General features: G+C 35.0%; 19 protein-coding genes across 22 annotated transcripts in view; 12 read left to right on the forward strand and 7 right to left on the reverse strand.

The window, feature by feature from the left end:
• Positions 1-215: 215 nt before the first annotated feature.
• Positions 216-10,204, forward strand: LOC120261882 (high mobility group B protein 15-like). Its single transcript, XM_039269890.1, has 7 exons — positions 216-459; positions 2,293-2,524; positions 5,438-5,516; positions 8,391-8,553; positions 8,662-8,778; positions 9,181-9,515; positions 9,611-10,204. Exons 2-7 carry the CDS (start codon positions 2,313-2,315, stop codon positions 9,866-9,868), a joined length of 1,164 nt encoding a protein of 387 aa, XP_039125824.1. The 5' UTR covers positions 216-459; positions 2,293-2,312; the 3' UTR covers positions 9,869-10,204.
• Positions 10,205-14,435: 4,231 nt separating this feature from the next.
• Positions 14,436-15,772, forward strand: LOC120262021 (ethylene-responsive transcription factor ERF062-like). Its single transcript, XM_039270056.1, has one exon. The coding sequence runs from the start codon at positions 14,609-14,611 to the stop codon at positions 15,476-15,478; it is 870 nt and encodes a 289-aa protein (XP_039125990.1). The 5' UTR covers positions 14,436-14,608; the 3' UTR covers positions 15,479-15,772.
• Positions 15,773-24,008: 8,236 nt separating this feature from the next.
• On the forward strand, positions 24,009-26,944 carry LOC120261546 (receptor like protein kinase S.2). Its single transcript, XM_039269478.1, has one exon. It carries the CDS (start codon positions 24,305-24,307, stop codon positions 26,747-26,749), a length of 2,445 nt encoding a protein of 814 aa, XP_039125412.1. The 5' UTR covers positions 24,009-24,304; the 3' UTR covers positions 26,750-26,944.
• Positions 26,945-32,081: 5,137 nt separating this feature from the next.
• LOC120261954 (probable pyridoxal 5'-phosphate synthase subunit PDX1) lies at positions 32,082-33,503 on the reverse strand. Its single transcript, XM_039269976.1, has one exon. The coding sequence runs from the start codon at positions 33,393-33,395 to the stop codon at positions 32,463-32,465; it is 933 nt and encodes a 310-aa protein (XP_039125910.1). The 5' UTR covers positions 33,396-33,503; the 3' UTR covers positions 32,082-32,462.
• Positions 33,504-36,335: 2,832 nt separating this feature from the next.
• LOC120260175 (probable LRR receptor-like serine/threonine-protein kinase At5g48740) lies at positions 36,336-43,190 on the forward strand. The gene is made up of 16 exons (XM_039267617.1): positions 36,336-36,459; positions 37,855-38,419; positions 38,499-38,950; positions 39,042-39,159; positions 39,238-39,306; positions 39,425-39,493; positions 39,629-39,697; positions 40,042-40,113; positions 40,187-40,255; positions 40,325-40,563; positions 40,669-40,874; positions 41,512-41,638; positions 41,733-41,801; positions 42,145-42,334; positions 42,411-42,543; positions 42,774-43,190. The coding sequence occupies exons 1-16, from the start codon at positions 36,336-36,338 to the stop codon at positions 42,990-42,992; spliced, it is 2,790 nt and encodes a 929-aa protein (XP_039123551.1). The 3' UTR covers positions 42,993-43,190.
• Positions 43,191-43,671: 481 nt separating this feature from the next.
• Positions 43,672-47,318, forward strand: LOC120262430 (EKC/KEOPS complex subunit bud32). The gene is made up of 7 exons (XM_039270533.1): positions 43,672-43,789; positions 45,192-45,283; positions 45,362-45,475; positions 45,787-46,065; positions 46,241-46,354; positions 46,782-46,854; positions 46,948-47,318. Exons 2-7 carry the CDS (start codon positions 45,221-45,223, stop codon positions 46,983-46,985), a joined length of 681 nt encoding a protein of 226 aa, XP_039126467.1. The 5' UTR covers positions 43,672-43,789; positions 45,192-45,220; the 3' UTR covers positions 46,986-47,318.
• A 174-nt stretch (positions 47,319-47,492) lies between these two features.
• LOC120260508 (protein PHR1-LIKE 3-like) lies at positions 47,493-51,088 on the reverse strand. Its single transcript, XM_039267994.1, has 6 exons — positions 50,691-51,088; positions 49,552-49,628; positions 49,144-49,201; positions 48,539-48,626; positions 48,401-48,464; positions 47,493-48,153 (listed from the first exon to the last, which is right to left on the reverse strand). The coding sequence occupies exons 1-6, from the start codon at positions 50,857-50,859 to the stop codon at positions 47,731-47,733; spliced, it is 879 nt and encodes a 292-aa protein (XP_039123928.1). The 5' UTR covers positions 50,860-51,088; the 3' UTR covers positions 47,493-47,730.
• Positions 51,089-56,080: 4,992 nt separating this feature from the next.
• LOC120259830 (XIAP-associated factor 1) lies at positions 56,081-60,535 on the reverse strand. The gene is made up of 6 exons (XM_039267277.1): positions 60,485-60,535; positions 60,060-60,140; positions 58,600-58,735; positions 56,971-57,108; positions 56,756-56,877; positions 56,081-56,413 (listed from the first exon to the last, which is right to left on the reverse strand). The coding sequence occupies exons 2-6, from the start codon at positions 60,107-60,109 to the stop codon at positions 56,260-56,262; spliced, it is 600 nt and encodes a 199-aa protein (XP_039123211.1). The 5' UTR covers positions 60,110-60,140; positions 60,485-60,535; the 3' UTR covers positions 56,081-56,259.
• Positions 60,536-63,460: 2,925 nt separating this feature from the next.
• LOC120261246 (small EDRK-rich factor 2-like) lies at positions 63,461-64,234 on the forward strand. Its single transcript, XM_039269052.1, has 3 exons — positions 63,461-63,615; positions 63,719-63,818; positions 63,963-64,234. The coding sequence occupies exons 1-3, from the start codon at positions 63,609-63,611 to the stop codon at positions 64,057-64,059; spliced, it is 204 nt and encodes a 67-aa protein (XP_039124986.1). The 5' UTR covers positions 63,461-63,608; the 3' UTR covers positions 64,060-64,234.
• On the reverse strand, positions 64,108-72,960 carry LOC120261245 (phosphatidylinositol/phosphatidylcholine transfer protein SFH9-like). The gene is made up of 13 exons (XM_039269051.1): positions 72,482-72,960; positions 71,123-71,222; positions 69,632-69,898; positions 69,460-69,537; positions 69,259-69,360; positions 69,124-69,173; positions 68,918-69,017; positions 68,704-68,778; positions 68,545-68,622; positions 67,474-67,579; positions 66,441-66,832; positions 66,290-66,364; positions 64,108-66,123 (listed from the first exon to the last, which is right to left on the reverse strand). The coding sequence occupies exons 1-13, from the start codon at positions 72,685-72,687 to the stop codon at positions 66,097-66,099; spliced, it is 1,656 nt and encodes a 551-aa protein (XP_039124985.1). The 5' UTR covers positions 72,688-72,960; the 3' UTR covers positions 64,108-66,096.
• A 12,808-nt stretch (positions 72,961-85,768) lies between these two features.
• Positions 85,769-91,886, forward strand: LOC120262155 (uncharacterized WD repeat-containing protein C2A9.03-like). The gene is given in 11 exon segments (XM_039270225.1): positions 85,769-85,930; positions 86,545-86,686; positions 86,787-86,954; positions 87,048-87,134; positions 88,388-88,522; positions 88,698-88,808; positions 90,644-90,735; positions 90,813-90,918; positions 91,049-91,135; positions 91,238-91,270; positions 91,272-91,886. Coding segments are annotated over 10 exon segments (1,335 nt in total). The 5' UTR covers positions 85,769-85,930; positions 86,545-86,551; the 3' UTR covers positions 91,653-91,886.
• Positions 91,887-92,061: 175 nt separating this feature from the next.
• LOC120262153 (3-dehydroquinate synthase, chloroplastic) lies at positions 92,062-95,962 on the forward strand. 2 transcript variants are annotated; one of them, XM_039270224.1, is made up of 8 exons: positions 92,062-92,589; positions 92,701-92,851; positions 92,963-93,115; positions 93,228-93,454; positions 94,279-94,402; positions 95,067-95,129; positions 95,210-95,353; positions 95,436-95,962. In XM_039270224.1, the coding sequence occupies exons 1-8, from the start codon at positions 92,234-92,236 to the stop codon at positions 95,565-95,567; spliced, it is 1,350 nt and encodes a 449-aa protein (XP_039126158.1). In that variant the 5' UTR covers positions 92,062-92,233; the 3' UTR covers positions 95,568-95,962. The 2 variants fall into 2 exon arrangements, with proteins under 2 accessions (XP_039126158.1, XP_039126157.1); XM_039270223.1 differs by having other exon boundaries at positions 92,065-92,589; positions 92,948-93,115.
• A 1,830-nt stretch (positions 95,963-97,792) lies between these two features.
• LOC120259848 (WRKY transcription factor SUSIBA2-like) lies at positions 97,793-102,186 on the forward strand. 2 transcript variants are annotated; one of them, XM_039267296.1, is made up of 5 exons: positions 97,793-98,267; positions 98,839-98,928; positions 99,954-100,789; positions 100,879-101,037; positions 101,277-102,186. In XM_039267296.1, the coding sequence occupies exons 1-5, from the start codon at positions 98,007-98,009 to the stop codon at positions 101,971-101,973; spliced, it is 2,043 nt and encodes a 680-aa protein (XP_039123230.1). In that variant the 5' UTR covers positions 97,793-98,006; the 3' UTR covers positions 101,974-102,186. The 2 variants fall into 2 exon arrangements, with proteins under 2 accessions (XP_039123230.1, XP_039123231.1); XM_039267297.1 differs by lacking the exons at positions 97,793-98,267; positions 98,839-98,928 and adding an exon at positions 99,460-99,790.
• A 409-nt stretch (positions 102,187-102,595) lies between these two features.
• Positions 102,596-103,121, forward strand: LOC120260176. Its single transcript, XM_039267618.1, has one exon. The coding sequence runs from the start codon at positions 102,606-102,608 to the stop codon at positions 103,119-103,121; it is 516 nt and encodes a 171-aa protein (XP_039123552.1). The 5' UTR covers positions 102,596-102,605.
• Positions 103,122-103,137: 16 nt separating this feature from the next.
• LOC120260177 (protein WHAT'S THIS FACTOR 1 homolog, chloroplastic-like) lies at positions 103,138-104,091 on the forward strand. Its single transcript, XM_039267619.1, has one exon. The coding sequence runs from the start codon at positions 103,138-103,140 to the stop codon at positions 104,089-104,091; it is 954 nt and encodes a 317-aa protein (XP_039123553.1).
• Positions 104,060-114,774, forward strand: LOC120261015 (poly(A)-specific ribonuclease PARN-like). Its single transcript, XM_039268667.1, is given in 10 exon segments — positions 104,060-104,225; positions 110,920-111,305; positions 111,653-111,783; positions 111,860-112,042; positions 112,118-112,230; positions 112,584-112,700; positions 112,786-112,900; positions 113,017-113,232; positions 113,504-113,898; positions 113,900-114,774. Coding segments are annotated over 10 exon segments (1,947 nt in total). The 5' UTR covers positions 104,060-104,186; the 3' UTR covers positions 114,152-114,774.
• On the reverse strand, positions 105,731-108,022 carry LOC120261017 (serine carboxypeptidase-like 18). Its single transcript, XM_039268669.1, has 8 exons — positions 107,570-108,022; positions 107,403-107,483; positions 107,188-107,334; positions 106,934-107,002; positions 106,558-106,679; positions 106,311-106,424; positions 106,161-106,206; positions 105,731-106,080 (listed from the first exon to the last, which is right to left on the reverse strand). Exons 1-8 carry the CDS (start codon positions 107,660-107,662, stop codon positions 105,994-105,996), a joined length of 759 nt encoding a protein of 252 aa, XP_039124603.1. The 5' UTR covers positions 107,663-108,022; the 3' UTR covers positions 105,731-105,993.
• On the reverse strand, positions 108,024-109,811 carry LOC120261019 (serine carboxypeptidase 1-like). Its single transcript, XM_039268672.1, has 4 exons — positions 109,440-109,811; positions 109,198-109,275; positions 108,435-108,557; positions 108,024-108,359 (listed from the first exon to the last, which is right to left on the reverse strand). Exons 1-4 carry the CDS (start codon positions 109,485-109,487, stop codon positions 108,153-108,155), a joined length of 456 nt encoding a protein of 151 aa, XP_039124606.1. The 5' UTR covers positions 109,488-109,811; the 3' UTR covers positions 108,024-108,152.
• LOC120261013 overlaps positions 114,607-139,742 on the reverse strand; it is a 42,578-nt gene continuing 17,442 nt past the window's right edge. Inside the window, exons 1-26 of one of the 2 annotated variants that reach the window (XM_039268665.1) lie at positions 131,769-132,007; positions 131,279-131,672; positions 130,875-131,193; positions 130,566-130,724; positions 130,320-130,483; positions 130,003-130,183; positions 129,648-129,911; positions 129,365-129,568; positions 126,482-126,536; positions 125,335-125,465; positions 124,675-125,190; positions 123,753-124,574; positions 123,600-123,676; positions 122,029-122,482; positions 121,848-121,934; positions 119,500-119,655; positions 119,230-119,414; positions 118,621-119,154; positions 118,280-118,457; positions 117,973-118,115; positions 117,763-117,889; positions 117,377-117,598; positions 116,938-117,294; positions 115,655-115,813; positions 115,280-115,567; positions 114,607-115,199 (exon numbers count right to left, since the gene is read on the reverse strand). In XM_039268665.1, coding sequence (XP_039124599.1) covers positions 115,026-115,199; positions 115,280-115,567; positions 115,655-115,813; positions 116,938-117,294; positions 117,377-117,598; positions 117,763-117,889; positions 117,973-118,115; positions 118,280-118,457; positions 118,621-119,154; positions 119,230-119,414; positions 119,500-119,655; positions 121,848-121,934; positions 122,029-122,482; positions 123,600-123,676; positions 123,753-124,574; positions 124,675-125,190; positions 125,335-125,465; positions 126,482-126,536; positions 129,365-129,568; positions 129,648-129,911; positions 130,003-130,183; positions 130,320-130,483; positions 130,566-130,724; positions 130,875-131,193; positions 131,279-131,672; positions 131,769-131,877 — 6,459 coding nt within the window. In that variant the 5' untranslated portion in view covers positions 131,878-132,007 and the 3' untranslated portion in view covers positions 114,607-115,025. Of the gene's footprint in view, positions 115,200-115,279; positions 115,568-115,654; positions 115,814-116,937; positions 117,295-117,376; positions 117,599-117,762; positions 117,890-117,972; positions 118,116-118,279; positions 118,458-118,620; positions 119,155-119,229; positions 119,415-119,499; positions 119,656-121,847; positions 121,935-122,028; positions 122,483-123,599; positions 123,677-123,752; positions 124,575-124,674; positions 125,191-125,334; positions 125,466-126,481; positions 126,537-129,364; positions 129,569-129,647; positions 129,912-130,002; positions 130,184-130,319; positions 130,484-130,565; positions 130,725-130,874; positions 131,194-131,278; positions 131,673-131,768; positions 132,078-132,685; positions 132,771-132,872; positions 133,169-133,323; positions 133,428-134,742; positions 134,965-137,567; positions 138,249-138,350; positions 138,627-139,196; positions 139,341-139,426; positions 139,536-139,742 lie in introns of those variants that run through there. The other variant, XM_039268666.1, reaches the window with a different exon arrangement.

A 139,742-nucleotide genomic window follows, 5' to 3' on the forward strand; every position in this document is an offset into this window, starting at 1 on the left:
AGTAGAGTTATGAAAAGGTCCTTTTGACTTTTGTCAAACCCTATCCCGCTACCTTAGCGGGTAACCCATTATCACAACAACCTACGGATCTCTCATCATTTTACATCCTTTTTTTATTTTCTATATTATAATAATAAATAATAATAGTAATATTATCATTTTATAAGGAGCACACATTTTACATCCTCTAATATTTCATTTCATTTCATTTTCCACCCAAATCCTCCTCCTTTCTTACACTCACCAAGATTTCCTTTCCTTTTCTTTTTTTTCTTTTTTATTTTCCTTTAAAAAAAATAATAATTTTCGCAAACTTTTTCGAAAATAGAATCTCTTGTTTGAAAACTCCAACAAATGAACAAACCGAGAAGGTTAGGGCACAAGGAATAGCACCAGTTGCTCTCTCTCTCTCTCTCTCTATTTGGTTTCGTTGAAGATTCTGACGAGATTGAATGGCAGGTAACTGTGTCTCTCTCTCTCACTGTAATTTCTTTGTTGAATCTTATCTTTTTTTTTTAAAGGAAAAAACCTAGAAATCATCTATGGAATCATGATTTTGTTGAAATTATTGCAGTAAATTCACTTCATTTTCAGATTGATTCTATTGTGATTGTTTTTTGTTTCCTTAAATGCTGCTCTTGTTCATTGGCTATATTTGACAATGATTATCACACAATGATAATGATTCTGTTAAAAGGTTTCAATTTGTTTCTCTCAATTCTTGAACTTGATTAGACGAAGTTGAATTGCAGGTAGCTCGTTCATCCTCTCAATGTATTTTTTTTTTTTACTTTTGTTGAGAAATCCAACAACTATCACACTACCCGAGCTAGCGTTTGTTGATAAAACAATGTTTCTGTTAAAATTTCAATGTACCTTTTTTTTTGGTTTGGGTTTCTTGTTTATCAGTTATACAACTCACTTCCTAGGAGCTTAGGGTGATTCAGTTATGGCTGAATTATGTGAGCAAAGATATTCAATTTAATATGCTGGTTTGAAACTATGTTTGTGAAGGAAGATTTTAATGATTTTGTTTTGTTGTTGAAATTTTAAAATAAAACTGATAGTCTAATCACTAGTATAATATATCAATCTTGAATTAAATCCTAACTCCTAAGGCAAAACAGTGTGTGGCTTACCTAATTATTTGTGCAAGTTATTATATCTGCCATGTTTCTTGAAGTTGAACTTTATATTTTTATATTTTGAGGAATCTTATTTGAAAGTATTTTTGGATTTAGCTCTTAGCAAGCTACATTTTGAATTTTGATTTGTCTAATATAAATGTTTGAAATAAGTTTATCGATCAAAGATTTTCCCCCAGTTTCTATGAGTTAACAAGTTCAATTTGGTTAACTTATTTAATTATCATCACTGAAAAATTTTCAATTATATAAATTTCTGGGCTGGTTCATATGCTTAATGGAGCTATTGCCCCCTCTAGATGTCCCCCAAACTCGGGAATTTTGTTTACTAGAGGTTTATTAATCAGGCGCCCCTGAGCAAGGATCTTGGATGTCATACAATGAGATATTACTGCCCTTTGTGCTGCAATTGAGCCAAATATTGCAAGTTCATTTAGATATTTTGGAAATGAAGGGAGAGAAGGGGAAAGTGCAATATCTCTAGCTTTTTAGATGTAGATGGTCGAGTTCTTTCAGCATGCAAAAGGATAAAGGCTAAGCTAAGACTTCTTTTATTTTCCTATTAAAGTTTTCACTTTTCATCACGCTCTCTTCTCTCTTCACATTGACATAGATATTTGACTTTGCTAAAAATTTTGTATCTATTGATTTTCTTGTTATTAGTGTTTACTCTAGTATTAAATTATTTTCTTCTTCTTGGTGATCTGCAATGAATGCAAAAGGTTTTCCACCTAAATTTCTAGAACCAGCTTACTATATCGTACGGGCAAAATATTTTCCTTCCTTTTGTAAACAACCACACAGTAAGGTGGATTCTTAATCTTACTGCTGTCAAAAGTATAGTAAACATGACTTGTTATATCTACAAGGGGGTGATGCAGGACCTTCATCAGCTCACTGCTAACTTTTGTTTGTCCTACCTTCTGCTTTGGACTTCTTAAACTTGGCTATAGATCTCCACATCTTACATTAAGAAGCCCACATATTGAAGCCCATGAAAGGAACGTCCCTGTCTCTGATTATTTAGGTGGCTTTAATTTGAGTATCAGAGGGCATTTGTTTTATGGATCTGTCTCTTATTCTTTCACTGATTTACATGATCTGTCTCTTGTTCTTCTATTGATGTACGTTACCTGTCTTTTTATAGTTTGACAAATTAGGTATGAGATGACCCAAGAGGTTGTTGCTGAAAAGAATTTGGTGGGGAAGCAACTCATTGACAAGGGTAAGCAACTGGTGGGACAAATGGATTCAGCCTCTCAGACAAACTATCATCCATATCCTAAGCCTCTAGCAACATATGAGAATGTTGTGTCTGATCGAAAGTTGTTTATGGAAACTCTTGAGAAGCTGCACTTGATGATGGGAACAAAATTTATGTGAGCTTCATCTTCCCCATTTTTGTCGAAATACTTGATATTTTATTAATTCCATGATTCATTTAAAATTTTCCTTACCGCGTATTTTTGCAATAGCATACATCTGGTTATGTATGTCGGCTTCATTTAAATAGTCTGAAACTTTTGTAAGAAGCAGATTGAATATGAGCTAGGTTTAGGTTACAACAAACAGTGCCCTAAATATTTATCAGTTACAAGAGATGGTGCTAACTCTAAGGATAACCATAGAAGGGAACAATTTAATATAGTGCTTAGACTAATATGCTAGATATATACATGATAATAATCTAACATGTAACATCCCCTCTCAGACTCAAAGTGCATCTAATTGTAGTGACTTTATGAACCAAATATGCGGATTTGGATCGAGTAAATACGAGGTAGATACAGACAAACTACAAGTGGGGAGCAATAAGGAAAGTAAAAACAAAAAAAAAAGGGAAATTCTTTTGCTTATATTTTTACTGTATTTCTTTTTTCTGGGGTGATGAAAAATGAAAGTAAAAACTTAAATAGGAAAATAATAAATGGAAAAAAGTTGTGGAGAGAGTGCAAGAAATGAGAGTGAGAAGAAATGACAATGTATGCTTATATTTGGTTATGATTATATAGCACTAGCCTAACATACCATAGAAATGTATGGTAGTGGCCCATGCCGCCCATCATGATTGGGAAAGCATAAATTTATTGGTAAAGATGGCCTTGTGGTCTCTATTTTGCCTACTTGAGTCGTATGGTTTTGCAGATTCTGTTCTGGGAAAAAAAAGAAAGTAATTATAATCCTTGATCAGGTATATTTTATCTTGCCATTGCATATAAATCTTGTGTGAATAAGCATGGGAGAGAGAAAATATAGCATCCCCTTTTACCTTTCCATATGGTACATTGGTTAAAACTTAATTGTTAATGAGCATTTAAATATGATGTAACTTAATAAAGTGAAAATAGGTATTAATTCTTTACTTGTTACTACAGCAAATTTATTGACTAATTCATCTTTGACAAATAATTGAGTTTCCAAGCAAGATTATCATGTGTGACTTATTCTTGCTTATATATTAGTCATTGTCTATTCATGATTTAGTTTGGGTATAATGTCAATGACATGATAAATATTCATGGTCCTTACACTATTTGGTAGCTTGCTATTTTTGTATGAAACAAGGCGAGTGCAACCTGGTTTGGCATTTGCAGCTGGGCTCCATTTCTTGGCCATGCTCTCTTTGCTTCAGTTTTTTTTCTTTGTTCTTCCTTCATAGTTTTTCTCCCCTATTTTGATAGTGCATACAAAGTATGTAATCAGGAATAAGTCACTGATTTTTTTTATTTTTTATTTTATTTTAAATGCTTATGTACTACATTTGTGGATTCAAAGAACAACTTATATGTAGTAGCTCTTTTTGGATGTTTTGAACATTGTAGTAGAAAACATGGAGCAGTTCTTCAGTGTTTCAGCATTGATGTAGCTCATTCTAAAAGCGGACTTCTTTCTAGCTGAATTATGTAGTTAATCTAAAGGATACCTGATTTTCTGGGGGTAGAACTGCTTATATTCTGGCTCTTTAGCTTGAATATTTTCAATGGACATGTTAGAGGATTCTTGCTTAATGTAACTGACCATCAGTACCCCTGTTATTATTCATTAGGTTGTTGTCGGCTAATGTGTACTATTCTATTATATGTACAGTCAGCTTCTTGTTTGGATCTTGTTCACTTGAAATTAATTGTGGCTTCAATGGAGTGGGCATTGCCTGTAAATGGCAATATGGGTTGAGTGCATGAACAGAAATTTTTGTAGAAATATGGAGCTTGTTACTTTGTAAGCAAGCATAAATAAGATAATATGTTTAAAAAACCTTCACTCAAGTAACATTATATTTCATGGTGCGTTTATGCTAGCATCCAGAAAGCTTCTTTTTTCTTTGCACCTGACCAAGTTCTCTATGAGCATGGCCTATCTGGCTAACAATCAAAATTGTAATTTATTCAAATGCATAATGCGCTTCTGTGTTTGTATGTCAGACCAAATGTGTTAGATACCTGTTTTCTCTATATTGAACTGTTCACAGGCATAAAAATTTTGAGATGAGGATAATTTTACTGATATTGATTGTGAGATAATTCATTTTTTTTTTCACTATGATTCAGAGTTAACAAAGAGAGCACCAGTTATTATTGTAATATTCCCACCTGCCGCATTCATGCAATCTGCTACTCAGTTCCAGCCTCATGTAGGTACTAGGTAGTAATTCATTGGGAAGGGCTGTCTCTTTTGGAGTATTACAGTGGCATTTGTGCTGTCATAGTGCGTTTATTTTCCTAGTCAAATTGTAAGTTATATTTACGAAAATGTTTATGCCTGAACTCTTTTGGACATAAGGAGTCAGAGAGGATGTGTTTATCATCATTCTAATAAATTAACTTTGTTGTGTTGTTCAATCTACATTCTTGAAAGATGATGGTTAAAAGCCTAATATAGGAAAGCCTTCACTCTAGGGTTCACTTGTCTAAATACTCACTTGCTTAGAATCCATGCCATTGGTGGCAGTGTTACTAGGGCACAATATCAAGTATTAATGAGTATCCGACACTATGAAACATACTGTTATGGATAGGACAGCCGAGGTTTGTGATAGATTTCAGACTTTCTTCAAATGCAATATCTTAGTAATATAAGCATTATTTATTATTAGTTATAGGCAATAAGATGATTTCGCTCTTTCCAACTTTAATTCTTTGGGCTTTTATCATGCCCTTAGCGCTGGTCTTGCTAACTTTGTAAACAAGTAAATATCATTAGTGTATGCAATGCTTGCAATTTCCTTATATTCTATGTTCATCTTAATTTAATACCTTAACTTTTCTGCAACAAATTAATTTCTATTTATGCAGGGTTCCAACTGTGGCAGGGAAGGTGCTTGATCTTCATCAGCTCTTTGTGGAAGTGACGACACGTGGTGGTATGGAAAAGGTATGATATAGATAATTTAGGCTTCTTTGATCTTTACAGTATTTCTTGTAATTTCCTATAGATAGGTTGTGAGTTGGCTCGCAATGCTAAAAATAATATTTTATTCCTAGATTTTCTTCCTTCCTTTTTGTCAAAAGTATGAGTTTTATTAGTGTTTGTTCCTGAAACATATTCCCATCCAATTTTAGATACCAGTCTTTTTTTTCTTCTTTTAGTTGAGTTTATATTTGTCATTTTGATGTTCATCACTGTCAGCATGGCATTATGGCATCACATATCATTAATAAAATATAGTTTTATAATATGATCGATAAGCCTAGGCAGTATTTGGTTTGTAACAAAGTAGCCTAGGTTCTAACGACTGAAAAAGGGATAAAGAAAAACGTGTCTTGGGCAACGACTAACGCTAGCCCAGTCTTCCTTTTAGACAACCGTTCCTGTATTTTTATCCCAAAAAATTTACATATCCATATGGTATAGGTATCTTTTTGTTGGACATGCTATGCTTTTCATGATCCAACTTTGGTTTTTTTAAAAAAGAGTTTTAGTTTCACTTTTCTCATTTGCATTTCATTGTCCATCTTAAAATTTTCCTTTTAATTTTTAACCTCCATCTTCTAATATTGAATTACCTTACCCTCCTGTTGTCCTTTTAAAACCCATATTGTTTTAATGTCTTTTTTATCTTTATAAATTAATTTTTATCCTTCAAACTTTTCATGATTTTAAGAAGTATGTCTTACTTTAATTTAAATTATGATTTAAATCCTTTGTACCAAGTTTTATTTATATAAAAACAATCCACAATGTTCTCCATCCCTCTAAGAACAATGTGATTTGCATGTCTATATATACATACACATATATAAATGTACATTCACATTGTATCATTAAAATCAAGTGTCAGACACTCCAGATGCTTGGATATGCATGTGATAATTGAAATACCAGACAAATTAATGAAATTGGCTTTTTTTGTACCAATTGTCTCTTAAGCAGATGCCAAACTTCCCTAATACCAGACTCAGTGTTATGCGGATATTCCATATCTAGGAAAGATGATTAGGCTGATATTGTATATCTAGGGAAGAGTTTGCATTCATACAAGATACACACATCTTTTCTTTAGATAAGTTTAGATCACATGTTCGATTGACTAACCTCTTTTCCATTTTATTCTCTATCTTAATTTTTTTAAGTCTTCAATCCCAATCTTTTTCTCTTCTTTTGTGAATTACCTTATCTTACTTTCTTTTCAAAATCCAGTTTTTGTATATTTTTCTTATCTATATTAATTATTCTGATCTTTCAGATATTTCCAATTGCGATTTTCATGATTTTAAAAGCTCTATTTATTTTAACTTAAATTTTAACATGATTTGAATCTTGTGTCATAAGTTTTATTTTTCTTTTAAACAACTTACAATGTGGTTCGGTCTACAACTTTTATATACCTATATATCTATATACGCACCTAAAAACTTGTTATGCTTAAATACTCACTCTATCTTCCAAAAGACAATGAGTAAATTAAGGGGTTAACTAATTAACAAGAGAAAATTGAGAAAACAACAAAAGTTGCACTCTAAATCTAGTGATGGGGTTGAAGCTAGTTTAGATGATGAAGATGATAATATTGTAGAAGTAGATGACTTATGAAGATAGAATTTGTACTCTAAAAACTTGAGAGGTTCTAGACTTCTAGGAGTGTTTTGCTTGACTCTATATTTTGCTTTGCTTGACATTAATTATTCCAAAAATTATATAGATATATATATACAAGTTATTTATTAACTATTGCTTTACTTCGCTTGGGCCTACGCCTTTCGTGGCGCCTCTCGCCTCATGCAATAAAAAGTTTTAGCACCTTAAGGCCGCCTAGCGCTTTTAATTACATTGGTCCACGCATCTGGTTTTCAATAAATTTGAGTTTCGAATACTCTTTGATACTTAGATACTTGGCAGCCATAAAGGATTGATTTTCAATTAGATGATTATTAACCTATTTTCTATCTGAAACAAGATGATACTTCAATTACCATGGTTGCTAAGGCAGGTGGCTGCGCCTAGGCTAGGCTCCCAGTGATCCAAGTGAAGATAATTTTGAAAAATAAAAGCACATATTAAAAATACAACGTGAGTTTCTAACAATATTAATAGCAACATTATCCATTGAAGTCAAGCGAAGTCGCAAAAAGCAAAAATAGTGAATAATCTATGAAAGTGTATGTGTTTAATGCCTTTATTTTAACAAGAGAATTAGTAAGTTTTTTTAACAGGAACGCCTTTTGCTTTTGATATTAGATTTCTGTTTGGATTATACATGTTCATAATATATTATGGATTTGTGCTGGGCCAAATTGCAATACTGAACTAAATTGACTGTTTAGAGCACTAGACATGTAATTATCGATGAACTATCAGGTAGGCAGCATTCTAGTTTCGTAGACAATCAATTAGTGTTGCAGTGATTAATCATTAACGCCATTGTGGTCACATGTTGTAAACCACCTAGGTTCCTAGCTGACTGCATTTAAAACTGGATGCTACCTTACCCACGTGTGTATGTGCAGTCAGCTTATGTGATTTTGATTGTATATATTCCAATATGATAGTAATGTATTTCTTTCACTGCATGATAGTGTGGATTCCTCTGAGCAATCTAATGGTAAGTTATCATGCCATATCATAACAAGGTTTTTTAATCATCAGTTTTATATAATGTAAACCCACAGACGTATGCTCTTACTCTTACACTAAAAAACAAAAAAAGAAAAAAAAAATCATTTATGAGATTATTGACTGTCAACTGCATACTAAACCACAAGTCTATAAGTTTGTTGATAGTTATTTGTTCTTCTACGCTTCTTCTAGGTGATAAGGGACAGGAGATGGAGAGATGTAGTTGCTTCCTTTAATTTCCCATCCACTGCCACAAATGCATCATTTGTGTTAAGGAAGTATTATATGTCCTTGCTATATCACTATGAACAAATTTATTTGTTCAAATCCCAGGGATGGAACCCACCACCTACAGGTTTGTACTTGTCATGTTCACCAGCTCTTAATTTTACTTTATTTTTTTTCTATTTTGTCTTTTTTCTTTTTCTTTTTCTTTTTTTTTGATGTCAAACTTGTCTTTCAGGCTCGCTGCAAAGTCCACCTGCCCCCTCAATGTCACCTGGAAACTTTGGTGAACCATACAATGAAACTCCGCCTGCTGCCAGAAAACGGAAAAGCAATGATTTGGTTGCACCTACAGGTTTTGTTGTTTAAAAGTTTCTAAATTTATGGCTTTTATTGCATATAGCTATGTGAATTTCTTTTGTTAGGAATCTGCTTTCCTTCCATTCTTATTTGTTACTGATTAATTGATCAAGTGAGAGCATACTTCTTCTGGGATTTCCGATAAAAGTCCACAGTAACTGAATGTGGAAATGGTAGACATTACTGACTGTTGTATATCTAAATTGGAGAATTAATTTTTGCATAGTCTATATTATTCTAATCTCAAATTAATCTATTAGTTTTATCAACCAACATTAGTTTCATCTGACTTTTACCTCTCTTTCCCAACTCTTGATGTCAGGAGAATGTTAGTTCTTTCCTAGATATATATATATATATATGTATGCACTTATTTGTAGTGTTTCTTGCTGCCTAGATCTGTCCAGACTGGCTGGTTCTCCAGTGACTGGAGTAATTGAGGGAAAATGTGAGCATGGCTATTTTGTCTCTGTCAGAGTTGGCACAACCAATTTAAGAGGCATTTTGTACCATTTGCCGGGACAGGATGCTAAGAAAAAGATTTCTCGTCACTGGCATAAGAAAAAGCTCAGGAAAAGGGATCCTGCATTTCCAAGACCTAACAGGAGTGGATACAACTTCTTCTTTGCTGAGCAACATGCGAGGTTAAAACCACTTTACCCAGGGAAGGATAGAGAAATAGGTAGAATGATCGGTGATCTGTGGAACAAACTAACAGATGTTGAAAAAGCTGTAAGAAACAACAGTCTCCTGGATTTACATTAACTGATTGGGACTTTGATTGTCAATATAAGCTGATATATACTTCTCATTAATTTAAATTTCAGGTCTACCAGGAAAAAGGTGTGAAGGACAAAGAACGGTATCAAAGCGAGCTTGAAGTATACATGAAACAGTTTCACATAGGGCAAGTTATCAGTGATGCGGTGCCAATTCAACAATGTCCAGCTGATACAGACTTGGCGACGGTAGATAAGGACTCGAAGATATTGACAGATAATTCAGACAATAGCACTTCTGATGGTAGTGATAATTCAGAGGGTAAGAATTTAAATACCAACTCAGATACTGAAATGGTACAATAGGTGGCTGGAGCTTTGTTGTATCCGTGAGTCTTTACAGAGAGATGCTTTTGAATTGACGAGCGATGCGACTAGAACAAAGAATGAACATGATCTTCCTTGTTCCGGTGAAGATGTAGATATGAAATAGGCTGAGCATTTGATCAACAATCTTTGACTGCTAGGCTAGGGATATTGAGTTTCTAAAATGAGATCCAAATTTTCACCAGAATGTATTAACTGCTCACACATATCTGTCAGTGACTAACAAACATTGTTGTAATTAGGTAACTTAAATTTTGGGATCTTTTTTAAATATTTAAAATTCAACGTTATATACTTGGGTTATACAATCCAAATTTTGAGCATGTTTTCTTCTACTTTCTTTGATGCCAATTGTGGTTGTTCTCTGCTGTGAAATGTTATGAATATATTCTTATATTTTGTTAAATTCAAAGCACATAAAGTCTAACATTTCTGTTGTGCGATATAATGAACAGGCCATATGTGTGTGTGAATCTTCGGTTGAATATGAAATAATAGTCTGAGAATGAAAGCCATTATAACATTTCAAATGGTTTTTTTAAGTGGAATAAAAAGTAAATAAAAGAATGCATTTGAAAGTAGTGGTCCAAAATGTAATTAAAATAGTCAGGGAGACTTTAGAACATATGTTTAAAGTAGTTGGACCAATAATAACATCATATGTTGTATGAAATAGTCATCTGAAAAAGCAAGAAGATGTTGACAGGATAAAGCCATGATAAATATATTAAGACTCAAGTGGTTTTTGTTTGCATATTTCTATCAAAATAGCTAATTGCTAATATATCCCTTATAAAAACGAAATTTGTTTATAGACTCCTACAAAAACATGGTTATTTGTTTATATATCCTTTTACTGAAGTTAATCAAAAAACCATAAAATGATCAACCTACTCTCCATCATGCATAGCTACTAGAAGTGTTCTCTAGTGAAATACACACACACACACACTCACAAAAGTCATCAAAACTTTTAGCCAAAAAAACATTAGATGACATAGCTACATTTGTTTGATAATTATTTATATATATATATATGTATAATATTGAACTAAACTTTGTTAGTGACGAGATTAAAATGGTGAGATCATCATTAGTTGAAAAAGAACCTAGGCGTGATGGTGGTTGTTGTGGCAGGTAAAGCCAATTCTTAATTACATTGTTGTTGTTTTTATTTCCCTAATAAACACTTGGTAAACATATTAATTATTTCTGTAATTAATACTTATTTTATAATTTTGTGAGCCAAATTCTTAATTTAAAAAAACTTATCCTGTTTAATGGGACATGTTCCAAGGGGGAATGAATGGATGGCATGCAAACAAACCCAGCTATTATCAAACTATAAACAAAACCAAGCTATAACATAGCTAGGTAGGTAGGGACCAAACTAGTATAATAGTTTTGGCCTAATCTCATGTACATATATATTTTCTATTAAGCGTTTCTATGAGTACTTTGTATTTGTACCTAATAATAATATAGAGAATTTTAAAAAAAATGGTGGCAATTTCAGTTGATTCCCTCACTATGTCTCTTCTTTTAATTTCATTGTGCGAGCTCTTTGATTCCTTGGGTTGTGGGGCTAACCCATTTATACCATAATTCATGTCCAACTGATCTTTATTATTATTATTATTATATATATATATAATATTGAGATTAAATAAGATTGAATGATGATGCTAATTAATAAAGATATGGATGATGACGCATTTTGCATTTATCAACTAAAGCAAATAAGGTTTATTGTTTGTTGCAATATATTATTAGAGATAAATTAATTTTTTAAGCCTTAGTGACACTTCTATAAAGCTTATGTTTAAGGATACATAATGTGCATTTTCAGTGTGTATATATATGTTCAAATAAAAATAAAATATATATTACTATATAAGTTAGATAAAGACATTAGTATTTATAAATAATAAATTGTTAATCTTATCATCAATTATATATTCAATAGCATTAATTAACCCAAGCATATTAGTTGAACTGATGTAATTTTTTATCTTTTTATTGTCATAATTAATTATTAAAATCATTTCAGTTAATTTAATTTTTATATTTATACTTAATCAAGTTTAAATAGATTATCTGAATTTGAAATCTATTAAATTGAAATGAGAGTACCATAATATCATCAACATGACTTGTAGCCTAGTGATATCTTGAGTCCCTTCGTTTGGGAGAGATGCGATTCGATTCTCCCTGACTGCACTCCCAGTTTCAAAATGGGTGAGAATATTATGGTAATTCCCCGTCCGTATACGCTCCTCAAATTGGTGCTTACCACCCTACCTCAAAAAAAAAATAAAATAAAATAAAATAAAATCATATATGTATGTATTTCATTTGAAGGATTCTTGGTGAAAAAGTGATTTAAAATAGTTCCATGGTTGAAGGCAGGCACATGATTCAATTGGAAGTAAAGCAAGTATGAAGATAAAGTAAGAATTAACAATATAGAGGAGATTCCACTTTATTTTATTTAATGTTATTACCTTATTTTATTTTTATTTATGTTTTATTACTCTCTTCTATACATGTTTCTTTACATATGAGCTTCTGTCCAAACCTCAATATAAAAAAGACCATGCATTGGAGATGGTAGTTGCACCCAACTACATCAACCTCTGTCTCTCCCTAAAACTGCATCATATGCTTAAATCTACTTAGCGTAAATGACGTGCCTTTAATTTATATTTATATATATATATATATATTCTGTAATTAAAGTGTAACTTAAAAATATACAATTTGTTTATCATTATTTTTTTGTTTTTCCTGCTACCAATTAGATGATAAGAAAAGAATGAAGTTGTGAAGGTATACAAGCAAATAATTACTGACTTTAGTTGGTTTATGCAAGAAAAGAAAAAAGAAGGCCCCTAATTTAAAGCATGATTTTGGCTGGCAATATTGTTTTATTTATTTATTTATTTATTTATTTATTTTCTTTCAAGTCAAGAATTTGATTGTACTTGAGAGAAGGTGCTGTCTTGGTGTCACAAGGACGTTCATGGCTTCTGCTTCCAACATTGCTTATGTGGAAAGGCTTCCCATTCATGTTCTGTTTCTCCTCCAAAACTGGTTTACATTACAACCACAAAAGGTTGTTATTAAAATGGAATGTTAGGGAGAAATGTCTGATATTTAGAGAACAAAAGGTGCTAAGAATTACAGAACATAGTTCATGATAAACGTGGAGCCATGTAGACTAATTATCATCTTCATCTTCTTCTTCTCCTCTTCTTCTTCTACTATTTATATATAAGGGACACCTCAGCATCCCCCATGTGCCAAATTTTCTTTCTGTTTTGTTATTTTTGCCATTTCGACAAATATTTTATCTCTAAGATTATATATTTATCTATCTTGTCCTTTGGTCTGTACTGCTGCTTTTCTTTTAATATTTGTGGTTATTTACTTTTATATATAACTTTTATTTTGAAACTACTTTTGTTATAATGGATCTTCTTTCACCCGTGGAACTGGAAGTCCTAAATTTTGTTTTGTTAAGCTCAACTGGTTTATATATATATATATATATACATATATATTCGATAAAAGTAACCCAGCATTGTCAAAAGATATAGATCTATATAAATGTATAGTAATTACATTGACTCAATGATCTTTAAAAATACATTCTTCTGTTATGCAAATCTGGAAGAAAAAAAATACAATTTCTTATGCAGGAATATGACCTACATTAGGATTAGTAAATAGTACTAATAAACAATACTTGGCCTTAGTGTATAATATGTGAATAGTCTTACAAAAACTGTAAAATTTTGAGCCTTCACTTTCTTACGTACTTTGTGATGAATTACGAGTAGTTTTTCTTTATATATATATATATATATATATATATATATATACTATAATCATCTTACATTGTATTTAACAAGATTGTGATTTCTCATTTAATTAAAAAAATCTATTATTAAGTATTTTAAAATTGTTAATTTGTGCTAATCTCAAAGGGCATATGCCAAAGGAAGGCCTTGCCATTGGATATATTGCTTAATCATGGAAACTAAAGGGTAAGAAAGAAATATATTATTACTTATACAATAAGAAAGCTACTTCAGCAACCAGCGTTAATTATTGAGTAACAGAGTTGTCACTGTGGCTAAGCAGAAGTTAGTTAATATATAATAATGTTGCTATGAGCAAAGCCTTTGCTATACATGATAGAGACCAGCTAATTATGTGTGATTAACTTGCTCTTTTACTACTAATTTAGATTAGTTCTTATCCGAAAGTTGGATTAGAGAATGAGGAGCTTGAGAGAGAAAGATGGACTAGTTCTTAGCCACACATTATTGTTTGTTTTATTAATATTAAATACACACTTAGCCATTGAGAATTTGAGAAGGCATATTGCTCCAAAATAATATATAATTGAAAAAACAATAGTCTCATTCAATTATAATATTCATAGGGACAATATATACATCACAATTACCTGTCAACTGTGTGACCTTTATATATATATATATATATATTTTTGAAAGCCTTCAAAGCATGTGGAGTTCTTTTCCTCTCTAGCATCTTCTCCTCCATCCTTAAAAGTTTAATCAAAAGGAAGGAGGAACCATGGCTAATATTAAAGCTGCATAGAAAGCATCATTCATTTTCCAAATCCCATTTTTTTTTTATAATAAATTTCTCAGCATTTGATTTCTCATCATTGCTACTTGTCATAAGCATATGGAAGAAAGCTGGTATCCAAGGATGGCAACATCAATGCAAACATCAACACTGATCCCAGATCTCTACAACAGTACATCCCCATCAACCTCCATTAATCTTAGCTTCATCTCTCCCATGCATTATCCTTCATCATCTTCTCCTCCATTCACTCTATCTTTAGAGCAAGAACCACAAGTTCCACTCCAAACTCATCAAAAACTACAACCCCCCAGTGTTCCTGATCAATGGCTTCATCTCCATCACAATGTTTTCCCAAACTCTCCAGTAAACTCTAGTGATCAGCAGAAAAACATACCATTCAGGAGAGTAGTGCAGCAGCAGCAGCAGCAGCAGCAACAACAACAACAGCAACAGCAGCAAGGAAAGCTGTTTAGAGGTGTGAGACAAAGGCACTGGGGGAAGTGGGTGGCTGAAATAAGATTACCAAAAAACAGAACAAGAGTTTGGCTTGGCACCTTTGACACAGCAGAAGATGCTGCCATGGCTTATGATATTGCTGCATATAAACTCAGAGGAGAGTTTGCCAACCTTAACTTCCCACATCTCAAACATCAACTCCATTCAATCACTCATGACACAAATCAGTTACATTCTTCCACTGCTTCTCTACTTGAAGCCAAGCTCAAGGCTTTTCAAGACTCATCAAGAAGTGCAGAAACAAAGAGAGTGGCTGAAAAGGATGAGAATGTGCACCAAGCTAAGAAGGCCAAGAAATTGAGTTTAGATGATGAACATAAGAGCAAGAAGAGTAAGGAGGAGATGTGTTTGAATTGGGAGGCTGATGTAGTTTTGCTTAGCAGGATGCCATCTTTGGACATGGACATGATCTGGGATGCTCTCCCACTTGCTGCAGCAGACTCTTCTTGATTTTTGTTTTCCTTACTTTGTTTTTTATTGGATTTCTGCTTTTGTTTATGTTTTGTTTTGTTTTTTTTTTCTTTCTGAATTACTGAATTTGGTTGTGTTATGGTTTTTGATACAATTGCTCTCCAAGATGGAATTCTGATCATCACACTGTTACATGTTGGATTGTTTGGATGAGTTAGCAAGTTGTTTGTGTTTGTTTATGAGTTAATTTGATTGGCCAATCTATTTTAATTTGTATGATGGTCTAGTTCTTGATAATTTATGGCTAGAACAAGATGATTATTTTAGACGTGGTTTGGTGATTGGAAAAACATCTTTGGGACTGTCAAAAAAATATAGTGATGGAAATTGAGAGTTTAGGTTCAATTTTAGAAGCATGTATGTAGATTTAGAAGTTTATAGATGGAGGCTGAAAATGTTCTTATGTGACTATGTAGAGGGATGAACCCTCAACATCATTCTTCTTTGTTCTAACATATTAAAGTGTCATATTTTATACATTATTGTTTGCAGAAATTATGTAGTCTTATTTCTGATGATTTTTTTTTAAAAAAAAATTATAATTTATCTTGTTTTTATTAATTGAAAAACATCAGTTTTTTAATTACTTCTTATTATATTAGAATACATGAAAAGCAACAAATAAATAAGTCAAAAAGGGAAGAAAACATGTGTGTGGGGATGCAACTAGCTACAAGAAAAGACACCTAAATGCTCCAGATCGCATGTTTAACAAAAATAAGCTCAGTGTAGAGGAAAAAATATTCAGTAACAAGAGAAGAATAAATGATGAAATAAGATTCAATTGAAAAAAAAAGAAGTTATTTTCTCTCCTTTTCATTCAACTTTATGTATCTAAACTTCCACCTCCCAACAGACTTTTCACAAGATTTTAGATAAGAAACTTGCATTAAAAATTCTTTTTTACAATCTTTCAATTCACACAATTAAAAATAACATGATAAACATCACATAAATGTTTAATGAGTGATTTTGCATCACCTAGCAACATCTGAGTAGTACTGTGATTAACTCTTATATAAAAATTAAATATTTGATTCTTCTCTAATACAAATATATTATTTTTGTTTTATATCACCATAGTAATAGATGAGCGATATTATGATTAACTCTAGTATAAAACGATCGAAAGTTTAATTTCTCTCCCATACAAATATATTGCCTATTATTTATCTTTCAATAAACTTATGCTTTATGTTAAATGAAACCATTCAGTAATAATATATATATCTATATAAAAGAGAACCTTTTAAGATCTTTACTGATAAAAAAAACTAAAAAAAAATCTATCAGATATACCAAGGGTCAAAGGTTTACGGTGTGATGTGTGAGTGAACTGCCATAGGCCCAAAGAAGTCCAGCTTGCTAAAACGACAACATGACACACCATTCCATCTCATCCAATATGATAAGCCCAAGAAAGCAAAGAGCAAAAAAAGGAAAATAAAATGATAAACCATCTCAAAAATAAATAAACTTCTTGTTCAAAACAAAGCTGGCGACCATTCCTAAAAAGTAAAAACTATCTATAAGAAACAAATAAGAAAAAAAGGTAAGTTCATAGTATAATCCGTCCCAAATCCAGTATAAAATTCTCAAGAAAGATGATAACCAGAACCTCTTCCTCCAAAATATGAAAAGCATAGATTAATGGGGTATGTAACAAGTGAGGAAGGAGTGTTGAAACTAGTTCACCCGGGTGGGTTCGTTGAGGTGCACTATGCTCCAATGGCTGCTGCTCTAGTGATGGCCAAGAACCCAAGACACTGTGTCACTAGGCCGGATGTGTTTAAGTTCCCATGGATTGTTGTTAGGCCAGAGTCATTACTGAAGCCTGGCAAAGTATACTTTATAGTTCCTTTTCGGACTATACATCAGCTGTTGGTGAGGTCTCCTCCTGCAGCCAGAGCTGTGCAGGTGTCTCCGCTGGTGGAGGAGATGCAGAGTACTAGTGATCATGTGAGAGTGATGCCTAAGATCAAGTCTTGTTTGAAGAAGCCTGGTTGTTCTAGTAGGCAAGGAAGGAGGGTTATGTTTGACATTGCCAGTGATACTGCTGATAAAGAAGAAGAAGAAGAAGAAGAAGAAGAAGAAGAAGAAGAAGAAGGGCTTTGATATATATGCGTGCATGGGTGAGTTTGTGGAGATATATGGTGAATTCTTTGATTCTTCTTTATATATATATATATATATATAAGTATATGGGGTACTGCATAGGTGAATAAAGTGAGGGAGACGTTGGAGGTGCATTTTTCTAGATGTTTTCTTGAATTTTGAAGGGGTTGGGAGTGAAATATCAAAATGAATTGATGCTAATACTGTGTGTGTCTGTGTGTGTGTTGTGAATGGTGCTTAATAAAAATATGACATAATTTATTAATTATCTACATTTATATATATGTAGTTGTTGTGGTTTTTTTTTTATTCTTGTTTTATATATCTTTGTAAAAGTCTTCTCACCGTCACCGTAATAAATGAGTGACAGTGCCTTCACCAATGACTTTATCCCATTATATTCAGTACAAGATCTACAATAATAACTAAGATTTATTTAGATACAAGTAACATGATATATTCTTGAGAAAACAATCAGATCATAATTTGACCGATGTAAAAATGACAAAAGATTGATACATATAGATATAGATTGATAAGCAATTACAGAGATAGGGATTAAACAACCAATTAATTATAATAATCTCTTTGTGGCTGTGGAACCATGTCACCACAACTTAGAAAAATATTTAAAAACATTTTTTTTTTAATGAATTTCCAAATAAAATCATGCCCAAGTAATTTATGTATATTCTATATTCTATGCCTGCAAGGAAACTCTTGTAACACAAAAAAATCTGATGGGCCTATCAGATGTACCGGCCCAATTTCACTCAAACCTACAGTACTAGTCCAGGCCACACACGTTGCTCTATTCATAAAAACCAAAACATGTTACCACATAGGATAACTACATATGAACATTCATGAATCATCACTAGAATAAAAAATAATAGCAATAGATAAATAATAAAACAAAGAAAATAAAACAAGTTGTTGGTGAACTTTAATAATTAAAAAAAGTCACAATTTTTTTACAAAATTCGACAAAGTGCATGAATAATCAAGAAAACCGAGACCAATTACCACCGGTGGTACTTCAAAAAGCAAAATTTCAAACCCAAACACACAAGCAAAATACCAGGTCAATTATTATTTTATCAGCAGCATATTCCCAACTTTTTCCAAACCAATGTGTGTGTTTCATTGGGCAGTGGAGAGAAGAAGTATTGAAAACAAAAAGAGATAGAGATAGAGATAGAGATAGAGATAGAGTTGAGGAGGATTTTCCAACTAATGATGTGATGATCAGCACTTGCAAGTTGATGTATATGTCTCTGTGCTCCATGAGTAATCCTTTGAACAATAACAAAAACAAAATAACAATAAGAAATAGCCCTATTTCAATATATATCAATGTAATCCTATCAAAGCTCCATTCAGGTGACATTAGTGTTGGTGCTTGTCAATTCCTCTTGCACTTGGGTTTGCTCCCACTCCAATTGCATCTTGAAAACTATCAAAGCATTTGCCTCCACTGTTTGTAATCTAATATCCCCCTTTTTCTTTTTCTTTTTTCTTTCGGTTGGTTGTTGGTGTAGTTGGGGTTGTAATATACACATTTTTCATAGTTTTATTTGTGGGATAAATCAAAAGGTAAATTGGATTGCACCAATTAAATCTTATTACAAAGAATGAAATAAAATATCAAATCTTCAAACAGACAAGACAAATTTTTTAGAAAAAGAATTAGAATAGAACTTTATAAAAAAAAAAAAATTTCCTATAGATTTGTTTATGTTGTTATCTCTAAGTGGTATGAGTGGAGCCTCATTACATTTTCCTGACTGATTATTTTTAGTTTTATGTGTCTTATCTCAAGGACAAATTATATAAGTTGAAATGTTATATTGCTATTTGGTTATGTCTTTCATAATAATAAAAATTGAGGACAAACTCCAATTATTACTAGTTTAGTTCTAAATTTATAATAACATTTTAGACTCAAATAAAACCATGCATAAGTTTGGTGCACAACACATTACAAGCATAAGTCAACCAAAAAGGGGAAAAAAGAAAAGTGATGATCCAATTTAAACTTTTCTCCATTTCTTTTCCATGCCCCAGCTGACTTTGTAGCTTGGGATTTGTGACATGGAAAACATATATTTGAACTATTTTCCAAAATATATTTGATATTTGAAAATGATTTATATTTTATGTTACTAATGGATTATTTTTGTAAAAATGGGTAATTCTTTGATATCCTTTTATAATTAAGATCATATTCGTTTTTATATCTCTTGGAATCTTGGATGCCATTGATGTTTGCTTTCCTTATTTGAGTACTATTAAAATCATAACCCAAATAAAAAAAAACATTTATACAAATATTTGATTAAAAAAACCTAATGAATTAAAGTTAAGTTTGGCTAACGGATCCACCATGGGAGTTAGTAGTGTTAGGTGAACGCTAAAGTAGTGGACCAGGGGTGTGAATGAAATGGGGTCAATGTCATAGCTAACTTTCCTAACTTTTGATCTTATATAAAAGTCAGTTACATAAACCAATAGATCGGAATTGGGAAGTAAAGCTTTTATATATATGTATATAAGAAATGCAAATCTGGGACGTCCATAGAAACAAATTGACATATAAACAATTGAAAGAACAATAGTAATGAAACAGTGCTTAACTATAGTACCTAGTCCATACGGATTGATCACGATCTACGATAATAATATTATACATCCAATTTTTCACTGTGTAATTATTTATAAGCACAATAAAACTTCTACATCTGAATGACTTTATACCATTGATTGATGATCAAACTGGTTGATATTCAATTTTTCTGGATTTATAATTTTAGAAATATGTAGAATACGCACCCTCATATATATATATATATATTCATCTCAATTGTTGTAAAAGGAAGTTGACCTCGATAACGGGTAATAGCCTAGTGATTAAAACACCAACTCCTATATAAGATATTGAAGTTTGATGTAAACTTTAGACAATCAGTTTATGTATATATATATTTTTTTCAAAAATTTAGAGTCCAATAACACCTTATGCCTGCTATATTTGAACAATGGACAATTTACACTTGTTGGCATTCTATAATGGCCTTTAAAAGTAAGATATTTCAATTGTCTCTAATAAATTTTTAATAATTTGGTTATAAATTTAAAAAAATAGAGAAATCATAATTTTATTAAAATAGAAAAAACAGAGTACAACAAATAACATGATATAACAAAGTACAAAACAGAGGAGATAAAAACAATACACAAAGCCCATAACAAAAATTTACCGGGGATTTGGTTAAATAAATTAAATTATATTACATGAATTATATGAATTTGTATTAAAATAGAAACATATTTAAAGCAAATGGTTTGTACATATTATTAAGAGGAACAGAGAAGTCACACCTAATATGAAACTGGGCTATACCTACTTTTTCGATAAAATAGGAAAATTAAATCATTTGAAATATAAATATATAATTAACCTATGTCTTTATTTGTCACCCCTATCCCTAATAGCACAAACATGATAAGACACAGATAACGCTAGCCGCTAGGATAATGAAAAATGACAAAATGAAATTATTGCTGTTGTCCCCTCTGATGTGAGAACAAGTTCATACTTTTTATCATTAAAAACAAGTTAATACTACTCTCAACCAGTTAATGAAAAAAATCATTTGATACCAAGACGGTCATATACTTGACCTTAATATCAAAATTAACTCAAAAATTTATTAAAAAATAATAACAATAACGGATCATCAATTATAAATATAAATTTACAGTTTAAATTCCTCATCTTTGGTTAAGGATGTGTAGGTTGAATGATTAATTTTTAATCCGAACACACGTCTTTGATGTATCATTAAAAATAATAATAATAACAATTAAATAAAAATAAAAAATCAACGGATGTCATTTGATTTCAATACTCCGCTTATCTCGCCACTATTTTCTTTCATTGAAACATGCATTACTGTCTTAATATATATATATATATATATATATATATAAAAAAGCATACTATTTCTCCTGCTAATTAGGTGGATAACACAGAAATATAGACACAACATCCAAAAAAGAAGTTTGAAATATTGAATACAAAACAGAAGCCCACCGGCCTAATTGGAATACTTATGCTTTTCCAAAAAAAAGAAAAACACAGATGGGAACCCATGCTTTTTTTATTTTTTTATTATTTTTTTTATTATTTTATTATTATTATTTTTTTATTTTTTTATTTTTTAGAAAAACCATGCTTTTTAACCTCCACTTTTGGGGGTAAGGTAAGGGAAGGGTTTTTAAAAACCCATGCTTGGTTGGAGGTTTTTGGAGGTAAAATAAGGGAAGGGTTTTTAAAATCCCATGCTTGGTTAGAGGTTTTTGGAGGTAAAATAAGGGAAGGGTTTTTAAAAACCCATATTTGGGTAGGAGGTTTCAGGGGGAGGTAAGGGTTGAGAGGGTGAATGGAGGTTTCAAAACCTCCACTTTTCTCTCATTTCTCAGCCTCCAAATGGAGTGTTATGGAGGTCAAGTACCAATATTTTTTTATTAACCAAAATGCCCATACTCATTTACAAAAATTACAAGATATTTGATTAATTAATAATATAATACTATTAATGAATATTATTATATTATTCAATTATACAAAATTAATATTGTTATATTAATTAATATCATTATTAATATTATTATATAATATTAATTTTATAATTGTATTAATTAATATTATTATATTATTTAATTATATTAATTAATATTATTATTAATTAATTAATATTATTATATTATTTAATTTATATTATTATATTATTTAATATTAATTAATTAATAATATTTAAATATTAATTAATTAATATTAAATAATATAATAATATAAAATAAATAATATAATAATATTAATTAATATAGTAATAATTAAGGGTGAGATTTACATAAACAATGAAGTGAATGATGTATAAGTTTCATTTAATTGTAAATAAAGTTACAATTTTTTGTCTTTTATCTTAAGGGTAATTTAGTAATATTACTATATAACCTTACCTCCAATTACCTTCAAACCAAACACAACAAGATTTCAAAACCTCCATTTATCTTATCTTATCCCAAGCAATAAAAAGTTTAAAACTTCCTTTTACCTTCCATTACCTTACCTTACTTTACTTTATGAAACCTTCTTATACCTCCATCCAAGCAAGCCCTAAGTCTAGAACACCATAAACACATTATTTACATTTTGACTATATTCTATGCACACCAGAAAGTTGTTGAAACTTGAAACAGGGGATCAGAGTTAAAAACAATCTGAGTTTCTGAAGTAACAGTAGAGGGGCATAAAGAGAAATGAAGGAATGCATCTTCATTAAAGACTTAATAATGAGTTTATTTATTCAATACTATTAAACATTGATATTAGTGTATTTAATGCTATTAGTTTACATATATACATGGGCCTCAAACCTCGACCCTATATTTAAAACTCCTAAATTTAATTATGACTCCAAAAAAATCATATAAATTTATAATTAAAGTTTTTTTTTTAAGAAATGCCTAGTAGTTATTACTAGCATTCCCATTACCAACCTCAGAATTTTTGTACGAGAATGATAAATATGTTTTAAAGAACAAACACATGTGGAAGTGTATCAATTATGGTGGTTAGACGACCTCTTAAAGATACATCATAAATGATTTGTAAACCCCATCATGTAACACCAAAGAAAAAAGACACATCACCTCTAATAGAAGACTCATCTAAATCAATAAATAATATCTTAGCTCAAAACAATATATATAAATCAGTACTACTACATGACCCACTAATTACCCAAGTGGTTTTTTCTTTTGTGGTATAACATAAAATAAAATACTCTTACAAACCATACTTTAAATATTCAAGCAGTCCATAGTTTTTTGTTTTTTGTTTCTAAAAAAAATGATTCAAAAAATATCTCCTCCGTTCTTTTTTTATCTATCATAAACCCATATTCCTTTTTATCCGTAATTTTTAAACATCAATAAGCATTTATTATTATTATTTTTTTCAAAATTACCCTAACACTTTATTTAATTTTTTTCTGAAATTTAACATGAGAGAAATATAAAGATATAAATTAGAGATAATTTTGAAAAAAAAATCACTATTTTTTTATTAAATTATATGAAAATAACCTGTATATGAGATTCGATTATTTACTACGATAAAAAAACTGAGTACTAATTTTTTCACGAATATTAGTTAATAAATCAAAATCAGAGCAAACATCAATTTTCAGAACAAATTTAAACAAAACCAAAACCAATAATGCTCACACATTCAAACCCAGCCTCAATGAAATCGAATGCCAAGGGTAGAATAACAGCAAAAACCCAAAACGCGACGCCTATGTGGTACAAAAAAACTTCTACACATGGAAACTGGAAGGGTCGCGTAACGCCACACGTGACTGGCGCCGCTGACAAGGCTAACAACACGGTTCAATTACTGACCTCACCGCCCACCCTCTCTCTCTCTTCTCTCCCGCCATCTCATTCTCATCCAAGTTCTTGACGTCAATACGCGTATTAGCACCTTTGTTTTTCTAGAAACTCATTTATCTTTCTTGCTTCTTTCTTCTCTAACATAAATAACAATCCCCATCATGTTTTCCATTTCCCACTGCTAAGTTTTGGGTCTGGGGATAGCTACTACATTCAAACGAAGAAGCCATGCCTCTAAACCGGCTCTGTTTCATTCTCCCGGCTGATACCGATGAGATCAGTCCTGAACCTGCAGAAGTATCTCCAGCTCCAACCAACAAACCAAAGCCTAAACGCACTGCCAAAAGCCTCCTCCATTTGCCCGCCGCTTCTGTCTCTGTTTCCACCGCCGTGATGAACACAACTCACCTGGCTCTCTTTCTCCATTCCAAGACATCCCCGGCGTCCACCCAAGCTACTACTACTAACAACAACAAGAAGAAGGTCACTGATAGTAATCCCAGGATTTTCAGCTACTCAGAACTTTATATAGGCTCTAATGGGTTTAGCGATAAAGAAATCCTTGGTAGCGGTGGTTTTGGTCGTGTTTACCGTGCCGTGCTGCCCAGTGATAACACCGTCGTCGCTGTCAAATGCGTTGCTGGTAACCGTGCTGACCGTTTGGAGAAGACCTTCGCTGCGGAGTTAGCCGCCGTCGCTCAGCTTCGCCACCGGAATCTTGTCCGGCTTCGTGGTTGGTGCGTTCATGACGAGCAGCTTCTTCTTGTTTACGATTACATGCCTAATCGGAGCTTGGACCGAGTGCTTTTCACTCCGGTTTGTTCTCCGTCTCCGGCTCCGGTTCTCAGTTGGGAGCGGCGCAAGCGCATCGTCGCCGGGCTTGCGGCTGCGTTGTTCTATCTTCATGAACAGCTTGACACTCAGATCATTCACCGTGATGTTAAGACGAGCAACGTGATGCTTGATTCTGGGTATAATGCCAGGCTTGGTGATTTCGGTCTTGCCCGGTGGTTGGAGCACGATGAGCTCGGACTCTCGACGAGATCCATCTCGCTTAACAACAACTACCAGTTCAGGATGTCCGAAACCAGTCGAATTGGCGGCACTATCGGTTACTTGCCGCCGGAGAGCTTTCAGAAACGGGGAATGGCCACGGCCAAGTCCGATGTTTTCAGCTTCGGCGTTGTTGTTCTCGAGGTTGCAACAGGACGGCGTGCGGTGGACCTCGCGTTCCCCGACGAGCAAATATTCATGCTTGATTGGGTCCGGCGATTGGCCGACGATAACAAGACGTTGAACGCCGCTGACCCGAAGCTGCGCGACGGGTCTTATACACTCATCGGAATGCGGCGGTTCATTCATCTTGGTCTCCTCTGTTCTCTTCATAATCCCACGTCTCGTCCAACAATGAAGTGGGTTGTTGACGTTCTCGCCGGAGATTGTTCCGGTGAACTCCCGGCTCTCCCGTCTTTCCAATCGCATCCTCAGTACATCTCTTTATCTTCATCATCGTCGGACACAACCACAAGTACCGCAACCATTACTGCCACTCTGTCCAGCTTCGTCACCGCTGCCAACACCACCATGTTCCTCACCGCCGACAACGGCACTGGCAACGGCAATGGCACCGGCGAGGAGAAGAGTATTCGTGATGTGACGTCATTCCCAAACGTAGACACTCCGAGAGAAATCCCCTTCAAAGAAATCCTCACCATCACAGATAACTTCTCAGAGTCTCACATGGTAGCAGAGCTCGACTTCGGCACCGGCTACCACGGCTACCTCCACGGCCGATACCATGTCCTCGTGAAACGTCTCGGCATGAGGACATGCCCGGCTCTACGCGCGCGGTTCTCAGACGAGTTACACAACCTTGGAAAGCTCCGGCACCGGAATCTCGTCCAGCTCCGTGGATGGTGCACAGAACAAGGCGAGATGCTCGTCGTCTATGACTACTCCTCCAACGCAAGCCTCAGCAACCTCCTCTTCCTCCCTAAAAGCTCAGTCCTTTCATGGCAACACCGCCACCACATTGTTAAAAATTTAGCATCAGCCATTCTCTACTTGCATGAAGAATGGGACGAGCAAGTGATACACCGGAACATAACTTCGTCGGCGATCTTCTTGGATCCTGACATGAATCCTCGTCTTGGTAGCTTTGCTCTGGCTGAATTCCTATCCAGAAATGAACATGGGCACCATGCTTCCTCTAGTCCAGTTCGTGGGATATTTGGTTACATGTCACCGGAGTATATAGAGACCGGTGAAGCGACGACAATGGCAGACGTGTATAGTTTTGGGGTAGTAGTGTTGGAAGTGGTCACCGGAATGATGGCTGTGGATTTCCGGCGGCCGGAAGTGTTGCTTGTGAGGAAAGTGAGGAACTTTGAAGCTAGTAATGGAACAGTGGAAGAGCTTGTGGATTGGAGATTGGATGGCAAGTGTGATCATGGGGAGTTGATGAGGATGGTGAAGTTGGGAATAGTTTGCACAAGATCTGATCCGGATTCAAGGCCAAGTATGAAACAAATTGTGAGTATTTTGGATGGAAAACATGATGATTTACTGACGATGTTTGAGGGGAAGAAGACTGAAGGGAGAGAGGAGTGGGAGAGAAAGAATGCTTCTTCATTATCATCGATTAGGAGTATTCAAGCTCTTGGGATTCAGTGAAGAGTTTGTTTGTTTTGATGCTTAGTTCTTGTTCAAATTAAGTTTTTAGAATCTTTTCTGTTCTGTTTGTCTGTCTGTCTGTCTGTCAGTGTAAATCTCATCAGTGTTGGATGTAGAGTATGTGTAGAGTATTTTGCATAGTTTGGTTTTTTTAATATTAATCTGTTTGATAATATGGTTTTAGTGAGTCACACACTTACATGTCTTAGTTTTGGTTGTGTTGTTTGTGTATCTCTACAATAGCTTAGTAGTTAAAACATTTTACTTTCACTATGTTACATATTTCTATGTGGGAGATGAAATATCTGCCTGATGTAAGACTAAAACATAAATAGGATCATTGTGTATGATGCCTTATCCAGTTATAAAAAAATTGCATATGTAATGAAAATAAACTAAGATAGTCGATTTAAATTTCATTAGAGACATGACTTGCTCCATAAACTAAATGACTTTATTCCCAATATATTGACTCATGCTGAGTTTTACTAAAGCCTAAAAAAATATTTATAGTGGGGTTTTAGATTTATAATGAATTAAGCTTAAATCTCAATTTTTTAATTAAATATGAACACAAAATAATAATAATTATCATAATATTATTTATACTGAATCAATTGAAATAGAAGATTACCCTCTCTCTAAATGATTATTGAATTGTATAAACATATCAATCACATCAAACTCTTATGATGATAAAAGATACACACTGGTTGAGGTCAAAAGTTCTTGTGGATCTGAAATTCTCAGAAAGGAGACCAGTTTCTTATTGTTTCCTCCTGTTAAGCCACAAAGATCTCTACCAGAAGTTCACTATATATGAACACATGTATAGATTGAAATTTTGTCTTCATATTTGGTGAAAAGAAGGGGACCAAGTTTGACAAAAAAGGGATTGGGACTCCACAACTAATGCAAAGAGAAAATTATTTGAAAGTCTTGTGTCCCTTTTTTAGGTAGAGAGCAGCTACATTTATTATTATTGTATAATAATAATAATGTTGATGCTGAGACAAAATAATGAACAAGAGATTGATGATGTTTTCAATCATACTAATGTGGGTTTTCATTGTCTATTGTCTATTGTCTGTGTTGGCATTGATGAGAAAGTATGCATAAAAGCTTTCATTGACTTTGATAGCACTCTTTCTGGCTTTTTGTTTTAATGGACACAATTGTCAGATTCACATAAGTCAAGAGTGGATGATCAGCTTAATTAATGATAATAATAAAATAAATAAATAAAAAGATCACCTAGATTGAGCTTGAAGGCAACATATTTTATACATTGGATTGAGTTTTCTAATTCATCAATGTTGTTTCCTATTATTTTGGAGAATGGTAGGTAAACCAGATGATTTATTAGTAATTTAGAATTATGAATTTATAACCTATATGAAAGTATGGAGGATTAGTAGGTAACCAGAAGATATATGGTATCTTATTCTCAGTCCAAGTGTTGTACAGTGTGATTCTTATGCTTGTATCACAAGAGGAAGCCAGTATTGATAAATGATTAGAATATACAGTGACAAAAAAAAAGTAAAATAAATTAATATAAAAAAAAAAGTAGATACCATGTCGGTGGATATGAAAGGAGAACTAGTGCATAAACAAAATAAAGTATTGTTAGGTAGGTTTGATTGAAATGAATACATGTATGTATATATATACATTTCCCTGGTATTATAATAAACAATCCTTGCCAACTAGCAAAAGATTATATATATATATATATATATATATATATAACAAAACTCTTTTAAATTATAATGCACATCAGGAGTTTTGAATTTGGTTTGGGGGGAAATCTTCAAATTTATTGAATTAATATCAATTATAATATCTCAATCAACAACTCCTATAATAAAAAATTACTACTTTAATCCTTTTTCAAGTCAAAAGTTGAGTGTTAAAATGTATGACTTGTCCCCAATAAAATAAATAAATAAATAAATAAATAAAACCAATCAATAGTTAATATTAGCAACTTGTAATTTAATGATTATAATTTGTCTATATATACCTCCAGAAATGTGGTGACTGGTGAGGAAAGGTCTTTTTGAGGGTACCCCAGGGAACACATCAAGTAAAGATATGGAACCTATTATTCAGAGAATTCTGAAAAATCCAAACATCTAAAAAGAGACATAAACATAAGAGGAAGGAATTTGTCAAATTATAAGTTATGGTTTCCAACTAAAAGTAAAAATAATAATTATTTTGTCCAGGGCAGTGTGAACATAATAAAATTTTCTAAAGGAGATATTTGCATAATACCAAAACTTGAGAATTGGCAAGGGGATGAATGAACAAAGAGTGGATGTGTAATCATTAATCAAAGGTAACAAACTAACTAACCATAACAACTTACAAGCATGGTAGCGCAGACCCAAGGAGAATTATTAGTTCCAGTTTCCCATCAAGTTTACTGAAAGGCATTGCCTTCTTTGAGGAGATTGCTGCGATTGACTAATAAGTGGAACTATATAGTCTATTTGTCATAACCTAGGAAAACTATAGTGAGGTTTTGATCCTAGTGTCATCATTGTAGAGAGTCACTGATCTTCTCCTTGGTTTATACCATATGATAATGGCATTTGCATACTATAACAAGAAAAACAGTGTGTGTAAACTAGAAATCCATGTCAACTGAGGCCAAAGGATAAATTTCACACGCTCTACAGATACAAGCTTTATGGAGAAAGAGATGTCTTTGAATGATGTCCTGTTCACATTAACTCAAAAACATAAGTCTTAATTTATGTACATGATACAAAAAAAAAAATGCAGATTGATATCTTTTCCTTTAAGGATAAAACAATAAAAGTTAGTAAATTATGCCTATGTTAACACCTGGGCTGGCCAAGCAACCGAGTTCAATACAGAAGTTGATCCTTCTACCATCCAAACGATTACCCTTTTTTTTTACTACAACTACAAGCGAATTAATCTAGCTATCCAGCAAAACACCTAAAACTAATAAAACTACATTTAATCAACCTAGCCTATAAGTTTTAATCCATAATTATTTTCTTATTTTCAGTAGGCATCTTGCGCCAGCCCACAATTGGGTAAGTGCTCTGAATGAAAAAAAAAAGGTTCCTCAGACCTTAAAATAGGGATTGAATTACTAAATACTGAGATAGGATGATAGAGATGGATGAGGCTGGAGAGAGACAGACATCTGTTCTTCTTTCAAATATATCAAAATTAAAAACAATAGAAAAGATTAAACCACAGCGGCTAAGAAAAAAACAAGAAAATAGCACTCTGACGTTTGAGGAAAGAATAGAGAAGACAAGAGGGTAATTTAGACATGATACATAATAGTTTACTTAAAAATTTTGTAAATAATAATATCTACTCTATAGGAAAAACGAGAAAGAACAGTGATTTTTATTACAAAGTCAGTGTTTTCCACAGTTTATCAATAATGAGTAAAGACTGTTGTTGCATTTAGAACACATGAAAAGGAGTAATGCTATTTATTCAAACTGAACTCCTAAATACAGATGGTTGCTGAGGTCGGTGTTACCAAAGTATACTTCGGAAAACTATATAATAGTATTAACTATTAACATGATGTGCTAAAGCTAGGTGTCAATAAAAAATAAAAATAAAAAAGAAAATAAAGAAAGTATACAAGAGCAAGCTTTAACCCCAACTAACAGAAGCCAAATATTAATCACTGTGGTAAAGTGAAGCAAAGCTTACATCTGGTTACTAAAAAGTAGTCCTATCCTTGTAAACTTAGAATACAATAAAGGTACTAAACCTTGAATGATAACCGGTGCTCTATATTACACAAAGAGGTGAAACTTAAATCTTAGTGCCATAAATTTGCATGTCATCAATCATAATTTCATATATGATCCAGTTGTCAAACGCAACTCATCAAGGAGAAACTAAAACTAATGAAAGCGGAAGTGGTATAACATGCCAAGAAGAATGGAAAAAGTCTTGACATTCATGGAAATAATTAGATACTAATAAAAATAAATAAATAAATAAAGTACGCTTTTTGGGAAGATCTATGGCCAATGCACAAATAGATTTTTTCTTTTTTTTATATATGAAAGAAAAGAAAAGAATAGAAAAAAGGTTAGAGTCCAATTAATTAACTCAAACAATTGGTGCATTTCTATAAACATAGTAACCAAATCAAACAGAATACACATACTCAATTATCCAAATCCATACACTGGGATGTTACAGAAAAACAATTCTATTTCCTTTTGGAAAAAAAATCTATTTTTTGTTGTTTGCATTAATAATATATTGATTACTGCCTACACAACTCCTCCTGACAAGAGTAAGACTTCCTCTACTACCTTGCCAAAAAAACAAGTTACTCATCAAAAATATCATTTCCACTTTTTTTACTTAGATCTAATATGTGCATATGCATAATAAAGATACAATCTCCTCCCTTCAAACAATCCTAATTAGTTGTTATATCATATACTACCTTCACCTGAGCAAATTCATATACAAATGCTTGATTATTAGAGTCACGATTAAACTTTCATGAGTATACTAACAATGTGAGTAAGCTTATAGGCACATGTAATTCTCTTCTTTGGGGACTAGGATTTATATCCATAAACAAGCTAGGCCTAGATCACTATAATTGTAGCTTTAATTTAAGTCTCTAGATTAACCCAAGATAACAAAAAGTGCATTTCCTCCAAGAGACTGATGATGGACTAAGCTGAAATATTCATAGTTTGATTCATAATGGTGTGACTACCTTTAGAGAACTGAAATCTGAAAATGGCACTGCCACCAACCTAATTCTTCAATAATTCAAGATTTGGACAAGATCGTTCATCAATTTTTTGAATGGCTCATATTGCCCTCCCCCGCACAAGCAGATTTGCACACATAAATCACCAGATAGATTATCTACAGCAAGCATCAAAATTTAGCAGAAACATAGAATGTCATAATAACTCCAAAATTAGATAAACATATTGTGAGGCAGCCCCCAGTCAGGAATGCTAGGACACAAAGCAAACATTAACAGTCAGCTCACTACAGCCAGAACATTAAAACAGCTCTTAAAGAAATTATATATCTACATTTATATACATATTGTGTCAGTCATCTAATGTAAATATGTCCTGCTAAATTGGACAACCAAGTGAACCAATATTACAAGTCAAAATGATTCTCATTTCCAAAACATCAAATAGAAATATCATTCTACATCATTGTCAGAAACAACTGAGAAAAATAACAAACACCATGATGTTTCAAACGAAAATCCATGAAAACATAATTAGAAACAAGAAAAAACTCTATAAATAAATTAGAGGGAACACAAAACTTAACTAAAGAACTTTAATCTTATAATAAATAATTCAAGAGTGACAGACATTGATATAGGTGATAGCTAAAACCATGATCACAATGTGATCAGCTTATTCGACAATTAGACTGAAGAAAAAGCAACAAAACATCTCCTATTTATGACAGCCAAAACAAAGGAAGTGGAGGCACCACATCTAAAAGACATAATGGAATCAATCCACCACTTCATAATGCAGAACAAGAGAATAAGATTTAATAACTTAAGCATAATAACAGTCAAAAGGTATGAGCTGCTAACCATAGAGCAAAATTAACCATCAAGCAAGTGATAAAATTTCTATAAGGCTTGATTGAAGAGGAGGAATGAGGGGCGACGCACCGATGATCCACGCCAGGGCTATTCAGATCGATTCGCGAACCTCTCGACCTTGGCATCGTTGAGGTTGATACCAACCATGGCCTCACCCAGCCCGCAGCTCACATCAGCAAGGATCTCCGGATCGCTGTAGTGGGTCACGGCTTGGACGATGGCGCGAGCGCGGCGAGCCGGGTCGCCGCTCTTGAAGATGCCGGAGCCGACGAAGACGCCATCGCATCCAAGCTGCATCATGAGGGCAGCGTCGGCGGGGGTGGCGACGCCACCGGCAGCGAACTGGACGACGGGAAGCCTACCCAGCTGCTTGGTCTGCATGACGAGATCGTAGGGAGCGGCGATCTTCTTGGCAAAAGAGAAGACCTCGTCGTCATCCATGTTACGAAGGACGCGGATATCGCCCATAACAGAGCGGACGTGGCGGACGGCCTCGATGACGTTGCCGGTGCCGGCCTCGCCCTTGGTGCGGATCATGGCGGCGCCCTCACGGATACGGCGAAGAGCCTCGCCGAGGTTGCGGCAGCCGCAGACGAAAGGAATCCGGAAGTTGTGCTTGTTGATGTGGTTCTCTTCATCGGCGGGAGTGAGGACCTCGGACTCGTCAACGTAGTCGATGCCTATGGCCTCAAGGATCTGCGCCTCAACAAAGTGGCCGATGCGGGCCTTGGCCATGACGGGGATGGTGACGGCGCGCTTGATTTCCTTGATAAGACCAGGGTCGGACATGCGAGCGACGCCACCCTGCGCGCGGATGTCGGCGGGGACGCGCTCTAAGGCCATGACAGCACAAGCGCCGGCCTCCTCAGCGATGCGGGCTTGCTCGGGAGTGACGACGTCCATGATGACACCGCCACGGAGCATCTGGGCGAGACCGACCTTGACGGAGAAGGTAGACTTCTTGGACTCCGCCAGGGCAGCGCCGTTGCCGTAGACGGTGACCACGCCGCTACCTGCCATTATCGTCAATCGGAGGCGGTAGGGAGTGGGAGGAATAGGAATAGGAATAGGAATAGGGATTGGGATGCGGACGAGGAGAAGGGCGGTGAAGGAGGATGAGGAGGGGGTATAACCGTATAAATAAGAAGAGCTTGGATATGGTCCTAAATTTGGGTACGTGTGAAATGAGGCGGTGGATATGATTGCACGTGTGGTGGTGTTGGTAGTCGGGTGCTGTGCTGGGTTCGGTACACAGATGCCCGCTATTTTATTTATTAACCATGCCAATATTACGATGATGATTTAGGTTTATTGACATTTTTTTATATATAAAAAAAAAAAAGAATCCTGTTAATTTATCTTTTTTACATATTAATTTGTATTTAAAAATTTTAAAATTAATTAAAATTATTTTTTTATAAAATCAATGAGTCACAGAGTCATTGGGTGTGCACAAAGTCAAAAAATAAATATTTAACTTTTCACCAAATAATCTTAGTCCACGTTAACAATTACTACAATTTTGTTGCAGAGTAGATTTGAATTCAAAACAATAAAAATCTTTTGTCTCAATTTAAATTAAAAGAAGTCATACGGCTGTGATATGAGATATGTAGCAATCACTTAACTTCAAATTATTAGCAAATTATGACAGGATCTCTGAGCGTAAGTTATATAATGCATTGAATAAAATTGAATAAAATTGTATAAAATAAATTATATGCATGTTTATTCAATGTTCCTGTTTAGTTACTTTCTAAGAAAGCTGTGTGTCATGTTCTTGTCAAACAAATGTTTTTAATATATACAGGTTGAAAACAAGAGGATGTCCAAGCAAGGACTATCACTTCTAATGCCACTTATATAGTAGTTTATCAATTGGTATGGAATAAAAAACTTCTTTTCCTTGGATATTTTAAAGTAACAAAATCCAGTTTAATTTAAATATATATATATATATATCTGATGAACAAATAAATGATTCTATATGAGTTATGAGGAGGTGGAATAGATAACGGAATTCTGTGGATGGGGCTTGAACAGTACGGTTTGTGGTTTGGAAATTGAGGTGCTAAGTGCTAGCCATAATCAAAACAAAAGTAAAGTGATGTGATAGCCATGCAGTCCACGTATGGATTTATTATGTAAGGTATCAAAAGGTTTGAGTAGTGGATACATATAATGTGGTCATTCATATGGCTTGTTTAGGACAACACGATTCCTTTTCACAAGACTACAAAACCTTTGTGTTCAAATTCTCCTCTTCTTTTTTTTTTTTTAATTTTAATTTGATATTTTTATGCGGACTGCGGAGGATAATTTGTAATTTTAAGTTTGAAATATCCTGGAAGTGGAAATGGAAATTATTATAGAAGAGACAGAGGTGGGACCGTATAGAAATGAATTATTATGACTTTGTTGACATATTCAACCATTCTTTTGATCAATTTTGAATAACAGTAAGAATTTTATTTGACTAGGTTCATTGAGCGTGTTGTTGAATGTTTTTGACGGTGGATGTGACACAATGGTTTTTTTTTTATATATTTAAGTTTGAAAGATTTTTTTTTTAGGTGGACTCTCATTCTCCACTCCTTCTAATATATTAGTATTAAGCACATCAAAACTCATTGAAACTTCTTCAATCACTAGTCAATTTTAAATATAAATTTCAAAACCATTACTAGATATAAATGTAATTTCCTTGTGTGATTAGTTTATTTGGACATGCAGCAGCCCCTATAAATTTGTCTAGGTTGTATCTATTTTTCTTTTACATGTGAAGGAAGATGCTCTACGTTTCTTTTTAACAAAAATGTAAATAATTAATGATGATAATAATGGTTTTAGTCTTTGGCTTGTGTCTTTTGGATGTGATATTCCTCCTGCTATGGATCTTTCCAGATGAGTGGTCCTATAATATAAAAGTTCAGGGTCTGGCCAATTAATTATCAAAAATTATTTGAGTATTAATTTGATGAAAACTGGTGCTTGCTAGTGGATGTGTTAAGTCTGACTACTGCATGTCGTCTTCTCTTCTCAATTTATCTAGATGTGATATATTATTTTTTTTATATATATACTCTTTTTGTTATGTCATCACTTCTCAATTAATCAATTAATTTAAATGTGATTTAGCTATTTTTTAAAAAAAATAATTTACATCATCTCTGTGTTATTTAAAATGAATGATTCACTCTAACTTATTCTTATTACATTATGTTTTGTCTTTGTTTCAACAGTAGATTGAGTAGTCCATTTTTATACTTGATCTTATATATTTTGATTTTTTCCATATATTATTGCTATTTTTATTTTTATTGGTATATCATAACTACGATTTCATCACTTTCAATAAAATTGTGATTAAAACAATAAAAACTATATTAAGTAAAAATTATTTATATTATTTTTTTAAATATATTTTTTATAATGCAGATAAACCACTGCATACATCTTTATTATTACATTGCAACCATATATTAGGAGAGAGTCAAACGTTGATTCCTACGTAGAAATTTACATTTTTATTATTACGTTGCAACCATATATTGAGAGAGAGTTGAACGTTCGATTTCCACGTAAAAAGTCAAATATCTTAATTTTTCAATTATTACAATCACAGTGGTTTTTGTCAAAATAAAAATCAAGTTAAATAAATTAATAAACCAGTCAGTGCAGCGTTTTACCATATATATTTCTGTTAAGCAACTGTAGTAAATCTCTTATTAATCAACTGAAGTACATAAGTTTAACAAAATATTACACGAGAGAATGTCCCGCAATCTCTTGCCATGTTCTGTTTCTATCTGTCACCCACTGTGAATACAGTCTAAAGTTGGAATAATGATCTCCAAACACGCTCACCATCAACTTTAATCATCTTCAATCATCATGACAACTCCCTCAAGAAAATCAAAATTAAACCAGACCATGTCCAATTTTCTCAGCACATTAACAATGACCAAATTTGCCAACTTCCATTGCCTGCTTCTTCTCTTCTTCTTCTTCTTCTTCTTCTTTGCTGCAGTGGCACCAAACTTCACTTTTGTTGATGCATCTGCCTTATCAGCAGCATCTTCTAGTATGTATTTCCTAAATATTATTAAATATTTTTATAGTGTATATATATTTGTGTTTAAATGTGCTTGTTCATCTTCCCAGTTAAACGTACTTGTTCAAGTAGTGTTTTTATTTTTTATTTTTCCTTTTATATATGCCAGTCAGTTGTCAAGATGATCTTGCCAAAAGTTTGGTATTTGATGGCATTTTGTTTTAGTTAGTGTTTTTCTTGTTTGCCTTATATAGACTTCTATTACTTTATAAAAGCTCTTTGTTTTGTTAATTGTGGATAACCTATAGATAGAATTCAGATTTTGAATTTTTTAAGTACAAAAATGAAGTACATGGTATGAATGGTGAAAAAAAAAAATCTTTATAAATAATTTTAATTTCAATGACATTATTTACTGGTTTTAATTTAGAAAGACTATAAAAAAAACTTCATTAATAAATATTTTGGAGGGGCGGTGGCCTGTCCACATTTCTAAAATATATATATATATATTAAAGAAGAAACTTTGGTATAATTAATCGCACATCTTTTTTCGGATTTTTATTTATATCATATATGTATATATATAGTTTTTAATCCATTAATTGATTAGATATTTATTTAAAATTTTTAAAATAACTTACCATAATAATTGACTATTAAGATATTTAGTTTTCAAGAGATGGAGAGTGAAGTTTTCAAGAGGTGGAGAGTTGTTCTCTCGTCCGGGGGTGAGGGGTGGTTTCTCTTTTGTTGTTCTCGAGTTTTTTTATAGTTAGCGTCCTCCACTCTTTGTGGTTGTCTGCCATTTGTTTTGTGGTTATGTACTATCTTATTATTTTTTAATGAATGTGGTTTATCTATTTAGGTTGAGAGTTTTGGCAAATATCTGTTGGAATGGTTTATCTATATTTTTAAAATTAAATTAAAAATTAAATTAATGCTGGTTGAGATATGAGGATTAAAAATTAAATTAATGAATGTACTTTTTTTTTAATGTTTTTAAAATAACAATCTAATTTGAGGATTATACATATATATACTCTCATTGTTTCTTTTACTTGTTATATTTACTTAATTCACACTGATTAAGAAAAGTTGATTACCTATATTTTATAAAAATAATTATTTATTTTTTAAAACTATTTCTATTTAAACCTCACTAATAATAGAGTATATAATTTAATTATTAGTTGATTATAATTTATTAAAAATTATATAAATATAATAAATTAAACAATAAATTTAGAAGAAAAAATTTAATAGTGTACAAAATTTCTAATTTACTGAGAAGAGCTTCAAAACAGAATCGAACGGAAAGAGTATATATATATATATATATATATATATATTATTAAAAAAACAATATTTCTAACAAATTAGCATTGCTCTTCGTTTGTTTTTTTATTGTGTATGATTGATCAGGTGGTTTCTTAAGCTTGTCGTGTGGCGCGTCTTCCAGCTTCACCGACTCCTCCGGCATACAATGGAACCCCGACGATCCCTACATCGACACCGGCAACACCACCACCGTGCTCTCCCTCTCCAATCCCCATGTCACCTCGCCCTCCCGCCTCCCCTTGCGCTTCTTCCCCAACTCCGACCCCGGGACCCGAAGCTGCTACCGCATTCCCATGCCGATGAATGTTTCCGTCGTCCTTGTTCGCCCTACTTTTCTTTACAAGAATCACGATCTCAGAAATCGGCCTCCATCGTTTGCAGTCTCTCTCGGAACTGCCATTGCTGCCGTTGTGAACCTCACCGTGTCTGACCCTTGGGTGGAGGAGTTCATCTTGCTGGTTCGGAAGAAAGTTATGGTCTTTTGCTTGCTTTCTGTCCCCAGTGGTGGATCTCCGGTTATCTCTTCTATTGAAGTTCGGCCGGTGCCTGATGGTGCTTATGGTGCTGGTCTCGGTGGTGATCGATGGAATCATTTGTTGAGGAAGCGATTCAGGATAAATTGTGGGTATAATGGCAGTGAGCCTCTCAGGTAATTGAGTCGATTTCTCTGTGTTTTGTTGCCGAATTGTTAGGTCATTGAGATGAAGATGAAGTTTTGATAAATTTAGGTATCCTTCTGATCCTTCAGACCGTTTATGGGATGCTGATCGGTACTTTTCGCCGTCCCGATTGTCTGCTGGATTCCACATTGAGGTTCCTCTCAATGTTTCCGGGCTTATAGAGAGCCCACCGGTTGCTGTACTTCAGACTGCGAGAGTTTTAGCGAGGAAGAATGTTTTGGCATATAATCTTGCTCTTGATATTCTTGGAGACTATTTAGTGGTTTTATATTTTGCTGGCATTTTACCAGTGTCATCCTCTTTTGATATTCTGGTTAATGCTGATACTGTGAGATCAAGTTACATGGTGCATCATGGGGAAGCTAGTGTAGTCTTGCAATTGGTGAAGAGTGTTGATGCTTTGAATATTATGTTTCAAAATATCACCTTTTATCCTCAAGTGAATGCCTTTGAGGTTTATGAAATAGTTGAGATGCCTCAGGAGGCTTCATCAACCACAGGTATCTCTTTGTTGTTACTTCTTGTAAGTTTTGAGGAATTGATGGATTGATTTTCACCCGTGGACTTTGTTCTTTTCTTGTTTGTGGCTAGTTTCTGCTCTTCAGGTTATCCAACAATCAACTGGCTTTGATTTAGGATGGCAAGATGATCCTTGCTCTCCTTTACCATGGAAACATGTTGAATGCAATGGAAGCTTGGTTACATCATTGTTAGTTCTGGCCCTTGAACGAATGTTTAAATTGTTTGCTGTTTAGCTTTCTTGAATAATAGTCTTCCTTTTTCCCAGGGCGCTTTCTGATATGGACTTGGGAGCCATGGGATTGACATTTGGAGATTTAATGGATTTGAAAACATTGTACTATGTTATGCACTGTAGAAAGCTTCTATTTTTTATTACATTTAATTTTTAAAATTTTTGATGCATTCCATTTTTACTTTTCAACCATGTGTAATTAATTGTTAAATGTTTTCAGAGACCTGCATAACACATCTCTTGCTGGAGAAATTATGAACTTAGGCAGCTTGCAACTACTTGAAACCTTGTATGCTCTTCCACTTTCAGTTTTAACTGTATCTTTGCTTCTTATTTTATTTTATTTTTTATTTTTACCAAATCGTATTTGCATTACCTGAAATATATTTACATACATATTAATAACAAAAATTTTCTGTCTCAGGAACTTGAGCTTTAATAAGCTGACTTCATTTGGCTCGGGCATTAGCACCATGACCAATCTTCAAATATTGTAAGTTATAAACTGCCTGTCTCAATTGGAGAATTTGACCATGAACATTACACAAATTCTTAAAAGCTATTATATGCTCCTGGTTTGCATTTAAATTTTAAATGGCACTACATATTAGGATGTAAATTATATTCCTTATGAATTCTTAGCATTGATATTGATGAAGGGATTTGAAATACCTGTTATAGTATTTACAGTTCTTGCTGCAATATTTGTTATCCTTTAACAAATTTTAACAATGAATTTGATTGCTTAAATTAACAAAAATTTTATAGATTTAACTTCTTAAAAAAATGTTTTCTTTTATTTTCATAATCATTAATATTTGTTCTTCATCGATGAAGAGACTTAAAGAACAATAGTCTTGAAGGAGCTGTACCAGACAGCTTGGGAAGTTTAAAGAATCTTCACTTATTGTAAGTTAAGCTACTGTCTTGTGGATTTCATTCCAGTTTCTTGGAATACCTAAAACTTCCTTTTTTTATACAGAAATTTAGAAAACAATAAACTTGAAGGTGTCTTGCCACAATCTTTGAACAGGGAAAATCTACAAGTTAGGTATGTTTTCCGAAGGTTGTTTTTAATTCAATTTTTACGGTGGAATCTTATTCAATTTTGTTTCCCCAGAACATCAGGAAATTTATGTCTTTCTCTCACTTTGTCAACATGCAACAACCTATCAGACCACCCTTCACTTCAGCCTCCACACTTTACTGTTGTTGACATACACAAGCATTCCAATCATGCGAAGAAAGCAAAAATTTTTGGTGTTATTGGAGTGTTATGTTGTATGATTATACTCATTTCAGTTGCCATATTTAAGTTCAAAAGGTGGAATGAAACTGATGCGACAACATCTAATCCATGTAAGTCCAACTATTGCGTCATTAACATTTGATGTGATTTTATCTTTTTATGATAATAACACATACTCACGTATGATATATATATTTTTTTTAATTATTTGCAAGGGACGATGGCAGAAATGCGGAGCTGGAATGCTACCAAAATTTTCACTTACAAAGACATAAAGGTTGCTACAAACAACTTTAAGGATGTTATAGGCAGTGGTGGGTTCGGAAACATTTACCTTGGTAAATTATCAGATGGGAAACTGGTAGCTGTGAAAGTACGGTCTGATAGAACACAACTTGGTGCAGACTCATTTATTAATGAGGTTAGAGTATCCCCTTAGATTTTCTCTTTCTTCCTTTTGGGGTGTTTTTCAACTTGATAATAGTTCATAACTACCGCATACAAGATCTAAATTCGCAACATGTCTTCTTACTTTTTTACCCTGTCTAGTTCATAATATTTTTACCACTTGTCATATTCTTATGCTTTTGATACTAAAATTTGAAATTTCTGTCTGAGTGTTTAGAGTTGTAGTTTAGATTGGAAAGATTGTTTTATAAGGAAACTTTGTCATCTTTTCTGGAAGAAATAGATTTAGAGCTTTTCTTTGTTTCAGTCTTGCTCAGACCTGGATTTCTGTCTTCAAGCCTTCGGTAGGTCACAGGGAAGGCAGTTGTGACAACTTACTGCAATAACTCTGTTCAATTACAGTGTGAATTAATTTTATGATAAAATTTAGAAAATATAAACAAGAGTTTTGTACTTTAACTGCCTTAGATGATTTTAACAGGACCCATTTATTTTATGGGTAATTATTTGGACATGAAACCTTGCCATATGAGACCCATGTTAGTTCAAGATGAAGGCAGAAGTTATACCCTGTGCGTCAATTGGATATTCACGCTTTACTTCATGCCTTTGTTGACCTGGTGAAATGGTTTTCTTTGTTTATACTCCAGGTACGCCTTTTAACTCAAGTTAGGCATCCGAACCTTGTAACTTTGGAAGGATTTTGCCATGAATCAGATCAACAAATTCTAGTATATGAGTACCTACCTGGCAGATCACTGGCTGATAATCTCTATGGTATGTTAAACTTGGCGAAAAGCAATCTTGCAGCTTGAGCTTACTTCATGCTTACTTCATATATTGCATCTGTGTTTGTGTTGTGATTGTTTAGGTCCAAACAATAAGAAGGCAACATTAGATTGGGCTTGCAGGCTGAAGATTGCTGTTGATGCAGCTAAAGGTGAGGCTCTCTTGACTTCTAGCTTAATTCAATGGCCTTCATTACCTCTCTCTCTCTCTCTCTCTCTCTCTCTCTCTCTCTCTCACGCGTGTGCGTGCGCGTACACACACAAATGCACATGCGTGTGCATACACACTTGCACACAAATACTACACAATAAGGTGAGATACATGGATGGTGCAGGGTTTTATTTTCATTTTGATTTATTATATGACTTTTAAAATCAATCATGCCAGAAAAAACACACACACAGATATATATATATATATATATATATGAGGATATGAGGATATGAGGATATGATTATAGAGCTTCCATCTGATAGTTTTGCTATTTATGAAAGGACTGGATTATCTACATAATGGAAGCAATCCACGAATCATTCACCGGGATGTAAAGTCCAGCAACATCCTTTTGGACATGGAGATGAATGCAAAGGTCAGTGACTTTGGCCTCTCCAAACAAGTGTCTCAGGCCAGTGCATCCCATGTGACTACTGCTGTCAAAGGAACTGCTGGTTATCTTGATCCCGAGTAAATCCCTGGAGATGTTACCATTCTCTTCTTCCATATTCCATACCACCAAGTGATCATTGTTCTCTGTTTGCAGATACTATTCTACCCAGCAGTTAACTGAGAAGAGTGATGTCTACAGCTTTGGCATCGTTTTGCTAGAATTGATTTGTGGCCGAGAACCTTTGAGTCATGCAGGCTCTCCGGATACTTACAATCTAGTGTTATGGGTACTGTCTGCACTTAAAATCTTAATTAGCTAGATCTTTATTCAGTAGAAAATGTGAAAAAGATAAGCATTCATCACTTTCATGCCTTGATATAGGTTCCATTTAATTTACTAGTCCTTTAATAACCACCTTGTTTACTATGTCTCGTTGTGAGAAACATGTGATCTCCTCTTTGTACAACTTAATACTTTCTGCATTCTTATGCCTGTGATTGTTTGATTTGGCTACAGGCAAAGCCCTACTTGCAAGCCGACGCCTTTGAAATTGTCGATGAATGCATAAAGGGAACGTTTGATGTCGAAAGCATGAGAAAGACTGCTTCAGTTGCTGTTAGATGTGTCTGTAGAGATGCATCTGGTAGGCCAACAATTGCACAAGTACTAGCTGAGCTCAGGGAGGCTTACACCATTCAACTCACCTCCTCTTCAATTGGAGGAAGTTTAAACTGAATTTTTTAACCCTTTTTTTTCCGACATTTTTTTTTTCTGTTGTATTGAAGAACTTCAGTTGCATTTCCGGCAATATTGTCGGGGCAAGTAGTGTAGGCATAGCACATGAATGAAACAATCCAGGGAGCTCTAAGAATGCTTTTTTGAATCTTGTTACCTTGAAGAAAATTTGTTTGAGAATTTGAATGGATTTTGCAACATTACATTTTATTATGGATTATAGTATAGTCAGTATTCCTCACCTCACATGTTAACAATAGAAATGAAAGATTATGAATTTGGATTTAAAATGAGTGAGTAAATTTATTAGTTAATGATTTTACATAAAATACTGTAAAAAGTTGACAATAGAATATAAGTAATAAATCAAAATTATTATTGAACTAATTAAAGACTACAACAATGGAAAGTTCACCTTTATTAATGATGATCATAAAATTCAATATACAATTTGAAAAATATTGCATTGTCACTTATGATTTATTACTAAGATTTACCAAAAATAGATAAATAAATGTTATATACCCACTCCATTATAAATTAAATGCATCAAACTATACTTGCACTAGCTCCATTTAAAAAATATTACAAACTTTTCAGGGACATGTATGAAAAATTTAAAAGTTGAGGGTTGTTTTGAAAAACAAATTCCATTATAAGTTTATCAAACAAACGACACCCCTCACGCCTCAGTTCATCAGCCGCCATTTTTCCCCCTTTCACTTCCTCCCTCCATCTCTCTCGATAGTTTATTTGAAGCACTATAGGGAAAGGAGAGAGAAAAGCTATTTCGTAAGGTAAGAAAAGTTTCAATCTTTTGTTGTTTTTGTGATCATTTGATTTAAGATTTTCCTCTGAAGTTTAAGGATTCATAATTTGTTTCTGTTTGATGTATTTTAGTGATTAGGCATGAGATGATCCATGGTTACATTTTCATGGTGGATCTAGGGCTAAAAAGAAGAAAATTTGGGAAATTTTAGAAGGGACTGATGTAACTGCTGTTTTGAGATGGAAATTTGTGGAATTTTTGGCTGTAGATTTGGCCGTGACATTCATTTATTTCCTGTGGTTGGTGACATGGAACTTGGGGGAGTGGAAAGAGTCTTGTAGTGACATGATTTTTACATATTAAAAGCTGTAGATTTGGCCTTGACATTCATTTATTTCCTGTGGTTGGTGACATGGAACTTGGGGGAGTGGAAAGAGTTTGTAGTGACATAATTTTTACATATTAAAAGCATAGTTTTGATAAGGCATGAATTGATTATTTATAGCCTTGAATTTTGTTGAAATTTGTGGTATATTGAATTATTTATAAAAGCGTGTTTTTTCTTTATGAAAAATGAAAGTACTGTTCATGATTCATGTGGATAAGTTTGTTGCAATTTGTGGGTTGTCAAACTCATATTTTTGTTTTCTTTTTGGCTGATTGAGAAGAATACAAATTAGATCAAGTTAAATAACAAATTTTTTTATCAGGTCACCATGGTGCTTATATTGGAATTTTTCTGAAAAAAGTGGGGTTTTGTGTAATCTGTTTTAATACTTGATTTATTATTTTAGTTGGGAAGTGTTTTCATTCTTCATATCAGTAACTGGTTGGTTATTTTAGTTGTTTAAAGACTAGGGACTTCTTTGCTTGTGGAGAAAGGAATAGTTGCTTGTTATTTTTGAGGGTGATTTTTTAGCATCAGTGTTCATATGATTTGTTGGGTAAAGCGTGGAACCTTAATGTCATTAGGTGTCATCATGTGCTCAATCTATTATGGGCCAGGCATGATTTTTTTTTTTTTTAATAAAAATATTTTTACTCATGTTGGTAATTTGATTGAATTCCTCTATTTTAGATTAGGCAATCTTTGTTCATTATTCACTACTTATTCACAAAGATATGGTTTTTCTGTTGGATTCATAATATGATGTTGACTAGCACGATCCTGTTTGTTGGAAAATTGTGTATGCAGGTTTATGTTAATGCTAATTTTTCCCTCTAAGTTAAAAATATGATTGTTTGCTAGTAGGAATACATAATGCTAAAAAAGGTTATCACATTGAAAATGCAATCTGTCTCCTTAAATTTCATCTGGGTTGTCTAGAGTGTCATAACGTATGGTTCATTTTATATTCTCAATACAAAGTGAGTGTGCTATTCTTCTTATATCTGGGGATGGGTAAACTTTTCTACTGCAATTTTGGCAGGTACTCCAATTCATTGACATAGCTACAATATGGAGATTGATCAGGAAAGAGAAAAAGATTTTGGTGTTCTGTTGAAACAGGGAGCAGAGGCTGTATGTGACTCCTAATCCTAAGTTCTCTTATTTTTTTGGTGCATAATTGTTCACTAATGCTTGCTGACATTTTTCCAGAGAGTATATGAGTCTACCTTTGTGGGTCGTAAGGCCATTGTCAAAGAGAGATTTTCAAAGAAGTATAGACATCCTTTGCTGGATTCAAAATTGACTCTTAAACGCTTGAATGCGGTTTGTCACTTTTGTTTTTTCACTTGCATTTTCAAGATTGGTTTCCATTGTTTATATATTTCCTGAAGAATTCATGTTTGTGTGTGTGTAAAGTTGATAATGGTTCTGGTGGCGCCTTCAGCTTTATTTTACACTGAACGGTTGATATTCCCTTTGCAACATTATTGCATCTTGACTCAATTTTCTTATTTCTTTTGCATGTCTGTAAATTGTTTGATTATGCTTGGTCATCTCTTTTCTTTTTCTTTTTTTAAAAAAATGAAAGTAACTCTTTCTCATTTCCCCCAGTGCATTTTTGATATTGTATCCAGGAAGCTCGCTGCATGACAAAAGCACGGAAACTTGGTGTTCCTACTCCAGCATTGTATGCTGTGGACCATTTGTTGCATACTCTCACTTTTGAGTATGTCCAAGGTTCTTCTGTGAAGGAAGTACTCCTAGATTTTGGGTCACATGGTGTCATTGAGGAGTGTCTGGATGATATTGCAGCACAGATAGGGGATGCTATTGCAAAACTGCATGATGGAGGTCTTGTTCATGGTGATTTGACAACTTCCAATATGATTATCCAGCAGGGTACTAATCGGCTGGTAATTTGGAAGTAACTCTTATTGTGTGCAGTTCTTCCTAATCTTGCACAAAATCTTGATCACTTTAATGGATCTGCAGGATTGAAATCAGTTTCTCAGATGTATTAAATTTTTTCCATAATGCACATCTTAACATTGCAGAAACAGTTCCCATCATGCATCTTTTTTGCTTCAGGTGCTCATTGATTTTGGACTGAGTTTCACTTCTACTCTACCTGAGGATAAAGCAGTGGATCTATACGTCCTTGAGAGAGCTTTGCTATCCATGCATTCATCATGCGGCAATGTGGTAAGCTTTCCTTTATATCCTTGTTTGGCTGTTGCTTATCTTGGGTAGAAGGAAAACTTCACATCCTTCTCACACAGGGATCCTTAAAGCATCTAATTAACCATTAAACTGCATGCACTTGAACAGGATGGCTTATGATACCCTAAACTATGTAACAATGTCACTGCCTTTATCTGTTCCAACTTCTAGATCTATGCTTCTTGAGATTGAAAACATCTTAGACTTACGATTCTCCTACAGTTTTCTAATGCATCTCTACTTTCATGAGACTATAATGTCTACTGACAACTCGATGGTTTTCCTGTATAATTTATCAGATTGGCAGTTGGTGTTTAATTTATTAATGCTATCTGTAATATTCCTATGTTGTGAAATGGAGTCAAGCAGATGATTTATTTTTTCTGATTCATGTGTTTTTTTATTACAGATGGAACGAGTACTTGCTGCTTACAGGAAGTCTTCAAAACAATGGTCATCAACACTAAACAAGCTAGCCCAAGGTATGAAAGCTGAAGCCTACCCAATTTTTCTTTTCCTGTCTTCAGCTGTTCTGTTCGTTCTACAATGGTATGTAATACTTACATTATTTGCAGTGAGACAACGAGGCCGGAAGCGCACAATGGTTGGATGAATATTGTTTGAGGTGTTCTCTTGAGAGAACAACCTTGCAGATCCACCATTCATGAGATCATTTGTCTTCACACAGGCCTTTAGCATTCAGAATTTGAAACTGGGATTTAAGCTTCTAGTTTAATTGTTGTACTTTTTGACTTGATTGTTGTAATCCTAGTCCAAAGCTTATAATTCAGGTCTAAAGTTTTTGGTACTAAAGCTTTTTAGCGGGATACTGTCAATACTACTACAAGCTCGGCATTCCTGCTGCACGAATGTAATTATTTGATGAGAATATTGTCACTGTTTCTTAAACTTGTACCTTAAAATTTGTCTTGCTGGGACATTACTACGGAATTTTTTTTTCATCAATATGGGTTTTTCAGATTAGATTTAACTCAGCTAAAATTAGAGAATTTAATTTGTTTATCAAACCAGCATGGACCTGTGGTATTATTATATATAATGCAAGTCTGGAATTCTTAAATAACCGCAGCATGAGCATTTCCTAAAAAAACCAAGTGTATACTTCAAAGAGTAACTAGAACTTTGATTTTCCAGTTGGAATGTTTCCTATAATATGAAAGACAATGAGAAAAAATAATTACAAAAAAAGAAAGGATGCAAGAACATGTTGAGCTTTCTATTGATTTTGCTACAATGCTTTCTTGCAGAATGCATTTGTCTCTGATAAGAGTCCCCCTTCCAACGAAGTTTGGAAACCAGGACTTCAACAAATCCAGTGCTGGTCACTATCAAATAACTCAAATCCTTCCGCATGTTTCCATCCCAGCCATGTGAATCATTGTCTCCAGACAATGCCAGGGTCTTTTCTTGAGAGAAATATTGGAATTGAAGATTGCCTGCACACTTGCAGGGCTATTAATTGGCGATGTCAAGCAGCTTTCACTTGAACCTTCAGCTATCTGACGGACTCCAGCATTCATTGATTTATTTTCTAGGCATGTCAAAGCAATATCATAAAATGGCATGTTGATTGATTCAGACAGGATGTTTAAGCCATTGTCTAATTCAGTGATGTTTGACAGTTCAAGAATTTCGTGTTTCACTAACTCTGCTTCTGATTTTGAATGGTTGTTTTCCGAAAGGGCATTGCAGGCTCTCTCCAGTATGGAATGCAAGTACTTGCCTTGAGCTTCAATGCGAACCTGAAGATGCCTCTGAACCTGGGGAATGAAACATACATGGAAACTGGGGTTATTATCTGTTTATGCATAACCATTTCGAAATTTCTTTTTAGATATGTGGGGGAAAAAAGTGTAGAATTGAATGATAGCCACGTTTGTATAGAACTTAAGGCCAGTATTGTATCAATGCCTCAATGAATTATTAACCATTAAAAATAAAAAATCTTATTTCCAAAAGACAAGACTGAAGGTGAACAAATTCTTGAACCAAGGGAAAAAGATTAACCTCTAGTTGCTCGTGCAGTCTTCTCTGGAGTTCCATTTGGACTTTCATTGCCTCATTACATCCACTGAGAAAGAACTGAGTGAGATATCATTGAGGAAAAAAAGGCCACATAGCCTACATACAACTCAAAAATCTTACTCATTCAACTCTTGAGTAATTAATTTTGACGACGATGATGATGGTAGTGGTTTTGGTCCAGATCCCTGATTCTCACTAATGTCATTTCCTGAAATCCCATGGCAATACGATATTAAACTAAAATCAAAAGCAGAACAGCACCAAGGAATCACCAAGTTTAACTAATTAAAACCTCAGGTAACAATTAACAGGCTATGCGAAAGATATGTTAATTATTTGAATAAATGCAAATTGGGTTAGATGATAGAGAGGTTTAGATTAATTGTTTTGCAGCTAATGGGTGTGCGAGTAATGTGGTAATTACCGAACATAGAATTAGTACTACAATAAAACAATAGCTTTACAATTTTAGCATTTATTATTTATGAACAATTGGAGTTGGATTTTGTCCTGTCAAAATTGTACATGATGGATTTGCAATTTTCTATCTCCCAATAATTGTCATATTCTTGGGAAATAAAACACATAAATGTTGATCAAAAGGTCCATGAGTAGGCCTTCATCAACTATAATCAAATCTTCAGCATTTAACATCCAAATCAATTAAGATAACCAAGCAAATATATAGGTTCATGAGTCAAGGGAGAGAGGAGGATTGTACACACCTTCCTTGGAATTATCTGGGTTCTCCTTGCTGGAGGCTTGTCTACCCAATCTATATTTCTGCATAATATGCGAGAAATGATAATACATGGTTATTATTTGAATCGTAAGTTGATCACAAACATCGTCGAATAAGGGTTTTCTGTACTAACTAAATAGCATAGAACATAACAAATCAGCTTTATAGCACATAACACAATGTTTTGAAGATATTAAGCAATACAAAAACCAATATTATTTCCACACTAATAATATTTAGTTACATGCTTCTTCAAGAAAACAATTTAGTGTTTGCAGCATCTTCTTCTTCAGCTTAAGATAGATATATATAGCAATATAAAACGTTAAAATTGGGTTCTATTTTGCTTAGAAAAAAAAAATTGCACATTTTCATGAGGAGAGAAACAGACCTGAAGATGACTCTTCAAATGGTAGAGAGTTAGGCCCTTGACACCCATTGTTCTCATAATGGTTTTTGGTGTCGCTTCTGCAAAACATACAAGAACAGAGTCATTTAACAGGAACAAATGTCTAACCTAGCAATGAACAGCCTTGAAAAGTTTTAGGGAAAACTACACTTGGATTCACAACAAAGATTTTAAGCTCCATAAACGATTTTATAAAGATGTGCATGGTCTTATGGAGGAAGCATTATGGACATTATAACACACAAGTAAGGTTTTCCCTTTGCTAATATTTGACTCTTCCTGTTCTTTGTCAACAGAAATCTTATGCACAAGACTATCATGTACAATAACTAAATATAAAGTCATCAACAGTAAGCCTATTCTTAATCACATGGAACCATTCAAATGACCACAATTGTCAAAAATCAATGTCTTCATTGAGTGCAAGAAAGTACCAGTCAGACTCACATTAGACAGCTCGAAAAACTTTCACAAAAAAAGTTACAGAAGCAACCTGTACTACAAAAAGGAACCACAGAGTAAACTAAAATAGCACCAACTGAAACTGAACCTGTCAAACATTAAGTTCAAAATATTGTGGTGCATAATGTCAATGTGATTCTCAAAGTCAAGAAGCCTTGGATCAGAAAAGAACATTTAACTTGTCAAAAAGACATCAATTCACCGCAAGCATCACTGTCCTCAATCAAATTAACATGTGAAAAACCCCACTTTTTAGTCAAAATCAAAAAGAACAATCTAGTTTCAATCAGTAGAAGAATACCACACATCTGATGAACCAGAAAAATACCATCCAATGACAGTGATTCACAATCTATCACCCCTCTTCATTAATTTTCTCTTTTCCCTTTTAACAATGAATACAGAAATGCCCTTATCAATTGCAAGGGGTACATTCATGCCAAATCCTCCAAACCACATTCCTAAATCCCTAAATTCACCAAAACCTGCGCCCAAAATTCAATTTTAATACTCTGCAACACTGAAAAATCATCCATTCACTCCAACATCAAAATTGAGAAATGTCTATCATTTTCCACACAACCATATAAAACAAAAATCATTAAAAAAAAAAACCGCACAATTAGAGCAAAAACAACAACAACAAGAAGAAAACTCACTGTCAGGGCCACCAAGCTGGGTGACAGCATCAACAAAACGCTCATGAAGCTCAGCAGTCCAACGGAGACGAGGCTTAGGATCACTGGTGAGCAAAAGACAAGCATCTCTGGAGAGATTCGTGCCTTCCAGTGATCCAAGACAATCACCAGCACTGGAATACATTTGCATTTCTCAAATGCCAAAAAAATGAGAGACAAAACAGCGAGCAAGAGAAGAAGAAAACCCCAAAGAAACAGTATCAACTTCTCATTTCTTTGTGATTTCTCAAAGAAATAAAAGAATGAAGATGATATATATTGAGAAAAAAACGAAAAAAAAGAATGGTTTTGGTTCGGTTTTTGATTCGGTGAGAGAGAGAGACACGACACTAGAAGTGAAGCTAGCCTGGCATTTTGGATATTTTTGTCCTTGTCTTCAGTTTTCTTCACCATTTCACACCAAACTTATATAATATATATATATATATATATATTGAATTAATTATTGATGATAAATTTAGTTAGCAATCATAACTACTGATTGATTTTTAGTTGATATGTGAGCATGTTACTGTTAGAATATGCATTGTATTTAATGATATTATTATTATTAATGGAAATGTTCAAAAAGTGATTATATAATTATACAAGGAAATTTATAAAAATATCCTTTTGTATGATTCTATATATGAGACATGTCACATGTGTGTGCGCGTGCGCGCGTATTTACAATATGTAGATTTTCATTTAATCGTTATGGTTAACAATTAAATTAACTTATTTTTCTTCGTTGTATATACTTATTTATTTATTAATGCATGTCAGACCATGGATAAGAATTAAGGTAAAATGGATTTTTTTTTTTCTAAGGAAAAAATAGTTGAACACATAGAGATCATATTTGTCAATAATGATTTTTTACTTTTTGGTGATGGTTGTGAGTGCATAATTTTTAGACAACTATACTTATAAGTATATATTATTTTTTTCTTTAAATATATTTGTATAAATACAAAGATTATCATATGAGTAGGAGATTAATAATCTTTTTTGGTCTATTGATATGTAATTTTTTGCGTAGAGTGTTTATTTTGAGAAAATTCGAAATTAAACCTTAAAGTTTATTTAAAATAAAGGCACAAGTTATTAAGAAGGATTAATTTCACATTTGTGTTTGCCTATTTTATAAATAATAATAAAAAATCATGCGAGTGGGAGGATTTAACAACACATTCTAATATATTAATACATAAGCTATTGATTTACTATTCTCAATCATTAATAAGTGAACCACACTATAAATCCGAGATTAGAAGGGAACGAATGAATGAACGAATGCATCAAATTAAAACAAAATCATTTCAGAAAGTGGTGATAAATTTAGGAAAAAAAGAAAAGGACAGGGATTCAAAAGAAATGGATGAAGGGAAGACAGAAAGGAGATGGAAGAGCATAATGAGATGAGGAAATAAGCAACAAAGAGAAGGTGACAAACAAGAGCAAAGACAACAAAAAAAGACTGGCAATGAAGCAAGACAATGTCAGAGAGAGAGAGAGAGAGAGAGAGAGATAAAGAGTTATTGTTGTTGTTGTTGTTGTAGTTGTAACATGTGTTTTGAGTCATCATTTTACTCATTAGCTTTTGCCTTGCTGCTCCAAGTCCTGCTCCCATCACTAATCAATTAACTCTGTCTCATTCTTTCCTACATTTTGTGCTCCACTTATCATCTTTTTGCCATTAAGATTCTCTGCACATTCCTGTTCACTCTCTGTCACCACCCTGACTCACCCATGACTACCATCTCTAACTCATTTGACCATTTTTCAAAACTTCCCTATCTCATCAGATCAGATCTCACTGCAAATCATTATTATTATTATATATGATTATTCATTTTAATGTTTGAATTACAATTCTTTTTGGCCTTTTTGACCTTTCCATCCACTTGTTAAACAAATCTATTGAGCGTTGATCCAAATGAGAGACTCAGGTTGACTTAAATAAATGATTTCTAATTTTTTTATAAAATGAATAAACCATTCAACTCAATTTTTGCGAAAAGAAAGTTGATTTTTTTGATCTTTCAAGCGGAAGAAGAGAGTTACTATTTTTCTATTAAGAAGGGGATGAGTTCAATTATATATATATATATATATATATAAAAGAGCATCAATCTTCTATGCCACATATTCGTTTATTCTGGGCCGTTGGATTTCAATCCAACGGTTCTGTACTATTTAATAAACAGTAATATTGTGTTTATAAACATTGTACAGTAAAAAGTGTGATGAAGTGTTTTCCAAAATTACAAGATTGCTCTCACTGTGCATTATCTTAATTTTACTGTTGTTGTCTGTAGACATCTGTGTACGTCCACAGAAACCCTTTTCTCATATATAAAACTTTAGTTTTAAAAAAGTTTGCTTTTAAATAGTTATTTCAATATCTTAATTAGGATTAGTTTAGAGTCCGCAATTCTTAGTAAATTAGTATGGTAAAGATATCGGTTAAATAAAATAAAATAAATAAGCAGATCAAATTAATGGATAACATATATATTATTTTACTAAAATGACTCAAATTTCGTAAGTTATTTATTAGTTTAATTTTACTTAAAATCAATAATTGAATTTATGGGAGTATTTAAATGGGTGAAAGTATTAAGGTTGCATTTGTTAAAATTTTCTTAATAAAATAATTTTTAAAAATCATGTTCAAACATATGTATGATATATATATATATATAAAAGAATATATTAAAATGTTTATTTTCTAATAAAAGAAGTAAAAAAATAAAATATTTACTGTCATTTAAATTATTTAAAAAAACAAATGCCAAATATTAAGGTAGAAGGTCAAAGCCAGACATACACGATTACAACTTATAAGCGAAAAACTTCAACTTCATTATTTCTTTGTTTATTTATTTATTTATTTATTTATTGTCCATGAAGACATTTGACAAACTCATGTGATTGACCTAAATTTTTAATATAAATGCAATACTTCATATGGACTTTCAGCAAAATATTTTTCTCTTTAGAGTAGGTTGGGACAAAGTTTGGGGTTTCTTATTTTAAATGAGCTTTTGCTACTCATTCATTCTAAGAGGACCTTGACAAAATAAATTGCTCAACAATATATTTTAAAAATTTTCACACACACACACACACACATATATATAGAATGATACATAACCTATTTTTAATTCTCCAATAAATTATTGAATGGAGGATTGATTTAATGTGGAGAGTAGGTGACTTGATATTGGGCAGTCCATGAATTTGGATAATTAATTGTAAGACAAGTGTGGTTAGTCAATGGTTGGGTGTGAGGGTGTGTTACAATTATAACATATTAATGTAAGTTGGGTATAAATTTTATTAGTCTGGATGAAATTAATTATTATATGTTAGATTTACATAATTATGACTTCTATTGCTCAGATATATCAAGAGGCACCAAAGCTAAAAAAAAACTTCAATTTAAATATCATAAGAGAGGTTTCTAAAGTTAAATTTGATCAAAAACCAATTTAGTTGAGCTTCTGAGTAGTTTTGGTAAACATATATTTTGAAATTTCTCAAATGATTAAGTTTGTATTAATTCTCTATATTAAAAATCATTTTAGAATTATAATATTTAACAGAAATAATAGACTATAAGTTTTAATTGAATTAAAATTTACAAAAAAATTAATGTATGTGCATTATGAAGATGGTGCATTATATGGTATTGTAAGTATAAAATGATGGCATATATGTGTAAGATATTAACTCTTTATCTGTAAATATTTATGATATATGACTTGTCTACATTCCATAAAAAAAATTAAATAAATAAAATTATGCTTGTCGATTTCCTGATATCAGTCCTAAGGCGTATGTATCATATAAATCTTTATATCATTTTAGTGTTTCATCATTAGACTTATGTCTTTACACTTTATCAATAAGGCATTATGTGTTATTTTTAATAAATTATTAACACTAAAAACTAAAAAACTAAAATATGTTTATGATAACTCCAATCTCTCTAATCAAGAGTCAAGTCTATCTTGTTGGCTGTCTAGTTGCTTTCTCCCTTGAAACACCTTTTCTATTTTATTTAGGTTTTGTCCTTGACTAGCAACTGATCTCTGTTTTTTATTTATCTTAACATATATATATATATATATTATCAACAATTAGTCATGGAAAAAGAATGGTAACAAACAAATGCATGTGAGTAACACTTGAAAACAGTCAGATTCTAAAACTCTGGAATTATGTATGATTCAATCATCAACCTTCAATCAAATCACAAGAAGGTGTACAAGTAAAAGAAACCTTTTTTTCCTTGAATTAGTGGCAATGGTGCTATGATTCTATAGGACGAATAATGCATTCAAACAAGGATCACTATGTAGTTTATATATTTATATTTAGATGTTTGCACTTTGGCTTTGTCCAGATGAAAATATGAAAAAAATTTAAAAATGTGAGCTATTAATTCCATTGCTTTTATCTTTTATGCAGACAGCAAACACATTATCACAACAATGTTTTCTTAATTTATTAATATTGGATACCATGTATAATGTGTCTGTATTCTACTGAAAAGACAAATTTGAACTTCAGTTCAAGTAGAGTGTGGGCACAGATTACACCCCCGACGTGGCTTGCATGTATTTGTTTTTAAAACAAAAAAACTGAACACAACTTTGCTAATGTTCAAATCACTTCTATTCCTTTACATGCAATGCATTGGCACTCCACACAATGATATATATATTTCCAATGATTGAACAAAGAGTCAAATGGGCACATCACATAAACAATAACAATAACAATAACGATGAGTGTATAAATATATTAAGAAATAAAAATGCTGAAGATGATGATGTGTTGAATGATTGAGAGAGCAGGTTGCATGCTTGCAAAACATTAATACCTAAAAGAAAATAAAAAAAAGATTAGGTGGTGTGAGGGTGGCCTTGTCTATGTTTGCTTGTTTTGGGCGGCGCAGTGCTTCCTTGTTTTTATAGTTGGTAGGGATGCATCCGGACCCAATGCTACAGGAAAAAAACCATTTAACTCCTCTACTCTTCAATAATGTCATGTTTTCATGCTCTAAATTCCATTTTAATTTATAAATTAAATTGAAGATTCATGCATTAGTTTAGCCATAGAGATTTTAGATTTCAGTTTTTTAGTTTCATTTTTTAACCAAAATAAGTGATGATGAAGTTTAAAGTGAAATGGAACTTTGGATATAAAACCAAAATAAGTGCCTTATGGGAAGAACTTGATAGCCTTAATATAAAACCAAATAATCCAACGAGCTGAGACACCATCTCCTCCGTTTCCCTTCTTTTATACTTGTGAATCTCATAGTCAAAATAAAGAACCAAAATCAAAAGAATGCAAAATTTTTAAGAATTCCATAACAGGGGGACTTCATTATAAGTGAATAAAGAAAGAGTTCAATGTCATTAGTTTGTTTTACATGAGAAAATAAGGTTCATGTATCACCTTAGTTAGGTGATGAATAGAATCCATAAATTTCAGAGTATTGTTTGAGATAACACAGCTGGTACTACTACCATTGTTACTGTTCAGGCTCTTTACCTTGCTGAAGGAAAATAGATCCTATGAGAACGGCGATTCCTGTTACAGCGATTGTAAATAATATTTGTCTCTTCGGAGAATTTTGCGGTTGCCTTCTATGAGCATCTTCTTCTCTTTCAATCGGTTGTGCGTCGCTTCATTTTATAAAAAGGATACCAAAAAATATGTCAAAAGTAAAGTAATTTGAACTGGATAAACTTCCTGATTTTATGACATACCCAAAGAGTTCACAAGATCTTAAACTTAAAATGAGAATTTAAGGTGAAATAAATCAACAAAGGGCACAAAGCATCACAATTTAGCTATCTGTTGTAAGTTTCATCTTTCATTGGGAAAAGCCAGTAATGCTATTCTACAAATTTATCTTTCAGTTTGTCTTTCATAATTAGTGTTTCCTTGGCAATAAGAGTCACTAATAAACCTTGATTGGACAAGAAAATATATGTGAAAGAAGATTAAGTATGTTAAATCAATACCTGGAAGATTCAGCTGTACCATTCCAATTGCTATGAAACTGATTTTCATGAGCAATCTGCTCACGCAACCTTACATACTTGTTACAAATCTGACAATATTCTGTCCGGTTCCCACATATTTCCTGTATTTACAGGTGAGAGAACCGATTAGAAAAGCACTTACACACTAATCTGAGAAACATCTCATTTACCCAGGCACAATCAACAATTATTACCTGATGATTTAAAAGGTCCACAGCAGGCAATGGAAACTCGCAATATTCACAAGTAACCATTCTCTGTTGACATCTTTCACCTTTGTGAACTGTCCATGCTTCACGTTCTATGGCTTCACCACAAAGTGAACAATCTATCTGTTTGAAATGGGGATAGAATATTAACCAAAACACCAATGTCAATGTCAATGTCAAAAGCCAAACTATGTGTCATGTGTTCCAATATAGATGTTATATAATTGATCAAGTTCAAAATTTAATTTATATGGAGTTTGAAACACCATTGTCCAAAAATTTGAACAAATTCAATTATTATAATTTATCATATAAACATAGCATTTAACAACATTATCGGTATTTGTAAAACTTTATATTATCAGTAGAATTAAAAGCTAAAATAAATGCTATCCATATTAATTTTCTCATAGGAAAAGACTAAATGAACTGCCCAAAACAGAAGTTCCAATTATAGCATTCCATATTCTTCATCTTTACAAAACCTAACCGTATTTAAAATTGAAAATTACCCTTATTGAAAAGCACACATACAACAAGAAAATGTAATCAATAAATAAAATAAAATAAACGATGCCCAATGGAGCGCTTTGTTAGGTGAATAATTAGAATGGCCAATAAAGAAAGAGAGAAACGACAAATCCTAATTAAGAAGGCATTTTGATATACTTTCCAAAGTGTGTGCATTGGTGGATAATTCTTACAATATTTGGTACACGCTTCATGTGGCATGGCTTTTCTAATGTCCTTTATTTTTGTAAAATTGAAATATAAAACACAGGAGATGATATTTTCAAAAATGCTTTGTGTGAACTATTATATGCTAAGATTGGAGGAGGACTACACTTTGTGGTTCAGAGGAGTGTTTGTTGTTGATTTATTAAAGTAGATGTACAAATCTCCCAAGTTACAACAATTCTAGAGCATTTGCAATGGCGATAGACGATAGTTTATAAAGAAAATGGATAAGGCATAAATTATATCGACTTGGCTACCAAGAGGTTCTCAAGAACATGTTTTATACAGAAAATAGATAATGCAAAAAAGCAATGATTAACTTCTGACTCAAGCTTAAAGAATGTTCTAGCAAACAACACATATTATAGGCTTTCTTATTTATATCAAGCTAACTGTTTCTTTAAACTCAGACAACTTTTTCAGGTTATCCACTTGGTTCTGCTTTTTCTCTTTGACCGCTAATTTTTGGCGAATTATATTTGTTATAAAACATTATTAGCAACCAGTCAATCATTTGTGATAATTCAATCTAATTCAAAAATCCCAAAAGCTATTTCTGCTAAAAATCAAACCATGTTAATTGTGCTAACAGAAAATTAATTTTGACTAACTGCACCACAAAGCAATGCCTTCCAATATGCGGAAGTTGACCAATTTCAAGTAAGCTCTAATCCAGTCTGATTGTGATGGTCTAATCCAGCATCAATTTTGCTAATTGACAAGCTATCAGACTTTGAAGAAATGGAGCTAGTAATGTGCACGTAAGATTAAAATCCATATGATTAATGAGTTGAATAGAGATGCGATAAACTATGTAGCCTGATAGTTGCAAAATTATCTTAGAAAACAAATTGTGGATAAGGATTAGGGAATTACCGGAGCATGACTTTCACGGTAATGCTCATCAGCAAGCTTTGTGGGGACCATATCACCACAAATAGTACACTTCTGAAGATTGCGGGAACAATGCACATAGTGTAAATCAATGTTTGAAGTTGGAATTTCTCTCTCACTGCATGTCCGAATCACCAACAAAGAAATTAGACTTGGCTGAAAAATGAGTTAAATAGTATAGAAGTTTATAACTACTGGTAACAATGAACACCAATTTAATTTTTTTATAAAAAGACGAGTGATACTAACTACAAATCATCCAGTAGTAATGTTACTTCGATGCTAGCACAGTATCACCCCTCCCTGAGTGTGCAAAGATAAGATACATGCATCTAAATAAACTTGCTTATTATTTGGCTTGCACTAACTCTATCATTGACCAATATTGATACAATAAATAGCAGGGCAAAGGCCAAAATTAACATCATCACCCACCAGTAACACAGCCCAACGCCAACATAAAATTAACATCTTTAAGAACACAGGCATAAAGACAGTCATTTAAATTACTTTGAGAGCTTTTGCTCTTCAACTCAAATAATATCTTGGAAGCAATCTTAATCAAGTATAAGTTTGCTTAGCAAGTGTGACTGACATTCGGTAGGAATCAAGGCACTACTATTAGATGCAAGCCAAAGACAGCAACAATCAATAAAAGCCAAACTTTAAATTTGTTGATAGAACTAGGGTGTCATGGACCAATCTTCAATTTGCAATGGAGGCAAAGAATCTTTCAAAATAAAAAAGAAAAAGGAAAAAAGAAAAAGTTGAATGGTTGTTAGTGAATGCAGGTATGTGCTAAAGATGATGAACTAAATAGTCCCACATCAAGACAACGACTCATTAACAAAAGTACCAAAGATTATTGAGTTACTGAGGTTGTATGTCAAGTGATGATGAACTAAATAGTCCCACAACAAGGAAGAACAGATCATCATGCTAGATGTATGAATTAGCATCAAAATATGAGGTTCTTTTTATAAGGAGACCATGAGGCCTAATACAACAATTCCTCACATGAAACATTCAAGAAACATGTTGAGTGGAATTATTGGAAACTCGTCCTATAATACAATGAAAGTGATCCGTATTTGAGAAACAAAAGAGAAAGTGCTACATTACCTACTAGCCAGGCTACTACAACAAGAAGTTGTTCTCATTAATGACAGTCAAATACGGTTGCAACGAAAAAAAAAAAATACTCTTAACAAACCAACCATGTTGCATAGATTGCCCTAAAAGTTAAAATTTTTAAGATACGCAAGTCAATCCATCTACAAAACAAGCATCCCTTACTACCCTAGAAACAATTGATTCCGCAATCATCTAAATCACAAACTTAAAAGGTAAAAACAAAAAATAATTTTTATTAAAAACTCTGTCATCAAAGACCAGTGAGAGGAAAAAAATTCAAAATTTTTCAATATGCAAGTAAGGATTACCAATGAGCGCAGGTGGTCTTAACCAAATCCGAAGTGATCGTCGGCGCCATGAAACCCCCGAGAAGATCTATCTCCAAAATCCTACTCAAAAGAACACAAAAAACCAAACCAAGATCAGAGAAAAGGAGATCAAGATAAAGAAAACCCAAAAAAATAGAAACGCTGTGAGATCGAGAGAAAAACCAAGGCCAATTCTCGAAAAATTGAAGGGAAGGGGACGAGAGAGAGAGAGAGAGAGAGAGAGAGAGAGAGAGAGAGAGAGATTGAGGACGATGAATGAATTGGGATCGGTGGTGTTGGGACAGAGAAGAAGAGTAGAGAAGAGAAGAGAAAGAGTAGTAATAAGCGCGAAGTCGTTGGCTAAAAGAAGTTGAGCGGTGGGAGAATAGCTAAGCTGATACAGCTTTCATCATAAAAAAATATACCTAATTTGTTTTAATGACGAGTTATTACGAATGAATGAATGAATGATTCGAAGTAGATCGAGAGTTCCGTGTTTCGATTGACAAACCTGATTTGCTTTTAAGAGTTAAAAAGACACGATACCTTCGTTACCGCGAAATCATGGACCATTGATTTCTTCTTGTTAGCTATTTTGACTGTTTGGATTGCCTTCGAATTTTTATTTTTTATTTTTAAACTTTTTTTTTTCTTGATCTTAAGTTACTCTTTCAAATATAAAATTAGGTATTTTATTTTAAAAATTGCAGATAATTTTATAATTTTGTTTTTTAAAGCAATTTAAAGAGTTGAATTGATCTTTAACATTTAAAGTGTATTTTTAGGATGTTCTTAAAAAAAAAAGTGTATCATATGTTTGATGCGCACCAATAGGATAAGACTATCATATCCTATTGGCACACCAAACAAAGGATAGCAATAGGATATGATAGTTATCATATCCTAAGCTCCCTAAAGTTTTAGTAATAAAAAAAATACTGTAATTGTTCATTTAATAAAAAAGTAATTGTTCATTTAATAAAAAAGTAAGGACCGTTTAGGTGGACAAAATATGGGATAAACTATTCTAATTGCTAAGCCAATACGATATGGTAGTTTTATTCTATTGAAGGTATATTTTGAAAGAACTATTTTTGGCAAGATAAAAGACTTGGGGGATCTCTTGAATTACAAGCAATGACCATAAGAGATCAATTACTTGGAGGCTAAGATTTTTTGAAGCCTAGTTTGGTGAGAGGCCAAATGAAGGCATAATTGGAGAGAAGTTATTTACGGACCGATCTATTTGAAGACATTATCATATATGGAGAAGATTGAAGAACTAAGATTGGATAAATAAAAGATCAAGCTTGGTAACGAAAAAGATTGTTGAAGACCAACCTTGAATAAATGAAGATCAAGTTTGAAAGACCATGAAACTAAACTTAGATGACTTGAAGATCAAGTTTAGTAAAAGATTTGAAAATCATTGAAAATTCTTTGAAGACTATCTTTGGTAAGATAAAGATGCGCCATGTGGACTAATTGTTGATAGGTTGAGATCGCGTGCGTTGCAACAGAAGCTGCCACTCAATCAAGGTTAGTAGGTGGGTCACGTTGTAAGCTTGCAACGTCTGTAATGAACATGAACCCCTTTAGTTCCACATCAGCTATGAGATGGACTCTTTGTGATCTTTTGGTGACACACTCTCCTCACCACTTGTATGCATAACATTGGTGCTTTCGTTGAGAGTCGATGTGGGGCACGATTACAGTCGGTCCACGCCGGTTTCGACGGTGCATCGACCATAGAAGGGTTCCGACCAGTCGGTCGGGTGTGTCTTTGAGGCCCTGAGTGAAATGCCCTGAGTGAAGTACTGTTGGTCAGGAGTCCAGATTATCCGGACTAACGAGGGCGTCAGTCTTTGATCGATGGGGTATTGTAATGAACATGAATTCCTTTAGTCCCACATCGGCTATGAGATGGACTCCTTGTTTGTGTGCATATCATTAACTCAGAAAAGCAATTCTCCCAAATGTTAAATTATATTCCTTCATTTAATATATATCATTATTAATTTTTTTATAAAAAACTTTTTTCATGCTTCAAAATTTCAAATTATCCCCGATAACTCAAAAAAAATCTAACAATTGATTTTTTTTCAAAAAAAAAAAACAATAATTTAAAAACCTAGAAAGGGTCTACCACCTCTTATCCTATTTACTCCAAATGCTTTATGTAAGTTGTTTATTTTGAAAATAATTTGAAATTGAATCTCAAAACTTACATAAAATAAACAATTTTAAATAAAGATTTTCACATCTGGAGTGATTAAAGAGTTTCTTCGTCGATCTCGTGTTTGAACAGATTATTTTTCATCTAAATCATTTTTTTTATAGTATCTTATTTTTAGCTAGGTAGTCGAGCCGGACCTTTGAACCGGAAGAGGCCAAGGTTTAAGGGTCAAGAGGTTCAACCGCGGTCGAACCGGGTCGAACCGGATTTAATAAATAAAAATATAAAATATAATATATTAAATATTATATTAATTTTTAAATTAAATAAACCTATATTAATTTTTAAATACAACATATCAAACAAAAGTTACAAAACAAGTCTTGATTCCAATCATTCCACATTCAAAACACAACATTTAATTAAACTAAATCCATATAAAAAGTATAAAACACTAAATAAAAATTAATCTCATCAAGTTTTTTTCTCAAACACTAAAATCAAATCCATAAAAATTAAATTCATAGCTCATAATTCTCAACAAAATATACATTTAGATAATACTACTGCAATAAGCATGGTAAGAAAAATTCAAAATCGATAGTTTACATACACAAAAAGTTTTCCACATCGAAATGAAATCCACATGATCATTCATCGGCATTTGTTTTTTAATTCACTGTTGAACGGTTCATCCGGTTCAACAGCGGTTTTTCTTCAGCGAATGATTTTTTTTTAAAATTAATTTTGATATTTATTTTGCTAATGATTTTATGTATGATTTTGTCGGATAAAATAAAAACTAATAAAATTAAAAAAATCTATTTTAAAAAATAATATATAATTATATCAAAAAAATAATTTTATTTATTTACATGTTATTGTCTGATCACTTCAAATATAAAATAAGATTACAAAACCAATAGCTTCTCCAATGAACGTCAATCAAACATGTCCATCAAATTGCCCTAAAAATATAAGTATTTATTTAGTTAATTTTGTGCACAGGCTTGCTTTTTTTTTTTTATTAAAAAAACCTTTGAGGGTACAAATCAAAATATAGTACGGATAGCGAATCTTGCCTGCCACCTGGAACAAGTTGCGTTCCTAACACAATACCTCAAAATTACTCCTTTTTAGTTTTTTTTTAAAATTTAAAAGTTATTATTTCCATTAGATTAGAACTTTCGAGACCCACATCTTTTCTCTCTCCTCATTATTCCATCACCTTTGAAACCAAGACCTCCATTATTATTTCTCTATATTATATATATATATATATATATCCATCTCGTCTTTCCCTCTTCGTCTCGCCTCTCGTTGTTCCCAGATCTTGATCCCAGTTCCAACTAGGGAGACATCCAGAGGAGAAGATGACTCATATCCTTTGATAGATTTTTTCTTCTTTGATTGTTTCTGTGTTTTTTCCCTTTTTTTTGGTTTTTTTGGATTGGTATGTGTGTTTCTTGATTCGAGAAATCACGCGGTAACCAGAGAGACCGAGATCGCGAGAGGGCGCAAGCTCGGAAGCCGCAGGCCAAGGGAAAAGACGATGGCCTCACCCCCGAGCAACGACGCGAGAGGTATCGAATCTATTGATTGATTTATTGATTTTTTTTTTAATTTCTAGGGTTTCTTTTAATCTGAGAATTTCATTGAAATTTCTTGTATCGATGATGATGATGATGATGATGGTGGCGGTGTTTGCTTGGTTTGGTTTGGGATAGGGATGCGAAGGCGCTGCAGGAGAAGGCGGCAAAGAAGGCTGGACAGGCGTCGGCGGCTGGGGGTGACACCAAGAACAAAGGCACTGCGAAGAAGTAGAGGATCATATGCAGATGAGCGTTCTTTATTTCATTATTAACTCTATTGATCTGTTCTTGCGGTTTCTCTTTCTGTGTTTTATAAATTATGGTGTTCTGTTTGGATCTTTTGAGTTGGTGGTGGTGATTGGGATTTCAGGACTAATAAAAATGTTATCTTTGGCCTTAAAATTTCAGTTGACATTGAAACTGCCTCTACTTGGTACTTGATGCTGTTGAATTTGATTTTATATATATATATATATGGATAATATGAGTGTTAATATTACTGTGAATGAATTTTGTGTTTTCTTGAAACTATGATGTGTAGTCTTTAGCATTTAATTTTCAGTTGACATTGAAACTGGTTCTGCTTGTTATTCCATGTTCTTGAATTTGAGTTTATGCTGGACTCTATCTACTTCTTTCAAAATCTTTTTTTTTTTACATGTATTTTTTTGTTTATACTTTGAATTTCAGTTGTCATTGGAATTGGTTCTACTTTTGTTAGTTGATGTTCCTTCTGGATGGAATTTGATTGTATTTGGCTTTAATTTAATGTTCCTCATTGAATTTTGTTGGCAAATTCTCACTGTGAACTCTGTCAGCTTTAAATCACTGAAACTAGTTTAGCTGCGTCAGTCTTAGAGGCTGTTGTTTACTGTCAAATCATTCATGGTATTTAATATTAGTTTTGATATTTAGGGTGCTTTACTATTCAACTCTTCTGTTAAAGTAGTTCTCTTGCTTTGTGTTGTATGGTGGAAATAAGATGAATGAATAAATAAAAGGAAATGCGTGAATAGTTTGTCCCTTTCCTTTCAAAATATCATATTATTATTCCCCCCCTTTCTTTATTTTTCTCATAGTTTTGTATCAAAAAAATTAAATTATAAGAAAAGTAGTGAGTGATACCTGTGTTTTTTAAATCTTTCTCTTGTGCACAGAATCTCTTGAAATCAAAATCTCCAAAGGCGGTGGAATTAATCCCAAACTCCTTAGGGTTGGATAAGTATTTGATTTGTCTTTTATTAGCGTTCTATCAGATAAGAAGTTTATCTAGTTTTCTATGGTAAACTGCTAATCGTCAGACATGTTTGTCTTGTTTGTAAATTTAACAGCTAGACTTAGCAGTTATAAGTGATAAACTCAGGGGTTTTAATATTAAAAAATATTTATTTATTTCCCTTAAAGGGTGAAAGTGTTTGTATTATGGTTCCATGGTGCAATCCCCCCCAAATATGGGTAGTCCTTGATTATTTAATTTTACTGGGAAGATAAATATATGAAAAGCCGTTTTAGTTGGAAAGGTGCATATGAGAGGTTTCTATTGTTTATTTTGTTTTAATGGTTTTATTGGTTTTTTTTCTTAAGAAGATGATCTGTACTTTTTCCCCCTCTTCTTTTATGCTGAGCTTTGAAGCATTGAATAAAGGCTCACGCAGTCAAGTCTTCAGCAGTATTTTCCTACCACAATCCTGGGGAAAAACATACTTAGCTTGAGTGCCAAGACACATGCATGCCTTTTTTATTTTTTTGTTTAATTTACTAATTCTATATGTACAAAAAATAAAAATATTGCGGAAGTAATTTCTAGTTTTCAACGACAACCAATTAAGTGGAACTGCACCAACATGAAGGTTCCCAGTTACACAAATAAAACTAACTTGCCCCTACCCACAGGAGACAATTCAAATGCGGATACAACTAAGATATGTTATTATATCAGTGTCAAATTTCTTTCCATGCACCAGCCATAGAAAATTCAATGCCATAACCCAGTAATTTACAACAAAAAGAGAGAAAAAAAAAAAAAAGGGAAGAAACACAGAACCCTATATGTATATGTATACATGCACATCAAATAGAGGGCAATAGCATTGGCTCAAATCCGATGGAAAGCTCTAATTATTCTTAAATGCTTGATTTCAGATCAAGAACAATTTCATGCTCAAATCAAGCTTTATTGATGAGGATCAGCAGTAGAAATATTGAAGGGGCTTGAATTAAAATGCCGCTCATTCAACCATGAACTCAGTATATGCTTCACGTCTAGATTTCAATCATTAAAGCAGCATGATTTCCTCTGTGATCATCAAATATATATGTCAGTGTTCTTGGAAACTAGAGCTAAGCGATTACCAAGCAAGGGGGTTTTATCAGTGGAATGAACAGGAAAATATATCATTTTCAAAATGAGTTTTTTTTTTTTCAGTGAGATATCTTATTTTCCTCAAATGAATGTCACTTACATGTATGTTGATCTCCCGTAAATTCTCTAGTGATTCTGCCAATTCCACTTGCTTAAGGGAAGTTGCAGATAGTGCCTGCAGAAGACCAAGATCCCAGTTAGTAAGATGGGCAAATTAAGAACAATTTTCATCTCTACAACAAGATACCCACATTTTTTGTCTTCTGTAAATCATGTTCGATGGATCTAATTCTATCTAATGACTCCATAATCATGCTATCTTTCTCTGGTGGTATTTTCATAGGCTTATTATTCAACTCAAACACCTGGTCTTCTAACTTTTGAAGCCTCTCTAAAACTGGAATGATGGCATCCTCTTTCAATTCGTTTGTGCCAAGATGGTCAGTTGTAAGTGAATTTGTTGAAACTCGATTCTGATAGTTCCACAGCTTCACAACTTGATGCAGGACAAAATCACCAAACCAAACAAATATTACATGCAAAATTGCTAGTACTTTCAAGACTAAGCTAGGCATCGTTCTTGTCACTTGTAGATAAAACTTCCTTAGCATGATTCTTTCTGCAAGAGATTCATGTGAAGAACCTGTTGGAAAGGCCAAAATACCCAGCATCATGCAATGAGTTTAGCAGATAGACAAATTAACTGTAAATGATTATGGAAAACCAAAGAATTCAGCATAAATAAGCATGTTTTTGTCCCTGTGACAGCACCTCCTAGTTTGATAAGTAGGTCGAATAATCTTCTGTCAGAGGAAACCAGGGACCACAAGCATAAAAGAGCTACTGTAATTTATTTAAACCCTAAACATAGAATTCTATTTAATCTATTTGTGTCTAGATAGATTATTTACAAAAACTTATAAGCGGAGACATGAACTCCGTTGTGCTCTTTCAACATTTCATGATGGCAAAAATATAGAAGTACAAGTTGGATACGGTTTTTGGAGTTCCCACAGAAAATCTAGAAACTAGTGTGTGTTTAGCCTGATTCTCGAAATGCCATGCCCAGAGACCAGTTTTATAACTTTATTTATACCAATATTTGATGGACTTAAAAAGTCTTGCTGGCTTTTAAACAAAAGAGTCTAAATAGGATGGTCCTGACATATCTACACCATTATAGTACAATTAACGAATCAAATTGCAAATTCAAAGGCAGGACAGGTTTTATTGAGCTTGATAGTGCATAAAAGTAGAAAGTTTGAATTATTAAACATAAACTACCTCTATGTTGAATATCACAACAATATTCAGGGAAAAGCCCAAGTTCTTTCCTGGCACTGGACTGATTAGATAGCCTGTTGGAAGTCGCACATTCATCCAACGTGCTCTGAAAATATAAAGAGGAGCTTAAGCTGCAGGAAAAAGTATATAATATCTATGTGCTAAAACTTAGACTGGTGCATAAAATGCACACACACACTATCATTAAAATCGTTTAAAAATTGTACAGAGAGTTATTTTGACACGTCTCTTTGTCAATGTAGACTAAGAAACAACTTTTATTTTAAAAATAAGGATTTAAGGTACTATTGGTAAAAATGATTTTAACCTATAGAGCAGATCCTTTAGTGTGTTGACCTTTCGCAGTCGATAATGATATCAAGGTTTCAAAAACAAGCACAATAATCTGATTCATAATAAAGACAGATGACAACAAAATAATAAGAGGCAGCACATTGCACCAAATCCTGTTTGAAACTCAAACACCTTCATAAACCAAATCTTTAGAATATGAGAAAGATGGGTGCGATGATATGCACCCTCAAAAACAAGTACCAATGAGAAATAACGTCAAACTTTAATCTTCGCAAAGGTCTACTTCGATTGTTATGAAAAAACCAAACGCTGGACACGTTTAACCAGAAAGATGCTCAATCTCAGAAAGAAAACACATGCCAGTGACATACTGATGTTTTCATGAATAGTGTCTCTGTCCTTGATTTATGTCATGCTCTACGTACTCTAGTTAAAATCAAAAGCCAAGGCACCACGGTAGTATAGCTGTCTAGGTATCTCAGCAGACGGTACAAATTTATTCCCTCAATTATTAAATTGATTCGGCTAGTTTATAAACAAGAAATTTGGTTATTTTACAAATCAATATAAATAAAATCATTAAATAAAAGGGCAATAACAAAAGCAATATAGAGAATAGTAGCTAGGACATCAAAATCAGAGATTTGAAAAATGAACAAATTAATACATGCAGAGATATTATGTAAATAGATAAAACAGAAGCTGCATTCGCTGGCAGAAATTTACTTCTTCAAGAACTTAAGCTAACTGTATTACCTTATTAGTTGTTGCAACAGCACTGGAGACCACATTTTCACGATCTGAATAAGTAGCAATTTTTTCAGATTGTGTACCCTGCAAGGAAAATTTGGAATAGCGTCAAAAGTAAGTTGGCCGTTTCTATCAAATGTAGTGATTTAAATGAGTTGATTGTACCTGAAAGGATGAGTCCTGGTCATGAGATTGACTAGTAACCCTCCTTATGCTTGATTTTTTTTGTTCACGAGACAACTGTAAAAAGGATTAATAATTTAAAAAAAAAAGAGCACTTCGATCATAAATGTGAAGGAAGATATTCCATATCAGACTTAAAGCTATCACAACTTCAAATATACATCAATTGAGAAAAGCACTTAAATAAATGACCTACTCTCATTATCTCTGGGTCAGTCCATGGGCCTTTATTTGATCTAAGGCATCCTCCCTCGTTCAGGCAAGTGCAAGAGCCACCAAGAAAATCAGGAATTTGACTACAAACACAGAGAGGGTGTGAAAATGTCTCACTTTTGTCCAGAATAATTTGAATGGAAGAAATGTTTATCATGTGAGAAATAATACAGGAAGAGGAACCTATACCTTATATCTATGAATTCAAGCAATGTATTTAGGTATGTATTGCCTAGGACCTGCAAAAAATAAAATAAAATAAAGATGTAAATAAAGATGCAAGAAAATAAAGATTTGACATCCGACAGGAAATTTTTTTTCCACCTGTATCTTTGCAGAGGTCCTTGGATCAATGAAATTTTTCAAAGCATTCCACAGCAATCTAAAACCACTACCCGCATTAACAATGTACATCTGATTCAATATCTGCACAATGCGTTCTATCATCAAAAGTGAATTAAAAATATTAGATCATCTTTACAGAAACTCACTTATATTTTTTTACATATACAGTGAATTGCTCACCTCAGGATAGTTATCACTGTCAATTTTATTGATGCTAATCACTATATCATGAACTAGTTTGCCGACACTCATCCAATTCTGCAAAATCAGAAAGTCAAGGATGACAAGTGGCTACAACTATCACAAAAAAACAGCATATCTAAGTCAGTAAGGTAAGCCAGCAACCACATACCACCCCCTGCACATCCAATATTGTTGTCATAGTATGAATATGCCTTCTGGCAGCAACTGAGCATGCAGGATACTTCTCAGTAAAGAGTTTCTCCAGGGTTTGAACATGATACTTTAAAAATCTTTCAACTGTCGTAACATTAAGAAGCTTATCTAAATCAATTTTCCCAAGCCTTTCAATATATAGAGGTCTTCCTTCTTTGTCCACCCCATGATAGCCATGTGGATAGTACTTAAGAACCTCTTCTAACTCATGAAAGACAAAGTCCTGAATCACATTGTTCCAAGATAACAGTCAAGAAAAGGCATATAATTAAAGAAGGGTCAAATCTCTCACATATTGAATATTATGTATTCAACTACTGTGAGATTTATTGTGGACACTTAAAAGATAAGATGACATTTTTAGAAATTCATTTTGTATCCAGTTAAAGATGGACTTCATAGCAGGCCTCAATTTTCAAAGCACTATAAAAAATAAAAAAGAAAAAAGAAGATTCCTGATGCATCAATTAACAAAACTTGATGAAGTCATAAAATTCTCCATGAGGAACTTATGTCAAGTGATATAAAGGCAGAGATCAATGAAGGCATTAAAAAGGCAATATATGCTATAAAAATCATGATGAATAAAGATTCAGATAAATGTTGTAAGAAAACTACAATGTTTAGCTTCTCACCAAAGAAACCCCCAACAAGTGGGCATAACAATGTAAGGTACCTCTCCTGTGAAACAGTATCATTACACATGCAGTCTATCATCAATCTCACCAAATGGCAAGAAATATAATTAAACAAATTTTACACGTCACTACAACAAAAGAAACGCCTACTTGATATTTTGTCTCATTCTTTTCAGCTCAAAATCATTTTAATAATATCCACTTTTATCTCACCTTTTTAGTACCTACTCCAATCAATAATAAGCAATAGCATGCTCTTAACTAATCCCACATCTAAGAGATCCCACCTTTTAGTATCCTTCAGGTCCACCTAATCTAAATAAAATCAAATTTGAAAGTTTAGAAAAATTAAACTTCCTGTTATTTTATAATATAAATTAAATTTCCTGTTAGCATCTGATGTCCTCCCATTGTTGATTCTCCCCTCTCCCGAAATCAGTGAGATGAAGTATGTAACGTATTAATTATCAACAACATCCATTATAGGCAGACATCTTAACTTAAATATCATTTGAAATCAAAAACAAATTATTTCAGTGACTTTGACCATTTTGATCATGATTTTGGTCTCAGACAAATTTTTATTGAAAATTTTAGAACTCAAAATTAAAAAAGAAAACTAAAAATTCTAGTGATTCCCAAGTTTAGCAAAGTGATTTGATCTCTTCTGAAAGGGACCTTCAAAGGCAACCCTAATGCAAATTGAGTTATGAAAAGATTGGACAACTGAACACAGATATTATGCTTTGCAAGCCCAGTTCTATTCAAGCCGTGGAAGGAGATGAAAGGAAATCCAGTGATGCACTTACTTGAAGGATACTGTCTGTACCAAACTCTGTCCTCCATTGTAGCATATCAGACCACATGCTAATTGCCTTTTTAACATTAAATCCCCTTGCCTTCATAAATCTGCAGACATACAAGGCAAGAAAATTTGCAGCTAATTAGATCTTTGCAAAAAAAACTGAAGTACTTTTCATTGAAGATAAAAACAAGCATCTATGATCAAATTAAGCTGTCATGCTAACTATCAAACATAGAGAAGGGAAAATTAGTAGGGTTTTCTTGAAATGTAGATTTAGCTGCCAAAGACACTGTTTTCTGCATCTGTATGTGAGCAAAAGTCAAATAAAAAAAAATTAACTGTTTCCATTTATATGAGCAGGGTATTGGCTGAGAAAGTAGTTTCATGAACTTCTTATACAATCAGAAAATCAATAGGCAGCAACATATTTTAGTTAAATAAAATTTATCCTATTTATATGTTCATTATGAATTCATCTCTGAGGCATCCCTATTCTAGGTTATGCCTGCTGTTGCCAATATGGACAAAGATTGATGAATTGTTGAAAAGCAAACCTCATTTATGTCTCAAGTATTTCATATTCAATGTTCCTTTAAAGCTGCAGTTACAGGAGATTTAGGTGGATCAAAACAGAAAAAGAAAGTTATATTAAAATAGACCAATATCCTTTTGAATAAACCAGAAGGAACTTAGACTCCATGATAGCATTTCCCACTTTAAATACAGTGTCCCCAGCAAGATGCTTTATATCACTAAGAAAACCCTTTAAAGGGCCAAAAGAGTGGGTTATTTCTAAAATGAGTCACACTTACCCCAATATGCAGCCCCCACTGCCAAGTATACGGACAGAAAAATTGCGTGATTCACACACCACTCAAAACTTCTAACCACAAAACTATCTCCTGATTGATTCAGATACCACTATTTCAGCATAGAAGTGGAAAACTTGCATCAAGATCACCTTTTAAAAATTAAAACTTAATGCCCCTAGAATATGTCCATTTAGCATATAATAAAGTAGTTGGGAGCCATTTCCCAGCAAGTTGGAGCAGATATTACAAGCAATTTGTCTGGGGAGCCATAGCATCACCAATTTGATTCCATCCTCACCATATCACTAACCTAATCCAATCTAACATGCAACGAACCAAATATTGATCAGAAATCAACACAATCCCTATTTGTTTTTGTTCTTTTCCTAACATCAAGGGGTTAATATTAGCATCCAACACTCATGGAACCACTTTCACCAATCAAACACATAGATCCAATCCACAAAATCAAAAGGAATCACACATTCAACTTCATTCCAATCAAAACTAACAATAACCTAAAAACACCAGATCCAAACAAGAGAACTCACCTCAACATGGTGTAATAATCATCGTGGCGAGCCGGGAGCAAATCTCTAGCAATCAGAGCCTCGCGGAACGCCTTGACAGCCCTTTCCTCATCGACATCAATCCGCCCACGATCACCAGGCACCAGTCCAACATCTCCAGCCCTCCTCCTCCCCCGCCTCCTCGACGAAGAAGCAGACAAAGACGCAAGCCTCCTGCGATCCTCCATAGACGCCACCAGCGGTGCAGAGATGAAGGCCGGAGGCTTGCCCTCGCCGGAGATTCAAGCCGGAGTGTTGGGCTTCAAAGACTCGCAAGCATCGCGGACTTTCTCTATGAATGCGGGATTCGCGAGAGAAGGGCGAGGTCGAGGGCTCTCAATAAATTCCAGAAGTTTGACGTCTTAACGGACACGTGGCGCAATGCGATGGCATGAAACGTGGCGCTTATTTTTAACGGTTGGATGCAATGCTGGACAACAATAGCCGTACACGTGTCTTTTTCATTTGATATTTGTTTGTCTTGCGTGGTCTTTAATCTTTATTAGAGATGTTGCAATCTTTGACTTTTCAGACTATGTTAACAATTGGACACATTTACACCGGGATTTAATTATAATTTATAAAGACAAATTAATTTAATTATTATTCTTATATTTGATGATTATAATCTGAATAAAAGTGACAAAATGGGTTGGAGAAAATTAAAAATTTATCTTTTTTATATAGATTTAGTTTTATAATTTAAAATCATAAAATTTTATATTTAAGTTGTTTTATGGGAATTTTGGAGTCGCATATATTGGGCCTAGAATGTTATTACTCCAAACATAATGTGTTTTATTTTAGAGATTATAGTATATATATATATATATATAATATATTTTATTTTTTACAATACAAATAAATCACCTTATAAATTTGTGGCGAGAAAAAAATAAATTTTTGATATCTATATGAAGTTAAATGTTTTAATCACTCTATTATTGTCATTGATTGTGGTATATTTATTAATAATAACAACGAATTTATTTCAATCTTAAAAAGGTTTGTTTGTATTTGATTATGAACTTCAATATATATATACACACACGCACCCATATGCAAAAACTGTCTTCAGAGGGTCTATATAAATATACCAAACATGAAAAAATAAAGATAAAGTAGGTAATATAATTAAATTGTCTAATAAATTTGTTCCCATTAATTAATGCCCTATAAAAGTTGAGACAATTTTGAAAGAACGAAAGTAGTTGTTTTTATATCATGCAATCCAATATATATATATATTTATACATAAAGTAAACAAACTACATAAATAAATTTGTTTTTACATAAAATATGGTACAAAGGTTGATGCTTGATGGGCAGGAATAAGTCAAACGTAGAATGAGATGCATTTTATTCCACTGTTCACATGTGTAACAAGGTTACAATTTTAGCATATTGAATGGAATGTGTGAAAAGTGTGTGCATATATATATATATATATATAGAGTACCGTGCCACATCATAAGCACCGAAGACTCGACGGTGCATATATAAAATTTTAATTATTATGCTTATTATAATTTTGAATTTTGTTTAAATAAATTGGTTTTTTTAAACTTAGAAGAATTTCGGAATTTACGTGACATATATGAAAATAAATATATATTTAATAAGATGGAAAATGCTTTCAAATATATTATTTATATTTGATGCAGATGGGCTGGGAATCCAGTTTGTGCAATGTTTGAATCATCAAAAATTTTTTAAAATAACTTCATTGGTTGTTTGCTTTTGAGAATGAGTCAATTATGATGGCTCGTACCTATGGGTTATGAGCTTTGTGCTTGTTCTGGGCTTTTAAAGATTTTTTATTTGTTTTATTTCTTATTTTGTTAAGACTCTATTTTATTTTATTTTATTTCATTTTTAGAGTTTGCAAAACTATATATACATTTATAACCATCAGCTCAAGTTTAGAATAAAAATTCCCAATTTTTTCTATCTTATTTTTTTTTATTAATTCATGATCTTTGTGTTAATATATATATATATATATATATATATATATATTCTATTTAGTCAAATTATTTTATTTAAATAAATCTACCATTTATTTTTTAGGGACCAAACATTACCTGGATTATTCACTTAAACTACCGCCCATGATAGACGCATTAATTTGTCAAACAAAATTTGTGCAATTTGACTTATATAAAGTGTATGTGCCACAAAAAGTTGTAAAATGACAAGTGCTAGCAGATTTTTTTGTCTCCGTCTTTTTATTTTTAATAAAATTATAATTTATCTATTTTTATAAAAAAACACGTATTTCATCCTAACAAGAGTAAACAAAAGATCATTAGTTTTGCACTGCAAAAAAATTTCCTTTAATTATAACACATGGGACCAACTAGGCTCCACCAATATCTCTCCACCGCTACAGTGATAGCATCAGCGTTGATGGCTTCACCACCCAATCCACTTTGATATGTGCACTATGTAAAGATAATCCAAGGATATATATATATATATATATATTAATGAGTTTATTGCATGGCTTATTCTATGCATGATTTGTTAAAACAAACTAAAGTTTGCTTACAAGATAACTTGATGATGTGTGGCATCCTTGGCAGGCATCCTTATCTGTTATCAACTCCAACATGATAAACTAACGAATAACTAAGACATTTGAACATATATAAACTTTTGTCATCCTTTATCTCTTTATCAACAATATATATATATATATATATATATATATATATGATTTATTTGCAACTTGTTCCCTTGGAAGTTGTATTGTGAAGACTTAATCCAAAAGGAATCATATTAGTGGACCATATTTTCAAAACATTAATAACTATATATTCACTAAAACCACTTAAACAAAAGGTCTGAGGGTCATGTTCATCTCCTCACAGTTTATGTCCACAAGTTTCATTTCTTTAAAAATTTTTAGCTAGTTAGAGCCTAGAGGAGATTGGATGTTATTTTATTTTTTTTATATATTTTTTTATATATTTTAATAATTTATATAAGATATATGCAGGTTAGGTTGAACCTTGCTTTATACCTCCATATCCTCTATACGCAATGACATGCCATTGCTTCATTCTGCAAACCAAGCCAAACTAAACCTGCTTCCATTTATTAAAAGAAGCTTTTTAACAATCTTTTTGTTCTCTTAAAAGGATGGAGCCTAATACCTCAAAACAAATAATCTCTATAAGTTATGGTTATATATCTAACCCAAATTTTAGCAACAAATTTCATAAAAAAATAACCGTGTCAAATAAAATAAAAATGTTAGTTTTTTTAACAATATGAACAAACCATTCAATACATATATATATATATATATTTCTGTTATTAAAATTAGGGAAAATTCTCATTCACCTACGTAATTTTTCAAAACTTCAAAACCCCTCCTGCTTTTTACATCACGGACTGACCATGTTAGTGTTTAACTTCCTTTCTACCCTCCCGTTACAGCCAGAATGGGTCCATGTTGTGAAATCCCATTTTGTACGAAAATGGTGGGAAAGGAAAGCGCTAAAATCACGTCGTATTCAGCCTTTTGAAGAACTTTTCTCCTGGTTTCGATAGAAAATGGCGAGGGTTACATTACGTCTTGTTGTTCTCCTCGTTTATCATACCGAAATATAAAGTCGGTTTCTCGAGCAGAAAAATGAAATTGATTTCCATCGGATTGGTCGAAAGTGCTGACTTCATCTTCGAATGAGTGTAGTCGATTTTATTGTCGAGGCGAGCATGTACCATGTATCGTCTCTCGTTTATGGTTGTAAAGTTGTATTACGACGAGGAAAAAGCGATAATTCTGACGAGTTCGTTTCGTTGTAAAGTTCTTCTCGTTTATGGTTTATCTATTTGTATATTTTTAAATAATGTTTAACTATTTGCTATTATCCGTTTAAATAATTTTACTAATATGTTTAATAATTATCATATCAGTTTAATACTTCCCATCTCCGTTTAACATTATCTTTTACATGTATAACTATTCATAAGCGTGTAAATTCTCAAAGTCTGCGTAAAACGGTGATCTTTTTCGTTTGATCTGAATTGTTGGCATGTGCGCGTGGCGGTGGCAAGGTTATGGTATCCGTGCGTGAAGATTAATGGCGGGCATTAATTCTTATGCGCGATATCATTCGAACACCCTTTGCAGATTCGTTCTCATCGATCGATGTCGGCACGCATGCGTTTAACTTTTTCTCGGATCTGAAAGGTCGACTGCTTGTGGACTTCACACATAAATAACCGGGAAGAACCCTCCCACGTGGACAACAACTCCTCGTCAGTCCTCATCATCCTCCTCCTCCCTCCTACCTCCTCCTCCTCCTCTTCCTCCTCTTCCCATGGATGACCCACTCTATCTCTGAAAAGGATGTTTCAGTGAGGCCTTCTTCCTTATCTTGAGAATCGATTAGCCGTGTCACTTTGAACTAGTTAAACTATCTTTTTCTGCCCTGAGCGAGAGTCCTCTCATAATTGCACGAATGCGGAGGATTCTCCAGTGAGTGGATGGCGGGAAAGCAATTAAGAAGAGCATTTCGACTTGGGTATGAAAGAAAGTTTTCACGTATTGCGTGATTGCGGAGGATCTCTAGAGGAGGAGATCGTGAAAACATCCTTTAAACGAGGTTGACATTTACCACTGAGACTTTACGTTAGCGTTTAAGAAAATTCGTCGATTATCTAGCTGATTACGTTACGTGTTTAACTATCGGGATCGATCGTTTAAGTCCTACCATGACACTTTGATTAATAGTCGTTTTTCATGATGTGTGTGTTGTTTAACCTTTTTAATGTTTATACGTTTTCGAGGTTCGAGTTGATCGCTTTTGTTATGCACCATGTGTGAGGCATTCGATTATCGAGACACTTGTTTAGTTATCGAGGGTCGAGTCAGTGAGTGTCAAAAGTCCGAGCGGACGTTGTAAATGTTGTAAATGTTGTAAATCTTTTGTAAAATGTTGTAAATGTTGTAAATATTTTATAAATAAAAGCAAAACAATCGTATTTGTTTAGTGAACTTACGAAATTTAAAGCGAGGAGACCTAAAGTAAAAAAGCGATGTGGGAAACAAAGCGTCGTTTGTAAACAATAGAAAAAAGTTAAACAATACTCAGAGTTACTCTTTAAACAATGACAACGGTGTTTTAAGAAAATACGTAAATATGTTTAAGCGGTGACCGGGGAGGTACCCATCTAGCAACTGCGATGTCGTTGAAAAGCATTTAATTTAAACAATAACATATTATTTACATGATATAGACTTTAGTTAAAGCAGGTTAACCCGTTATTTTAAACACTATATGTATCTGTTTAAACATAAAAAGCTTGGCGTTTACACAGAGACTCGCGTTGAGTTGAGAACTTTCATTCGAGCGATGACAACATGTCTTCCCTCGACGATGACATATATTTTCCCTTTTTGCCCTTGGGATGGAGGGAAAAAAATACCGCCCAATCACATCACGTCTAGTCTAACCTCTATGCATACAAGCGTACAGCTTTTTTTGTTTGCGATTCATTGCTTGTTTGTTCTTTACATCTTCTACTTCTTCTTACGTCGTCTTCGTTTTGTTCTTCATTTCATTTGGTTTTATACGATTTGGTTTTTCGACCGATATATTATGGAGAGTTTTTGTGGTATTGCTAGATTCGACGGGGAGGGAAAGAGTGCTAATGTTCACGGCTCGAGACTTCTTGGGGAATTGGTGTTAGGCGAGATATGTGAGCGATGGGGTCTCGAAGTTTCTCTTATCGGGGGTTAAGTTCATCACACGAGATGGATATAAAAGCGGTTTGCCCGATAGAAAAGCGATGTTGACTTCAGTGGATGTGTCACGTCCACTCCGTCTTCAAATGCGCTTTGTAGTTGATCTTGTCGTCGAGACGGAAAAATGTGCTATTGCAGAATCCTAATGAAAAGCGAGGTTTACTCGTTGTAAGTTCCTTTTCTTTTTAATTATTCCGGTTGTGCAGGGGTCATTATTGTTTAAATATAGTCAAAATCGACTTTGGTTAACATATTGATACTAGTCCTTTACGTTATTAGTTAATTGTTTAAGTATTTAATTTAACGTTTAACTATTGTCATTATCAGCTTAAACATTGTATTCTCCAGCTTAACATATTGATCTTTTCATTTTGAGTGAAGTGTTGGCGAGGAATTGATTCTGCAGTGCTCCCGATTCATCCCCATGGTGACCACGGCGGTGTGGGATGTCTTCCTTCCTCGTCGGATCATTCGAAAGTGTTGTCGTTGGATATTAGTCAGCGTTTTTGGCTGGTGTCGAACATTTCGAGGATGTACTTGAAATCATGCGATCAAAAAGAATTTTGACTTCAAATTCGTAAAGAACGAAAAAGCATCGGTGGTGTGGGAATGCTGCTGCCCAGATGGTTGTCGTTGGCGTATCATGCGTCAAAAGAGTATAACAAAAAAATAATTTCAGAATCAAGACGATCAACCCGTCACACACTTGCGGTGGTGGCGTAGGGTTCGGCGTCGCATCCAAAGCGTCCAAAAAATGGGTTAGCGCGCAGTGATTCGAAGCTCGAGGGCCGTCCCTTATGCAAGGCCGTCGACATTCGAGGAAGGACATGTTGCGGGAACATGGTGTCCACATACCATACAAGCGAGCTTGGTTGGGAAAAAGAGCATGCCGGGTGGTCCTCGACGGCGGTGACATCTCCGGCTATGATTTGTTGCTTTGGTATGTGGATAAGGTGGGTGAGACAAATCCGGCGGCGTTGCGATCGTGGAGAGAGCGGTGATCGTTTTTAAGCGTGCATTCTTTTTCTTTCGTAGCGTGTATTGTGGGATTCGAGAGGGCTTGCGGGCGGCTGCTGTTTCTCGATGGTACCGCCTCCTTGGAAAAATATCGAGGGTACACTACTGGGTGCGCGGGGAAAGATAGTAACAATGGTTTTTCCACGTCGCCTTCGGTATAGTCGGCTAACGAGACCGATGCCAATTGGACTTGGTTCATATCTAAGTTGGGCGATGCCTTATCGAGGGTGGAGATTATCATGAGATAATTACCTTCCGTGTCGGACGAGGTCCAAGGGGCCTTGTGAGTGCGATTGCGAGAGTCTTCCCTTCTTCGCCACGTCGTCTCTGTCTTCGACGTTTGGAGGCCCGATTTTATGAAAGCGATGTCGGACTTGGGAAGGCGTTGAGGGAGGAGTCTTTGGTCTATATGCTTCCGCATTGCGTGGGCATCCACGGCTAAAGATTTCGATGATACCGTGAATGAGCCGCAGGCCGTATCACCGAGCTCATCATTTGGTTGATTAATCAGTCAGGATATGGCACATTGGTCGAATTATCTCGTTCGGAGGTGATCGTTGGGGTGAGATGTATTCGAGCGTCAGCGAGTCGTTCGATGCTTGGATCAAGGAAGCTCGTCATTTACGGTGGCGAAAATGGTCGACTCCGTAAGGTCTGCGAATGTTGATTTACACTTAACATTTTTGTATTACCCTTTAAACATTCTCAATCTTTGTTTAATTACACTTTTCGACTTTTAAATATTAATCATTTCGTTTATTTAATTACTGATAATGTTTAAACATGTTGACGAATTATTTAACCATCAACATCTTTGTTTAACTTTATTTGCGAGTTCAGAGTTGATCGCGTGTTATGTAACGGCGTGAGCGAGCGACCAAATGGGAGACCTACTTATGCCCGGACATACATTCGAGTTAGAGATCATTGTTGAGGAGCGACCCGAAATCTTAGGTGTTGGTCGTTGTGTCGATGATCGTTACGAGTGATCGACCCGATGCGACGACTCCAGTGGATCTCGCCATCGAGAACTTGTTACATGTCGAAGGTGGCAAGTTTATGGTATCCCTTGCAAACATGCTTGCGCGGCAACAATGCGACAGACACCAGCGTACATCGATTTATGAGCGGGTACTTCACGCGTCGACAATTACAAAGCTGGCGTACAAGGAAGCTATATTCCCCATACAGGCGATGGCGGGCCTTGGGGACGGAAATCGTGAGCTTCGTTTGACGGCATGTGACTAGAAGGCAGCTGAGGCGGCCTAGAGCGAAAGAGGATCGAGTCGCAGGCGTTTGATGTCCATGAGTTACATTACGGCCACTGCCGCCAGGATCCGGTCCTGTCGGCGATCTTGCGATGAAAAGCTATCGCCGAGCTAGGCATTGTTAATAAACCGAGCGATGGCGGGGAAACATTGTGTATTTATAACGAATTGAATGTATTTACACGGAGACATTGTTTATTTTTAAAGCGGATACAACGTAATTTGAAATATTTCAGCCGATGTTTAAAGCGATGAATTGAATTGTGTATTGATGGGCAACTTTCCATATTTAGTTAAACAATAAGTGCATTCATTTAAGCGGAGAAAGTGTTATTTTTAAGCGGGTGCACGTAATTTGAAATATTTAAAAGCGATGTTTTAAGCGATATATACTATATTTTAAACAATGAAAGTGAAATGTACACAAGCACTAGCGTAAATTAAACAATGAAATAAAACCGAATGGAATTTAACCCGCTTTACAATTCAAAACAAACAAAATTTACATTAAGGTATACAAGTCATGTTCTTGAACACGAAAAACAATGAATTGAATTTGTCAGATTTACGTTTGAAAACAAAAATTGCGATCGGATATCTGAGACATGTTATTCAAAAAGCAATTTAACCGCTTGTGGCGACCCCCTTTGTCATGACGGTAGCCACTCTCCCTCCTTAAGTATGACGGGTAACATACAGTGTCCCGAGGTAAGGAGCGTGCATGCTGCGGTGGCCGTAACTTCTCACCCCATGGTAATTGCTCGATAAACCGCATGAGCGTGAGGCCGGCGCGATCGGCGCTTCCTTGTTTTTAGCGTGGGGTTTTACGTATGCAGCGCAGGCGGGTGCTTCTTGGTCGCCGACTCGCCTAACTCCATATCGACACAAAGGTCGAATAGATTCACTGTCGAGATATGCAAGTCGAGATTATAATACCGATTAAATACCAAAGAGATATTAATCGGACGTAATTAAAGAACTTACCATGTCCAACGCGTCCTTATCGTACCCCGGACATGAAGAATAATGCCTGTATTCTTGATTATCATTGTCCAGGACGACGACATGGAAGTGGCCATTCATGATTATCGGGAGGATGACAATTTGAACTTCATGCGAGGTTGCTGCGGCATCCCCGATCATAGCCATAATTAGTGTCGTATGCGTCGTCCTGCTTTGACATAAAGCAGTAGCGATGTCGATGATGGGCGCGCTTCTTGTAAGGATATGGCTCTTTGCTCAGCGACTTTTGTATTATGCATACGAAAGCGTCCATCACATCATCGGTGACCATCTCCTTCCCCTCAAGCGGCGTGTATAACTCTGTCGCGTGTGGTCTGCTGACGTCGTTCTTCCACACGACAGTCTGTCGAGGTTAAAGCGATATGAGATATTAGAAGACCATATTGATAATATTTAAATGATATTATCAATTGTTACATGATATTATATATAATTAAGCGGTAGGCGAAAACTTAAATGATAACATAATGGTATTAAACACTATTAGGTAATAGTTAAACACTATAAGAAACCCTTTAAACAATATCATAAAAAGCGTTACACTTACCGTCCATAGATGCGGTTGAGGAAGATCCTCATCGACTCCACGCTCGTATTTGTTAAGAGCGACTCGAGGCCAACCCATTTCTTCTTCTTGAATAAAAAGCTTTCCGAGCCGTATGGTCCAATTTTTGATTGGCCTTGATCATCTCTCTCGTTGCTCGGTCGGGGTCTTCATCAGCATCTTCCTTGGATGCGGGGACGATGGCGGCGGCATCAGCTGCGAACACATCCTTACATTGTTGTTCTTGTTGTGGGATTGTGTGCGGCTCGATCTTGAGGGACGACGGCGGCGACATCAACCGCGAGACACTTCCTTAACTTGTTCTTGACCTTGAGGATTGTGTCCGTCTTTGATCGCCGCAATCTCGTGCCGGATTCCACCGGGTCGGCGATTTCATCGAGAAGAGTCGAGCGACCTTCTCAGCCGTGCACAGCGACCACATCATCTCGATGTCCTCCACGTCGTGGCCGTAGTCATCAGCGGCGGCAGACTCGATATGACGATCGGACGCCCGATGGTGTTGCTATTGTTTCATCGTCGGTCGGCGGTGGAGAGCGAGGCGATATTATTCTCCTCTTTTTCGCAAAGTCTCTTGAATGTGGCGCCTTGGGAATGACCTTCCGATGATGTCGTCGTCGTCGAATTCGAGCGCCTCGTTCAGTCCGGGTGCTTGATTCTTTTCGAGGATGGGCGCGGTCGATTTGTGAAACGTCCTTCCGGCGCCTCCACGCGGCGACAGCCGAGGAAACTTCGGTCGTCAATATCCGGCATGCACTGCATAAGAGTTCGCGGTGACATCTTCCCCGATATCACGGTGGGAGCTGCCACTGGTCGGAGGGTCGCCATGGTCGGGGGCCCTGTCGTTGTCGTGGTAGGAGGGGTTGTTGCAATCTGCGGGGAGTGAGGGAGGGCTTCTCGGCGTCGAGGAATGCGTGCGCGTGGTGGGGTGGAAGTAGGAGAGCAGGGCGTCCGGTAGCGCGCGATAGAGGCTGCCCTCTCATCCCCGCTTCGAGCTAGTGGTTCGGGAGCGATGGCGTCCATCCAGTCGGTTGGCGCTGACAAATATTTCTTCTTGACGTTCATCGGGAACCAGCTCGAGGAAACTATACATTTAAGCGTTATAGAATATAATTAAGCGGAGAGCGAGAATATTTAAGCGGTTATTAATAATAGTTAAGCGGTAAATACTAAAGTTAAAGCGCTAAAAAAATGTTTAAACATTAAAGACTTATGTTAGACATTGTCCATGATTTATTACCTCTTTTCCATCGGCGATGACAAGCTCGTTTCTACCGTCGCTTGCTTCAGGTGAAGTACTTTCACAGTAGCGAGCATCCTTGGGATCTTGCTGAAGCGGACTTTCTTCCCGTTCCGGTCGACTTTCGTAAAACAGGGCGTTAAGCGCGGCCAAAGCGACCCTTAATGTACCACTGTGTTGGTCTTCTTCCGTGCGCATCTATCTTGCGCTCGGGCGGCCGCTTGTGGAATATCCTCCATAAGCCAGCTTGTGCGTCGCTTTGCGCCCATGCGTGTCGCCCATGGTGCGGTAGATCATCGGCGTAATCAGCGATCCGAGTTCGGAGCAAGGCATGATGTATTTGGGAAGAGGGACTGTCCCGTGAGGTACACCGTCGGGAGTTTGACAAAATTATCTTCTTCTCCCTCTGTCGAACAAGTTGCACCGAGTGCTCTTGATGGAGTCTCTCGTGTCTCTCGTGGGTCTTTGATAGAATCTCAGGCCTTGACGGCGACACGGTTTTCTTCTTACGAAAGACCCGCTGCGTCGCCATGTAGCCTTGAGACCAAGAACGAGGGCCACGTCTTGAGGTGCGAAACTCGGCGAGCTTTCCCGATCCCGAATTTATTGGTGCGACCATCGATTACCTTTGCAAAAGAGAATCAAGAAGGGCCCTCTCTTGGTATATGGCTTCCAGCTCGATGAAACGCCGCATAAGCGGTGTCCTTGAATAATCTCCCGAGTGTCGAGGGGTCGTATTAACTTTCAATTCGACTAAGGTCTCCATGACCCGTGTCAGAATAGCAGCGCCCATTAACTAGGTTGACCGCCGTAATCACAAGACTGCTGATATTGACAAAAGTTTAAGCGTTAATATAAGGTTTTAAGCGGTAAACTCTCGATTATTAAGCAGAGATATAAAATGTTAAAGCAGAGACCCATTTTGTTAAAGCAGAGGCGAGAATACTTAAGCAGAGACAACAAATGTTAAAGCTGTAACATCTCATTTCTTAAAGCGTCGACCTCGTTTGTAAAAGCTGCAACCATATCAAGCGAAGCGGAAATGTACATTATAAATATTACACAAATCATAACAATCGAAAAAACTATTTCGATAGTGTATACATCTGAAAAATGCAAAAACAAAAACAAAACCCTAGTGAGAAATCTCACTGAGACTAACAAAAACCCCAGTAGAAATCCCCCTGCGAGACTTGATATCTTCCAACAAAAAGCAGGGAGCACAAAAACAAAAGCGAAAAAAATCTTTCTTTGTAGCAGCAGTTAACATAAAACCATACTCAATACCTTAGATTGCAAAGCGATGAAATGCCAACTAGTTGCTTGGGGGGACTTCTCCTTCGAGATCTACGGGTGGAAAGGGAAAAAGGCGATGAAATGGCAATTCTGAGGCTTGCCCGGTGAGAGACAACTTCGGGAGGCGAGCTTGAAATGGAAAAGGCGAAGGCGTGAGTTGAGAAAAAGCAATTAAAGCGAGCTCCAATAAATTCGTCTCCCGGGGTTACCCTACGGAAAACCCCCACTTCCTCTCAAATCGCCGAGATGACTGCGGCCACGACTCCCCATGCGAGAGCATTTTTCGTCCAAAAAATTTGAAAAACACTCAGTTCACATCCGTTCTGGGGTTTGGGGGTTTGAAAAACATAGACTTTTAAAAGGAGGGTTTTGGGGATCTAGCAAAACTAACGGGGTGTTTTTGGCAATTTTACAAACTTAAAGGGTTTTTTTGGCAATTTCCACTTAAAATTAAATCATTAAGTTTCTACATGAATATTAAATGCTTTACTATTAACTATTGAGGCGGTGACCGATAATTTATTTTTTCATTCAAATTAATGGTTAAGCCACATAGACTTCTCCATACTTATTGAAAAAACAAAAACAATGAAAAACACAAAATTATAATTTATTTAAAAAAATAACATTTTATTTCTCATCAGAAAATACGAAATGTATTATGCTAAGAAACCTCCAAAATCACAAGCATCATCACTTGTTACATTATCATCTCATGGTCCTCCACGACCATCTCCGCCAGCTTTTTTTTAATCATTATGTTTCTCCATCTCCACACTTTCCCTCTCTCTCTCTCTCTCTATATATATATATATATAATAATAATATATCATTGCATCACAATCTCAATCTCAATCTCTAAACATGGAAAGAATCAGATTAATGCGAACCGGTTAATAAGACTTACAAACGAAACAACCTAGTTAATAATAATAATAATAATAATAATAATATTTTTTTTTTAAATAAAAAAATTATCTGTAGCATTAAATGCTTCTAGTTTATAATTATTTATTATTTCAATAAATAATACAAGATATTATATTATATGCCGTACATAAAATAACTCACCGCTCGGTGTCCTTACCGCTAATCTCAGCCCCATATTTGTCCACATCCAGAGCGTTCGGTGCACGTAGCTGGTCGGTGTTTGTGCCTTGCTGTCAACCTAACGGAGAAGATAACATCCACCAGAGATCACCAAGGGCTCTGGCCTCGCCGCCGCCGCCACCACCACCGCCACCGCTACTGCCACCGCCGCTTTAGGGTTTCTTCTCTCTCTCTCTTTCTATCGCTAGTTATGATGTCTCCTTTGAGGAGTTTCCTGTTTGATTTGGTTCTTTTTTTGGGGAAAAAAATTTAGTTCTTGTGTTTTTTAATCTTTTTTTGTGGATTTATCTTTGGAACTTGCAAGAAGATTGGAACAAATAAGAGGGGTCGTAGACTTTCTTTTGTGTTTGTTTGTTTGTTTTTTAATTTTTATTTTTATTTTTTCATTTGTGTGTGTGTGTGTGTGTGTGTGTGTGTGTGTTTTAATAATTTTTTTGGGATCAATCATTCGGAATATGATTTATACAACAACACCATTGAATTTGTAGCTTTATTGATGTGTGTATTTGTTTTTGGTGCTTGATTTCTCTGGGTTGACTTGCGATTGATGGTTGATTTTACTGTGAAAATCCTCTCCTTGGATGTGATAATTTATGGTGCATTTGAGTAGTTCCATAAGGTTTCTGTACGAAGTTTAGTCCATTTCTTGTTAATTTGCTTGTTTAGAACTACAGAAAAGTTTCTATTATTATTATTATTATTATTATTATTATTATTATTATTTTTTCTCTCTGTACATATAAGCTTTGGTGATGTTGTCTTAATGTGCAGAATTAGAATGATGAACGCAGGGGATGAGTTTGACTACCTATTGGATGAGGGGGAGATGGGAAATTTCATGGATTATGATATGGATGGAGGTTTTTCTGATGGAGGTGGAGGTGGAAGTGATTCAGAAGATGATTATGCTCTGGTTGGTTCGCTTTTTGCCATTTCTGTATTTCTATCGTACTATGTTTCACATCAATAGTTTTGTGATAAAGTTCAAATGCTTGCCTCTGAAACTTGGGCAGCTCACTAGAGTGACTGATACATCTGCTGCACAAGCAAGGAGAGGGAGGGATATCCAAGGTATCCCATGGAACAGGCTTCATATAACCAGGCAAAATTACAGAAAGACTCGTTTGGAGCAGTACAAGAACTATGAGAATATTGCTTCCTCTGGCGAGCTGGTAGACAAGGTCTTATGGTACCCCCAAAGTTTTATTTTTGTCATGTATGCCAGAAAATTTCCTGGATTTTCATTCTCAGAATTTTCTTCTGCCTTGTTTCAGAAATGTAAACAAATGAACAAGGGAGGCAATTATTATGAATTCCTGTATAATACCAGACTGGTTAAGCCTACAATCCTTCATTTTCAGGTTTGTCATCCTTTTGAAATTTATTTGGGATAATTGTGGTACTGTTTCATTCATTAGTGTAGAGCAGTATATCCCTTGCTAGCTCATTTTGTGTAATTTGTTTTTTTCCCGATAAACCTATTAGTTTGCTTGAATCTTGTTTGTTTTTTGTTGCATTCTTCTGACTAAACAGATTTTGTTGTGTTTTTTTTTGGGAGGGAAATGGTTTGATGACTAAGCTTGGTTTCGGATGCACGATTTTTTTCATTAGAGCATTGATAAGTTATTATTATTGATAAAAGATATTTTATAGTTATTAAACACCAATACCAAAGTAAATCTTTATGATCTAAAATTTTAAATATTATAATTGTTGACGTCTACAATATAAAAATGCTTTTTTTTTTAATCTGGCCTGGAAATATATGTTTACACTTGACGATATGGGCTGTACTGAATGAGCTTTGGCTTCTTTGAGTTTGGCTTGTTTAATTATCATGCCTAAAACCTTGGCTCAAGCTTGGTTCATTTCCTATTCAAATATGCTTTTGTGTGCCAAAACTTGGGTTGAAGTCAAGCATTTTATGAAGAGTTCTACTTGTTTGAGAACTCTACCTATGGTCATGATCACAAGTGGGCAAACATACTCTAAAGTATGTGTGTTTTTTTTATAATTAAAAAAACAAGAGACCTCACTAACATTGCAAAGATTGTAATGCAAGCGGGAAAAATTGTACTTTAATATGTTTTATCCCCAAAATAAGAACTCATAGGCATACTGTTTGTGGGTGAAATGATACTTTTGAACCACAGTTGAAAACGAGTCCTAACCTTGAACTCCAGGTAGGTTTCCATTTGTATACATGAATATATTTAGTTGCGGTGGAGAATTTTCTGTTAAATGGAGTTCTGTTGGCTCTATAATTGTTATACAGTCAAATGCTTGTATTTTTCCGGTTGTTATTTTGTTGATCTGAAAAGGTTGCTTCCTTTTTATGCTGAAATGCTTATGTTAGGTTGATGCTTTGATTTGTGGCATAAATTTGGTTTACTTCATTCTAATATTTGCAGTTCTCTGAATGCAAGATTTTTTCTTTCTTTATTTGACCAAATATTTATCATCATTAGTATTTTGTGTTCTTTGGAATTGTGCTACTGTATGGTTTGCTAGCTACCCATCTTATTTATTAAAGAAGGGTTTCTTTTTCCTCCTATCATAGACCAAACAGGAGCTAGTGGGAAATTGTGCTACTAATTAAATCATTTGTTTTCAGTTGCGAAACTTGGTATGGGCGACTTCAAAGCATGATGTTTATTTCATGACAAACGCTTCTGTTAATCACTGGTCTTCAACATCTCGTGCTCTAACGGAGGTCTTAAATTTTTCGGGACATGTGGCTCCAGATGAGGTCTTGCTCTCTCTTTGTTTGCATTTCCTTTAATATCAAGCAAATTGTCAAAGATTTTTTTTATTAATTTTTTGTCTTTATCTCTGATTTTATCTAAATTTCAACCTTTCTAGTTCTGATAAATTGTGCAAAAATGCATCTGCCCTAGTTCATGATATTTTTGTTGGTTTATTAGAGGCACAATGGGAGCTTGCTAGAAGGATTTACACGAACTCAAATAAGTACAATATCCGTCAAACACAATTTGCTGGTTGCTGGGGGCTTTCAAGGAGAACTCACTTGTAAGGTAACAATTGCTTACGATGCTATGGCAACTTTATGTGCTTTTTGTACAAAAGTTAACCTTATTTAATCAGAAGTAATATCTCCATGGTAACCTTGTGCCCCTGCGTTTAGACATTCTTCCTAAGACTCATGGACAATATATCTGAAGAACATAGGTCTTATGACAAAACTTGAACTTTTCCTGCGGAAACGAATTATTTTATCTGCACTTGGGCATGCCATTTTATTTTCTTGTCTTATTGTTGTTTAGTTACTAAGTGTGAATATGATTATGCTGAGAGCAATCTGCATAAGGAAGCTAAGGAACCTAATAACCTACTAAATTTATATACAATCTGTTGCTGAAAAGTTAATTATGATACTGACATGATGACTTTCTTTTACCTCCTCTAAGCTTTATACCTTGTCATAGATTACTTTTTAATATGCCTGTTCCCTGTGGAAGCATACGCTGTTTGCCGAACAAGAGAAATGAACATTAGTTACTAATCAAATGTTACTGTAACTGGTTTGTTAAAAACTTTAGTTAGAAAGCATGGCAGCAGTTATGGTTAAGCTTAAGGAAGCGTGGATAAACATGGATGGGGCATTTATCTACAACATATCTATGACTCTTGTCTTTCTTCTCTGATACAAGGGTCCGGTTTCTTTATCACTATGCTGCAATCTAATTCCCAGTCATGACCCTTCTTTCCATTATACTAAGGAGAAAATAGCGCCGATAGAAAAACAATTAAAAAAATCTGTAAAATAGGATTGTTAATTTTGTCTTGCTCACAAATGTTTTTGAATTTCTCAAATCGATAATCTAAATTAATGTTAGTCACTGGGAAGTGGGATGAGGTGGTCAGTTACAGCAGTGGTAGCAGGAAAGTAGTTTTGGATCTTGAGCATTGTGAGAGGGGACAAATCTAATATACACTAACTTTTCAAGAAGCTTTTCTCCTATTTGTTAAGATCATATCCACATGCAAGATGGAATGCTTCTACTTTGACTAAAGAAACTTGTTCATAATATGCAATGCTGCTTAACTGTCTAGAGGATGTTAGGGTTGTACATATCAATGGAAAGATATATGTTCTCCTATCACAGATTAGCAAGAGCTGGTTTGCTGGTTAATACTGTTAATGGATGCCTTAAATGACCTCACCTGATACTTTGGAATTCCTCTTTAAGATGTGACTGATACGCTGATGCTCATTAATATCTTTCTATAGCTTTTCACATTACTACACAAGAGAAAAGAAAATATATATATATATATATATATGACATTTGCTTCTTATATTATGCTTTGCAGTTTGACACAGGTGATTCTAATGGTAATTAGTTTTTTTGGTGTGTAATATACAGCTTACTATTGCTAGTGGAGCATCAGTTATTCCACTAGTATTAGGCCCTTAAAGTTCATTGGTGTTGAAAGTTAGCTGAACCAAATTTTCCTCTTACTTTTTTCTGCTGAAAACACGAGACATTTTAGCAAATTACATGGTGCAGTAATATGTAAAGTGGTTCAAGATACTGAATGCCTTTTATTGAACATGAATTTTGTTGATTTCCTTTTGGAACGTCCTACTATTGTTGTCAGTTTTGTGTAGACTGTGGATAGTGGATGGATGCTTCCTTATACTTGTGTGCAAATTCACCTTCGTGGCATTTTTATGTGGTTTCAAATGCTTCAAGAAACTTGTAATGATACTAATATGCCTTTTTTTTTTTAAAGAATCATACCTTGCAAAATGGGTTGCAGTAGTATCTATTTATCATTATGTTTTGACCAATGACACTAAGTGCGGTTTAAAGTAGTTTTAATTTTCTTCAACTCTATGGTGCAGCTTTTGGAACGGCATGGGGTTAGTTTTTGTACAAGAACAACCTTAGATGATAATGCAATCACAAATGCTATTGACATATATAAAAATATGAGGTAATTAATGCTCTATTTTTCTAGTTTAGTCTATCTGAGATGTACACAAATGATACAGAGATTCTTCTTTTATGTAGTGGCGGTATCCACTTCATGGCATCAAATAATGATTGTGGTGTGCGGGAGTTTGACGTTGAGAGGTTTCAGCTCATAAATCATTTCTGTTTTCCTTGGCCTGTGAATGTAAGTCTTTCTATTGTTTTAGTCTGATCAATTGGTGTTGGTCTTAACTGCAAAGGAGAAACATAGAAGAATACACCCATTAATTTACTGAACCTTTTGGGATCCTTCTTTTAATTTCATACGCGCGCAGCATACATCTGTTAGTCCAGATGGCAAACTTGTTACTGTTGTGGGAGATCATTGTGATGGATTGCTGGTAGATTCGCGAGATGGGAAGGTAACTTTAGATTATTCCCATACTTTTTGTTCATTACTGCTATTTTCTCAATTGCACCAGTTACCTGCAAACCAAATATCTGACTGTGACAGTGATCTGCAGGTTTTATCGTCGTTGGTAGGCCATTTTGACTATTTCATTTGCTTCAGCTTGGCATCCAGATGGCCTCACTTTTGCCACCGGGAATCAAGATAAGACTTGCCGCGTCTGGGATGTCAGAAACCTCTCATCCTCCATAGCAGTTTTGAAGGGTAATCTGGGTGCTGTTCGCTCTCTTCATTATTCATCCGATGGCCAGTTTCTGACAGTCGCCGAGCCTGCTGACTTTGTTCACATCTACAACACCAAAGTCGATTACAAAAAGAGGCAAGAAATAGACCTCTTCGGGGAGATCTCCGGGGTCTCTTTGAGCCCAGACGATGAGTCTCTCTTCATCGGAGTGTGGGATAGAGTTTATGCCAGTTTGCTTCAGTATAACAGAAAGCATGCCTATAGTTATCTTGATTCCTACGTTTGATGCCTGATAAAACTTGTCCTCATGGATGGTTTTTCCAAGTTTGTTGCCTTCATCTTCTTAACTTAGGATTTCCCATGTTATTTTCAGCTGAGAGGTTGTGATAAAATAGATAATTATCAGTGAGATTCATACATGTAAATAGGCTAAAAGACTGTATTGTATTTTGGTGACGTTCTTTTTTTACTTAGTTACAATAGCTTCTCTACCCAAATAAATTCAGAGTTTTCTTTTTAATAATATTGTACAGAGCTAAATAATACCAAAAATTCATAACCATGGGCAACTATTCATTTACTTTTGATTTAAATGATTTTTTCTTTAGAAAAAAAAATAATAATAAAAGATCGGCGTACAAATAAATACCACAAGGCACACGCTTGAAAATAAAGCTTGGTAGTTGGTACAGTTTTGACACGTGCAAAACAATCCCTCCATGCGTTCGGCTCACCTACCCACCCCACGCCGCTAGGCGAAAGGGTGGTCTTCGTCGTCGAGAATGAGTAGAAGGAGAAGCTCTTCCAGTCTTACAACTCCTCTTGTTCCTCTCGCCCCACCAAACCCCCCTAAGCCTAGCCTAATCCATGGCTGCCTCTCCTTCTCTCCGTCCCTCTTCCCGCTTCGCTCCTGCCCTCTCTGCCTCCCCTCGACGCTCCAGTTCTATTCCAGCGGCTCTTCTCGTCCGCCGTCACGATATCAGTGCCGTCTCTCTTCGTTCTTTGTCTGGTGATCGCTTTGGGGTGAAGCAGCGAGGGATGAGACCGAGATCCAGCGGAGATCCGTTCGGGATCTGCTGTGCAAGCTCCTCGCCGGTGGTTGAGAAGGCGGCGGAGGAGGCTGGATCAAAGGTTTCCACCGTCGTGGATGTGGATCTTGGCAACCGTAGCTACCCCATCTACATCGGATCCGGCCTTCTGGACGAGCCTGATCTCCTCCAGCGGTATAATCCTATTTTACTTTTTTTAGATTGTGGATTGGGGTTGGTAGTTGGCTTTCGAACGCATCATCATCATCTTCTTCTTCAATTGAATGAATATTGATGTTTTATCAGGCATGTTCATGGCAAAGGAGTTCTTATTGTGACGAACACGACGGTTGCGCCGCTTTATCTTGATAAAGTTGTGAAAGCTCTGACTCATGGCAACCCAAATGTATCGGTTGAGAGTGTGATTTTACCTGATGGCGAGAAGTACAAGGAAATGGTGTGATATTAGGATCCATGCTTTGCTTTCTTTGATATCTTAATTGATATGGTTTCGTTAATGCTCTAATGTAAGCATGGATGTGGATTTCTGTAGAATACTTTGATGAAGGTGTTTGACAAGGCTATAGAGTCTCGGTTGGATCGGCGGTGTACCTTTGTGGCACTGGGTGGTGGAGTGATTGGTGACATGTGTGGATTTGCTGCAGCCTCTTTTCTTCGTGGTGTCAATTTCATTCAGATTCCAACAACGCTTATGGCTCAGGTTTTACTCTCTGCTTATGATTTTCAAGGGTTCAATGGACTTAAATATGCAATTTGGTCTTTAAAGAATGAGTTTGTGGTTGTTATTTTGTTTTCCTCATTATGTGATGCAGGTGGATTCATCAGTTGGGGGTAAAACTGGGATAAATCATCCTCTGGGCAAAAACTTGATAGGAGCCTTTTATCAACCACAGTGTGTGTTGATAGACACTGATACCTTAAATACACTGCCTGATAGGGAACTGGTCTCTGGTATTGCAGAGGTTATTAAGTATGGGCTTATTAGAGATGCTGAATTCTTTGAGTGGCAAGAGAAGAATATGCAAGCGTTATTAGCAAGGTTAAATCTAAGATTCTTTGGTCCTATGTTTTTCGAATTTGGTTTTGGAAATACTTATAGAATTTTAAGTATTGTTTAAAGTATGGTCCATTCTTTTTATTGTATTAATCATTTTAGTTTACCTATATTGTTACATTTAAGCACAGAGCATTGTTCATTCAATGAGTGATAAGTTATTTGTTTCTTTTGAATTTTCTTGCCATGGCTTTTTAGCGCAGAGTATTGTTTAAAGACCTCTTTCTCCACATTTCAACCGTTTTTATAAACAATTTTGTACTAAGATGCATCATTTATCACTTATGTTGGATGGCTATGCAAATTTCCTAGTGTTAAATGTAATTGCACTTATCAAATAATAAATTTCAGTCCTTAGAACAGTTAACCCACAAACATCTTATTCATGTGGCTAGGCGAACTTGATGTACAATAGTTGATTTTGTTTGAAAAGCCTTCACTTCAATGGCCCAAGTGGATTTTATTAAGCAAAGCGTATGTAAAACCATGAAATGAGTGATGGACTGTAAAATCTAATGCCCAATCAAATTTGTATGCGTGTTTTTTTTCTAAATTTTAATGTTTGAACTAGCAAATTAACTTCAACATGACTGTCAGACTAATTTGAATTTCAAATTCCATGCACTGCATCAAAATTGATGAAACTATTCCTTCTAAAGTTTATTATATTCTTAAAAGAATAATGATTATCAGGAGTGTCATTTGTTTGGTTTTCTTTCCTATCGTTTGCAGTATTGCATATCATATTTGGTTTGTTTGGCTAGTGTTGAACTGTTTTAAGTACATGATTTTTTTTATAACAATTGCAGGGATCCAAGTGCTTTAGCATATGCTGTCAAACGTTCTTGTGAAAACAAAGCTGAGGTTGTTTCCTTGGATGAGAAGGAAGGTGGATTGAGGGCAACCTTGAACTTGGGTCATACATTTGGTCATGTACGTTTTAGATGCTATAGTGTTCATGCTTGGCTTTTTGTCAGTTCTGAACTTTTGTTGACATATATTTCTATCCTGCCAGTTATACGTTGCATTTTCTTCTTAGTTATTTTCAGATGCATATTTTTCTGACTTTCTTTTTGTAAAGGTTTAGAATTCTAATTCTATTTACGCCTCAAAGAAATCTTGGGTGAGGATAGCTAGCTAGCAGTTTGAGAGATTAAATTTTATTTGTTGAGACAGGTGTCTTCCTTTTGTTTTGTTATGTTATGTTATGTAACTTTTGCATTCCTGTTGGTCATAGTATATTTTTAAGGCACAGTGTTTGGGATGGCTATGAAGTTTGATTTCTAGCACTACAAAATTTGAGATACTTGAGAAAACCAAATCAAAGATATTAATATCATGGGTGTTGGATGACATTAAAATTTGGTGAACTTTCACTTGAAATTGCTGACACCACTTCGAGTGTATTGCATTTATTTGTTGTAGTAGATATTTTATGCAGCTTTTTTGTGCCAAGCAGTGTGCACCTTTTGTTTTCTAATTGATAAATGCTTGTGGCTTGTACGGTTTTGCTTTGTGGTGGTGTCCTGCATAATAAGCTTTTCCACTTAACCTTCTTGGACAAATCTTGATCTCATTGTGACACTTCAAATTTCAGGCAATTGAGAATGGATTAGGCTACGGTGACTGGCTCCATGGAGAAGCTGTTGGAGCTGGCACGGTATAATTGCATATTTATCTTTATGAAAATCACGATTCTATTTCTGTCTATTTTCTTAATTGGCGAATATGCTTGTATAGGTTATGGCTGTTGACATGTCACGCCGTCTTGGCTGGATTGATGATTCAGTTGTAGAGCGAGCCCTGAGCATCTTGCAACAGGCCAGGCTTCCTACAGGTCCCCCTGATGCTATGACTGTTGAGAAATTCAAATCTATCATGGCTGTGAGTCTCTTAAAACTCTTTCCATTTCTTAATTAGCTACCCAAATCTTGTAACCCTAATCAATTTATTTCTAAAACATTAGGTTGATAAAAAGGTTGCTGATGGATTGCTACGGCTCATCCTTCTCAAAGGACCTCTTGGTAATTGTGTTTTCACTGGGGACTATGACCGAAATGCCCTTGATGAAACTCTTCGTGCGTTCTGCAAATGCTGATTTTGTGGCCTGAAATTGCTATATTCTGTTGTGGGTTAGCTTCATATTTCTTGAATCAGATTCGATCCGTGTATTTTGTTGTGTTGTATGTGTTATGTGCTTTGTTCAACTGATTTGCTCCAAGTTGCACAAAAATAATGTATTCCAGTGCACGAGGCAGTCAAGCTCACACATATCCTTATGGGGGTGTTGGATGTTCCATAATGCCTTGTGGGGATTGCAGATGCTTGTGATTTTTTTGGGAAACATAACATCGGAGAGTTCCTTTGACTCTTTTGTAGAGTATTTTTGTAACATTTATTTCGGACTCAGATTAGGAATTTAGGATCAGTTATTAATTTGCATACATTACGGAGATTCCTGAAATTCGGATAATAATAAATTCATGTTAAGTACAGGATGCTGTATCTTTATTTTTAATAAGTGGGAGTGTGTGATGGACGCAGAGCATCAGTTTTTTACATTAAAAAAGTACTGTAACAGCTCTTCATTTACGCAACTAATAAAGTGGGTGGTGAAATATCTACTCTGGCAATGAAAATTTTGGACTAGAGAATTAGAGATAGCTTTATCATTTATCAAAAATCATGTCCAAGAACTCAAAATTTAAAATGAAACAAATAAATAAAACTTTGGATATTGTTGGACATGTAATATATTAATATATAAATAAGCTTCAGCTCTCCGTTTTCCTTGATGATGGTGGTCCGCAAGTGTAGGGATATCTCACACGCGTGAGGAGGTGATCGCTGCATGCTTGTGCATTCACTCACTCGTATCTCTGGTTCACCACCTGCCACGTGAGAGCCCCAAATCAAAACCCGCTTCCCAATTGGGAGCAAATCTAGGGATTTGGCCCCGCTGGAATTGCTGGATCACCACTGCTCCTCTGCTCACCGCCCGGTCACGCCTGAATCTTTGCGTCTTAATTCCGACGCTTCTGCTGCTCCGCACACCGCCCGGTCACCTTACGCATCACTGCAAATGGAAAATTGCCGACATACCCTTGCAAAAATTGCGTATATACCCTTAAAACATTGTATAATTATTGTCTATGGAATCTTGAGAAAAAAAAAAAAAATTTATCTTCTTCTAAGTTTCACTGTTGACTGATAAATAATACTACTCATGTTGAGTTATAGATTCATGTATGCCTCTTCTAAGCAAGTTGAATTTTTTGAGGTTTAAAATAAAAAACTTTGGGGGTTATTATATCTCTAATTCAAAGCGCTTTCAAACTCGTTTGTACGCCATAGCTTTGTTTAATCTTCGAGTAATTTCTCATAAATACTCACTTTAAAGTTTCAAAATGATACACATACCTCTATAAAGCATTTCATTGCACAATTACCAACAAATTCTAGATTTTCGTAAAGGTATATATATAAATGAAATTATGAATTTTTTTTTTTAAGACCGTCTGTGTATCTTATAGTTTTCACAAGACTATATATAAAATTAGACTCTGCAATGCGAAATTTGTGTACGTACAAACTATTATTGGGTTATATGTGAGAGTGAAGTGTTTGCATATAAATATAAACACACATATATATATATATATATATATACTTATATTGAAATAAGAGAAGAGAGAAGGTGATGAGGTCACAGGAGCCAAAACAGTAAAAAAAAAAAACCATTCCAAACTTTGGATTCGGCCCCACTTGCATCTATGCATCTGTTGGATTATCAGATCTTAAATGAGTATTATCCATATAATAGTAAAGTTTTGTGGGACCGAGTATGCTTAGAAAGACATTGACATGAGAACAAGAGAGGACTATATCAAATTACAATAAGGATCTTGTCATTGATTTTAATTCTTCAAATAAAAAAATATATTTATTGGGATATTAAACAGAATTGTTCATTTTCATCTCCTCGAAACATATGTACTTTATTTATATAAGGATTAAAACGATAAAATATTTTATTTGAGGATCATACATTTTCAAGCAAAAAAAAAAAGTTAAAAAGAAAAAAAAAGAACTATAAAAACATACAATTAATTACGCATTTTACTGAGGGTATATATGAAAAAACATTCAACTGAAATCATAGAAGAGAAAGTGTGAAGGTGACAAGAACCAAAAATAAAATAAAATAAAATAAAATAAAATAAAGAAAAAAACAATAAAAAAATATTCGAAATTTCGAATTTGGGCCCACTCGAGCTCATAAAAAGCCGCACTCCATCTCTCCTTCTCTCTATCTCTATCTCCATCTCCATCTCTCTCTCTCTCTCGTTGCTTTGCTTTGCGCTCCTTCATCTCCTCGATCGCAGTCAAAGCATCCAAATCCCGTCAAAGCTCTCTCATTCCTAAAAAGAAAAGCAAAGCTCTATTCTTTCCTTCTTTTCCTTTATTGAATCCATTGTTATCCCATTTATTGGCTTCAATGAGGTCATAGGCATGATAAGGAGGCCCCCTGATCCCGATGGGAGGAGTTGCAGAGCAGTGCAGCGCCATGGCTTCCGAGAATCGTGGATCTTGGAAGGCTAAGGTAGCTGGTAGCATTGCTGAAAGACGGGCCGAGAGGTGCGGGTTCAGTGTCACGCCCAGGCTCAATACTGTGAGGTTCCGCAGTGTTAGCCCTGTTTCGTCACCGGCTTCACGTTCCCCTTGCTTCCTTACCATTCCTCCCGGGCTTAGCCCTGCTGCGCTTTTGGATTCTCCTGTCCTGCTTTCCAGCTCTCAGGTTTTCTTTTTTCTTTTTTTCTTTTTTTTAAGTGTTTGTAATTTGCTTTCATATATAATGTTGGTATTCAATTTAAAGCATGGCGCTACATTCTGGTTTTTCTTTCTTTCTTGCTTTCTTTCTTTTTTAAAGTTTTTTTTTTCCATTATATTTATTGGTATTATTTAAATTTCTGGTTTGTAATTTTTTATCTGTATTGAAATGATTTGGTTTGCTTGAGTTTTGATACCCAGATGTGTGTGTATATGTATGTATATACTGGAGAAAAAACCAGACGTATATTTAGATTCAAAAGAGTATGTTTTTTTTTTTTTAATTTTTTATGTGATAATAATTTCATATACATATATTTTCCATGCATTAAAAATATATAATTTTTCTTGAAGAACATGGACGTTGTACTTTGTAGATTTTGGTTTTAGCTTTTTACTTATGTTGATCAGTATTCTCTTTATTTTCGATGTTTCAAGTCCCAGGGGAAGGGTCTCTTTGTTCCTAGTAAATAAGGATGTGGTAAAATGCTTGTCTTTCTTTGATGTTTAATATGCTAAATCATCAATTAATTTTGCAGGCACTGGCATCTCCAAGCATTGGAAGACTTCGATGGTTATCAGATGATATAGCCCCAGGCATTCCATGTCTGCCTAGTGATGAAATTCAGGTATGGTAATTGAATTACCTTTTTATGCATTATAGTTGTAGAAATAATAAAGGGACTAGCTTGGAGTCTTGGACTCTTTGAAGGTGTGATCACTGTGATGAACAATGTGGGTTAGAATAGGCTTCTGCTGTATAATTTTGTATATTGAATATTACTATTTCCTTTTTATAGACATCAATAAGACAGTGAATATTTAGGTTGGTGTATCTTCCTTCAATTGTTGGTATGTTGTATTTACCTTGGTTGATTTATATCCTAGTGGTTATAGCAGGAGAATATAAAGGATATTAGACTTGGTGAATGAAGGTTTGCGGATTATTTTCAACTGGATCAAAGATATGTAAACTGGAACTATGAGATTATATTTATATATATATATATATATATATATATATAAAGGCATCTTTGGATTTTTGAGTACGTAAATTTTTGAGATAATTTTATAATGCATCTTCTTTGAGTATTTACTAGCCTTTTTGCATGATGAAATTAATTGATGCGCAGGGAAATATGAAGAGGTGGTTAAGGGCTTAGCTTGATGAATATATGGATAAGTAATTGGTGATATTTTTGAACAAGTTTTTAAAGTAAAATTGCACTAATGGAAGTTTATCCAGTTTGCTTTATGTTGAGCTTATCCGGTATATTATCCTGATTGGTTAGATTTACCTTTATTCTTTCAAGAGATAGAGAGGTATGAAAGCAACTCCTATTGAATAAGATTTGTTAAAGCCTATATAACATTTCAGGAAGTGAAGAAACTCAGGTGGAAATATTTTTGGCTTTTGCAAATTTTTCTGTGAGTGGTCAGAAATATACCATTATGTTTGGCCTTGGCAAATTCTTCCTCTGCTGAATGCTAGTAAATGCATTTAATTGGATTATTACCATCTCAAGAAATTGTTCTAATTTTAATTGCTTTGATATTTTTATGCGATGAGAATTTCTCCCTTCTTAGTTTGTTACATTTGTTTAGATGGGCTTCTATTTTATTCTCTCTAACCTTCTCTTTTCTGTTGTTGTAGGTCCCTTCTTCCATTTTTGATGACCAGCTGATTTCTGCTAATGCGAACAATGAAATTCAGGACACTGTGCACCTGCATATTGAATCTGATGGTCAGGCCGGAGCAACAGAAGTGAAGAGTTTCACCAATGAGGAACATAATGGCACAAAAGGCTCTGATACTGTCGCTCTGGAAAGTAAACATGTCAACCTTCCTACTCATATTTGCCCGCCATTTGATGGAGTGAATGTAGAGCCGCAGTTGCCTTCAAATGGGGATCAACCAGATCATGGTCCTACTTTAGGAAAACAAGCAGAAGATGGATATAACTGGAGAAAGTATGGGCAGAAACATGTCAAAGGGAGTGTACATCCTAGGAGCTACTATAAATGCACTCATCCAAGTTGTCAGGTTAAGAAAAAAGTGGAGCGTTCCCATGATGGTCAAATTACTGAAATCATCTACCGGGGTGCACATAACCATCCTAAACCGCAGCCTTCTCGTCGATGTGCATTTGGAATGCCATGTTCAGTTAATGAGATGTCAGATGCTACTATGGGTTCAAGATCATGTACAATTATAGACGAGGAACTGACTTTGAGTTCTAGACAAGGTTCTGAAGATAAAAATGCTGCAGAATGGAGTAGTGATGGTCCATCATCTTCATCCATTGTTACTGAGCTTTCAGAAACTCTCTCCACTGTCAAAGAGAAACAACCTGATCTTCTTAAGTTGACTGACGATCAAGAGATTCCGTCTACTTTAAACAAGCTGATTGATGAAGAAGATGGTGCTACACAGGGGACAATGTCACTTGAAGATGATGGTGGTGAAGATGAGACTGAATCAAAGAGAATGTTAGTATTTAAACTGGAAATGAGCTGAACAATTTTTTTCGTTCAGTAGGTAGATTTTCTTTTTCATTCACAAGTATTACTAATTTCAGGAAAATAGGTTCATTGTTGATTGAAACCAGTTCAACCTCTCGTGCTGCTCATGAACAAAAAGTGGTAGTTCAAACCAACAGCGATGTTGATATTCTTGATGATGGATACCGCTGGCGGAAGTATGGGCAGAAAGTTGTTAAAGGAAATCCAAATCCAAGGTAGCTGTAGTTTAAGCATTTTAACCACTAACTGAAATTTTAAAAGAGAACTTGAGAAACAGCGCAAACTCTATAGTTTGCAATGAGGCTTTCATTGGATTATACATAGAACAGGTTGCTGGAAAGCATTTTGTATTTCATTCCTCCATTAGTGTGATATTGATCCTTGATCAACTGTGCAATTTTTGTTTACATAAAATTTAGTTTTAATCTGTTTTCTGCTTCTAATATGATGACAGGAGTTATTACAAATGCACAAATCCTGGATGCTCTGTGAGGAAACATGTAGAAAGAGCTTCGCATGATTTGAAATCAGTGATCACAACTTATGAGGGAAAGCATAACCATGAGGTGCCTGTGACAAGGAACAACAGCCAAATCAACTCCTGTTTTAACATGCAACCTGCATCTAATGCTCAAAACTCAGGAACACCGGCCGGACCGGCCAACTTATCAATTGCTGATTTGCGAGCTGTTCAACGTACTGAGAAGAGACAAGAATTTGGCTGTGACTTCAAATCTGGATACACAGATAGTATCATCGTCAACCAATTAGCAGGTACTTCTCTCTGTTATGATATGAAAGCACCTACTCTGCAACAAATGCACTGGGCCTCTTTTGGACTGGAAATCAACCCCATGGAGGCCTTTCATGCAAGTTCTATTCCGAATATTGTCCAAGACTATCCAGTTTCAACTCCCACCGAACTATACAGGCCAAACATTTCATTGCCCAGCAATGATCTGAATCAAGGAAGTTTCATCCTATCAGAGTTACAACCTTTTCTTCGGCACCGAAATCCCAGAGAGGGTATTCTCCGATATAGGCAGCCTAAACAGGAAGTGAACAATGACAACTATAACTCTCCCATCAATGCTCCATCTGATTCCCTGGCATTCACTGATGGACAGTATTTTGGTGGTCTTCCTTTGTAGCCAGCTTTCTCATGCTCCTCCTACGTTGAGTTTGCTTTGATCACATTTTTTTTTAAGTTATTCTTGGATAGGACGATGTAAGTTTTGAGCCATACATATTGTACACAGCAATCTCAATTATGTGCTGACCATCTTTTATCTTTTATCTTTTTTTTCTCTATAATTTCTGTAGACTGTAGCCTGTTAAATATATTGGTGTGGTCTGTGTTAATGTTTGGCCAACCAAACTCACCTTTATTTATTATTATTATTTTTTTATTTTTTTACTAGTAGGTGATAAATGCATTCTATTCTCATCTATTTAGAGATTTCTAAAAAAATTGTATAAAACTGTATCAGTTATAGTGATTTACCAATTTTTTAAAATACTCTAGACCCAAATATAAAGTGCATAAATAATATATAAATAATATTACTGGAGAAAGGATTTGAATAAGGTTTTACACCTAAGTGTTTTACATCTTGGTTGACTCAACAAAACACACCATGGAATGGATAATGGATTCGATATTTACAAGATAATTAGATAGAATTACAATATATATTTTTTTTTTTTAAAAAAAACGCAACAAATACACACACATATCAAGTTACAAACCATATATAATCCAAATGCCTCACAAAACCCAGTCATGGCTTCTTCATCAGCTCTATCCCTCACCACCCCAGTGTCCACCCACTCCCTCAAGCAATCCTCCTTCCTCCCCTTCTCTTCCATATCCATCAACAACCCTAACAAACCCTTGAAGAACAAGAACACCATCACCATCACCATCACCATCTCCATCTCCATCTCCATCTCCTCCTCCGTCAAGATCGTCCGCTTCCCTTCTCTCGATCGCCATGCGTCCCGCTACAACCGCCTCCGCTTCGTCCGCAAGCTCCAAACTCTCCTCCTCTCCAAACCCCGCCATTTCCTCCCTCTCCGCGTCCTCTCCCGCTGCCGCAGCTACCTTTCCCCTCCCCCTGCCCGCTCCCTCCTCTCCATGATCCTCCGCTACCCTTCCATCTTCCGCCTCTTCTACTCCCTCCTCCTTCACCTCCCCCTCTCTCTCCCTCCTCTCCGTCACCCTCACCCCTGCCGCTGCCTCCCTCGCCGCCCACGAATCCCGCCTCCGCTCCTCCATCTCCTCCTCTCTCGCCTCTAAGCTTCACCGCCTCCTCATGCTCTCCCCTCACCGCCGCCTCCTCCTCTCCAAGCTCGTACACCTCGCTCCCGACCTCGGATTCGCCCCTAATTTCCGCTCCCGCCTCTGTAACTCGCACCCCGATCGTTTCCGCATTGTCGACACCTCCTACGGCCGCGCTCTTGAACTCGTCTCCTGGGATTCCTCCCTTGCCGTTCCCTTCCCTCCGGTTACCAATTGCGCTGATGATGATTTCAAGGACCGGCCCATCATCGACCGCCCACCCAAGTTCAAGCTCTTGAAGCTCCGACGGGGACTGAACTTGAAGCGTCCGCACCGGGACTTTTTGATCCGGTTGCAAGAGCTTCCGGACGTATCACCATATTTGGACCAGCAGCAGCGGCAGCGGGTAATGACGCCGGAGGAGGCGGAGAAGCAGGCGTGCGCTGTGGTCAGGGAGGTGCTGGCGATGACGACGGAGAAGCGGACGCTGGTCGACCATTTGACGCATTTCCGCAGGGATTTCGGGCTTCCCAACAGGCTGCACGCGATGTTGGTGAGGCACCCGGAGATGTTCTACGTGAGTATCAAGGGGGCGAGGGACTCTGTGTTCCTCGTTGAAGCTTATGATGAGAAGGGGAAGCTGCTTGTGGAGGATGAGTTGAAGTCTGCCAAAAAGAAGCTTGTGGAGCTTGTCAACGAGGGGAAGAGGATGAGGCGTGAGTGGAAGAGAGGGTATGGTTATGGCGATGGTGCTGAAGATGAGAGTGATGGTGGTGATGGTGATTTGGAGGATGTGGATGACGATGATGAAGATGAAGATAATGTTCTTCAAGACTTGTTTGAGTCTGGAATTGGAGATGATTGGAAGGAAATTTGTGGCGGTGATGATCATTTTGAGGATGAGTTGAAAGAGGTTGATGAGTTCTGGATTAGAAAAGCTCTTGATGAAAGCACTAGACAAGGGGAAGAATTGCTGGAAGTTTGGTGAATTTGTTGGCAATTACAAAGTGTTTGTTGATACTTGATACTTCTCTCTGGTGGTGGCGTTTATAAAAGTTCAAGGCTAACCTATATTGAGATGAGATGAAGTTGAAATTCAGTCTCACCAAGGCTTCAATCAAGGTAATTCATTTTTAGTTGACGAGCAGTTTCCTTTCGATTGCCAATTAATTAGACTTAATGTTATTTTAGCTTTATCTCTTAAAATTCCGTCATAGTCTATTTCCTGAGTTGCAGCCCCTTTATGCAAGTTATTAGACAGTAACAGGATGATAGGAAGAAACAAGCTACCTATTAGTGGAACATAAGGTCAATTAGACTTGACTTTAGCTGCAAGCCTGCAACGTACTCTCATTTTCTGTTTAGAAGCTGAGTTGAACTCTGCTCATTTGATTTGCTTGACCCTTTGAATTCTACTGTCTTTGGGCCGAAAAATGTAAACAATAGTGTCAAACATAGGCCTGCCCTATATATTTATATATATATATATATATGCCGGGCATTTTAAGAATCAATAGTTGCAAAAGAAAATAGGGGATTAAAGTGCATGACAGATGGTTCAAAATCCACTACAAATTGTTTCACATGCGAAATAAGCCCTTGTCAAATTGTGATAAGTTGTCCCTTGTTTACCGATAGCTACTATCTCTGAGAAACATTTCTTTCCGAATCCTCCATTATGGGACAACTTCTATAGTTTGTTTACTGAGCTTAGTGGTGTGCATTATCTAATATATATCTGTAGATGTTTGTACAACCATTTTGATGGAGCTATACAGTGGCATGGTTATAGCATAACTTATTCAATCCTTTTTTTTGGGTGAAATTATATCTTTTTTCAGATGATGTTTTTGTTACTACCATCTAAAAGTAATACTATTCTTATGCTTAGATTAATCTAGCTGACTGGACTTTCTATAACTGAACCTCTCTGGAAATTCTTCAATCTTGTTCCCTGGTATTACATCCTTGATCTTGGTTTTGCCTCCTTGTAGTATATATATGGCCATCACTAAACAAAATTTTAAGATCATGTTTCAGGAGTTGTGTATAAAATGCGTAATATACTAATTCTATGTGACTTTGTAAAAATCATATTGCTTATATACTGTTGCAAATGATCATTATTTGTTTAAATTCCCCATGACTAATACTTAAACTTAAAATTTTTTTTTAGAAAAAAAATTAGTTGAACGTTGAAATGTACTGACCATAGAGATGCACATAAATATATGATTTGTTGTGTACGCAAATGAATATGCTTTAGATGATTATAAGGATTATGTGTGATTATCTACTATTTTTGCATGGGTATAGATGGGGATATATCCTCAATGATGAGTCTTCAAAACTTTCATAAGTAAAAAAGGTTTATGGAATAGGGGGCAATAAATTGTTAATCTGGCTTGGGTTACTTTGAGTTTGTTTTTGAAGAAATGCTTTTGTTTGATGTTAACTAGAACTTGATTTAATTGATTTCAATAATAATGAATATTTTAGAAATAAAGTTGTGTTTATTTTTATAATGATGGATGAGTGTTAATATGAATAAGTTAAAAAAAATAAATTACCAATTGTATTCATTTAAATAATTAAATATTGAGAAGAAAAAATTAGTGGGATAACCTTATTGTTTGGCTGAAATTAATGGGATACCATGAGATATATACCATTATTCTCCAAAACCAAATTTATGATGCATGGTAACCTAAGGAAACTCATCACCTCACTCATCACTAAACAAACCAAAATAAAAAACTAGAGAGTAGTTTAAAACTTAAACTCAACCTTCTTATCATCAGATAATACCATCCTCTTGCCTCTTGCATCAATATCAATGAAGGCTCAACTGTATTTGAGCATTCTAGAAGCACCTTACAAGTTTCCATCTTTAGAGAGATCCAGCCCCATCAATCCACCTTTGATAAGCAATCAACGCCTGGTGAGGCACGTATTCAGGCACCGTATGACCAGCTCCCTGTGCAGTAAACATAGCGCAAGATTAGTATAACATTCATGCCCTCCCTTTAACACATCATGAATAAACAAATTTTGTACCTTGAATGTAGCAAATAAAAGATTATGGTAATATCGAATATTGTACCTGATAACAAAGAAACTTAGTCACAAAACACCAGCCAATTTATTAATAAATGGTTTTGAAAATACTGAAGAGAAGAATGCATGGAAAGTGGTGAAATTGCAGACCCAGCAATCAAGCCATCGACAAACCATGGCTGCCATCCTTCAATTACAGAATAGTTCAACGATTGGATCCATTCAAGAGTTGCAGTATATGGAATAACCATGTCATGATCCCCACTAGAACAAGAATGAATCAGTCGAGCTAGTAGGATGATCGCTTTAAGATTTAGCTTAGTGCATTATAAAAAGATGATTTGTGTTATAATCCTTTTTGAAAAAAAATTTAAAGAAAATAAGAGGGAACTCTTACCAATAAATGAAGGCTCTATAACCTTTCATTGTGAGATTCAGATGGTATGGTATCAAATTAAAGTGATCCCTCTCATACTGGAGTCTTGGATTACATCGGATCCACTCTCCAGAAACTTCTATCTGAAGTAATGTTTAGATCATTCTGATATTAAAATCTTGGCAAAATAAAGGAATATCTTACCGTAAGAGTACTTTACAACAACAAACAAGACATTAAAGTGATCAAATATAAGTCAGAATTGTATCTCTGTCATGTTCACATTGCACACGGCTTTTAACCAGTTTGTTATTTTTCGAACAACTGAATTTCCAAAGGGTTTCCTATCACTTTCGAAGGAAGAGGTCTTCAAGTAATTGATATAATTGTAACATACCGGTACTGCATGAAGGGTTTGCCTTGTTGTTTCCATGTCGAACAAGCTCTTTTGCCTTGTATTATATACCTGCCAAAGGTAAAATCAACAGCATTAACATTGAATAGAGGAAAATTGTAATTGGTATATTATATGGCCACATTTTAGAAATTGATTTTAACAAGCTTCAGGAGCATAAGCATTTAGTTGCCTGATCACAGAAAAAGCACAATGCATAATAAAGATTTCTGAATCTGAAGAAAATAATTACTAACATGACAATGTTTGCTTCCATGTTCACTGTTCTGATGTAGGCTATATTCAATATAATCAGAATCATAACAGTTAGGCTTCAGGCAGAATCCTAGTTCAAATTGACAAGGAAGGCAAAGAACATGTTCTTTATTGATTCCTTGTATATTCTGCAGTTACACAGCAAACATTAGCAGTTGCAACCAGCCACAGATAGAGGTTCCAGATTCGGCCTTACTGCTTGAAAAACTTCAAGGTTTTTGAGGCAATCAGGGTCACTATTCCTCCAATAATTACCTTTGCAAGAACTAGTCAAATCCTGTTAAACATTTGGAAATATAAAAGAAGCAAAAATTGGTTGATGACACAAATCATTGTGGATGTATAGTATATAAATCTGGTGACCTCATAAATTTCATCTGAAATAAGACCCATTCGATGTGCAAATGGGATCTTGCCATTGTTTTCAATATTGATGTCTATAGCTGCATTTCCCATTGAATAGCCCTAAGAAGACAGGAGATGAGATGATTATTATCTTTGAGCAACCAGGAAAAATGGTGAAAAAGAAAATGATAACAGTAAGAGGAAAAGTGTCAGAAACTCATCACTTACCCTTGAGTTGCAGCAAAATTATATAAAATTTAGGATTCCGTATGAGGCCAGATGTGAAAAATTTACTCGTGGGTAGGGCAAACTATTCTATTCTTTTGCTCTTGGTTTCACACAGCCATATAGTTTGATTATACATATGCAGAAATTGTAGCCAGATCATTGTTAATAGTCCAAAGTAGGCTTTTGATATATTATTTCGGCTATACATAATCTATCTCAAGAATTTAATTAAGATAGTAAAACCAAAAATGTGCAATAGCCAAATCAACGACAACTTACACAACCTTAAAATTTAAGTTTGGTTTCTTTCCTGCTTCAATGCCTGCATTTTGAGAAGATAAAATGAATAATAAGTATTCAGGTAAATTTTAAACTAAGTTCTTCTTTTCTTTTCTATTTTAACAAAAGAGCTGATCTCCCATACATGAAATCTATGCATAATGTAACACCAACACATATGAGATTTATGGTCATTACCATTAACCATCTCTTGTGCCAGCGGAGGAACCATAACTCCACTGTATGAACATGCTCCAACATAGAGTGGATTTGGGAGGAATTCGGGGTACTCAGAGAAAAACTAATAACAAAATATCAGTCAGATGGAAAAGATTTATGAGAATGAATTAACTTAAGATCTTGTATTCATCCTGACCTTCAAAATAAATTCATACAAATCTGCAACTGTCTTTGTGTCACTTGTTATATAATCATCAACTGAGTCAGCATAAGAATATCCAGTACCTGCTGGAGAATCCACATAGATAATGCTTGCCACCTAACAGAAGCTAGGAAGAGTATTTTAGTTGATTGTGATTTAATAGACTGAAGATAGACAGAAAGAGAACCAATGTGTGCGATTGATGAAGGATGTGAGGAGAAATCACTACTATAAGCAAATAAAAATAATTTAGTTACCTTCAGCTATTTTTATTGTATGTGAACATTGTTGGTGTGATTAAAATTTTAGATCTGTGGGATATTTCTGTCTCATTATTTATTGGTTTTTACTCTGTTTTAGACTTTTAGTAGACAAGGTAATAATGTCTTTTGGGTGGACTTAGACTTAGAAAATAAGAAGATCTCATCGAAGAAGAATGAACAATGAGAAGATAATTCAACTAGGAAGGATGCATTGTCTTAGACTTTGCAGGGGTAGGAAAATGGAGTAGTCCTTGGGAAGGTAATAACAGTAGAGCTGGATATAGATGCAGATTGAAGAGAAAACAATAGGATGTTGCTTCATGGGATAGACATATATAAGCTAACAACAGAGCTTGATAAAAGAAATATTCAACTAGAGCTGGAGAAAGTAAATACAACATATACTCTACATATTAGGTACTTCATCTTATATTTGAACCATAAATTACCATCAATTACCATCAATTGAACAACATACATAGAAGAGATGATACCTTGGTCCATGAGAAAGGATTTGATAAGAGTTTTACTGGTCTTCTTGGAGCAAAGTCATCAATTATCTTGAAAAGGCCCTGAAGCATAATATTACAATGTGAAACATATGATTTGTACTATGAGTTCAGGTGATTTTGAGAGTTAGAAACTTTTTACTGTAAGAACTTGATAGGGGACATTTTTTTTAAGTGAAAGTTTAAAAAGCTGAAGGATGGGAATGCAGGTTTCAAAGAATACAAACCATGCTGATGCACGATTGCATCAAGCCCAGAACAGCCAGGTCCACCATTTACCCATAACAAGACAGCATCTTTCGACGGATTCCTCTCCGATGTAGCGAAATAGTAATAGAGATGTCTCTTGTTTGGTTGGTCGCCCACAGTGATATATCTATCAGGTGAAATCAAGAACATTCACCAACATGAGACCATAATTAAGGGATTACTATGGAATGATCGTATCAAATTTAAGAGACTAGGTGATGAACTTATTTTTGAAATCATGATACTCCATATATACTGATTTACTGCTAGAAAGGCATGCCTTTTTCTTTCTAGAATAATTTTGCAGTCTAGACTCAGAGAAGCTGGTTTCTGCAAATGATACCCATAATGCTAATTTTTCCACAGGCCATCTTCAATATTGGGAACAAAAAATAATTTCAATTCCTGTTGTTAGACTCACCCAGCAAAGTGTTTGGAAGGAAGCGCTCCATCAAAGCCCAGGAAATTCCTTCACTTGTGCATACTCTGGTGCTCCTTGTGCATCCCAGCGATGCACAAGGAGAGGAGGAACAAAGACTAACAACACAATAGTATGAATGAGATTGAAAAGAGAACTACAAAGCATGATGATGCTCTTCTATCAAAGTCTCTTCTGTTCTGCTTGGAAAAAGCCAGGCAACAGAGACAGAATGAAGAGACAAAAAGATTGTAGAAGGTCCAGTCCTCCCTTGTCCCATGCCACGTACGAAATCTTCCAACTTTTGGAAAGATTTCTTTCCATGTGTGTATATCGAAAATATAATCCACTTGGTTCTGTAATAATTATCATGGAACCGAGATGTGCTTCAATTTTAATCATGTGTTTATAAATTTTATTTATTATTTATTATAAAATATAATAATAGATTGATAATTAGATAAAAATATTGTTACTTTTTGTTTTTAGAATTCACTAAATTGGAACAATCTAATGGGTGAAATAATCTAATGGGTGATGATGAATCACATTTTGGTTGTCATAATTACCATTAAACCGAGTTCATAGCGTGTATATATTCCTTTAAAAAAAGCGATTAATTGCATGTTTATACTAATGTACATTTTTCAATTTTATAAGGAGTATACAAGCACATTTCTCTCGCATTGATTAGAGTTCATAACTTCATATAGACATGTAAATTTGTGTGTTTATAATATACACCTACAAGAATTTCAACCCAGTAATAAATAAATAAATAAATAAAATATAAGAGATTAAAATAAAATTTTAAATATACCTTTATTGAATTTTTAGCCGTTCCATATATATATACATACAAGTTTTTCAGTTTTGAAGGGGCATACAAGCAAATCTCACGCACAATCTGTATGGGCTTGTATAAACTATAAAGTATAAACTTCAAGGAAGGTAAATATCTTGTATATATCTATACCTACAAGAATTTCAAGATAAAAATAAATTTTAAAATATATCTTTTTGACGCCTCTATTAAGCAGGTTGTAGAGGGGTATACATGTAATTTCAATCAACAACATCGGGAGTTTGTGCTTGCTGGCTGCGCCATGGCGTCGAATGTGGTGGGGAAGCGGCGGTGGAGTGGCGCAGTGAAACAAGTCACGAAATCCAACTTCTCTTCGGCTCTCGAGCAGATCAAGAAGCACATCCATGAATCCGATTTCATCGCCATCTCCACTCAACGGACTGGGGACTTCTCCGGTGCATCCTCGCCCTCCTCCCACCGCCATCCATGGCGCCGTGTCCTTCCCCTCGACACCTCGGAGACAGCCTACCTCAAGGCCAAGCACGCTGCCGAGAGATTTGAGCTGCTCCAGTTCGCCATCTGCCCTTTTCGCCTTCTCAGCTCCAAGGTCGTCGCTTACCCGTAAGACTCTTACTTACTGTATGTTGGAAATGGTGGTCTTATATGATTATTTGAACGATGTTTTTGGATGAATGTGTAGTTCTGGGTGAGCTTTTAAGTGGATTGGTTTAAGTTCTGTGTTTTTTGCCTTGCTTAAAATTATGAATTTTGAGTATGGGTTAAATGCACCATTGATTCCTTTGTGGATTGGGGCATGATTGATTAATTTAACAAATTTGTTTTTTTTTTGTTTACTGATGTAAACTATTTCATCTATTTAGGCTTCTGTAATTCTGAACTTGTGTAGTCGGGTTATTGCTTTACCTGAGAAATCAATGATGCTATTGGTATTTGTTGGTCTTTGACAGGTACAACTTTCATTTGTTTCCAAGGGATGAGCTAAACTTAGGCATGCCTTCCTATAGTTTCTCATGTCAAAGTTCATCTCTGACATCAATGGCTCGAGAAGGTTTTGACTTTAATGCCTGTATATATGACGGTGAGCATTATCAGGTGGTTAATCTATAAAGATGAAGAGTTTTATCAGTATACCCACAAATGGCTTAAATTGACAGGCATAACATACTCATCCAGAGCACAAGAGTCAGTGGCAAGAGATAGAAATCCTGTTCCTCGAATGCATCTGATGACATCTTCTTCAAGTCTATCTGTTGCTGATTCAGTTTTCATGGGAAGAATCAAGTCAAGAGTTGAGACTTGGTGGAAGGCCTGTAGAGACCCAGGGAAGGCAGTAGATGGTACGTTTTGCGAAATTGGTAACCCTTAACCCCACCATCCCTGATTTTTTTACAACTTGGCTTGATGATATTCAGGGTCTTTAGTTCTATCCTTGAGAAAGCTTATACTAGGTGGTGAACTTTATGGTTCAAGGCCTTGCTTGGGTATTGATGTTAGCAGTGATCATCAAGTGCAACTTGTTTTGAAGGTAGGAATCCAGATATATTTTTTTACTATCTTTTAACTAAGCCAAATTGGTGGAGTGCTGCAACTGGAAGTATGTTTTATGTAATAGTTTACCAATATATTCCAGATAATGGATTTTGACTAATGCATTTACATTTTAGTTTTTCCGACTAGGATTTTGTAATACATCAATTAAAATGTTCTATGTTTAATCTCATACATAATCCATCTGAATATTTGGATGTCCGTGCTCCAATTCTAAGCATAACCTTATGAATACATGTAAAATTTTTGTATGAATTTAGTTATACAATTTTGCGGTACAGTGGAAGAAGTGGTTTTGCAGCTATATAAGATATTCTTGTGTGAATGCAGGTAGTAGGTCAAATATGCGATGACCTTGTACCTTTGATTGTTCCTGACAAACAAGGGGAAATCAAAACAGTCCGTTTAATTCTAACGAGTTCAGAAGATGATAAAAATCTTCTACTGGTAAATTTGTTTTGATTATTCTTTATTTTGGCTTGGTGTCAATTGTCAAAAAAAATTTCTGAATCCATGTGTTTTTTATCATTAGACTGAGATTCAAAGTCTGGAAGAGGAAGAAGATTTGAAACTTCGTGGATTTCGAGAGGTTTTAGATGTCATCTCTAGATCTCATAAACCTATCATCGGTTACAACTGCCTTCATGGTGATTATGCTACTTTTCCTTATTCTGAAGGATTTTACAATTCTTTTTCTTGCGTGCTTAAGAATTTTTATTTTTATGTTTCCACTTCTCTCGACTGACAGACAAGGTCTTTGCAGATTTTACATTTATCCATTCAAAATTCATTGCTCCTTTGCCACCAAGCATGGCAGAATTCATGTGCTCGCTGAGGCTGGCCTTCCGTGAAATACTTGATATCAACCATCTGTTGAAGGAAGTTGGCCCTTTGAGGAAGGCAAATAATGTACCGGCTGCTTTCAGTTACTTGAGGAGGCAGTTTTTCACCCCGGTAGAACTGGAAATTCCTTCACAAGGTTAGTGAAGAATGACCTTCATTGCCCATGTTTTGATCTGAACTCTGCAACTTCCAAGGAGTTACATTGAACCTTTATTTTGCTCTAGATTAAGTTGAACATTTGTTTGGCAGCCAGTGGAGTGATTGATCAAATCCTTCATTTCCGGTCTAACATTTGCTTTCTTTTCAAGTCTCAGTTCTTCTGAAAAGAGCTTTAACTGAATTTACTCACATGTGAATTGCTGTTGATTCTTTCCTGATCTTTAATGTTGTTTTTTATGGTTTAACAGTTGACAGCGATGACAAAAACTATGGGCATAATGTTCTGCAAATAACATATTTGTTCGCCAAACTCAACAACTTGCTGAAAATTGTTCCTGACCATCAACCTGCGCTTGAACAAGACACCAGACAAGTCAAAGATTTTGCGAACATCTTTTATCCTTGTTCTACCACTCTCCAAGATTCTGATGATGAAGACATTGGTTCTCAGGTGGATAAATCTAAAAAATTTGGTACCGATAATGTGGTTCTGCTGTGGGGATTTAGGGCTGGAATATCTGCAGCTGGCCTAAAACGCCAGCTCCACGGGATCCACTCTGTATTTTTTGAGAATTTTGAGTTGCAGTTAGTGGATAGAACTTGCGCAATTGTTATTTTCCACGTCCCAGGTTCCGCTGGAGAATTTATTGGAAGACATGAGATCAGGAAGCATCGGTTCAGGTTCTCTAAAGGAGATGATGTCTAATGGTCTGAAAGTAACAGGATATGAAGCCTATAAGAAGGTATGCAGAATGGGTCTTTGGGAAGCAGACTTGGCTGAATCTTTGGAAATGGTCTTGTCAGAGCAAACAGATGACCTTCCTTCAAACTGCAAGAATGATACGTCTGAGATTTACTGGAGCAGTGAATTTATGATCGATCTGAACGTTCTATGATGATTGTTTTGATAGATGCATCACACAGAAGCATGCACATTAGCCTAAGGCTATAGGTCATGATTGAAAGGTGAGAAAGTTACTTGAAACATGGCACATACGAGGCGTTACAAAGTTGATGACAATCTTAGTTGGACATGCTGACTATGATTCTGGCTCACCATTGCTTTCTTTGTTCATGAGCTCCAAATCGGGTGCTGGTTGTCTTCTCGCACACCCTTCTTTGTAGAATTTTTTATTCAAATGGTTACTAAACTTCATTCTGTTTTCAACTCTACCTTCGTAAATTTTGTTTTGGAGTGCATTTATTTGAGAAAATCCGTTGGCAGGCACTCAAATGTGAGTAAAAGTAGAAACAATATCAAACCCTTGTACCTGTAATAATTTTCTCCATAAAACTTATCTAATCATTTGATGAGGTTTAATTTGCAAATAAAGTATGCCACATTGCAAGAGAACCAAAACACTCACATATGACTATTTAATCTCATTTTCATATTTCTTTACAAACGGAAAGATCAACACAAAGCCCGGTTGAAATTGAGGTACCAATTTACATTTTACAAAGTGCAGGCAGTTAAAAGGCAGTGACATTGTATAGTGCCCACAGAAAGAAGAAAAAAGAAAAGAAATATCAACTATTTACAAAAGACCTTCAAGGGTGAAATGAATATGTATGACCTTCTGAAAACTAGACATTAAACATTAAAATACTGGCCTATGATTCTAACCTTTTCAGAGCAAAGGTAATGCCTAAAGAAATATCTAGCAAGCTTCTGACAAACTTTTCTCTTCATCTTCTCTCAGCACTATGATGAGAAAAAAAAACACAGCAATTGAAGTTTTACGATTTACTTCCCGATCGAAAATTTTGCTAATCTCTGGGTTGAGATTGAGCAACCACTGAGCCTAAACCAGAGTTCACAGGAAGTGACCCAGAACTTGCTTGAGCACCCCAAATCCCAAAAGCTTCTTTAGGAAATATTTCTGGGCTAACAGCAGTAGTAGATGGAGTATACGGTCTCACAACCTTGTTTTTGTGCCCAAGCTGGAAGTTGGAAGGGAAAGAGCAACTCAATTTACAGGATAGCCAAATTTAATAAAGAAAAGATAATGCAACAGTTATACCCTTGAAGCATTTGGTCCGTAAGTGTTCAATGCTTGATCAATTGAAGCATATATATCACAAGCTTGTTGAGATCCACGAGTGCATTTGATCACACGAGTACTTTCCTTCGACTCAATTGATCTGGAATGTAGATAAATAATAAGGTGAGATGGCAATGATCCAGGTTGGTCCTTTTTTCCACGTGTCAACTCCATAGTAACTAAGTCATCCCAGACAACATCCCATAGTATTGTGCAGGGATCTCTAGCCGGATTGAATTTCCTCTGAGCCATAATATTTGCTGGTTGCTAAAAACAAAACAAATAACAAAATAAGTGTCCTTGCTGAAATGAGAGCGTATTCAAAGTAGAAGCTACAAGTGCTAATTGTCTTACTTGCAAAAGAATTACCCTCCGATGGGTGACTAAAAGAACTTTTCCCTTTGGAAGTAAAAAATGATCTTCATAGGCATCTGAAAATGCAAATTTTCCTCGGACTTTAAACAGATCAACTTGGCCAAAAAAGGCACCAGACTCAGCCAGCTGTAAGATGGCCTTCATAACAAAAGAGTAAAAATAGTGAGATATGTTTTTCAGTGCAGATCCGTACCACATATAAACAAAGAGTTAGAAAAACATGGTATGAAAAATTAAGGAAACATGCCATGACAGTAATGATAAAAAACAGCCATAAGCAAGAAAATTTAGGTATTAGCAATCGAGTTGGTTTTTAATAAAACCTGCTTAAGGAAATTAAATGAAAGAAGAACATATTTAATATGATATATCATCCGTTTTTTTTAAAGACTTGAAGGCTCAATAAGGTTAAGAGGTCATGCAAATCATTAAAAACCAAATATATTGCAATAACTATAGCTATTATAAATATATGTCCTCACCAAGTCATTACCACAAGTACTTTGACAACCACCCACACCTTCCAACCAATATTTACTATGTCTTCATTCCTTATTCTGATTATCTCAAGTTCTTTTGTTAATGGGAGGCGTTCATTTACTCTCAAGTGGTTTGAAGTGAAGCAGGGCGTGGAAGTAACACTTCCTTTAAATGGTTGGAAATTAATATCACTTTCAGTAGTTCTTATGTTCATTTTGCAGGAAGTGGAAGAAATTCTGAAGTGAGTTTAGTTGAAAATCAAAACAAATATCGAAGGGAAGTGTCACTCCCCCACTTTAGGGCAATTGAACATCTAAAATAAGAAAAAGTCAGAGCAAATGAAAGCCCCAATATATATTCATTTGCTTTAAAGTGGGGAAATAACACTTCCTTCACTTGAAAACTTCTTTTGATTTTGAACTAAATCCACTTTACAATTTTTCACTTAAGTGGGGTATGAAGTAGGGTGAGTTTTTATATAAGCTCACTTTCCAATACTTAACTCCACTTTAGAATTTCTTTCACTGCCTTAAAAAAAAATCAGTATTTTAAACCATGAGGAACTTCAAAGTCATAAACCAAATACATGACAGTATACACAATACATGGTCATAGAGGGAGAGAACAGATGATGATCAGAAGCTTAATCACCAAATGGTAACCATTTTCCTTTTAATCAAGCAAATGTAAAGCTAATCCTTCACAAAATGACAAGGGATGTTGAAAATTTTACTATTAGAAATCACAAAGCATGACGCTACAAAGAACAGAAGGTCTATTACCTGGCCCGTTGCCTTAAACTCATCATAGGGACGCAGAAGATTGTCTCCACCAATCACTCGAGGAAGACGCTTGCGAAGCAACTGGTCTTCTGATGTGATGGCTGAAGCTATCTTCATTTTCACAGCATTAGCACCTTCAGTAGTTTTTGACAGCAGATCAAGTACACCGCTGACAGGTTGAGCTGCAGCACCAATTATTCCTTTACCTACACCTTGAACAAAACCCTCAACACCTGATGATTTTGCGCCTTCAAGAGGCTTGGTTAATATACCAGTCACTCCTCTAAAGAAGCCTTTTGCAAGAGCTCCACCACCCTCCCTGATAACATCGCCTATGTCTTCAACACCTTTGTTATCCTGGAAGAAGCATAGAAGGGGGAAATCAATTAATTAAGCATTTAAAGAATATTCAAGCTCACACATTCAAGCACTGCAGCACCTGCTTTTGTCGGCTTTGGATAAATTTCTTGTCCATTGATAGAGCTGCCATTCCTTTACTCATGTGGCCCAATGCACTACTTGCATTGCCAAGAATGTCTACACCAGAGAGCAGTTGAAGAGGCTGACTGAGAAGATCTTTTTGAATGCTGGACACTGCTGAACTAATAAGAGCACTTTGACGCATGCATATGTTTTCATGAAACCTTGGAGCAATACGCACCTGAAAAACACACATTGGAAGTGTTAAATCATAGCCTACCTGAGATATGAGATGAAAGAAGATTCATAAAATTCTGGATCCAAATGGCAGAGCATGACAGTAATGATGTTTCTCAAGGAAATTGCTTATCTCGATAGAAATTAAATCTACTGTGAAATACAAACCGGCATATGCTCTGTGTTTCCCAATGCAGTCATCAATGATGACCAGAATCCAAGAACACCTTTGGGACGTTGTGTGGGTGACATTGTCATTGACAGTTTGAATCGAATTTCAGATATGTTAAGAAGCCTATTAGTAAAAGCAATTTCCATTAGAATTTAGTGAAAAGAAATAGGAAGGAGCTATCATGATAAAGGATAAAAAAATTGTACCCTATCTGTATTGTTGGATCAACAGAAACAGCATTTGTTGGAGAGCCAAAGATCCTACTGGATTTCGCTTGTTGAAACATTTCATGAAGACGCCAAATTATTGGTTCATGAATGTTCACCAAAATTGCACAATTCTCTGGTACCTGAAGTGCAGCAAAAATTAGTATCATGAAAGATTCATCTGCTTGCGAAGAAAAAAGAATAATCATTCTAAAGAAGATTGATATAATAGCAGATGATTGCAACACTTTGAAATCAAAGTATTTGATCAACAAAGCTGGGCAAAATAAGAGTATGAATTGTATACCTGCAAACCAAGATACGGGTATACAGACAAATCTAGCGAACCATTTGTTTGCATGGTCAATGAAAACTTCAATATATATTCCATATCATCCCCAACCCTCTGAGGCCTAAACAAAACTGGCATTGGAGTAAAAGGCAATTGGTTATCAACTTGGATCCCTTGCATCCGTAGCTTGAATCTGTGGCAACACAACAATGTTTTAGTGGATATCCTACCTTGAGATGAACTACGAATTGATATACAAAGTTCTTAGCCTCTGTTTGAATGACGTGGTAAGCTAGTTCGGGGGGAAAAAAACCAAATCAAGTATCTGAAGTCCAATGACAATTTGCAGAACTAACCTGCTTATTCCTAAGCCTAGCCCAGATGAATACGAAACTGATAGACTCTGCATGGACAGATACAGAATCTCCTCAGGCATATGGTCAATCACAGATAATCCAAGCTCTGCAAGCTCAAAAGTAACGTGACATTCACTGTCAGAAGCTGATGGAGACATTCCATAATCACTGTTAGATGGTTGAAACACAGGCAAAGAGATGCCCCCATGCACAAGAGCTACAGAATCATTGTCTGGCATCCAATCACAGATTCGAGCAATATTAACTTTACCCTCTTTCAGAACAGTGAAATGGAGAGGCCTGATGGGCCCATTATATGTCTGCATGGGTTGATGATCCACAAGCTCATCAAGGTTATACTTCTCAGATTTTGTTGAGTCAGTTCCATCAACCAAAACTTCCAACAACCGTTGTCTACCAAGATCTTCCCAAAAAAAAGAAGCTGAAGCATTAGGAGGAAGACTGTGCCAAGAATTATCAGTACCATTTACTTGGCGAAAACGTATAGGCAAGAATAGTAGCCGGTTTTCAATTCTATGGAAAACATATTTGAGATATAAAGACGAAGACAACTCAATAGGCAAACTCAGAAGTTGGAAAAAGTTGGACCTATATGGGCTAGATGATGAAGCAAGTCTGAAAATGACTTCATCCGGTGAGCTTTTTGTTCCACTTCGTACTTCCACTTTTATATACATCTGAGAATTTTCTTTCTCATTTTCCATACAAACGCACATCAAACCATCACTTTCAATGCTAAAAGGCGTGCTCCATTTGTACCCATCCACACGCAGCTAATAATAATTAAAATCATAAACAATGAGTAAAGAGAAAAAAGAAAATAATAGTGTATCTGGCCAGTATTTATATTTCAGTCACCTTCAACTTTTCATTTCTGGCACTGGATTGCCATTTAAATAGCTTGGGAGGATCAACAGCATGGAGCCTGTCTACATGTTGAGTACCATCTTGAGATAAAGATATGCTGTTCCCGGTTCTATTTAGAAACAAACTCTGCTGAATAAATCGAACAACCTGCAACCAAGGTCACCAATCATAAGACTAAGATTGTCATGCTATTCAGACTATGGTGTCATGAGAAACCAACCTAAGCAGCTAAAGATTGCCCAAAAAAAAAAAAAAAACAAAGGTTCAACCTCATCACATAGATAGCATTGGTTCTGAACAGAGACAATGAGCTTTGTGAAAAGTTTAGGTGGTCTACTAACTACACATCAAACCACACGTCTCTGAACTTTATGCTGTTAAATGACCTCCACCCCACAAAATGAGAACAAGATCAAATGGACAAACCAGAATTTCTATTTCCAGTAACCAGATAATAAACAGTAGCTGCCAAATGCTAATTTATGTCAAAGTTTTAATACTTCAACATCCTCTTAGCCCCTGTATTTTAGTTTATTAAAGAGTTCTATGGTTTTCATAAGCTCATGCAATGTGTTGAGGGATCTTTTAATATATAATAACAATCTGAGAATGGTGATGCAAGTTAAAATGTGATAATAGAAGAAGACAGGCTGAAAAGTGAGAATAAGATCATTGGTCAAAAGAACTGAAAACTACGAAATAAGGCTTGCGCAAGTTTAATTATATCTGAGCTCAAGTATAGAGAAGTGAGAATTGCACATATCACGAAATTACTCCCTAAACATAATCAATAATGTTGCAGAAAGAGAGGTACATGAAGTCTTAAAATCTCAAGCTCAACAAAGATAGTATGGCTACTGTGAAAGACCCGAAAAATGCAGATGGCCACTAACAAGGGGGTAGCATTTAAATATTAATAAACAGCACAACAAAACACCCTCACAACAACCTTGTGAATGTTCCAGACAATGAAAAAAAAAACTTATTTACCTGGTTGGGATTACTCTAAGGTTTTCAGGAAATCATGAAATTTAAAAAATAAGACCAATGTCAGCAACAAGTTTTGGTAGCATGGTTGTTATAAAAATTGGATGGAAGAGATCAACCGCATAACTTGAGCATTGCCAGAGGAAAAGCAATCGAGTACACCAATAAAAGATGCTAATTCGGGTGGAATATCTACCTAGGCATTTCAACAATTTTGATAGTTTGAACATGATACATGTATTGATATTAAAAAAAAAATCACCTGATAATCTACTGGTTTATCACCAATAAATTATTCAAGCTAATCAAAGACATTAACAAGATTCTTCTGGCAAACATTCACGATTTTATAGAAAAAAATATCCCAATTTTGAAAGAAGAAACAATAAATATGTGATAGATAATGGGCACAATTCAAAATAAATTCTCTTTTTGAAAGCTCTCCGTTCCTGTTCTCCCGTAGCTGGATTCTCCAGAACCACAAGAATCCTTAGAATGGGATTCCAACTCAGCACCACTTAGGATATTTATACAATTTTCACAATCAGACAGGAAGGTAAACTCAGTTTGAATGAGCTCAAAGAATGGTTTTGCATATTTCATTATCATGTTTACTAGTTCAATGACAAATCACGTATAGACACATATTAGAATATCATCAAACATATATTGTCTCAATGATAAAATAAAAGAAATCAGAAATAAGCTATGTTAGATGTAATTCTAGATTAACTGATGTTCACTTTATGATAGCCATGCTAAAAAGGTACAATCAACAATAGCTGCGGTTAATGTTAAACAAATCTAAATGTATATTTCTCATGTCCTCCCTGGAATAATGAAAAACCTAGTATACACACAGAAGAATTTCATCAAGCATACATTGTATCTTTGATAAAAGAAAAGAAAACAGCTCCATTAGAAGTAATTCTAGATTAACTGATGCTCACTTTATGATAGCCAAGCTAAAAATGGCACAATCAACAATAACTGCGGTTATAATCAACAAATCTAGATGTATATTTCTCATGTCTTCCCTAGAAAATTTATGTATATATAATTTATGAGAATTATTTGGATCCATTTGTTTTATTTTAATGCTAAGGTTTTAATGGAAATATTCCAAAATATTACAAGGTAATCAACCACATTAATTTTAGATTAGATGTTATTCTCCATTCATTATTTTCTTATTTACCTTTAAATTATAGCAGTAGTTTGTTTGCAGCGAGTTGAAGGTATAAAATAAAAGTAGGGATTGCATTCTTAGGATCAGCCTAACATGTAAGAAGGGAAATTTGCATCCAGTAAATATAGGAAAAGCTCAAACAAGAAAATTGAAGAAAATGAACCTTTGTTCTGTCAGAAGCCATATTAAGTTGGGCTGACAGCTTGTAATATGATCCATCAGAAGCAAATGCTTTAACATTAACTCGCTCCTAGACAAAAAATACACTTGCATTAAATTAATCCTCAGAAGAAACTGAGAAATGATAAGAACACAGAATGCCACAAATAAAGATGCCTCCTTACCTTCCTTTCAAGTTCAAACAAGGAAATTCCAGGACAATAATTATCAGAATGACGAACAGCCACAGAAATACCGACACGTGTTGAAAGGAATGTATCACCACGGGAAGGGAATGGTAGAATCCCACTTCGATTCATATAGTCTTGGGGTGAGAACATGACAAAATTCTGATAAGACTCATCAATATTTTCCAGTATTTGTATGTTTCTCCTTAAGAGAGAATGTTTCCTGTCAATAGATCGTGATGTTTGCTTTAATGCAACCTTCGCTGATTTAACAGCTTTAGATATTAGGAGAGAATCAGCCTCTGAATTGTCTAATGGTTCAACCTCCACAAGTCTATAGATAATTGGTACACATGAATCATTCTGTATCCAATACGGAACAAAAAATCTCACTGTTTTGGGGGCAGCATCAGTTCCTCCCATGTCATGTTCCACACTCACACGCAGCCTCCTGAAATAATATACAGTCAGAACTCAGTATGGACTTCAAAAGTCTTCAGTGAAGACAATAATGGGATACTAGGAAAGAAATATACCAAGCAATTATTGATAGTATGCATGATGTTCATTTACTTGAAATATAGCGCATTTATTGTAACAATAAGGACAGAGATACTAGCAATACCGTAAAACAAATAATAGAAAACTGAAGAGCGATTCATATTTGATCTGCACTGTCAAAAGAAGTGCATATCACATCATACTTTAATAAATTTCAAATTTAGTGCAAGCTGCTGGTGGCATTACTGGTTGAGCACTGAACGCCTCACCCAAAGGCAAATCTATATTTGGGTCCCTCAGTTGTATTGTATGCTCATTCTTGAAGAGAAATCCATAAGTTTGGTGTTGATTATTGCCTTTAGTGCATTGCCGCATTTATTTGCTTGAAGAGACAGCTGGCAGCCTAATTTTGAAGTGTATTGGGGATTATATTTGAAAATAATATGCAGCCTGGCATGTTTAGAAGTTCAATCTAAACATGAAAATTGATGAATGCCAGCAGAATAAATTTTTGGTTATAATTTTTCCACTCAAAAAGAATTGATTTAGTATTCCACAGGAAGCACTTTAGAATGAATAACATGTCACATGCTTGCCATATTCTATCCCGAATCAACAATCAACACGACAATTGCCTTTGAATGAAACTTCATACACCACAAACCTTGTAAAACATAGTATAGAATCAATTCGAGTTCAGGAAAGAAGCACAGACTTGACATGAAAAGGTATCTCAAACATTTGATAGAAATACAAACACCTCTCAACTACTCAAAGTTTATGAAGTTGGGATAATTGGAACTTATGCATTCTGTCAATATCTCTCTCTCTTCTGTGAAGCTTGATAAGTCATTCGATTTACTACTAAAATAGAGAATTCCTTTCATGCTCCATTCATTAATAATACCATCTAGTTTCTTTCGTCATTTCACTTCCAAATATCCACAAACCAGCTAGGCCATGAATAATTGGGTGAGGTAGAGCACTAAAGTAAAGAGAAGTTAATCTGATTTTCAAGGATAAATATGGATAATTATTATGGTAGCATCATTATTAAATTAACAAACCTGTTACTCGGTTTCTGAACCATCCAGAAAGATGACGCATGGCCAAGAGATATTAAATCCATAATAAGAACAGCTTCCTGCAAACGAAGATGAAATCAGAAAGTCAGCTCAAATTTAAATGTTTATGTTTGATTGTAAGGGCATGCCATACACCTTTTCAAGAACCCAACCACCTTGGACAAACAAGGTAAGATAAATGGGTCTCCGCAAATCTGCTGAATATATAAATGCAGTTCTGCAAGATGGGATGATACCATGCTGCCTTTTCAACATCGCACCCTCAGTTGTTTTCTCCCAGATAGTGTATTCAGATTGACAAGGAAGCTTGTTCTCCAATCTGATAGCAGCATTGATAGAAATTTTCCAGTCATAAATTGGAGTATTCAATTCAGTGTGAAGAACAGAAGCATCAACGCTGATACCGAGCCAGAAATATGGTGGTGCACTACCACTTGGCCTACAACACAAGAGCATATCATTTTTCTCAAGCTGATTCAACCTTAATGGAGAATTTTGTGAAGAGAGGTTTTCATGTTGCATGGTGCTTTGTTTGGAAAATGAAGCCTGCTGATTTAAAGATCGATTCTTGGAAGAATTTAGGGTGACACTCTGGCCCCATGTGTATGGCTCTTGAGAATTTTCACCATATGGGCGAACTAATAAGCACATATCCATATCCTTCGCCATACTTCTCCAAGGGAGAACACTTGATGACCCAGGATTAACTACAGCAATTACATTATGAGCGCTTGAAACTCTTTTTTCTGGCAATTGTCGCCTTGTACGAATCCAACGTCTCCGCCGTACAAATCCTGGAACAGATTTTGAAGATGATCTTGAGGAAGTTGGGGGCCATTTTAAACTCTGAAAATCAGGTCCATATGCCCATCCATCACTATCCACAAACTCAGATCTTTCAATATTCCATGGAGATATCCACCGCCAACCCTCTGGAAGGGAGGGCTCGAAGAAGTCCTTTAAACAAAGAAATGGATTTTATCAACAAAGGTAAACATTAGACTTACATACCAATGTGCTTGCAATTCGGAAAGCATATATAGGATAAAAAACTCACCTTTGAAGAATATGAGAAGTTCCTTGTACTAAAGCGACCTGGATCACTGCTATGAGAACTGGACGAGTTGTTTCCCCAACCTGAAATTGGTTGATATCTCTGATTCTCAAAGACCTCTTCTGTCACTGTGCTAAAATTGCTGTTCTCCATGTTTACAATAGAACTACTCAGCATAGCAGCAGGACATAGAGAAATTTCAAACTTGACATCAGCATCATTCATCACAATTGCAAGAGCACGAAGAATGGCATGCTTCTTGCTGTTTTGCATGGTAACATCAAGCGCAAAAGGGTTTTTGTCAATTGATTGTGGAATAACTGTTAGTGGCAGTAGAGAATCAATACTCTCCCATGGCCCCTCCGGGCCGAGCCCAACCCAAAAACCGACATCCCTATCACTGCTCATTGTGCTCTCTGTCTTCCTTTGCGAGTTCAGACAAGAACCCCTCTCAAAATAAGTAGTAGAGACAACTAAATTTCCACAGTTCACTCTATCCTCCCCACTTCCATCCTGATCCTGAATCGAGAGCAATGCAAAAAATTAAACACAAATTTACTACAATTCACACATATGCAAGAAGAACAGTGTCTACAAGTTTTGTATGAATTCCTGTGTATGTGAATGGTTGAAAAATTAGGTAACAAAGATGGTCAGAGCTACCTTTCTCCTCAATGGATACAAGGAAAACCGCTGAGCATTGGCAGTCTGCTGTAGCATCCTAATTGAAGATGCTCGCTTCAGTGTATGAGCACCATTTCCAATAGGAATAGACAACGCCCCTATTACTTCTCCTTTACAATCACATGTAATCAGCATAACAAATAAAAGGAAAAGATGAATAGTAATTATAATTATACCAATCAAAAGGGATGGGAGGATACATGAAAGGGTTAGCAACTATTCTATGAATATACATATTTGGAGATGACAAAATTCTATAGGAGACAAGCAGACAAATCAAAATTATTTGATGTTAGCAAAAGGTTTAATATAGGGTATTGCACAAGGAAGAGAGAATTTAAGTTAAATATATTATAATGTAAGTTGTCTTTCTTTGATTTTAATATATCTATATATATATATATATATATCTTTATATGTATATATTTTGTGGACATCTTACTAAATAAAATTTATCAGAGACAAAATTAAAATCTCAGAAAGGCAATCAGAATCAATACAATAAACAACAAAATAGAACATAAATAATGGCCACAAATATTAGTGAATGAAAACATTATAAGATTCATAAAGCAGATGGCATCTAATCTACGCATAGTCACCTTCAAAAATGACATAAACCTACAAAAAAGAAGCAGAGCAATGGACGGTATTTGATGTTAGAAAAAGGTTTAATACATTGTATTGCACAAGGATCAATTGCATGTAACTACAGATATATTACAATTGGTTTATTTTTCATTTAATTATTTTTTTCAAATGAGATGTGCGAAAAAATAATAACACCAGAAACACAATCAAAGATCTCAAAAAGCAAATAAAAATTCAAAATGATTAACTGTGACAGAAACTTGTATGGCTAAAAGTTTGACAATGACCTAGATTAGCCTCTAGCTGAATGTAGCATCTAAGCTGAATGTTGTTGAACACACATAAATATCTCTATTAGGCTTTTCCGTTTCCCATCAATATATAAAAATAAAGCGTGAGTTCAATCAATGCAGAAATACAAAATGCATAATTAATCAACATCCAAGGGGAAAAATTTTTAGCAGGCACGCAGCAGTACCATATTGTTTAAATTTTGTCTGTAATGTAGGAAACAATCTGAAGTGCTGGTCATTACCTTTTCCAGCTTTTGAAGCCAGGTTCGTAACTTCAACTTCTAAATTTGCTGATCCCTAAATAATCGAGGGAAAAAAATGAGACTTGGTAATTACATGCAACATATTTAGCCAAATTCAATGCAGCCAAACAGATTATTGGTCAGATATTAATTCCTATAACACAAAGTCAGCCAAAAGATATAACTAAGAGCACTAATAAGAGAAATATAGTATCTGAAAATGGGAAAAGTATTACATTGAAAGATACACTACATGGTGCAAGTCAATATAAAACTGTTATATATTCAGTTGATATATTTCATGCTCATGACGGATTTTATTTCATTTGTTAGAACTAAAGGGCTTTCTCAAATGAGCTGTTTAGCTAATTGAAAAATGCCAAATATTCTACCAAAATTATCATGCTATTAAATGAAAAATCAATGAAGCATTGATAAAAAAGATGCTCTCAGCAATTCTTTAAGTTGACAGAATAAATGTAAATGAACAATGAGGTACACTGAGCAATACATTTCCTCATTTTCCGAGAGGCTGACTAAAGAAATATCATTTAATAAAAATTTATAGTAACTTTCAAAAGGTTTTTATGATAAGGATTAACTATTCTAAAAGAGTTATTTAGTACGCTTCTGAATCAACTTCCTATTCTACCATGTGAAAAATTAATGCCTTACCTCCAACATGAACTGAAAGCAAGACAAACGAGCATCGGCTCGAATAGTATCATTAAAAACAACAAACTACAGTACAGTAATGGGGGCCTTTTAGTTAATAATCTGAAAGACTGCCAACTCTGATGGAAAATCATTAATAAGTATTCGACATCTAGTTCAGTGATAATGAGCTCTTAATGTGTCTTGGAAGTCACAACTTTCCTCTTCTGTGCATGGTTAACAAATTGATAAGCATCCTCATGACAGTTTGGGATTTGCTAACAGTTTCCAAGAGCACCAATCGAGAACTGGAAGTGATTGACTTGCAACATTTAATAAAGCTCTTGCAAGAAGATGATGGTGGCGATCAGCAACTTGAAAAAAACTCTCCAACATAATCATATATTAATAATTAAGGCCAGGATAGAAATCTGAAAAGCATAACCGACCAGTGTCTCACTGCATTATTCATTGTTCAATATTTCAAATGAATTTTAGATACTTAAAATTTCAATTAGAACAGTCATCTATGAGAGGCAAGAAAAATATTATCACTTTGAAGTCTTCATACAAGCCTCTAACTAGTGATACAGACAATATTTTAGTGAAAAACAAATGAGACTATGAAAGGATTATCACCCTTCCCTTTTATTTCTTCCATATCTTTTTGCTTGTCATCTAAAGTTTACTTTTGTATTTATATGGTGTAAAACACACATGAAAATGATCTAAGGACTAAAAAAAAAACATGTTTTTCCTAACTTAAGTACAAATTCCTATGATTTCTTATTGTTTACTACATCAACAGTCTCCAATATCTGCACCACATATCTAGGAAAAGGAAGAATCCGCAGTTAAATATGTGACATTATTCGCGAGAAGAAAATTAACTTGCAAAAAATGATAAGAGACAATAGATAGGCATATCTGTATTCTACTGATGCTAAAAATACACAATTAGCCAGGTAAGTCCAATGGGAACAAAACAACGGCAGAAAATAAAAATGGCCTAACCTATTAAATGCTCACTGATTAGTGGCAAGTCCCCAGATGTATTTCATCAAGTACATGAGCTAACAACACAGGTAACAATCTTATGATAACAGTGAAAAGTTACTTGCTGCATTTATTTCTTCCAACCACCAAGATTCTACAAAGTCATACTTAAGAAAAACAATACTGCAACATTGTAATTTGTTCGAAAGTTAGCCTATGATCACAATAAACTTGATTTGAACTTCCATTTGAAGCATTGAACTTTAGCCCTATACACATTTTTAACCTCATCAACCATTTAAAAGATTTTCCTGCGGTCATAGATTTGCCAAATTCAAATGACCTACAATTTTGCATTATGAGAGAGGAGATAACACAAGGTATTTTGGAAGTTTTAAAAATTTAAATTATAGCTAAACAGAAAATGACAAACTGGGACTCTAATTAAGAAAGGGAAACGACCAACAAATGAATGGGTGAAAGTGTTATATGTCAAAATACTCTAAATTGTAGGTTCTTGAAACAAAATGGACTAAAACATTCAGTTGTAAACTTCGGGGGATCTTTTTGTAATTACATGAGTTTATACATCTAACCCAATTGGTCAGAACCTTAACTTGACAATTTCATCAAACCAACGAATATGCCTCAAAAATATTGCTATTCAGAATTGGTTAAGCACCAGTCAAAATAAAAAGGTATAGTGAATATAGTAGCTCATTGAGAAACATTGAACAAGAAAGATAACTAACCAGTTACAATAAAGCTGTTTAAGTAAGAGAATCAAGAACGTCATGATTCTCTGACTTTTCAAACATGCTACAGTACATTGAAATAAAAGATCAAGTTAGAACAATGTGCACATAATTGTATGTTGCCAAAAAGAATATAAGAATATTCAATATATCAAATGCACTTCTACAACCACATTGATCATTATAGAACTATTAAGGACAAAATATTTAGAATATTAGCTTGTGGAAAACAGCTAATATAAATTGCATTCATCTATTAGACAATATAAAGAAGCTCCACTATGTTAAAAGCATATAATCATACAATAGGATATAATGAAAATGAATTTCAGCGTTTAGCTGTTCCTTGTGATTAAGCTGAAAGTACAATGACAGGTTCAAGCTTGGACATTAATTAAATTGTTTTAGATAATTGAAAACAGAGCATTATATTAAGATTCAATCTATTAAATAAAAGCCATACTTTTCATTTACTCACCTGTTCAGGAACTTCGAATATGAAAAGTTCATTCCATTTAGCATGTCCTTCCTGGTTGCTATTTTTTGAGATGTTGGGTTTTACACATCTCGTCCTTGCACTTTGAGGAGAAAGCTTATATTGATCTGGGCCCTTACTTTCAATTAATAGGCGTAGTGCACAAAAGTATTCATGGCTATTTCCGTCATCCAACAAAGGCAATCCCTGCCGAAAAAAAGGATAATGTGCAAGATTTTGGAAATTGAAACTGGTAAACATAACTAGAAAGTACCCAACAAACTACCTTGGATTCAATGATCTCTATCGCAACATAATAGCGTATTTCCCTAGATTTGGACACCGTGTTTAACCGATCAGAAAAAGTGGGAGGTGGCATCAACAGTGTCATCTGGGTGTTGTTCTGTAGCACGTCAACGGTTTCTGATATTTGTTCAACCGTTTTAATGAAGATATCACATCCAAGGTTATTTTCTACAATCACTTTTTGAAGATCATCTTCTAGAGCCGAAAATGCTAAATCAACATTACTGAAATTTTCAGCAGGTTCCTGTATAGAAACACTTGTCAATTTCTCCACCAGTATGCACAGGTATGCAGAATATTAATTCGGTGTATCATTACATAACATATTTGATTACCTCATTTCTTCTTAACAATTTCTGCTCCAGATCATTTTGCTTATTCCAAGAAACCATGGTTTCAGTAAGCACTTCAAGACTAGCAGCACTGAGGTTGAGATTAACAATAGTAGTAGCAGCAACACGAATTCTTTTTCCAATCTTATTTGGAGACTGCCCATTGGTGTCATATGTTTCGAACCTATATGCAAAATTTTAAAATGGATCACAACAAATCAATGGACTGTCATAAAAGTCAATATTGTGATCCAAAAGGACAGGTCAAAACCAAGCAGAATCCAAAATTACAAAGATCAACCAAAACCCTCCAAACTTACTTAAAAATACCATCAAATGGCTCAACAAGTGGTTCCCAAGCTTCTAATTGTCTGTTGAATGTCGAAGCAGCAATTGAACAGACCAAAACAGCATTCATAGATTCAAGACGCCCATGTGTAACAAGATTAATGTTTGTTATCGTTGTATCAAAAACAGGTGTCATCTGCATGGGTCAAAACAAGATGATAAAATTTGGTCAGATATGACCAAACAGCATGTACAGTTTCACTTCAGAGGCTGCTCACCGTTCCACACAAGCTGTCCAGTATATTGACTGAGAAGCACCCAACATTTATTTCAGCAGTTATATTTTCTCGTGCTTTAGGTTTCACACAGTCAGTTATATTATATGCCAAACGAGAAGACGGTTTTCTGAGATCAGGTCGTGCAAGAAATGTATAAGCCTGAATTATACAAATTAATCATTATTAGAAGAAAAAATAACAGTTGCACTGAAGGAAAAGATGTTTCTCTGATAAATAAAAATAATTAAAATAATAAAATAAAATAAATAAATTATGAATATTTGAATTTCCAAACATGATTTTAAGGACCTGATTATCAACTGCCCAGATACTCCAGCAGTTGGGAGCTTTTGAACTAGGAGACCTAGAGACCGGCTCATCAGAAACATTGGCTTGGTTGACAAGATCCATCCTTGGACAGCAAAAGGAATCCTCCTTAGGTACTTGATCTGTCCTAGTAACTACACATCCCAGTGATGCATAACCTGGTGGAGGAATTGGGTACCAGAAGAAAGCTTCATCAATCCCCCTTCCAACAATGTGAGCTACTTTGGTGAATTGCACAGGCTTTGCAGAAATGACTGAGCTATCACACTTGAATACTAGTCCTAAAGAAGGTGGCTCTAATCTGTCAGAGAAGACTATGTAAGTCAAGTGAATCAACTAGAATGAAAATTATTGACTCAGCCAAAATGCTATCACATTCAACCCACCCTTCTGTAACACAATCACCAAGTGCGGCAAATCCAGGACGTGGGAGAGGCCGCCATATTGAAATTGGTGGCCGAGAATCGCAACCTTTATCCCACCAAACCCTTTCAAAATGGGGGGTTGACATATAACAGTTACTTGTTTTTGACAATGATCGGATGATGTCCCATCCAGAGGAATTGCTATTTTGATCACCATCCTGCTGACTTTGCCGATCATTTTCAACCCGAGACATCTGAATTAGATTTACAGTGTGGGATATTCCAGTTGGGATTACGGAGAAGGATCTGATGCAAGTCAAAGCCATTGTCCTTTGTTGGGCAATGCATAGAAGCATGTGCACAGAATGTACCAATGATATTGTCAACACGCCATATGCTAAACCCAGACAAAATTCTAAGGCATAAAAAAAATGAATTATAAGAAAAAAGGGATCAACAAAATCTAAATAATATATATATATATATATATATATAAGAACACAGCACATGCCTTGAATTAGAAGGAACACAATATATGCAGTCAGATAAATTAGCAGATGTGACAAGATCAGATCTAAGGCAATAGACAATGTGGTTTGGAGGAGGTCCCTTTCCAACATGAGCTATACAGCCAACAGCCACATAGCCTGGTGGTGGAACAGGCATCCAGAGAGAGCAGTCACTATCAGCATTTACTTGGTCCTCTCCCTTGTTCTCTTGAAAGCAAGAAAATGAGCCAATAAGCTTATAACCAAGAGGCTTCCGTACACGACCATATATATTATTCACAGCAACAACAACCTGTGAAGGGGGTATCGGTCTGCAAATGAAGTTAAAGACTTTTATGAGTATTATGGATGGCTGAAATCTTGACAAAGAAGTTTCCTATTATGTTCAGATAAGAAATTAACCATCATAAACAACCAAAGAAAAGACTGATTCCAGGGAAACATATTATGGGATTGAAACATGTTTTAAGTAAAATGTCCAGAAAATGCAATAGACAAAAGTAAAACATGGAAAAATATTGTCAAACTAGTACATGAATAGGAGAAACACAAAAATAATGCACAATTACAAGTATAAAATGAGATATCAAATATATATAGATATATATATATATATATATAGGCAAATATAGCTTCTACACCGTAATAAAGAGAAAGACAAAAAAATAGAATACTATTTATTGTTCAATGTTTCTTGCAGATTTCACAAAATTTATATGAATGGATGGATCCATGTCTATGCATGAGTACTAAAAACAAAACTTTAAAAATACTTTGGCATGCTTGGAATTTCAAAATTACAAATTAACAGATAAATAGCTATGAAATATGACATAAAATGAATGAAATATAATAACCATTTGAAGGTACAATATAAATACAAAATCACTACTCTTTAGAAGTTAAGGATTTTTCTCACCTAGAAGTTACACAATCACCTAAAATAACATAATTCGATGGAGCTTGTGGCCTCCAAAATGTGAGATTGTAACCGGATTGTTGTCCTGCAATTATTGGTTAAAAGAAAGATATCCAAGTTCAAGATAATCATATAGGAAACTGCATAAATACAAACTCTGCAAATTTGAAGTACAAAACCAAATGACCTTCATGTGAAACCCAGATTCGCTGGAAGTTAATACAAGAAGCAAGGGGATTTGCATTGCCAGAATGCAGTGCTGCAAGAGCTTGATTTTGCAACTGAAGTATAAGTGAAATCACACCCAAGGAAAGATGCGTATAGATGTCAGTTGACACTAGCGATATATTTGTCTTATCTTTAACAGATGTATATCCTCCTGAAACATCCACAGGCTCAAGAACAACAAGACCAGAACCAGCCTCAACTGTAAGGTCTTTCACAATGGATCGAATCCATGTATCAGACGCTTTTGAAGCAAACCTGCTCATATGCACATAATTATGAAGATTAAAATTTGCCAAATTGTTAATGTTGATTCTGAGGCAATAAAGTTTAAATTAAAACAGAAATGAAAGCTTTTAACACAAGATTAAGGTGGACAAAAAAATTATTAAGATGGGACATCGAAATTTTACATGAGGCTGAAATCCAATTTTGCCCGCAAAAGTTTCTCAATATGCAAAGAATCATCAGAATTAAATTTCGAGCTATTGTAAAATGTGAATTCTGGGGATACAACCTGCAAAATATAACACACACATTTGTTATGTTTATATGTCAAAAAACATTACTGAGCTGCTAACATCAACAATCACAATATCTAAATAGATAACATGGAACTGAATATTTATGGGATCAACATTCTCTGAACTTTGGAAACTGAGGGCATATCTCATGAATAGGAACATTTTATAACAGGCCTCAGTTTCTCAGTTCTCTTGAAATTTATATATAATAGCTTAAAAAATAAAAAATATTTTTCCATCTGTGCCCGAGACAGGTACCAGCACCACAATGGCCCTTTATTACTAGGTCTACATACTGATCAATGCAGCCAATATTCCAGATTCTTAATCAACCATGTTGTGAACAGCATTTCAGTGATAAATCCTTATGTTCATTTATCTTTTAAGAAATAAGCTGAAAGGATCTAATATGGTTGGTGTTTGGTTGAGGCTGGAATAAGATGGGTGGGTTTGAGGTTTAACCGTTTCAATTTGTTTTGGGAGAAAAACTTTCCTAAATACTGATTGGTATTTATTTAATATCAAAATTTTAGTTTCTAAATTAATTATTTAAATTAATTAAACATTGCAAAAAGTATTGGCAGGATAACATTAACACATGTTTGGGTGTTGTGTTGGTAGCTGTGGAATAACCTGAGTTACCTCCCAACCAAACACCACAACTGGGTTTAGTTTGTAAACGTGGAATGTTCATCAATCAAGGTCACGATAAAGGAGATATTTATATTTGTATATCTGCTAAGACAAACAAGATATCCATGATACAATTGCAACAAATGTTAAGAGGAAGAGAAAAAAGAAAAACGAAAGGGGAAGAAAACACAAAGTAGGAAACCCTTTTTACTCATCACTCTTTTAACCCATTGCTAAACTAAGGTATAACTCTGAAAATTTTGGCTAAAAATGGTCTAATAAACTCATAGCTTACCAACAGACAATAGACAGCTGAATCCCAAACCATAAGTAACTAATAGATTGGTGTATCTCTTTAGATGCAATACTCTGACGTACTAAAAATAGTTATTGAAGAGGATATCATTGACTTAATAATAGTCACCACAAAATGGGTAATATAAAAGTGACGACATTAGTTTCTATTAAAAAAAAAAAGTTCTTTATCATGTTGCATACTATATGAGATACTACTAAGGAGAAATTAATATTCCATAGACAATTTTTTTTCAACAAGTCAAACTTAATTTTCAGAATTGGATTTGAATGTTGTCAACTCATAAAGTAGCAAACTTCATCTATGAAATGCAATAACACAACTTTAAGAAATTGAAGTTTATAGAACTTATATCACACCTGAGCTTCAAATGTAAAACTGCTAACTTCACTAGGTGGAGAGTGAGAAACAGTTTCTGATGACCTTTTCTTCTTGCCATATCCCTGAAGTTGAAATATACCACCTTTACAGTTGTCAGAAGCACAAGTATCTGATAGTGAAACCTCAACTCCATCCTCTGTGGAAACTGAATAGCTGCTATTATTGCTCAGGTAAGTATACTTCCTTAACAACGCCCCATTCTATCAAAAAGGAAAAAAATCAATGTTAGCTCAAAAGGTGTGGAACAAGTATAGTGAGCATGTCATAGTCAATTGGAACTATGAAAACTATGGCTTATGTGCAAAGTGACAACATATAAACAAACTCCTAGAACGACCTGATCCAGTATTTAGCCTTGAAAACCTCATTCAAGAATTTCAACTCTATATGAACCTCTAAATGATCAATAATAAGCAAGAACAGTGACAAAAGAGGATGACGCGCTAAAAGCAATCAAAATAATCTCTTAAGCTTATCTCAGATAAACTGTTTTGTGCAAGAATACCATATGCAAATAGATCACACCAACGGTACAGGTGACTTACTTGTTGATCTATAACAACAATCATTTTCGATTCCTACTTATATTAGCCAGAGCTAACATATCTTTACAGTTAAGGTCAGTTTAGAGGGGAAGTGTTGCACATATAAATTGCATTATAAACATCATGCATTTAGCTAGTATTCATGCATTTTTCCTAGTTTTTATGGTCATTTCCCTTTCTCCTTGTACAATCTACTTCTTCCAGTTGTTTTCATTGTAGGAAGCTGGAATTGGTGAGAAACACCGAGGCCGGGAAGAAACACGCCTCTATCTGTAGTCTCGAGAAGTACACGTGGTCCATAAAAGTAGCGGGGCCCAGCTTTTTATCTTTTTGGCTATAAAGAGGACCATAAAGGGGCTCTAGAAAAAGGGGAAAAAGATCAGGAAAAGGGGCTGGCGGCTGAAAAGGGAAGAAGGAAGATCTGAAGACCTGGAAAGGGTTGAAGAAGGAAGGAGAGCTGGAAATTGAAGATCAAACCTTGTAGACATCATAGGGAGTTCTCTCAGCTTGTTGTGTTGCTTTCTGCAGACTTTCTTCTCTTTCTATCTTTTTCTTTGTAACTAAGATGGTGTGTGAGTAGAACTTTTCTTAGGTTTGGGATTAACCCAAGGTGTTTTGTGTATGATGTGTTGACACTTTTGTATGGATCTTTTATGCTTAATGGTAGATTTCTTGAGCTGATTTCTGATTTGAGTACACAACTTGTGATTGTGAAAGCATTGCTTGCTATCTTAGAGATCTAGGTTGGCTGAGAGGTTAACTTGGGTCTTGGAACCTCTTTAATCACCCTGAATATACCGAAAGGTAATTCTTGAGGGTTTTTGCCTTAATCATTGTACTTAATCAGGTTTTGAAGAGGTTTATTTACCACGAAAGTAGGAGGTAGCCTAATCAAGGTCTAACTTGTTATCTCTTGAAAGAGAGTGACAAGTAGTTTAGGATTAATGCCCTTCAAGAGATCTACCCAATTATAACCTAGATCCAACACATCGTTCATATTATACCTTGTGGTGAGTTCCCAAACCTAAGTTTATATTAGCCTGAAGTACGATCCGCAGCCCTGTGTCCCTTCAACCCTGATTGTGTTTCATTCCTTGTTTCTTGTTGTTCTTAATTCTCACCTTTTTAATTGTCTAGATAATCTCTTGTTGCAATAGGTTGGTAATTACACTTGGTCCTCGTGGGATCGATACTTATTTACTACTTGGCAAAACCGTGCACTTGCGGTTGTGCAACAGGAAGTTGAAAATACACCTTGGTCTTTGGGTTCAATTAAAATTTAAGACAAGAACATAAACATGATTACAAGTATGAAACCAAATGCTGGATGTTGAATATGTATAATGAAATTACACAAAATTAGTCCTCCCAATAGGTATTGCTAGAAATGATCTAACATAGAAAGGATTGTTTCTTGTACAAAAAATTATAAAAATCCCCCTCTACTTTCTCCATGTTTTCATAAATAATTGGCCTTGCCTAGGTTTCAATTTTGAGAGTAAGCAAGATAGAGATTTTCAGCAGACTGCTAAAAATTCACCTAAGCAGTAAGCTTTTAAGACATTTAATGGGCTTGACCTGGGCATTAAATTAATCACACTAGGATCAATCAAGGGAAATCAGAAAATCTTTGAAATGAGGCATTTATAAACTATCAAATCCCAGCTTTGCATATTTTACACCTGCAACAGTTCTATTAATCAGAAAGAAGATAATCCCTGTTGTATGAAGACATGTAACTCACAAAAACACATTGAGATGCACTAACTTTGACAACATGGAAAAGTACAAAGTTTCCGCAAAGAACCACCCAAGGTGAGAAACAATGCTACTATGTTGGACACAGTAAGCCAGATTTTCTTAAAATAAAGCCCTAGTGAGATACAGAAACCTTAAAAATGGAACCATATGTTATGGTGTGAGCTTTCGGCTTAAAAACATCAGGTGTAAAACTTACATTATGCCTTATGTGAATGATCTTGTACAGTTTTTCCTTCAAATTGCAGCAACATGAGCCTCATTTAAGCATTTTTATGCAGGCTGAATCCACCCAGTTCTATATGTGTGAATGCGATTTTATCATGTAAGAATTGGTTATTTTTAGAGTTGGTTTATATGTATGAGAAGATTTACAATAGATACAAAAGTTAGAGCAGGAATGTGTATTTATGTATTCACCATCTTGCTTTAATAACACAAACATACAGAAAGCAAATAAAGATGTCGGAATTTGTAACAGAAACGAATCCTGCACTTACCTTGATTTTTACATTCCTGAAGCGCAACTTCTTACCACGACCAATTAAAATAATAATACCAGAAGACGATCGCCCATTCAGATCAAACTCCTCACTCAAGGATATTGTACCTCCACAACCATCATATGTGAACTCTTCCATACCATATCCATCCACAATTAATTGCCTTCTTGGTGAAAGATATACAATATCATCCTTCTGCATGTAAACAGAACCTGAAAGTATTATGTTATCACAATTAGTCAGTGGATCATTCTTGGGATCCAAGGTTTCCTCCCTTCCAGTTATTGTGCCTAATGCAGGAAAAAGGTATTCAGCCACTGCAAGAATGAAATCAAGAACCACTAGAACACGAGGTTGTTGGATCCTAATCACAAAAGATTGAAAAGATGAGCGCCATCGGTAATCCATAATCAGCATAGTTAAGTTGGAGGCATCTTTTGTGATACTTTCTACATCATATGAAGACTCATCATTTCTACAGGCTGCCAGGAATGCTCCAGGGAAGGCAAAATTTTCTGATTTATCAGGCTTTGAAACATCAGCATAAGAGCCAAGCATTAAGCGCATTTCAGGTTTAGTATCAGGACGGATATCCAATACAGAGAATTTGGGTATTGTAACATACAGGTCCATTTCAAACAAAGATGTTGTTCGATAAGATACCCAAAGACCTTCTAGCTGCAAATGACATAGGAAGCAGGTTAATGTTTTCACATAAATTATTACAATGCAGGATCAACTCGTATCGAACAGAGTTAAACAAAATACAACAGAACTCACAGCAATTTGAGCCAAAGGAGACTGTTCATCACGGCTATTGCACAGTTCAAGTAATGCATAGTTAACCTCAACAGCCATGACAGCTACTGTGCGTGAGAGTGCAATTTGACTATTTAGATTGACCTTGTCAGCAATCATACGAATAGAATCTTTCATTCCAACAATATTTCCACGAAAGCTTGGAGGCAGGTTAGGTTGTTCTGATAGATTCATATAAGCACAGTCAAGTATAACCTTATATTCCTTATCAGACATCAATCCATGTAAAAAATCGACCTGCATGGTTAACATCAAAGAATAATGAGATTTCTCCAAAGAAAATCAGTAATAGGGGCATTAACTTTATATTTGGGTACGGTAAACTATTTATTGAATGCCCATCGAGACAACAGGTGAGAATAATGGATTGTCTAAGACCGTTAAAATTGAAATACCAGGCTTAGTTCCATGTGATAAAATAATTACGGCTTGCTTTATTATATGAACCAAATTCAATGCCCAAGAAGAAAGGTATAGCGCAGAATCAATAAAAATTATAAGATAAACTTAGACAACTCATGAGATTCCAAGAGAATGAATGAAAAATATACTATTAATACTAGACATTGAACTTAACAATTAAAATGATAAATAAACAGAAAATATAATCCCTTTATGCATCAAGCCTATATCTCAGATTTGAGCAAAGTAAAATGGATAAGATCATAGTGAACATAACTCAAAAGATAGCTGCAATCAATTAAAAAATGAGGCATATGAATCTAGAATATAGATGCTGCACATCCACATATTAAGTAGCATCATTCAAAGAAACAGTAACATCATACAATTAGGAAAAAGCATTACCTGAATATCAATACTAAGTGTCGGCACCTTACGAAATACATCTCTTAAACTACGTCGGACATAGATATGAAGGCCCCGCCCATCATGTATCATTGGCTTCCCAATAATACCATCGACTCCAACAGCCATGTTGATTCCATGAATCTGAAAATGGATTATTATAAACAGTCCTCACATGAAAGTAATAAAAAAAACCAATACAAGGATCAGTTATCAAAATTTCACACTACCTCAGCATGAAGAAGATCAAGATGAACAGCAGAAGGATCATTTTCTCGAGAACCATACCAACAAAAGGTATTGCTGATTTGTAGGCGACCCAGATCAAGTTGCATATAACTGCCAGACATTAAATGTATGATCAAATTAAAAAGCTTGTAATTTATTTGATCTAAAGGGGAAAACAGAATAAACTACATTTGCATCAGCAGTACAAACAGCAGCTAGTTACCATACAGACTTTCTATAATAGAACAAAATCAATGTTTTATTTATCATTCCAGGCAACATATCACTATCCTCCACAATTAAAACACTCAACTCATC

Source organism: Dioscorea cayenensis, chromosome 5 (genome assembly GCF_009730915.1).
Source record: "Dioscorea cayenensis subsp. rotundata cultivar TDr96_F1 chromosome 5, TDr96_F1_v2_PseudoChromosome.rev07_lg8_w22 25.fasta, whole genome shotgun sequence".
Taxonomy (NCBI): Eukaryota; Viridiplantae; Streptophyta; class Magnoliopsida; order Dioscoreales; family Dioscoreaceae; genus Dioscorea; species Dioscorea cayenensis.

What these genes read in the sequence shown, in the direction of transcription:
- LOC120261019 (XM_039268672.1), bottom strand. Translation starts at nt 109,487, where the DNA reads ATGGTGGACCTGGCTGTTCTGGGCTTGATGCAATCGTGCATCAGCATG. An exon ending in TGCAATCGTGCATCAGCATG is followed by an intron (nt 109,276 to 109,439) that starts GTTTGTATTCTT and finishes ATTATGCTTCAG; the next exon opens with GGCCTTTTCAAGATAATTGA. An exon ending in ATCCTTTCTCATGGACCAAG is followed by an intron (nt 108,558 to 109,197) that starts GTATCATCTCTT and finishes AGCTTCTGTTAG; the next exon opens with GTGGCAAGCATTATCTATGT.
- LOC120261954 (XM_039269976.1), bottom strand. Translation starts at nt 33,395, where the DNA reads ATGGCAGGTAGCGGCGTGGTCACCGTCTACGGCAACGGCGCTGCCCTG.
- LOC120260177 (XM_039267619.1), top strand. Translation starts at nt 103,138, where the DNA reads ATGCTCTCCCCTCACCGCCGCCTCCTCCTCTCCAAGCTCGTACACCTC.
- LOC120259848 (XM_039267296.1), top strand. Translation starts at nt 98,007, where the DNA reads ATGGGAGGAGTTGCAGAGCAGTGCAGCGCCATGGCTTCCGAGAATCGT. An exon ending in TCCTGCTTTCCAGCTCTCAG is followed by an intron (nt 98,268 to 98,838) that starts GTTTTCTTTTTT and finishes TTAATTTTGCAG; the next exon opens with GCACTGGCATCTCCAAGCAT. An exon ending in TGCCTAGTGATGAAATTCAG is followed by an intron (nt 98,929 to 99,953) that starts GTATGGTAATTG and finishes CTGTTGTTGTAG; the next exon opens with GTCCCTTCTTCCATTTTTGA.
- LOC120262021 (XM_039270056.1), top strand. Translation starts at nt 14,609, where the DNA reads ATGGAAGAAAGCTGGTATCCAAGGATGGCAACATCAATGCAAACATCA.
- LOC120261017 (XM_039268669.1), bottom strand. Translation starts at nt 107,662, where the DNA reads ATGGGAAATGCAGCTATAGACATCAATATTGAAAACAATGGCAAGATC. An exon ending in AAACCCTTCATGCAGTACCG is followed by an intron (nt 106,680 to 106,933) that starts GTATGTTACAAT and finishes ACATTACTTCAG; the next exon opens with ATAGAAGTTTCTGGAGAGTG. An exon ending in TATAGAGCCTTCATTTATTG is followed by an intron (nt 106,425 to 106,557) that starts GTAAGAGTTCCC and finishes TTCTTGTTCTAG; the next exon opens with TGGGGATCATGACATGGTTA.
- LOC120260176 (XM_039267618.1), top strand. Translation starts at nt 102,606, where the DNA reads ATGGCTTCTTCATCAGCTCTATCCCTCACCACCCCAGTGTCCACCCAC.
- LOC120261882 (XM_039269890.1), top strand. Translation starts at nt 2,313, where the DNA reads ATGACCCAAGAGGTTGTTGCTGAAAAGAATTTGGTGGGGAAGCAACTC. An exon ending in CACGTGGTGGTATGGAAAAG is followed by an intron (nt 5,517 to 8,390) that starts GTATGATATAGA and finishes CGCTTCTTCTAG; the next exon opens with GTGATAAGGGACAGGAGATG. An exon ending in TAACAGATGTTGAAAAAGCT is followed by an intron (nt 9,516 to 9,610) that starts GTAAGAAACAAC and finishes TTTAAATTTCAG; the next exon opens with GTCTACCAGGAAAAAGGTGT.
- LOC120262153 (XM_039270223.1), top strand. Translation starts at nt 92,234, where the DNA reads ATGGCTGCCTCTCCTTCTCTCCGTCCCTCTTCCCGCTTCGCTCCTGCC. An exon ending in TGGGTCATACATTTGGTCAT is followed by an intron (nt 94,403 to 95,066) that starts GTACGTTTTAGA and finishes TTCAAATTTCAG; the next exon opens with GCAATTGAGAATGGATTAGG. An exon ending in AATTCAAATCTATCATGGCT is followed by an intron (nt 95,354 to 95,435) that starts GTGAGTCTCTTA and finishes CTAAAACATTAG; the next exon opens with GTTGATAAAAAGGTTGCTGA.
- LOC120262430 (XM_039270533.1), top strand. Translation starts at nt 45,221, where the DNA reads ATGGAGATTGATCAGGAAAGAGAAAAAGATTTTGGTGTTCTGTTGAAA. An exon ending in AGCAGGGTACTAATCGGCTG is followed by an intron (nt 46,066 to 46,240) that starts GTAATTTGGAAG and finishes TTTTTGCTTCAG; the next exon opens with GTGCTCATTGATTTTGGACT. An exon ending in ACTAAACAAGCTAGCCCAAG is followed by an intron (nt 46,855 to 46,947) that starts GTATGAAAGCTG and finishes CATTATTTGCAG; the next exon opens with TGAGACAACGAGGCCGGAAG.
- LOC120260508 (XM_039267994.1), bottom strand. Translation starts at nt 50,859, where the DNA reads ATGCAAATGTATTCCAGTGCTGGTGATTGTCTTGGATCACTGGAAGGC. An exon ending in ATTTGAAGAGTCATCTTCAG is followed by an intron (nt 49,202 to 49,551) that starts GTCTGTTTCTCT and finishes CATATTATGCAG; the next exon opens with AAATATAGATTGGGTAGACA. An exon ending in CCCAGATAATTCCAAGGAAG is followed by an intron (nt 48,627 to 49,143) that starts GTGTGTACAATC and finishes ATGGGATTTCAG; the next exon opens with GAAATGACATTAGTGAGAAT.
- LOC120261245 (XM_039269051.1), bottom strand. Translation starts at nt 72,687, where the DNA reads ATGGAGGATCGCAGGAGGCTTGCGTCTTTGTCTGCTTCTTCGTCGAGG. An exon ending in GTACAGACAGTATCCTTCAA is followed by an intron (nt 69,899 to 71,122) that starts GTAAGTGCATCA and finishes AATGTGATTCAG; the next exon opens with GACTTTGTCTTTCATGAGTT. An exon ending in TACGGGAGATCAACATACAT is followed by an intron (nt 66,124 to 66,289) that starts GTAAGTGACATT and finishes TGATGATCACAG; the next exon opens with AGGAAATCATGCTGCTTTAA.
- LOC120259830 (XM_039267277.1), bottom strand. Translation starts at nt 60,109, where the DNA reads ATGGCGCCGACGATCACTTCGGATTTGGTTAAGACCACCTGCGCTCAT. An exon ending in AAGACCACCTGCGCTCATTG is followed by an intron (nt 58,736 to 60,059) that starts GTAATCCTTACT and finishes TCGGACATGCAG; the next exon opens with TGAGAGAGAAATTCCAACTT. An exon ending in GGTACAGCTGAATCTTCCAG is followed by an intron (nt 56,414 to 56,755) that starts GTATTGATTTAA and finishes TATAAAATGAAG; the next exon opens with CGACGCACAACCGATTGAAA.
- LOC120260175 (XM_039267617.1), top strand. Translation starts at nt 36,336, where the DNA reads ATGACCAAATTTGCCAACTTCCATTGCCTGCTTCTTCTCTTCTTCTTC. An exon ending in GGAAGCTTGGTTACATCATT is followed by an intron (nt 39,160 to 39,237) that starts GTTAGTTCTGGC and finishes CCTTTTTCCCAG; the next exon opens with GGCGCTTTCTGATATGGACT. An exon ending in ATGACCAATCTTCAAATATT is followed by an intron (nt 39,698 to 40,041) that starts GTAAGTTATAAA and finishes TCATCGATGAAG; the next exon opens with AGACTTAAAGAACAATAGTC.
- LOC120261246 (XM_039269052.1), top strand. An exon ending in CCCGAGCAACGACGCGAGAG is followed by an intron (nt 63,819 to 63,962) that starts GTATCGAATCTA and finishes GGTTTGGGATAG; the next exon opens with GGATGCGAAGGCGCTGCAGG.
- LOC120261546 (XM_039269478.1), top strand. Translation starts at nt 24,305, where the DNA reads ATGCCTCTAAACCGGCTCTGTTTCATTCTCCCGGCTGATACCGATGAG.